Source organism: Gymnogyps californianus, chromosome 1, assembly GCF_018139145.2.
Source record: "Gymnogyps californianus isolate 813 chromosome 1, ASM1813914v2, whole genome shotgun sequence".
Lineage (NCBI taxonomy): Eukaryota > Metazoa > Chordata > Aves > Accipitriformes > Cathartidae > Gymnogyps > Gymnogyps californianus.
The window spans coordinates 169,767,068-169,911,246 of NC_059471.1; positions in this window are offsets into that span (position 1 = coordinate 169,767,068).

Below are 144,179 nucleotides of genomic sequence, written 5' to 3' on the forward strand. Positions count from 1 at the left end.
CTTCAAGCAAGCTCTGTCCTGAGCTATTAGAACATGATCACAAAGATAAAAATAGTAATATTTAATTTTGGGTATCACAACAAAATGAAAAATAAGAGGGATGATTATGTGAGCAAGACCATAAGTCATTTAATACTATAAAGCCTCAAGCCTCCATTTCTTTTTTCTGTCACCCTTACTCTGTCTCAAACATTTATTCTCAGGAGTAAAGGTAACTAACTGTCTTTTGGTACATGCATTCATATATTATACCAAGAAGAGAGTTTGACTATAATGGTCAATGTGTATCTGGTGATACTGGATAATTATTTACTATACTTTTTTCAGTATACAAATCACTATTTAGTTTTTGAAAGCCTTGTTTTCAAAAGTAAATATGAAATTAATTATTATTCATGCAGGTTTGTTGTTGCAATTTGGACTGAGTCTGATAACTATCAGTTACACTTCATTATAAGTGTTCCATGTCCAAAAATTTAATTTCTCTTTAAGGACATATCCTACGCACTTCCCCTGTAAATATATCTAATTTAATGAGCTTTTACTACCTGATCAACACTAAGCTACAAAATATTTGTTTCCAAAGGGAATGAAGAGTAGCAGGTTCACATCATTTAATGGTATGCATTAAAACACTAATCTCTTGTAAACATAGAGTAAGTACATCACAGAAGATACCTGTTATCTTCAGCATTTTACTGCAAAATTGAAAGTCGTTATTAATTCATTATGTATTAATTATGATAGCCATTAATCACAATGATCTTGTTCAGCATTCAGATCGCTAGAAAGAATATCATCACTTGGAAATTCAATGCTTTGTTCCAGAAGGACTGAGTCACTTAAGGTGACTCAAAAACCTTATTTTCATAGCAATATAATGTCCAATTATCAACTTGATTAATAGTTTATAACTTGAGCCATTTACTAGATTTTCACTTTTTTTGGTTCATGGAAAAATGCAGTTTTTGCAAAATACTTTTGTCCTTATGAATATTTCAACCCAATGGGGAAAACCAGTGTCTTTTCAAAACTGAGCACATCAAATTACAATGAGGCAAAACTTGTATGTATTTTGTCTAGGTATCCCAGCCGGAATACCCATTACATAATAGCAGACATTTTACCCAGATTTATTTCAAATACATCTAGGGCACATAGTTAAAAAGAAAAATTCTGAAGACTAGTCCCAGCCTGTTGTATGACAGGTAATGCCGTACCCACTGCACATGCACGTCCAAGCAGAGGTCTTGTCTTGCTCATTTCAACTTAGATTCTCTGCAGATACTTCCCCACAAATGAAATCATAAAGTTTGTCCTTCACTATCATAACAAGAAATGCTTTACTCTGTCCAAAAATATATTGGCAAAGAATTAGAAGTGTCTTTCAACAACACATGTGACAGGTGTGGATGATATTCAGTATAATAAGACTTGACAACTCAAATGACACCCCAAGCACTTGAGAGCATAAACGCTTATGCTATCTCTTTATTTCAATGCCAATTCTAGTACAGTTCTTACCTTTTCTTCATTGCACAGAGAAAAGTAACGGGAGGAATGGCCTTATTAGAGTTCATGCACAAAATGCAAATCCTGAATTTCCAAAGTTTCTTATTCAGTGCTAACACAAGCCTAGCTGTTCCCATTGTGTCATGGGTTGCGTGTCACACAACCATCCATGGTGAATTTGTGCTTCCATGTAGTCCTGCTCAAGTCAATGTGATTTTTCTTATCCGCACAACTAAGCATGCAAATTTGTAGTACTGTGGCCTGCTAGAACAAAATCCTGCTTGACACAACTGTTAAAAGTCAAGCTGACAAATCTTAATTTGCTGCTCTGAAATTTGGTATCAAATCACTCTTATCAGAATTAGTGATTTCAAAATTTTGTTGGAAGTGAAAAGTGAAGCTGAAAAACAGCAGAAACAAGGTGGCATTTGAACCCCAGACAAATCTGTATCAAAATCCTTGTTGGTTTCAGTGGAACCGCAGTTCCTTCACGCACTATAGCAAATCAGTAAGTAAGACTTATTGTGAACTTCAGGCATCCACAGCTTTGCAGAACACTCTGAAGTATTTCATAAAATCCCCCAAAGCATCTGAGAAAAGGTATTGAGACATGACTGAAAAGGTCAAAAGTAAAAAGAGAAATGAGAGAAGGGAAAAAAAAGACACGCTCAGCCAGAAGAGCAGATGTAGGGGTTGAAAACAGGTGAAGTGCACTGACAATTACAGGAAAAGAGAGATCTTGCTTAGTCAGACCTCTTTTTCCCTGTGAATGAGCAGTGAAGAGAAAATGACTGAGTAGCCCATTTTAGCTTTTATTTATGTTGCTGCTGAGCTATAACAGTATGTTTCAGCTTTTGTACATAAGTGAAAATAGTATGGTGTAAAATGGAAGTTTCTGTAGTCTGAATGAAAGTCACAGGTATCAAACTTCTTATGTTGCAAACTTCTAAAGGTTAAAATCACGTAAACTGTCAGAAAAACTCCTGAGGAATACAGGAAGCCTCATCCGTTGTAAATCAGATCTAGACTGGACAAAGGCACCACAAAATACTCTGAACACTGGAAGATTGCACTGCTGAGAGGTTGCACTGGATGACCTACTTGGCCTTTGCTGTCTTTAAATTATGTAATTCTCCTTAATGCTATATTAAGGTTTTGAGGCAAAGCCAAAGTCTCCTAAAAACATTTGCCAACCCTTTTAAGAGAGAAAGCTAAATAAACCCTCAAAGATCCTTCCAGAACATCTCCTTGGCTGGTAGAGGAGAGAGGGCTCCTGCAAGGAGGGCTTTCGTTTCCCCTTTTTTTCCTGAACATTTCCTCTGAAATGCATCTAGGGCAATAATTTATAAATGCATTCTCTCTGCAGGATTTTGAAATCCATGCCAGAGTGAGAGCCACAACCGCTGCTGGGAGGATGTGAGTGGAGATGAGCTGAAGGGTGCAAGCAGACACTTGCAGCAGTGGTGGCTTGGTGTGGCAGCAGCTACCCTCACAGCGGGCAGGCACTGCAAGGGTAGAGGAGCACAGCAGCCTCTATGCCAAAAGCTGTGCCTCCTGGAGACAGACATGGGTAGGAAGAGGTGGTGGGGAAGTGTCAGGGAGCATGAATGTGGGCCGTTGAGTCGGGAAGAGATTTGGGAATAGTTGGGCAGAGGGCAGGGAAGGCTTTGAGATGGGAAGAGATGAGTGACGGGAGGCAAGGGGATGGGCTAAATGGGCTCAGAGCAGCTCTGAGACAGGAGAGATGAGGGACGGGAATCCTGAGGCAAATGAGGGAAAGATGGGAGGCCTCTGCATTAGCAAGGGTCATGGGGCTCAGGCCAGCAAGCACTGAGAAATTACCACAGGACTCTTCCTCATCCAGGCACCTGAATTCTCATTTGGTGGCAGGAAAATTAGAACAAGACTGTACAGACCTTCCACTTTCCCCAGACCTGCAATTTACCTTCACTTTTGCTTTCAGAAATATAGACAGCTTGAAAATAAGGGCTAAACTTTGTGAGCATTAACTGTAATGTCAGATCTGTAGGTAATTTGGAACTGATAACTTCTTTGCCTCACACCTACCCCCCTCCTTACAGTTACTCCATGGAAGCTCTCCTTTTGGCAAGCTGGAGTTTTTACTTGGCAATTCTCATTTTCACTGGTTCTGTCTCCACTGCTCTTTTTAGCCGCTCTAAAGACCATGCCAGCAAGAGCACCTCAGACTCAAACTTGCTGTCAACGCACCAAATTCCCAGGACAATTTTGGGGTAGCTCAGACATATCCAAACTGCATAAGGTTTTCTCATCAAGACATCCCACAGGTCCTCACAGCATGTCAAGCAAGACACTCTTAGTATTCACCCACTCTAACTTGTCTGTGCCATGAAACATCATCTTACTCTAAAATGTCCCATCTTCAGTCTCTATAATGGTCTCACTGCACTAGTATGTGTCACAAGCTACCATAAATGAGGTTGGAAGACAGTGGAGATTTAAAGGTCCTAGAGAGCACCATGCAAGAAGAGAACAAGGCATATTGTTGTGAGGGGCTACACTGCCATACACTCCACAGGGCATATCTCCAGGGACATGACCTGGTGGTGTGTCAAGAGCAACAGCAGATGAATCTAAGGATTCTGGGACCCACCCCAGAAGGAAGTTGCCCAAAAAGGGCAGTTCATCTTTTCCTTACTGGGTGTGCTAGTCATGGCTGGAACCAGATGGAGGCTTATGACCTGTTTCCAGGCTGAGAAGTGGCTGTTTTTCAGCCCTGGGGATGGATGAATGGTTGAGGGAGGCCTGAGTACTGGATGAGAAGCTTGTGCTTGCACTGTTTAACAAAGAGAACGCATTTGTAGTGCCTTTGTCACAGCAGGATGATGGTCTCTTACATGTCTTTTACTCCTAATAGAGGGCTGACCTGGGCTACATGGCATGCAGGTATGTCCTTATGATACAAGACTGTCACATAAGACTAGAGATTAATTTGTGATGAGAAGAGCCTGAAAGTATATGGATTTGCTCAATGGCTCACAAGTGTTCCTTATGGAGATCCATCCAATGGGATGCTGTCGGTGCAGCTCCTCCCTTTTCTCTTCCCCAGCTGGGACCTGTGGTAGGGTTTGCTGGTCATTTGGTGTGCTCCATGTCAGCCTGAGTCACAGTGTGCCTAAGGATGTTCTGATGGACACTGAAAGGGCAGCTTCTCCCTGCCAGTTTCCTCCAGCCAGATTGTGCTCACAATGTCCTGGAGGGCATTCCTGGACTCAGACATTGTGGGCACTCAGAGGATTTGCTTTGAAAGCCAAACGAAAGCTTCAGGGGTACTATAGCTGTGCAACATAGACAAAACTAGAAGTTCCTCTGTTGCTGTTATATCCAAACATGCACTCAACACAGACTCACTGTAGCTGCTGTGTCTGTGCCACGCAGAATTCCTCTAAAACTCCTGAGACTTGCACTGCTTTCGGTTTGAGAAATACAGCATAAATAATAGATGCCTTATCTTGAAATCAAGGGAATATATTTCAAATGAGCCTTAATATATATTAATATATATCACTGATGTCTTCAAAAAGGAACAGTTAACTAACTTCCTTTCTGTGTTTAATAACTTTTGTAATGTTTTCTCCAGAGAAAGAGAAATGTTGAAAGTAGGTCTTGGAATAAGGGCAGTTATTGGATGGAAAGAAGGTTAATATTTTATATTTAAACACATATAAATAAATATTTTCTATTAAAATGTTGTTGTAATACCATTAAATTCACTACCCTTAAAACTCTTTGCATATTAGCTGGAGAAAGGATAAAATGTATACATTCCCTGCATGTTTCTGCAACCAGGTAAGCAGCTGCATCCCAAATGAGCCCTTCACAATCCCTGCATTGTAGTCTGTGGCTTCATTAAAGCAGCATGCACCACTCTTCCATAATGAGGTGTGTGTTCCGTTGTGGGTAATAGAATAATTTTCTCTGTTGAGCAGACAGCTATGTAAATCGGGAGAACTGAAATTCAAGAAGACTTGTTTTCTTTGTTCCGTCTTTACCCCAACACTACATTCCTCTCAGTCACCATGCTAAACCTGAAAAGGAAGACTTTTATTAATAAAAAATGGAATTGGAGAAAATATATTGCACCATCTCTATGCTTGTTAAATTAATAATAAGCAAGTGATGAACAAAAATTGTGATTCATTATGCATTCTATGACAAAAAGAATAATTTATAAATTCCAAGTAATGTTATTTCTTCTGTAACAGCAAAATGAATCATCAGCTTTTTATTTTCTGCCATAACTCTCTAAACCCTTTTAATAAGAGGTTTGTCTATCTCTTGAGGTGTCTAGCAATGTCTGATGGAAGTTCTTGAATTTTACAGTTATGCCACTAATGTATCAGCTAAAACAATTGCACCAGATTACTTGTTTTCAGATTCAATTATTGCTTAATTCATTTCAGTTATTGTTATATTACTCCCTGAAGTTTCATCTTAGACGTTACCGTATGTCCAACTATATTTCAGCTACTGGATTTAACAGTGTATGCCTCACAGAAACAAGTAATTTACAGCATTTTTCTAGTTGAAAATAAATAAATTAATTAATAGTCGCCAACCCCAACATTTGGGTATGTTTGAAAATTTGACACTGTGCTAAAGCTTGTTACAAAGCAAACTAGTAGTAAATAAATTTTGTATTGCAACCTATTATGCATTCTGGATGACCTGCTGCTTGTTTTACAATGCTGCAGCTTTAATGTTTTTAGTTTCTATAAATGTCATTGGAATTTTAAAGACTAGTTAATACAGTGCAGTTAATATAACTCAGTCCCTGATATGGAAGAATTTGTAACATCTTCCCATCAAACAAAGTCTGGCATACCTTGCATACATTGACCGTATATCTAGCATGGCCACTGTTTTTTATGGGATATTAAACAGGATTTGATGTATCTGTATTTTTTGTGTGTCACACAGAAAGGAGGAAGCAAAGTTGGCCGGAGACAAATGATATGACCTGTCTTATAAGAAAAAACATCCAATATTACAGAGATTTTGTCCATTGTCACGAACTTGTGTATCTTCTGTGATAGTCTACACAGTGATTATATGAGTACGACTTGAAGGAAAAAGAAGACAAGTCATACTGGATGGACAGTGGGGCTGGGATATGTACCCTGAAATTCATAAGATTTTATCTGATTTTAGCCTTTGATCTTTAAACTAAATCTCTTAGAAAATGATGGTTCCACGTACTCTAATGAGAAAGTGGGACACTACAGCCCACCTATAGCTACACAGAAACCTTTATCTTACCACTTGATACACATAAGATAGGAGTCCAGATGCTTACGAATCCTTTTGAATTCTTAAAATATTCAGTCTGTTAAATATTTTCAGCTTGTGATGGAAGTTAGACCTTGTATTGAGGGGAAGCTTGATGAATAAGGCATCCTTAAGAATCAGAGAAGATACCAATATAATGTATTAACATGTTTTCATTTCTAATGTATTCTCTACTTGCATTAGAAAGCTCATTACTGAATTATGACTGAGATTATAGTTTTGTAGCAGACCAGTGTGGGAAGATACTTCTGCTCTGGTAGAACTATTAGTATCTTTGACAGTGGGGAATGAATAAGCTCTCTAGGGCATGGCATGCTCTCTTGCTCTGTTTTTGCGCTGTGCATTGCATACTAGGAGCTCAGCTGAAGACCAAAGGTTCTTCAGTGCACCCCTGGCACAAGCAATGCAGATAATCCCATTATCTTGCACCTCACAGTCATTTTCATGTTTCTGTCTTCATGGAGAAGTATTTAACATAAGGTGGAATTTATCTTGCCTAATTTTAGCTATCTAAATGTTAGGAATCAAGTATAAGTTGATTGCTCAAGACAGCCTGTAGTCATAGAAATCTGAGTGAACTGCCATGCTCTGGCAATTTCTGTCTCTCTTTCCCTCCCTTGAAATAGGAGATCAAATGCCTGGGTTTAAAGTGACTGCTGTAAAATATATGTATTCCCCTAAAACTCTATTTTTAAACCTTCTAAAATGATAAAGGAACTGTATTCCTGTATCTTTATCTTCCATATCTATTACCTTTAGAAATAAATTAAGTTTCTTAAAATAGATTTCTTTTTCCCTTTGTATGGCTTTTGCATTTGATAATGTAACTCCAATTCTATTCTCCATTCCTGGAATAGCTGAATAGGAGATTTTAATTCAGAAACTTTCTTCTTTACGTGCCCATGTTCATAATATTTAAAATGGGCTCTTCCAAACATGAAACAGCTTTACTAGTAATTGTCCCCTGAAATCTAAAGCTAGGCCTTAGTTTCAGCTACTTATTATGAAAGTGAAATCTTTGTGAAGCTGTACTAGGATTGGCAGTTCCCACAGTTTTGTGCTTTGTCTAATTCCTAGCAGATTTCTTAGTTTTCACTTCTTGTAACTGAAAGTTGGCTTTCATTAAACAACAGCAACAATAAAAACAACTACAACAACTGATCTCTTTTCCCAACTCATGTTTCAATGAAAAGCTTGAAAAAATTGCTAAATATATGTCAAGTGTATAAAAACCAGGAGATAAATAAGAATCCAAAATGCATTAAGATATTTATTGTTGCAAGGCAGCATTATGCAATGTAGCATAATGCTTGCATTTTGAATATTATGGCTGGAAATACTATTAACTTAATTCTTTTCTGGAGTCAATGACAATTTATTGTTGGGAGCATTTTAGTGGGAACAAAAGAAGAGCAGTAAAAAAAGAGGAAAAAAACAACATTGATGCACAATGCAATTGCTCGCCCCCTGCCGACCGATGCCCCAGCAGTGATCCTCTTCTCCCAGCCAGCTCCCCCCTGTTTATATACTGGGCATGACATTCTATGGTATGGAATACCCCTTTGGCTAGTTCAGGTCAGCTGCCCCGGCTATGCTCCCTCCCAGCTTCTTGCACACCTGCTTGCTGGCAGAGCATGGGAAACTGAAAAGTCCTTGGCTTAAGATAAGCGCTACTTAGCAACAACTAAAACATCAGCGTGTTATCAACAGTATTCTCACACTAAATCCAAACCACAGCACTGTACCAGCTACTAAGAAGAGAATTAACTCTGTCCCAGCCGAAGCCAGGACACTTAGGGATATCATTGCTAGCTTTCCTCAAAACTCTCTTAATTATAGAAGGCATAATGATCTGTTTTATTCAATGTGAATCCCTTTGTTTTGATGGCACTAATGCACTACAGTAAATGTATGATGATAAAGTCTATAATAATAGTATAATAACAAAGGCTCGAAAGAGGAAATAAATGCTTTCACATTGGAGTGTGAAACACTGTCATTTTTCTTCTGATTTATGATCTGTAGAGAAAGACCTGGTCCCATGGAGCTGAGTAAAGAGTACTCAAGTATTTCTTTACCTCTTATTGTACTATTGATCATAAAAATTACATTTGGTGCTTATATTTCAATTACAAGCAAAACTGGAATTCATTGATCCAAGTTATTTGGTAAGGGCACCTAGTAAATGTACACATATACAGTGAAAAGAAAAACAGTAAATATTGCATATGAAAAGAGGACACAGACATTTCTCTTTTTAAAAGAAGTCAAGAAAAACAGCACTTAGTAAATACATATTAAGTCACGGTATCTATTCACAGACAGAATATCTGTAATAATACTTGGAATCTGAAAGATATTTGAAGGCCTTAAATTCCATTATTTTTTTACTTTCCTGGTTTCAGTGGCAATTGGGGATATGAGCTGCTTTCGTCCTCAACTTTTTTACTTACAGCAGCACATTTTTAAAGTGAGCATTACTTACTCTTATAATAATCACTCACATCTTTTAAAAAGTGTATGAATAAGACTAGGCATGTAAAACTCTTGCCAAGTTTGCAGGCTTACAGGTAAAGCACAACTCTGAAAAGAAAATTATTCCAGTTAATTATTGTGGAAGTTGAGTCTGGCCCTTGCTTAAGCAATTTTTAAGCAAAAATAAGAATTGTTTATAATACTAGGATCTACCTCTTTTCCTTTGGTGCTGTCTTTCTTGCCAGAACATATCTGCATTTGTGAAAGAACAAGGTTAAGAACAGGTCCTCTCTCTTAGAGGATATGTGTTAAATTTATGTTGATATTTCCACTTGAAGTGAAGGGAGTGCTCAGCGATGCTAATTTGGATCATCTCCAGTGAAAGGAAAAGTTTCCGTTAATTCCCATGTTTTTTTCTTGTCCAACATGAAGGATGAGTTACAGGGCTTCATTGGGGAGCATTTGGGAAGTGCTTTGAGATCCCTGGTGGATGCCGTTCTGGCAGTGCAAACTACTCTTAGGATAGATTGAAAATCTACCACTGGAACTATTCCCTGGCACAATAAGCCAATTACACCAGACTAAAATACTACATGATACTATATTGATTCTGTCAAATTTATCTAAGGAATTAAGTGATTAAGACAAGCTGTCTCCTTCTCTGCCTGGTTTCTTACCTGCCTGCTTGCCAGACCAGCTGAATGGTGTGCCAGACTGCCATATTCTTTCAGCTACTGAATTTCCACCTGCCTGTGGAGTTACACTGCTGTCTCCTCAGGAACTTAGGAAGATGGGATCTGTCTAGCTAAAGAGAAAGCTGAAAATGCAATGATTTTCTGTTTGTCGCTCTTCTTTTTAAATAGATTTTTTTAATCACGATTTCTTTTTCACACAAAAAATAAATCCAAACCTTTAACTTTTCATTGGCATTCAAGAATATAATTACTTAAAGTGAAATTTCTTGCCAGATTCTGGCGAGCTCTAGGTAATACAGTATCCTTTTTCTTTCTTGGTCTCTGATCATGGGGGAGCATATCTGGAGGCTAATAGAACAGTCAATCACTTAACACAAAATCTTAGGTAACTCATTTGAGTATCTTGTTTTATATTTTTCTGCCAAAGTTTAAACCTAGTGAAATATAGGAATTTGAAATCCATTCCAGATATCCACCTCAGTGTTGGCCTTCGATGGCACTACTTTCAAAGTATACATTTTTGTCAGGTTCACATGACAACATGAGTCTCATTTATTTTCTACTTAGAAATGTTTTTTGTATAAGAAAACACTGAAGGCTGACACAAATGGGTTGAGTTCCCACCAGCCAACATTTTTTGAATCATCCTTCCAGCGGCAATCTCACTTTTCAAGGCAGGTCCACATTTAACTCTGTTTAGGTTCCCATACATACAATATAGATCTATGGTCTGGATATGCTCGTCTTTCCTGCATCCTCCAAAACTTGAAAGCACCAGGGAACTGTGAAAAGCAGCAATAACTCAACATGAGACCTAACAGAATGAGTTTTCCAATTTAGGTTCAGTTGTTCCCATATTTTACCTTGACTGCTGTTTAATTCACTGCAGCAGTATTCTGTGAAAAAAAGATTTTAAAATACGGTCTTGTAGAAGGAAGTGAAAAAGTGAAGAGGGTAGCAACTTTTAAAGAAACAGATATCTTTTACAGACTAAATATTTCATGTAATCACAGTAATGTATAAAAGCATATAATGAAGACTACGTAATCAAATGTATAATGAGAAAAGAGCAGAAAGTTAAATATTTCACAGAAGAATGTAATGCACAGCAATATGAATGATAGGTAACTTGCATTGAAAAGCGCAGTAAAAGACAAAATGGAGTGATTCAGGAAAAGGAGAGTGAATGAGAAGGTGGCACCACTTTTCAAATCCTACCCATAGTTATTAGCTCTTTTTATCTGCTCTTTTTTTGTGTGGATGCCTATATTAAAAGCCTAGTTTAGGTGCTCATTGCCAAAAAATATTGAAAATACCAATGATAGTGACTCTGAAAATGAGGTTACAGGTATCTACATTGGAATGCCAAAAGAAGGAAATAGCAAAAGTTTGGATTGTTTTTGAAAACATATAAGCATCAAAAGCAGTTGTCCTATTCGAGTGTCAAGATTGGGATATTTCTACAGGAATACATTTCACGGGGAACACAAAATAATCATGGCAGCACATAAAGGTGCCATGGTAGAGTGGAAGGTTTAGTTGTACAATCGTGTCAGATAAAAGAAAATGTGCTGATTTCCTGGCTACCTTTCCTAAAGGGATTAAGAAGTCAGCTTGCCCAGAATAGTATATGGCTGGTTTTCATTCTTCTTGCTTTCTTAAAAACTGGGGTAAATATCCTCTTGTGATTTTCCTGAGCTTGCAAGTTTAGATAAATTTCACCAATACGACCCACCTAACCCAAACTGGAAACCAAGATCATGTTACAAAACATGCTATAATATTACAATATTTTTTACAACCTTCTAGTTAAAGCCACTTCAGAGGCCATCTGAAAACTGGTGCAAACTTCTATGAATCTACATCTTCACAAAATTTCCTAAGTTCAAAGAGAGAGTGATTTAAGCAGTTTAACTTTTCTGAGAAATATTTTATGGGACAGGCCACCAGAGGGAAGTACTGAACAGTCTTAAGAGACACAGCATTTGAGCAAGTTTTCAGTCTTGAATGAAATGCCATATGGCTGGGGGGTTTGGATTTGCCTCTCTGAGGAAGCTGTGACAAGTGGCAAAATTTATTTTTTGCCTTAATCTTTCTATGGCTCCACTTCTTAAGGCAGACTTTTCTCCTGAAGAACAAGTTTAGATTTTCATTCCCCAAAAGGAGATTGAATGCTGCTTGTGAACACCTCTGCTGTTATTTACATTGTGCCTGGACTCTGTGTAATTTATTTCTAGATCAAAAAGAAGATAACCTGTTGGTCTAAATAGGCTAGCGTTTTAAGAAAATCAACAATATTTTGCACAAGCTTGTCACAAAACTATTTTTTCTTTTATGACCAAAAGAATGAAGAGATTGCACAGATAGGTCAGCCAGGAAGATTAAACAATGATATGAATTAAAGCAGAACACAGTATAGAGAGTTCAATATGTTCAAAGGCAGAAAAAACCACCTGTGCTCCTCCTACAATTTAAAAATGTGTTTTGTCTGTTAGTGCAACTTAATCAGAAAGTCTTTGAAGGGCATAACTTTATTGATCCTAAAAACACTATTTAGTCTCATATGACAGCAGATGGCACTCTATAACTATTGGCATGTACATGTATGACTGCACATATGTATACATACACACAATATCAAAAAACCATATTGCTTTCCAAATATGAGACCTCAGAAAAGTCTAAGGTCTAAGTCTATGGTGCTATTTTCTCTCAAAATACATTTGAAATACAAAATGTCTCTATGCAAGATTTTAGAAAGGTTTTCACAATGGAAGATCTTATACAGAAGAGAAAGAAAATCTATTTCTAATATATTTTCTTTGTCTCTTGCTGGATTTCCATGTCATAAAAGTCACCTTCCTTGAAAATAAGTGTGTTGCTCTTTATAGATGAAAAAAAGATGCACATAGAGGTGGGTTTTTTTGCAAACACCACACTGGAGTATCTGCTCAATATTTACCAGAGATCCCAAAAAGTACTTAACATGTTAAGACTGCATTAAGAAGAGGAAAGAGAGGAAATGTGACTCTATCCATTGCAGTCTTATTAGCATATGCAAGAAATATGATAATAACATTATATGAATGCTGTGTCCTCATCTTGAAGTTTTGGCAAGTTTTATTTTCTCTTATTAGAAGGAGAAAGAAAATTACTTAATAAAGCTGGAGAAAGCTGAGAGAAGAGCAATAATTATTCAAGCAAGAAGCAACAGTGGTGGTAGGAGAATAATGTCACTTGAGAATAGATTGTTACTGGATGCCAAATTACACCATTATTTTTGACCATAGTGGGTGGTTTTACTTGAATAATGACTGTAGTGTTAAAACCAAATATGCATACAATACATATGTTTGAGCAAGCAAAACACTTGAGAGTTTGGAGCACGGTCTGTAATTTGAGGATCGGGCCTAGCTTTCATTGTAATATAAATAGTCCTGCATTTCTACTAGCCAAGAGAACTGGGCAGTTCTTCTAGCAGCTGTGTTAATGCCAAAAAATAAAGTATCATCAATGGTGACTAGGAGAAATTTTTTTCTGGTTATTCCTGTTTTCAGGAGCCTCCCACTAACCAAAGAGGCTGGAGCAGTCTGTCTTGAAGTACTGAAGACAAAATTCACCAAGATTATATTCAACAATGGGACTCAGACCAGTTTGGACTCACATCTAGAGGTGTAAGGACGCGTGCTTTTATTTAGGTACAGGTTTTATTTGATCCATAGTTAGGGAAAAACACTTGAGACTGTGCTGCCTCTTATTAAAGACTCGTGTGACCCCATGGAGGGGCTAGATCAGACCATTATATATACAGCAGCTCCTTTTGGGGTGATATTGCAGAACCAGCAGTGACTAAAGGCTCTGTGCACGAGATGTATCCTGACATAATCTGTTAGGTTGGGAACCATCTGCAGTCAGATCTCAGTCTTACTCCACACTACTAACTAATCCTAGGAATAAGATATACATGGTAGTTGAGAACACACTAAACTTTACTCTGCTTCCTGACCTGATGCTCTGATGGAGGCATACACATATTTAGTTAATTTAGGACCAGACCTAATGAAGGATTTAAGCATCTAAAATCTGAGCTGGGAGCCTAAGTTCTTCTTCAATCCCAAATGAAGACTCTGGATATGCCAGTTTAGTTGCTCTCTAATCCCAGTGGTGCCCAATTGATAGATGTGTAGCTCTTCCTTACTGTTGACTTAGATGAGAAGCTTGATGCATAAGGCATGGATGGGCCTGGCACACCTCCATCTGTGTATCTAGAAGGATATGGCTTGGCAAGCATTCTCCCAGCACCCCTAAGCACATCTCAATAGGGACAACAACAAGACAAGTATTATTATTGCTACTGTCTTCTAAAATGTAGCTCCTGCTCTCATTTTATCACTGTGCAACTGCTGGAATATTCCTAACAAAATAGGAGACTTCTTTTTTGGAGTACAAAAGCACACTAGGAAAAGATTTTAATCATCGTGCTACATGTAACCTCCTACAAAAGGGTCTGGGTTTAGCTGGAAAGACATTTAGGGAGAAATAGAGAAATTCTGGACCCTATCCTGATGAAACTAAGCTACAGAGTAAAAAATCAGGATTGACTGGATTGGAAAATGAACAAAAAATGATGCAGAATATATGAACTTGTTTCATAGCTTAATGGTTAAGACACTGGCAATAGGATATCTGGATCCTAATCCTTTTCCAAACAGCCTTTACACATTTTTTATGCAGTGATTGTTCCTTAAATCCTTATAAAGCCTCTGATCAGGACAAGAAACCTAGATAGTTGCCTCCAAGCTAGAATACGGACAAAGCAGTCTTGCTTTGTGTTGTGTCTTGCTCTATAGAACAATAAATCCTGCATTCTTTTGCACAGTAACACTGCTTCAACAGGAAGAGTTGGAAATGTTCCCTCTTTCTCTCATAGTGCATTAAAGTGTCTATAATGGTAAGGAAGCAGTAGAAAACACAGGTGTGCATCCTGTTGGTTAGACGAGAGCATGAAATAAGCTTTTCCCTGCTTCTAGGTTGAGTGCTCAAATTGTATCCCCAGGAGAAACTGCTTATCTAGCTGTCTTTTAAGAAAGTCAACTTCATAATTTTTTTCAGGAGTCTGTTCCAGTTGCGTGTTGGGTGCTCTGTATGATGGTTTGTGAAATAGCCACTGAGCTCCTCAGCCCTGCGAAGACAGAGCTACCCAGGGAGGCAGGAGGAGGAATGTGCCTGGGCAGTCAGGGACGGGCTCCTACTGTCTGGCAGCCTTTGAGCTGGGCAGGACTTGATTTCAATTTTGGACATAGGCACCAAACTTCATGTTGTACTTGAGTGCACTCTTTTAGGTCTTTCACTAATACATGAGGCCTTGAATGCAGAATGCTGGGAGACTGAGGGCCTGATCCAAACCTGTGGTGGTCAAAAGTCATTGACAGCAATGACTTTTTGATTCAGCTCAAGCCACTACACCTCTTGTCTAGAATATTTTCCGTAGTACGTGAAACATTTGGAAAGTGGTTAAAAGGAAACCACAATGGAGAAAACCATGCTTGTTTTCCTCTCCTGCAATTATTCCCAAGTCCTATTTTCAATCTGCATTCTGCTTATTTTCAGCAATTCCCCCTACTGTGCGATTCATCTGGCTTGGCAGCTGCTCTGTGTGCAGTACATTTCAAGAAGGAAGGGGACAGAAGCACAGGCATGTTTCCAAGAAAACAGATAAACTGCTTTGGTGTCACTGACTTAGAAAGTGGGTTAGTCATACTCTAAAAGACTGGTATCCCTGATTATTTTTACTCGTCCAGACCAGCACATGTCTGTGCTAGCCCACCTCTCAGAGTGTAATTCAGCAGGTCTTCTCCTCCCCTGAGAATACAGCAATAAACTTAGAATATGTTTTGGAGTTTACTATTTAAATGATTCTGCTGTTTTAGGGCAGCATGTAAAGCTGATTTAGGGATTACTGTTATGTTGTTTCTCTTTTTTTAGATACACTAAGTATTTATCTATACATTTAAACCTTTATCCAGACAGAGAATAGGTAGGCAGATTAGATGATAGGGAACTAACAATTTTCACTGTTCCAAGCAGAAAAAGCAGCATTATTCATCTGACAGACTAAGAGGAAACTAGCAAGCTTGTGGCATGAAAAGGTTAACTGGAAATTAAAATTTTCTATGATTCACATCTGATGAAAAAGAATTAACAGCATATAATCAAAACAAAAGATGGCATGTTTATAAGATCATGCTATGAAATGTGTATAGCTCTGTGTTGCAGAGAAAAGGAAGAACATGAATTATAATATTTGGTGAGCCTGAAAATAAGAGGTAATATTTCCTTTTCGCTAATTATTATTCAGACATGTGCTTCACACTTACCTGATGAAAGCAAGTAATTTTTTTGTCCAAAGAAACACAAGAAAATAAACAAAAAAACAGAGTAACAAAATTTGATAATGTTTACAGTAGTAGAATCACATGCTTACTAAACTAAGGTGTGTAAAATGATTCTATTTAACTTCTCTTTTTCTCTCTCTTCCTCCCACTTCTGACTGAGATTGATTGGTACAAGCTTAAACTGAGAAACTAAATACTCAGGGAGTTATAGTACTAGGTCTTGAAGACATCTCATTTGTGTTATTTTTATATTGTTGTAACTGCATCAACTTCAGTGAAGATACTTCCTATTTACACTGGTGCAACTCAGTTGATATTTTGGTCCAGGAATTTTCCCATGTGGAAGGTGCATATTCCATTTTCAAATGCTTAAATAATCCTGGCTGAATAAATGTTGCTGTAATGATGGAAAAACAAGTCCTGTTTGAGAATGTAAAAAGAAACTCCAGTAAATTTGAGGAAGAAGATGAGCAGACACAAGAAAAGGAAACAGCTAAAAAACTCTAAAGCAAAGGAAGAAAATTAATGTAAGAGTCTACTTTTTTCTTTCCCTAAGAGGTAGTTCACCCAGAATGAGCACACATTAAGTTCTACTGGAAGCTATAGCAGATAGGTCACTGACTGTGGGATATGAGCTATTACATTGTAAATTATTAATAGATACCATAACCAGTTTGAGCCATGCAGTTATAGAACTGTTTGAAATCAGTGGATGTGCTGAATAAATGCAAAAGAATCAATAGCTGTGTTCACACTGTCCTGCAAGAGTGCCTTCAACTCTCCTTTCAAAGCCAAATTCCTGAAGAGCCTGTGCTGTCTAACCATGGGAGTGAATGTCACAGAGTATGTCACCTGGTAAACCCAGGAAGTGCCACGGGATTTTCTGCTTATGTGAGTGGTTTACAGGATACAAACTCAGGCCTTTGGTGAGAACATCCTTGCATCTGCCACTACAACCTGAAGCACAACACCCTTGCATCTTACTACCACACCCCCAAGCCATGCTGCACAGTATTGCTCTGTGGGCTGGCTAACATGCACGGGCTTTTACAGGCCCCCCTCCACCAGCCCGGCTAAACCAGCAGCCTCAGGAGTGTGCAGCCTGCCTGGGCACATCTCAGTAGCAGCAGCACACTCCCTTTTCTATGCAGGTAGGAAGGAGCATACCCTACACAAAAATTTTGGAAAGACTACTCCTAACCACAATCTTTTTTTTTATTTCTGTCACAAGAACAGAATATTGCCACTCAGGCACCTTCTACCATATCAAGACTCTTCACTTGCCTTGACAGGATTGTTCACCTGGCAGAGGCATCTACCTGCAATGAGCAACCCATTTGTCTACCTAGAAATTGGGTAGAAAGCTGCCACCCTTCAAGTGTATTCATCCAGCAATATGCTTGGGGATCTAAGAGTGTGTCCCTGGCCTCTTCAAAGGAGCAGTATTTATATCAGGTAAGAAGAAGAGCATTTGTGAATTTATTTTGGGACAGCCTGATTATAAGGGAAAGGAGGAAAGCGGGATGAGTCCCTTAACTGGGACGTAGAGCACATTTCTGAACCTCTGGTTACCTAAGGAGAGGCAACTGAAATAATAGTGCATTCCTGGGATTGCTCCTGTCCCTGGATTTCATATTAGCAGTTTTCCTCCTTCTTTTGGCCCTGAGATAAGACACTTCCTTGGGATGGCCTCGAGCATTGCACATGTACCTTGGGCATGAAAGGCAGGCTGGATGGTCAAAGTACATCTGCTCATCAGCTGCTCATGTATGAGGCTGACATGTGCCACTTAGAGGACACAAATAACTTCAGAACTTCAGGAAAGAATGACAGCTAAGTACCGATTTCCCCTATAATGTCTTCAAAAATCAAAGCCTTAAACCCCCATGACATATTCTTATCCTGACAAGTCTCTGACAGAAGATCAAGAAATAGAAACCACAAGAAGTCTACAGAGGTCCCTGTAGAAGGATGCCTGGGACGCAATCAGGAGGAACAGACACAGCTGGAATGTAGGTATGTGTAGGTGACAGAACAGCATGAGAAGAAACACTAAGGCATTCTTATCAGCAGGCTTTTAAGAATCATCATGCCCCAAAACAGCTTGCTGACTTTGATGCATGCGACTATAATACTTTATCTATATGAAGGGAAGGATTTCACAGACTGGCTTACAGGCTAGTGCCTTGGGTTCTTTGAAGAACGGAAGTGAAAAGATTCGCCAAATGACCACATCTTCTGGGATCAACCTGAGAGTGTATTTGTGATGCATTTCACATTGTCTGTTAGCACTCCTGGTCAATCAGCTCGACTCAATAGTGATGTGGCAACAGGTGGAGGCTCCAATTTATCAATGGTTTGGCAAAGAAGGTCCAAGAAAAGATTAAGGGCAACATATGTGAGACAATGAAGAAGGTAAGAGGGAATAAAAAAGTCCCATTTAATTTATACTTATTTTAAAGCATTTATTTATGCACTAATAAGCGTGTAAGAAAACACGGTACCTGATGAATGAAAACTACTCAACTCATGATCTCTGCCCTTTAATGTGGTACATGAATGAAGGTTGTTAACTCATGCAAAGTCTTATTAAAGCTCTGTTAAAGAGATGTTAGAGAGAGACAGCTATTCAGATTAGTGGTTTATAAATGTAGCTATACTTATACTAATCTTAAACTAGAGTGATATATTTACTACTGCAATTTCTTATGGAAGTGGCAATGGAAAAATGGTGTTATCTGTGAGTACATTCATGGTTTTATCAGCTACTGTTTTCTTAGAAATACTTCCTCTGTATATGATGAGCTTACTCTGAACACTGGTAAGACTTTATGGCAGCCAAGAGACAGTACCTACTGCAAAAGTCATTAGCAAAAGGTCATAACTCTGCATTCACTTTAAATGCCTGCTTTTGAAATATTCTGGAATTCTCCTTACCTTCTTGAAGAACCTGGCACTGTGTAGTTTCAACAATCAGACATTATGCCTACCACTGTATTTACTTATTTACATTTCAAATCATAGCAAATTTGCATCCAAAACAGCAGAGTTTCTCTGTAACTATTCATGTCTCCAACAACAGGAGCTACTCCAAGGGAAACACGAAAGATGTCTTAAGTCTCCAGGATATTTTCTCAGTCGTGGCCATAATCCTAATCTTGAGGACAAAAAGTGTAAAGCATGAAGAGGAAAACAAAGAGAAAACAATACAGCTCCTCTTGCATAATGGAGATACTAAGCCTAGATAAATGTTGTGGTTAAGAGTGATTTTGATTTGTTTCTAAGTCAACACTACTTTTTATGTTCCTTAAGGAACAGCAAGTTCCATCTGTAGCTGAAGTAGAAAAGAACTTTCTGAAGATAATGGTTATTTTTAACAGTAGTTAATAGCTTGTGGCTTTGTTCAAATTTTCTACAAATTCTGACTGAGAGGCTTTGTTAAGCTAGGAAAAAAAAGTTATAGCACAGTACCAGGAAATTTGTTTGAAGACTATTTTCAAATGGCTATTTGAACCTGTCACATATTTATACTTAAAGAGCACATAACCCAATTTACTTTTCTTTTAACAGGTAACCTTTGTTTCTTTATGATAAAGACACTGTGAAAGAGCTTTTGCTTTTCCCTTCTAAAGGCTTTCATTCTCTGCTGTTGTTAAACCATAAAAATATCAGTAATGTCATGTCAGTTTCGTGGAAAGATTCATTAACAACTTTTTTACCTACATTCACATCTCTCTGCTGATTAAAGCTGAAAGAGGGAGAACAAGGGATGTCATTAGAGATGTTCATACACCCTTTTTTCCAAGTATTTATGGGTACGTAGGTGCTAAAAGGAAATAATCAGACAAGATTGTTTTCATCAATGCAAAGAAAAATCACATATGCCTGTCTTAGATAAACTGACTTTTTTTGGAAACTCTGGAAAAAGACATATGCAAAACCAAAATCTGAATTTTTCATTATAGAAAAGCCAAACACTTCTGATTGCCCCCTGCCTTCCCTAAACCTGTTTTGTTAATATGTAACAAGAGAATGAGTCCCTTTTTTCTGTATCATTTTTCAGACCTCTTCTATGTATTATAAAGAAAGCAAAAAAGCTTAGACCGCTTATTTTCATTCCCTTTGTAGACTGCCTTTACAAATGTATAGTAGATTAAATTTTTTACACTGAAGTTCTACAGTATTTTATGACAGTGGTCCACTTTCTTAATAATTTCAAATAAAATGGGAAATATGGATTTCCCTTTTTCACTTATCATTTCAGACACATGGTGTGAATGATGGTTTTATGGTGTATGTGAAATGGTAACCTGATTTTCACTACCATAGCCTACATTGTGTCTCTTAGTTATGAGGCAGCAACAGGCAATGTGAGGTTCACTGTCCCATGTGGATTTGGAGGGGAGACAGATCTTCCTTGGGAGACAAGTACAGTCATAAAGGGAACCATCTTGAATCAGTCCACCTGGTTTACCTCACCTCTTCTGCAAGATTGGTGTAGGTGAAAGAATTTTGGAATCAGTTCATAATATGTATAAAAACAAATCAGCAGGACCAGATTACATTCACCTAAGGGGTCCAAAGAAGCCCAGATATAAAATTGCTGAATTATACATTTCACAGTTTCTTTTACCATCATCTACTGTTATGCCATCTACTGTCAGAGGGAAGGGAACAAAGATAACACAAATTAAAAAAAAAACAAAAAACAACTTCAGAGAGGAATAAGGAGGATCACAAACCAATGAATATGGCTTTCAGTCCAGGCCTATTAGTAGCAATTATATTAGTAATCAAATAAATAAACATAATATAAGTGAGAATATTTAACATCTGAAGAGAAAATCTATGCCTCCCAAATTCAAGAGGTATGAGTTCTTTCAAGGAGTCAGTAGTCACGCGGAGAAGGTTTCCCATCTAACCTATCTTGGATTTCCAAAACTTATTACAATGGTTTTTAAAGAAACTAAGCTGTCATGGGGAAAAGCAGGAAGTTGTCTTGTGGATCAGTACTTGGTTGAAAAATAAGTAACAAATTGCAGCAGTAAATCCTCATTCTCAAAAAAGGGAGAGGATTGTCAAGGGAGTCCCATATGGAACTGTCTTAGGGACCAAGCATATTCTTAAACAGTCTGAAAAAGAGGCTGACCCATCACACAAAAAAATATGCAAATGATACAAAAATAGCCTCAGTGGCCAAAATTAAAATTGACCAATAATGTTCTGAAAAAACATTTTGTAATACTGATTGGCAGAGTGGTAAAATAGAAAATAAAATTCATTGTCGGTAATTTGCGTAGTGCACATGGTAAAAACAACCCCAACTATACACACAAATTATGAACTCTGAATGAACTTCTACCACTGAAGGAAGAGATCTGTAAGTCACAGGTTTTTGAAATCTCCATCTCAGTGCTTAGTCAAAAGGAAAATTGAATGCTAGGGATTAGTAGGAAGAGAATAGAAAATGGAACAAGAAACTGCTGTATTGCTGTACAAATTCCTGATGCAAACTGCTTTTAATTATCATGCCTTGTTCTGGTCATTCCATTTCAAAAAAGATACAGTAGAATAAGAAAAGAAATGATGCAAAAGGCAACAAGAGGGATCAAACAAAATGCAGAGGCTTATTTCTACACAAGCAGAGCCTAAACTCACTAAAACTTAGCCTAGAAAACAGAAAGTGAAAGAAACACATGACAGAAGCATGGCAAACAAGGTAAATGTTGAATAATTTTTCATTTTTTCTCACAGTACCAGAACTGGAGGGAACTAAATGAAATTATGAGACATCAAGTTAAAAGCAAAGAGTGGAAGTACTTTTTTTCAGATTCTGTGTAAAGGAGCTGGGGAACTCACTGCCTCTGGATGTTTTGTCATCAGTACAAACGGGATTGAACAAGATGAAACAAATGTGTATAAGAAAGGTCCACTGATGGCTAATAAACACAGTGGTGAATAGGCAGCCTTTGCAAGACTCATGGCGCAGCTTGCACCATGAGGAAAATATCACTCTGAATTTTCCTTTCCTTATCCTCTTTCCTAAACTAGCCATGATAACGGATGTTAGAGAAAGGATGTAAGGTTGTAGAAACCCTTTGTTTGGTACCAGTTTGCTCATTTTTACAGAGAAGGAACAGTGTGTTAATTTTTCTATCCTGGCTCCTCTGGGGCCATCAGTGCCCTCAGGTCGTACATAAGAACAGAGAGACTCGTCCTGCTTTATAATAAGCATGGTGAAAGAAAGCTGCTTGAATTTCCCCTTCTAACCCGCTTGAATTTCCCCTTGTAACCCATGCTATATTCAAGGTCAGTCCAAACCTGTAAGTTCTCCCCAATAGGATTTAATGGGAATAAAATCACCATATTAGAAGTCAAGGGCATGTGGCAATATGCTTGGTGCCACAGGTCTTACCTTTATGACTACTGAACTAGAGAGTAGATATATAAATATTCACAGCAACACCTTGCAGAAAGTTCTCAGCCTTTCAGAGGGTTATGCCAATAGCTAATTTAAGATCAAGTCTGGGTTTACTGGCAATTTATTTGACTTCAGAAATGCCTTTAGAGACCTGTGTGAGTAACACTATATATAGTTCTTTCTAATCCTATTTTTAAGTAACTATCTTGAATTCAAGCATTTGTTGAAAGACTGTTCTCTGCTATTGTAAAGAAGATGTCATTGTCAAGGGATAGGGGTCAGCTCTAGCCATTAATCCACATTTCAAAACTCTCATTATCGAGAAGTAGTAGTTCTGAAGACAGAATTATGACAGAATTGGGTCTAACAAAACTTTGCCAGGAATTTTGCAGATTTGTCTTAGAACACATCATAAATATAAAAAGTGCGAGGCAGTATCTTTGAAGATTTGGAGAATTTTACCTGACCTCACCTGATAGGTATTTTATTAGTCAAAAAATCACATCAGAACAACAGGGAGTTAAAAAAATCACTGTATGACAAGACCAAGATACAAGGAAAGAGAATGCAGTGATTCAGGAATGATAACTATAGATATTTAATGGTACCAGTAAAAAATGCCATCTCTTCATAATGCATCTGAATACTCACTTAAATGTTATCGGCAATGCTAGGCACTAATGCACCTGCTAAGATAGTATCTGCACTAATGAATGATATGAAGTAGCTGGGAAGGCAGACGGTATGTCAATAGCTGCAGCCTTTACCAGTCAGTTAGAATTGATTCCCTCAGCTCCTCTGAGCTCTGCAAACACTGCAGCACAAAATTTCACCTGTGGCTGCAAAAGTAGTACTGCATTGGAAAACCAGGCAGAAATGGTCTGCAAGTTCTCATTTGAAAAAAGAACTTTTACTTTAGTTATTGTAGACACACCCAACTTTCCAGTTGAACTTTCCAGACTTAAATGGGGTTATCACTCAGGGTTGCCTTTTAGAAATGCTGAACTTCCACATCTGTCAACAGAAGCTGGACACCTGTGAGAAGCAGATTTACACTTACCTGCCTTAGAGTTGTTGTTTTTGTGCCTCCAAAGAAATTTGGTTCCAGCTAAATCAGGGACAAGCGTCACTTTTGGCTCAGTGGGACCAGCATTCTTCAGAGAGAGAAAAACTCCTTCCATCCACAGGTAGTTTATTTTTCAAGTGGGACTATTTAAACCTTTAGTTCACATGCTCATTCCCACCCATTTAAAGGAAAGAGGCACAGTTTTAAAATTTGATCATACTGAGGTAAGTAAACTGAAGTTAAATAACTACAGAGTAGTTTACTGCTCATCTCCCTGGTGCATTAAAGGACTAATCCATGTTTGAGGAAAGAGAATATATTTCCACATATGACTTTTCATGTATGTGCCTGTAGCACTCTTCTAGTCTATGCCAGTAGATACTCCCCTGGACATCATGGGTAGGATTTTTCATACCTAACTCTAGCTATCTTAAAGTAGTTGTTTATCCTAACCATTTAAGTAAGAATAATCTTCCAGAATACAAATTATAATAGTAACATTTAAGGTTTACATACCAGTCCTCTAAAAGCTGCTTTAAATGTCATTTCATACAACTGACCATTATCTCTGAGTCAGCACTGTAGACCTTTAAAAGTGCTAAAAATAAATTACATAGCATACATTTTTTTATAACCAAAATTACCTGTGGCGCTAATTTCAGTGAATCACAGGATAGTGGTTTTCTTCTGGAAAAATATAAAATCCAAAGCTTTTTGAAGTTGGAAACAGGTATTAGAACTTAAACGGCCAAAAATCTATTCCAAAGGCTCCTTTGAAAGTGTTAGGAAACATCCTAAAAGTGTATCATAGAGGGTTTACAGTAAATCCCCTAGAAAGTGGGTGCCATTGATTATTGCTACAGTAGCAATTTGTCATTTTTTGGTTAAATATATGAATTTTGCAATTTTATCTGTACCTTTTTAGTTACAATGTTAAATAAAATTATGTTTTGCCATATCAATACTATCTCCATTTAAAAATTGGTTTCACCTTGCATACAAATAGTAGAATTAAGAATACAATTTATTGGTAAAAGAGAGATGATATGAACAAATAAAAGCACACAAACATTATAATTCTGTAGCAAATCAAAATATCTTATTTACTTTTCATTCTCTTTATTTGTTAATATTCATTACTTAAGTCATTCAGGGGTGGGACCAATAATCACTGAAAAATCCAGGAATTTAAGATTTCTAGTAAAGCAGGACTAAAAGTCTCAAAGACATCAGGTACTGAAAATTCTGTGATATAAACTGTTTGTGATGCAATGCAGTAGAAAACTTTAAAAAGGTAAGGAAATGAAACAGTAAGTTTGGCTGCATTTTTATTGTACTGAGGAAGTACAAATTCTATGTCTTGGAGTCAACATGCTGTCAGTAGCTGTAGATCAGGTATGTTTTCATTCAAATGCAATTTTTAAGTAAAAAGAATGTTTTACTAACCACTATGCAGAAGGACAAACCTACCTCCAGTGAGGTTCTTTCCATTGTATGTATTATTATCTTCCATGACAAAAGTGAACAATCAGTTTTGGGGAGATAACAATTTTGTGCATGAATTAGCTAAAACAGAATATGGATAAAACCCAGATCCATTAAACTCAAATACGATCAGACATCTGTCTTCAAAACACGCATCTTCAGCTCCCCTTCCTCTCACCCAGCCTACAGGGTGGCTGTAGGGTGTAGGCACTTCAGTTTTCAACGTCAGTGTTCCCCAGATGATAAAACCCCTCATTGTGAGCATCAACAGAAACACCATGGCCATTACACAGCTGACTAGGTAGGTACCTAAATGTGGACCATCCTTCTCCATCAGTCCCTAACCCAGTGGTTGTTTCCAAGCACATCTACAGTTGTATGCTCTGCACAAGGATAGGGGTATCACAAGCTTTCTTTACACCATCTGCCTGAAAAGAGAAAAAAACCTGCTCGATAGCTTATGGGTTTAGCTGTAGTAGAAAGATTTAGGAACCAGTCCTAGACTATGGATAGAGCCTGTTTCTTTCTTCCTAGTGTAGGGACTACTTAATGTAAAATGCATGGGCAACTCTGAAATCAAGAACTGGAGACATCTGACTTCAACCCAGCTTCAAGAAAATGAGTGGAGAATGCCACCCACCATCCAGTCTTGTCAAAAAGCTGGTGTCTTGGGTACATTTCCATGGCTTGGGGTTTGAATCTTCTTGCAGAGAAATACAGGCACTCTGAGCTGGAGGAAGATAGAGTTAAGAGCAGGGATAAGGCACAGTTCTCTCCACTGGCCTCCATGCTAGACAACTGTCCTGAGCACATCTAATTCACTGGTCTAGAAGCAGCCACTGTGCAGCATGTGTCACTAATCCACTTGAAGCTTCCCTGAAGCAGAGGGCTCAGGGTGGAGAAGAAATGCAGAGAGGCTCTGACCAGACGGCTGCATGTCCAGAAATCTCAGCCGTACCCTCAACAGGGGAGCATGTCTGAGACCTCTGGTCATGCAGCTGCCAGGTGGGAAGCATCGAGGCTGCCAGTACCACAAGAGGTCTTGAAATGCCAGGCGTGTTCTTCAAAATCCGTATGATCAGGGTTTCTGTTAGAGAGAGGATTCTGTTAGAAATTTAGGTCTACAGTAGCCCCATTTTTTTAATCTGTATTAATGACTTACATATTTAAAGTCCACCTCGGTCCTGCTAAAACACTTCAGTCAGTATTTGACTTTGGCCTCTTGCTGCTCTGTGTGGATGTGTTGGCTCAGCAGTGTTAACAGAGGTAGAAAGCAATAAAAGTTTGTTTTTGTTTTAAACAGTGTAAGCCAATCTGCCCCAGAATACACACAGAGAGTTGTTACACTATTTAACAAGGTGCCATTTTTACATGGTCACTTTTTTAATAATAACTACATTATGCTGTTAGATGTGCCAACTAACATAAGTTTTCTTTCCTCTAACTAAAGATCACACTGTGAGGACTTTCTCTGCCAGAAAATGGGATTATTTATATCTAGTAAGAACTTCTATGAACTAGTTAGTGTTGCCAAGCGCTTACTCTTTTGCTGCAGATGGTTATGTTAGGGCAGAGTTACTCTTTTTAAAGTTACTTCCATACTTGAAAATGTATATTGACAAGAGAATACAAATTAGAAATAAAACGCAAATGTAGTTCCAGTGCTGTGGTCATCCAGTTCGTGAGGAAAATATAAGGGCTTATTCAGACTTGCATGAATGATTCTGCAACAGAGTTAGAGAGCTCATTTCATTAAAGACAAAACCAAAAACATGAAGACTACTAATTAAGGGATCAGCATTTTAAAACTGTAAGATCGAAGACTCATGCTAAATGACTGACAGCCTATTAAGTACCCCTCTGTTGCTGGTACTGACTGATTCCTTGCTCAGATATATGGAGAAAATTGCATTCCTGTTTGAACCAGCAGAGAGAAACAAAATATTATCGTTGACAAATGTGCTCCTATTGCAAGTGAGAGGCAGCACAGGCATCCAATATACATGCCTATACCAGATTTGTCCAAACTGGGAAATCTGTTTAATTGGGAGGGGAGAAGAAAGAATGGGTTGAAGAACAACTTGGAGTGTGACAGTAGGAGGATACACCTATTACTGGCATTACAGCACTCAAAAAGTGCTCCTCCAAGGACAGAGGAAACTTGCATGGCTAAGGAATGCCAATGTCTGTAGCCAACAGCACATAAGGCAAGCATTATATCCAGCTGTTTTTAATTCCCCAGCTCAAATGACCAAAACCTCATTCATAACAGGGGCAGCCTTTAGCATGAATCAGGGATAAGGTGTAATCTCAGACCTCTACTTTTGCATGCAGCAAGAAGCTTTTCACCACTGCTGTTAGGTTAAAGCTCTATTTAGCATCATGGGGGAAAGCATGATTGTAAGAACAATGTGCCATTTTTGTCATAACATGGATGATGGTAAAATGGAGGCACACATTGAGTGTAAAATTAACAGTGTAAATAGTTAGGCATGTTTGTGTGGTTCTCCCTTTAAGATGTTGACCAGTTCAGTGTTGTTGCTGCTTCGCTAACAGTAGAAAGAGTCTATGAGAAGTGTAGCTGAATGCATGAAGCTTGTCTTCTGGCATTGAAAATGTCTTTAATAAAGGGACTTTTAAACTTCTGTTATAAATGATGAGAATTGATAGTCATTTCTGAAGGAGAATAACTGAGGCTTAAACTGGACATTAGGAAAAACCTGTCCTGGGAGGACAGTGTAACACTGGCAATCACAGAGGTTGTGGGATCTCCATCCCTGGAGGTTTCTTGAAAATCTTTGGGGATTTCCAAGATTCAGGTAGACAAAGTCAAGGCTGATCTGATCTAGTTTTGACAATAGCCCCGCTGTGATTAGGCTGTTGTGACTTACTTTATCTGAAGACTTTAATAATAGAATAGCTAATAAATGTAATACTTGTTTTAAGCATTTTTTCAGAGACCATGGAGCACGGAGTACCTCCTTGGAACAAGTCTCAACAAATAAGTGCTTGATGAGGGCTGATTTCTCTGCAAGTGAGTAGCAGCAACAGTTTCCTAATGTTCTTGGCTGTCCATGGTAAGAGTGCTCAGCACACAGAGTACAGCCTGTAGAGGCTATCAAATTGAGTTTTGAAAAACAAAAAATATCTTGTCTCCCTATCTGTGTTGTTTTGATTCTGTTAATAATCATATCCTCTCTTTGACTGCTTTTTGTAGCTTCTCCATCTTAACCGATCTTTTGCATGCAGTACAGTATCGTTTGCTCTTTGAATCCCTTGATCAGCTCCACTTATCCTTTGACATCACATTCAAGCTGCTTATACTTGCCCTTATCTACACTATACTGTCCATACTGATCTCTTATCTCCTCCCTTTCTCTTAAATGCTCTTCACTATCCCAAAGGCATTTCTTTCCCTCCTGCTGCTCCTGTTCATTATTTGTTTTATGCTTCTGCCTTCTTTCCCACTGCATATTCATTTTGTCCCTGTATTTTTTTTCTCTCAGTATGTAGGTAAATTCTTCAGGGAAGGAATTACTTTGAAAAAATGTTGGGTTTTTTTCTATTTGTGACTCAGGATTAGCACAGTAGAGCCTATAAGGACAGCAATAATCATTAGATTGCTCCTTCTTTGTATGCTGTTCTCACTGAAGCATATTCCATTGTCCACCAGTACCTAGAACTTTTCCCTACACCCGTGTTCCAAATACCTTCTCCCTTAAAATATTTTTATGTAAATCTGACCATGACTTTTATGTTTGCCCTAACAACAATTGTTTAGTCCACTATGTTTAGACTTGAATGTTATATTAAAAAAAAAAATCTGTACTACTTGGATATTTTACTTTAATCTAACATGTTGGATATAAATGTAACGGTTTGTTTCAGATTTTAAGCATTTTGGCAAATGCATTGTATTGCCACATCTTTTAGACAAACGTAGCTCACACTGGTGATATTCTATGAATTTAAAAAATTATTTCAGCTTTGTTAGCACCTGTCCTTCAATCTCATCTATTCTTGGATTTGGAGGGAGATAAGCATAGAGTACACTCAGACTGCTGGGGAACCATGCTTGAAAAATATAAGCCTTTAAGAACAAAATCCACCTCAGTTTAAGCAGCATTCCTAAACCTGCCAACTGTATACTGATTGCTTGAATCACACCCAAATTGTTCAACCAGTCCTCTTTTAGCTAGAAGCTATTAGTTCTCTAAAGGCCACCATCGCACTGAAAATAATAAACTCTCCGATCAGCTGTCAGCTGTCAGCCGTCAGCTTATTGCACGCTAGAAGACATCTAGAGACTCTACCTCTTGTTTTAGACAGTCTCATGCCTCCAGGATGCTGGGTAACTCCAGTAGGGTTTTCTTCCTTTAAACTCACTTCCTCTGGAAGAGACATTTTTCGGGGACTTCCCAGGTATACAGTCAATATGTCTTGAACCATAGAAAGCATTTCTTTTATATGTCCCATCAGTTTCATCTGGATAGAGTTTCTTTGCTGCTAGAATCAGCTATGTGTTGTAGACAATTTTCTGACTATTCATTCAGTTTTACTAATAGGGAGCTGCTTGAAGCTAGGCATATACTTTAATGCTTCTTCAAGCAGAAAGTTTTCTCTTGAACAAAGCAAAAGCTGATCTGAAGTCATGGTGCAGTGTCAGAAGAACATAACCATCTTTTCCCATTTTCCTTTCACTATGCAAATCAAGGAACCCAAATAATTTCTGCATCTTTCCTAAACACTAAGTGGAAAAATGCATTCAGAGACAGATGGACTTCTCTATCCACATGGACTTTTTGTCTCATCTCAGCTGCAAGCTGTTCAAGCCACTTTCCAGTAAGACCATTAGACCTCTCATCTGGCACTGCTTTCACTTATCTTCTACATCCTCTAGTCCTGTTCCAGTGTCTCTGGTCTATTATTTAATTTGGCAGACAAACACACTCAACTGGTCCAAATACATTTTCTGGCCTCCCAAGCTTTATTGGCTGCCAGAATGTGAGTATATCCCTCAGCAGAGGAAATAAAGACTTGCTGTATTAATGTATCTCATTCATTAATCCGCTGAGGAAAGTTTTCTTGTTTCTTTCTTAAGTAGTGAATTGTGACTCATTGACATGCTCCATGTCCTAAAATAACACTCATTTCTTCTTTTAAAAAGCTGACCTAAGAGATTATGGCATACTGCTTTATAGCACCTTTAGGAAGTGGCAGCTCCCAGGAAAAAGGAGGCATTTCTAAAATACAGAAGCAAGGACTTTGTTAACGACTCCTAGATGGGCATATTACAGTATTTTTGTCATCTTGGTTGTGATAAGAGATTTGACTACAGAGTACTTTGCAGCCATACAATGGCCAAAATATGTCCTCCTGCATTTCCTACTAGGCATCTATGCAAAGTTGGTCTAATGTGACAACATCTCAGTAAAGGAAAGAATTTAGTTGAAAACATTTCACTGAAAAGCATCCTCAAACAATACCTTTTCAGTCAGCCCAAATGATGAGCAATACTAAACTTTGTATCAGACCTTCTTTTTTGTTACATGAATATAAGGAGGTGCATAATGTAAATACTAATTTTCTTTGGAAGTTTTCAAGGATTGTAAATGCTATACTCACAGCCATTTTCTCACCCCCTGTAGAGCTACAGAATAACAACAGATATGCATACATTAATTCATGCATGACATTTTGCACTTGTGGAGATACTTCCTATGGAAATTTTTCATATATATATTTTGGCTTGAATTTTTAACATTTGGAATTATTTTTAAAAAAATCATTTGGGCAGACTACTTCATCCACAGTGCTTATTAAATTGCTTCTGTTCCAGTACAGCTGACTTTTGTGTAAAACTAATGCATTAAAAACACGGCAGTTTAAAAGTTGCAGACTGTTATTCAAGCAGAGCTAGAGGTCTCTATCGACTTTGATCAGTATGGTGCCTGAATATGGAAACTTATATTTATGAGACAAACATCTTTTGACTCTGAACTGTGGGTTGCCGCTATCCAGCATACTGCTGCATGTATATTTTAATACTAGACAGGAGAAGAAAGCATTGTGACATCTGATAAAACCAAAATACTAGTGAATCTCATTTAGGAAGAGAGGCTCAGTTCTTCTGCCAAGGCAATATCAAAATCTGTTGCGACATTTCTAAGGGTAATAGTAAGAGGCACTCACAATGTGAGAGAAAAGAGTGTCTCACATGGCTTTATGGAACAAAGAAATTATAATCAACAAGGTAGTAAAAATAACACTTCAATTTGCAAAAGGTGGCTAATGCTAACTTCTTAACTACCTACAGTCCTTGTTCCAAACCATAATTAGAGAATCTCATCAGAAGCTCTGTAAATTAACACTGAAACTAATTTGGTCACATGGCCTAGTAATGCCTGGAGACTGGTTTAGACCAGTAAGGTAGCCTGGCAGCCAACAACCTGTCCTCACTAACCTGATGCATTGCAAGCTCCATTCTTCCCACTTTCACATATGAAGATGAAATCAGTTTTCGCTGGTTTAATTGCCATTTAATTGTGAAGATTTTCCCTACAAACTCATTTGCCACTAGATGCCACTAAAGGTCAAACAGGCTACATAGGAGGCTGAGAGCCACCCACAGACAGTGTTGTAGTAACAGTCGCTTTCCTTGAAGTCCAGAAGATGCACGTCTCTAAAGGGGAGGGGAGACAAGCAGAAGTCACACTTCTGTTGTACTTGACTATGAAGTGTTTGGAGCTGACCACATCATCAGATGCTTAATAAGAAATGTCACAATGTCTGGAGTTGATTTAGTGAATTATCAAATTCCTCTAAGCTATACAAAAATGAATTAAGGGAAACATACCAGGGAAATCCTGTGGGATCACAGCTTCTGAAGAAAATCGTTCCACTGGGATGGAAGAAAGCACAAGAAAGGTGTAATTGAGACAGCAGCTAACTCCTCTGCAGCCTGTTTTAGGCCACAAAGGAATAAAAATATATGTAAAAGATGGGTATGTAAAAATTCCCAGCATAATAAGGTCAAGGACAGTTATAAGGAGATGCTTTAAAGTCCTGATATGGGTCCATAACTCTGCTGGGAAAAACTTCTGCTGGCTTTGAGGTGAGGGAGAGTTGACAGGAGGGAAGAATGGAGCTACTTTGTATGCTGGGTTTTCTTTGTCCCCCAAAGCTCCTGCTTCCTCACTCTTTATTTTAATGGGAATCATTTATACTGTCTTAAAATTGGATTGTACCTAGCACTCCTAACCCTCATGCAGAGGGTGATATCAAACTGCATTGTCCAAGGAGAGCTTAGAGGGCCCTTATGTTTGGGAGGTACAATCCCATCAGTGAAATTTCCTTTAATTAAGCCATGACGTTCTTCAGAAACACATGGTTTGTTGTTTCTGGTATGTCTGATGCACCAAGAAGAGCTTTGGCTGGGTATGGGCATCGTGCTGCTCCCCAATGATGGTTAGAGCCACCCTCAGTGAAAGGAATCTATGGCCAGTGTTTTTTTCTGTGTGCCCAGACCTTCAGTTTTCTTTGACCCATGCATGGGGTACTCTTGTGGGAAATTGTTTTTTGCTGGAATTTGAGATTTAGGACATTGCTTTTGCAGTCTAATCTAACTCAAAGGCTAAGACAATTAATGTTGATGCTATCAGTAATCTTTTATATGTTCAAACTTGTAAATATTTTGGGGATATTTATATGCAAAGGCAGTAGGCAGAGACTGGAAGTCTGACAAATGTTTATCAAATGTTTGAGTGTGCCGCCATTTTGAACAAACCTAAGAAATTCTGTGTCCCATGAATTCTTCTCAACTAAGCTGGCTTAAATAGAGCCAATCCTTTTTTAGGATATATTATTTATGAAGTATAAAACTCTGTGTATCCTAATGATTCTTTGTATGGACAGTGAAGCACTGCAAAGCAGAATTCAATATTATTAGCTACTGCTTTACTGATTGGCTTACATTTCAGTGGAAAAGACCATCACAAAAAATACTGTGATTGGTGTCAGTTGTCATGCCCTGTGGGTGTTGGCTTGGCAAATAATTTAAATATGGAGTAAATGAGCAAACTCATTTTAGCTATGTGGAAAAAGGGTTTCATAGGAATATACTTTGTGTTATTTGTGTCAGAGACAAATATGCAGGTTATTTCCTCAATTTGCTTGGTAAATGTGCAGTAGTTTTAGGACATGCTTGAATAAACCTCTCTGTATAAGTCAAAGGAGCAACTGATCAAATACGAATGTGTCTGTAGTTTACAGTAGTGTCAGTTAAGATTTTCTTTTACAGGCTAGCATAATCTCCAGCACTATGGCAATCCACTGCACTCATGTAAACTTCCTGTCTGCAACTTGATTCATGCAGACTGTTCTGCCTCCCTGCACTTTAGGTGATGAAATTATGCCCTGGAATTGCTGGTCAGGCAGAGCCCAGAAAAACTTTGTTTTGTGGTCTACAAGACCCGTGGTTGTGAATTAAAAGGGAGACATGGGAATAAAATTCTCATGGAGGCACCCGAATCATCACTCGCCCAACAGCACATGTAGAAAGAAGGAGAGGAAACGGGTACCAAAGATATCCAAATAATGGTACTAATCACAGAGACCGAAGAGGAGGAAAGAAAGATTTAGCACATCCAGAATTGGAAAGTGAGCTGTGGCAGGGAACATCTGCAAGGAACAAATGTTTCAGTGAGAAGCTGCCCTGCTTACTGTTATGAAAAGGTAAGAGACACTATTAATCCAGAAGTGAACTGTATTTGCTGAAAAATCATTTCACCCAGCAGTGTTGGCCAGTGGGGAACTGAGGAGGGAAATACCTTGGGAAAATAAAGCTAAAAAGTAGAAAGTAATCAAGATTTAGGTCCTCTGATTAAGGATTATTTTTTATTTTGTGTTGTTTCCTTTCTTGTTTTTAAGGTCTTGTTTTTAAAGATGGGAAAGTCTGAAAAATACACCAACCTCTCAAAAAACATTTTAGTTTGGGCAAAAATAGAGAAAAGATCTTTTCCTTCTGTTCAAGTTGGACTAAAGATACAAATTGTCTTCACAGATCAGTCTTTTATTACAGTGCTTTGGCACAGGACATTGTATGTAATAAGGATTATTTAGAGCTTTTACGGCATTTGACCTTGTTGCATGTAGCAGAGATATCAACAATGCACCTGTTGTTTATGTCTGTTCAACAAATTACTTGGCTTTGGCAAAGAGAAGAGTAAACACAGCTAAACAAATTTCATATTCAGCACTTAAAAGGTGTCTTTTTCATCCTTTGGGGGGGAAAAAGGTATATACTGCTGTTGCTTCTCGTCATGGCTCTCCTGTTAGGAGACATCAGCATGGCAATCTACAGCTGAGTAAGGGCTCCTGGCATGTCTAACCAGTTTTACTAAACCTACTTGCAAAGCTTGTCACTGCAGACCTACACACTATCTGTATCTGTGACACTTCCAGTGTGTACCGCAGTCATGTGTGCTCACTATTAGGATTTCTTCAGCTGAGGGGCTTGTGGTGTTTTGTGCTTTTTCAACCACTGCTCCAACTGCTGAAATATCACAGAGCCTTGTCAGGCAGATGCTCTGTTCCCGTTTGTATCTATCTATCTGCATTATTGTTGCAGCAGGGCGCAGACAGGGATTTGGGGCCACATTTCAAGCCACGTGCTTGCTCCCTTAAGTCAGAGTTGGATACCAGGGATGAGAGTGTGTATGTTAGCACCCTGAATAGCAGAGCGGAAAAATCTCTTCCATGTTGCAGTCTCTGCAGATTCCCCCTCTTGGTGCACGACAATTATCTCAATCTGATGGGCTGACATCACCACTCAGTCAACTAAAAAAGTGGCTCAAAGAGTGTCGACTTAAGGAAGCATGAGACCTGTAAGGAACTTGCCACAGCCCTCCAGCACCAGATCAGGCAAATAAGGGTTCTCAAACAACCTCTGAATTATACAGCTGTTTCTCACAGTGATCTTTTCAAACACAAAGAAATAAATTTCCTCCATGTAAAATAGTATCAATGAGATATCAATATCTATTACTAGATTAAGGGACTATGTGTGTTCTTTTCTTCCCAGTGTAATGAGGTCATACCTCATTGCAGAGAGTTCGGCAGATACCTATACAATTGCATCTATGACAATTACAAGCAAAATAGAGCCTAAGGTGGTACTGCCTTCAAAGTACCTCAACAATTCTCTCAGGTTAGCAGAGGTAAAAGATCTCATTGAAAAAATGAAAGAATAGGCTATTATACATCTCTGGAAAGGAACAACAATTCACCCTCACACTTTCATTTTAGATTCTGTGATTATAGCGGTCATGAGTTGATATTGTTTAATGGTTGTCCTTTACTTTAACTCTCATAAAGAGTCCAGGGGTGTGCAATGAGAATGAACTGCAATCTAAAGAATAAGACCTATACAGAAGGACCAGAGGAATTATGTTCATTTTGTCTATAAAAGAGATGACTGAGTTGTGGGAGGAAAGATGGGCTAACAGTCTTCATGTATTTTAAAGGTAACTGCCAAAGAAGAAGAACATAAACTACACTCCTCGTTCTCTGAGAACAGGTAATAAGCATAAAATGTAGCAAGGAAGATTTATATTGGACATTATAAAAAAGCAATACCAACTGTCTGATGGTTATTTACTAGAATAGTTTGCCCTGGGATTGTGCAATTACTATCACTGCTTGGTTTTAGGAACCAGTAGGATGGTCATCTTTCAGGAATGGTTCAGAAGCAGCTGAACTTGTCTTTGGGGAGAGGAATAAACTACACAACTTGCAATGTCATGTCTAGCCTTACTTTCTCTAATTCCACAGTTGGCCTGGTCAGAAGCTGCAGAAGCTGGTGTAGTGTATGCTGTCAGAAGCTGGCACGGTATGTCTGCCAGCATAGAGTATCCAATGTAGGATAGCTGGATATAATATATCCGGCAAGTACTGCTGGCTCAGTATATCTGTCAGCTCCCATATATACTATGGCAAGAATTTAATATTTAATTCATTTGCAAAAACGTTGCACAAGAGGCAGAGAGAGAGGAGAAATAAACTCTAAGAGGACAGGCAAAGGTCTTCATGAAAACGTGGGGTCCTACTAACATTATTTCAGATTGGGGAAACGTTGATAGAGTCGATTCTCTGAAGTGCCCTGACAGGAGAAAGGATTAGGTTTTCCAGCTGAGGAGTTTGTTCCTGTCTATCTGGGTGTAGAAAATTTCAACTGCTCGCTGGCTTGTCAGTAAATCCAATAGTGGAAAGGGTTAATATGGGGCAGCCACTGGCAGTTTGTCCTGTCCAGCAGCCTCCTCAGTGACCACCTTCAGTATGAGAAACTCTCATACCTCCCATGTCAGGAACGGGGCGGAACTTGACTGAACTTTAGCTAGAGGCTGAATTAGGATGCGGGGCTTTGCTGTCAGCAGAACTGGTTCATCCCTCCACATCTTGCACAGCTTGGACAGCCTGCTGTGACTGCAATATCCCAACAGACACAATTCTGCCAATTCAAAGCAGCTTTTTCTTTTAGTTCTGCTACTGGTGTGTGTAACCCAGCCTCAGTGGGCAACTGCCTTGATGACACTAACAGTATCACTCTCATACCTTGATACAGACAGTACCATAAATTGGGTATGCACTCATGCATATTTAACTGATTAACTGTGTTTCTACTTAGTTATCTGTTTATTTGTAAACAACTAACACAAACACAATAAAAATGAAACATTAATTTAATATTTAAATTTTTATCCCCGCCTGATCACCATCTTGCATTTCATGCCAACGAAGTGGAAACAGAAGTCTCTGTGTCAGCAAAAGCTGGAGGTGTAACAGCACCGGTGCTCCCTACAGGGGAGAAGATTCAGCCACTGCTGTTAGAGACATTTGGGAAAGCATCTGACAGAGATCTCTCCTGGCTTCTGCCTTCTCTATGTTGTTATATAAAAAGCTCACCTGAGTCATAACCTTTAAATCAGAGTGCCTTTTAAACACCACAAAAAAACATTACAAAGGCCACTGTAACATATATACAATCAGTCTATACTGATTGTATGTACTTTCGTATGTATTCAGTGTATCTGGTCAAAACTGGAAAATCCAGCTTTCTCATGCTATGTATATATTTATATATGTGTGTGTGTGCGTATTTATATATACACATATGTATACGTATAAACAAAAAGAGAGCATGCATGACATAAGGCAAAATTTTCTAGTCATGATTAAGATAAAACTGTACATATAACTATATATACAGTTATGAGTATATAAACTATATATACACACACAAAAATGTAATAAAATATGGAAGCTGACACCTATCTGAACACTATTTTTCTTCCAGATTAATGTTACTTCCAAAAATTGTTCAATGGATCCAGCCTCAGAAAGAGCTTCATATAATTTCGTGAGACTTTTTGGACCACTCACTGCAGTATGCTTCCTGGCTTTTCAAAACGCTAAAGTCTATACAGGGGTCTGGTCCGCTTTTCTGTCCCCTCTGGAGTCTTCTCCAGTGCTATTAAAGTCAGCTCTACCTTCAATCTAAATATTGGATCATATTGCTCATTTAGCCATCATACTAGACAGTTAGAGGGCAGGGCAGCTGGATCATATTTTTTTCAAGGACCAATTTCATTGAAAAACGCTCTTCTGGGACAAACAATAATCACTGTACATTTAGGTCAGTATCTTATAATTTTAGCCAAAAGCAAAACTTGCAAAATCCTTTTTGAATAGAGTTCATGTTGGGTTGAAAGAAATAGTTCACAAATATTGAAACGAACTGTTCCTGCCATTTCCAGCGTATTTCATTTCCAGCCACTTGTGATAAAATGAAAGACACAAAGCACAAACTTAATAAAGTATGGGCAGAAAGGAGGACTATTGCTTTTGAGCAATAGCTCACTGCTTAGAATAGAGGGGGTGGGAGACAAGTATTCAATTTGCTTTTTGCTTCAAATCCCACCTTTCAGTGCCTGATAAGACTACATCATGGGCTGTTCCAGAGGAAAGTGTTCTCCAGCTCCTCTGTTGATGCTATTCCAATGTGTACAAAATGCTAAAGTATTCATGGAGAAACATACTGGCACCTCTCAAGAGAGTCACTGTATGAGCAACAGGGATGATGTCTCTTGCTAGGTGACTGGCTATTTAAGCAGAAGGACACGAACAGGGGAATGAGAAGGAGAGCAAGAGGCAACACACAGGGCACTAGACCCTGACGAAAAGCATACACATACAGACCTGTGGGACTGCCTCTCTCCTGCCATGTACGCTACAATGGCTGTCCATTAACACTACCTGCCCACCAAAGGCACTTGGAGTAGGGTGAGAGGCAACCGTGATGGTATTCCCAGAGCTGACCAGCAGCATTTTCTGTGCGTCCAGCACACACGCTCTGTGAGTGGATGCTACCATACTTTGTAGTCCCCAGCTGCCACATGTGCCCTTGCTACCCGTGGTTGCCTGCAAGGCTTCTGAGAACCTTCTAAGGCAGTTTCTGGCATTGTCTTCTGCAAAGGAGCATGGTGTCTGCAGGCAAGCTAAGCTCAGAGTGAATGCTGACTGCTTGCAAGGACAGTGTGAGCAGCCAAGGTGATTTTTATCTGCCCAAATGCAGACATCTGTCATATAAATGTACACATCTGAGTTGTTCATTCTAGGTTTCCATTATAACCAAAGGACATAAACAGGCATATCCAGAGCACAGTTCACCTTATTTATCTCATGCTTGAGTACTTGTCTAAAATAATCAGATTAATTCAGCCTATCTAATGTCATTTCTCCCTGTTGACCATAAAGGGAATCTAGGTGACTAGTGCAATACACAAATCTTTTTTGTTAAAAGCTGGAGAGATGACTCATATCTCACTCCAAATCCAGACTGGTCTGTGGTGTTCTAGCAGCCCTGGTAATAATCTGACCAAGTACCATTTAGATATCCACTTATTAAGGCTCACTGTCTCCTAACCACCGGCTCTGAACACTGGACACAGAAAGGCTGGGGAAAAATCTCAAATTTTCAAGTTAGCATGGCTACTTTTTGCACTGTGATTCAAACTCTAGAGGGCTTGTTTGCATCTGCTGCACTTGGCCAGCCACATGGTCCCAAATAATATTAGTTTAACTGAGATAGATCAGGGAACACGGTGGATGATTCTTCTAACTTAGTTCTGTCCTGACACTCGGGTTAACACGAAAGCTGATATGATCTGCTCATAGAGCACTACTTTGGGATGTAGATGTTATGTTCGAACACTCGTCCTCTGCTATGGGCTTAATATTGTAAAATGGAGTCATAAATGTAGTGTAGGTTAAAGCCCAGACAGGAACGAGTGAACAGAGGGAATGTTTACTGGTCAACATCCTTGACCAGCCTGAGCTCTACTACTCGCTCTGTAGCTATACATTTACTGCGAAGTGGATGGAGCACACTTCAGGGGGAAACCTACACTTTAACTATTTATCTGAGGAAACAAGTGAGTATGGGTTCAAAGCAGAGGCATAACAGTGTTGTGAGTGGCTAATTCAGAGGGCTTGATCCAGTAAACGAGAAAGAGCTGACTGGGGAAGGGACCACTTTGAAACTGGGTTCAGAACAGCAAGTTGGTAATGACTTGGTCAGACTGGTAAAACTGTCAACCTTAAAAGAAAAAGCCCTCAGACATGTACCAAAGGCACGTACAAAAAAAAAATGTAGAAACTATCATAATATTTTGTATTTAAATGATCTTGTTGCAGAATCCCAGTGAATTCTATTTTAACTACAGACAATCTGGCTTTTCTTCTTTTTTCCCAAATTGACTCTTTATAGGATTTGAGGTTCTTTTTTCTTGTTTCCATGGTATTTATTATCTAGCCATTTGCTTTCTATTCTGGGTTGAGCACAGAATGAAAACTTGAGTGCTGGGGCTAGATTACTACTTGCTGTAAATTAGGACAGTAGTATCAACTTCAGTGAAGTCACTGTTTATTTATATCATCTGACCTTTAAAATTTTATGATGTATAACATTATGAAGAAACCTTGGAAGGGAAATCCATTGGTTTGTTAGGTATCTTTGTGTTTATTTGTATTGACTTTCAAAATAAATGGATAGTATAGGGCAAAAAAATGTACTGCCGGAATTCAGTCACTTAATGCATTACAAAGGAGAACGAAAAATAAGGATGGGCTGGACAGCTCCAGGCTCACTGAATAAATGGTAAATGCAAGAACATGATAATGTTTTCGCTTTCACAGAATTTACAGATATTTTCAACATTTTTATCCCTTTTCAATGGAAGGTGTAGGTCCTACAGGTTAGGTGCTACAGCACTCAGCACAGGCAGTATGTGTCTCACATTTGCACCAGATGCCCACACCTGTGAAAACCTACATTCAGTGATCTGCACTATTGCAGACTAAATCAATGGTTCTTTTTTTTTTAACCTCTCCCCCTCAAAAAATATAGTCTAAGAGATTTCTTCTTTGAGACATTCTCAAATGGACAACTTGCCCACCAGTGTACTTATTTACCGCTATGTGAACTGCTTCCCATTTGTGATGTTATAACATCCCTATGGCAACTGCAGCACTTGCTTACATGGGAAAGTCATTTTAGGAAAGTATTGAATTTATTTTTAGCTTCTTTTAGTGAAATCTAGCAGCTGGAAATGAAGTGAGCCAGCACCATGTTACTAGCCAGGGCTTTGTAGAAGAAAGAACTACTGGTTTCAGTCATACTATTTTCATTATTACTTAATTATTTCTTTACTGTGTGGAATATTTGAGTCCTCTCTCTGCCCTTCTTCCTCCATTAAAATCAATGTAGATTTTATAAAAGGGCTGATTAAAATTGAAATTGGAATTTAAGATGTCATGACACCACCGTCATAATTATTTTTATTCTTATGTTTATTATCGAGCTTAATTCCAAGATGCTTGATCATAACAACAATTGAAAATTGTAATTTAAATTGTGTTAACAATGATTAATTGTGAAAAAGATGTAAGAATAAGGAAAATTGTTTGTCTTGTGAAAACAAGTATAAATTTCTTCAGCTTGGGTCTGTCTCACAGATTTGTATGTTTAGGATCAGCAATAATGAAGAAACAAAATCGGTTCAGAGGTCACTTTTCCTGTACTGCTTGTAGGCCAAAAAATTTTGAAGCTATATTCTCTCTTCCATGTATATTGTGATAAAGAGAGAAGTAATGAAGGAGGTTAACCATAAACTTTACATCCATCAAAAGCAGAAGGCGTTATACTCAGAAGTTCATGCTTTATTAATGGTAGAAGAGGAATTCCCATTTAGTCTTGCCGTAATCTGAGATAGTACCATTACTAAAATGATCAGCTTGCAAATCACAATTTCCAGTTATTTCTCTCTCTTCCACCTGTATTAAGCCACCTATCACACATATTTGTGTTTTACCTCTCTTTCCCAAGCGTTGTGAGTGTATTTCCTGCATCCGATTTCACAGGGAAGCTTGAGAATGCTACATAAATTAAACTGCTTTCCTGGAAAAGAAATTAATGTGCCTGTTTGTGTATCTTCATAGGCAAAAAGGCAGATACTCAACAAAAACTGTCAGACACTGTGGCGGGTAGTACTGTAACGCTTCAAAGTTAAGAGCACACTCTTAGTCACTGAATTCATAATGTCAAGGTAAGAGCTGAAGATGCCGTGCAGCCATCAGACAGAGGAAAGTTATGCTCCTGCATCAGGTGTCGCAAACAATGTGAGCACTGAGACGCTTTAGCCAGCCCACAAGAAGGAATGAAGAGGAGAACGTGTCTGAAATCCTTTTTCATAGATGAACATAAAAAACCTCCTGTGGCAGCAAGTTCCAAAAGTTCCATACCTGCTGTGTAAAGAAGTATTTTCTTCTGGCTATTTTAAGCTCACCTCCTACTAGTGTCATTGAGTGCCCTCTGGTTCCAGTATTGTGGAATTTGGTAAACAACAGTTCTGCATTCACCTTAGCCTCTTCCTTCACGAATTTTAAACCTCAGTCTGTCATCCCTCAGCCTTCTCTGCTCTGAAGCAGAGCCCCAGCCCTTTAGTCTCTTCTCAGAAGATGGTAGCTCCATCTCCCAATTGTCATGCCTTGTCACTGGCCTTTGGTTTCCAGTTCCCCTCCCGGATCCCTGAGTCTTGATTTTTTTGATCCCTCAATGGACTAACTTCAAGAGGAAAGCTAAAAATTCATGAACCAGCCCCCAGAACCTGGTGGTTAGAGTACTGTTTTGGAAATTGCAGGCTAGGAAGGCTTATTAAGGCCCTCCAGCTTCCTCATGGAGGTTCTCCTTTGAAAGCCACATGGCAGCAATGGCAACCCTTTTTTCATCTTTTTCAAGACAGATCCCAGGATGCCTGCTCTGTGCATCTCAAGTCACCTTCATCAGGAGCTGAATGAGTGGGCTTGGCAATGATAAGAGTGTCACTAAGCCATGTCCAACAACACATGGAAGTTTTTGTGTCATTTTGGATGTTTAGCTTGTCTCAAACACTCAAGTTAAATATGGTTTTTTTGAGCCTTTCTCCTGAATTTAAGGATCAACATGCTCCTTCAGCGACATGAATGTTTTGTTGAATGCTTACCAGCATGCTCAGAGCCTTGCTTATTGTGCATAAAATAACCATAATGATTTGATATACTTGAATCCTAAGAATAAATATACTTTTTGTTTTTCTTCTCTAAGCCCCCTCTATGTATAGATTTAGTGTGTTTCATAATGCTCTCAGCTTTTTTTTGGCAGCTGTGCTCCAGAACATTTTTGGCATTACTTCTTGGCAGTAATACAAACTTTTATTAGACTATATATTATTTCTTTTCAATTGTTCTGGTTTACTATATAAATGTGTGTGTCCCTCCCAGTTGTCTTTCAGTGAATTATAGTCAAAATGCTTAACTTCTTGCATTAACAGGCAACGAATTTCCATGCACATGCTTTTCTTGCCTTCAAAGATCTACACATTTATCTGCTCTAAGTGCTTTTCCTCATAAAGTGTAAGACAACCCTGAGAGCAGCCATTTCTTTCCTGACTAAATCAGCTGAATAAACTTGCTCTCTCTGCTTTTGCCAACATACCTGATCCTTTTCTGGGAGTATATATTATTGGTGAAAAAAAAGGTCTGATTTCCTCTTATCTATTGATAGACAATTTATTTAGATAATGAAAAAGATGCTCTGTAGTGTCAGTTCTGCTGATAGTATTGGGAAGTAGGTCAGTAAATATTAGGAAATAAACAAAACCATTAATTCACATACATAAATACATTGTCACTTTTAATGTGTTTCGTGTTAATGTAGTTGTCTTTCTGGACACTATATATTATATCTATGCAGTAACAGATTGCAGAAATTCAAAACTAGTTGTGCTTCTAATTAAAACAGTGAGAGTAAAATTTTTTTGACAAATGCATATTGGAAGTTACTTATCTTCCTGTTAAATTCTATCATCTGCTTATACATTTTATTAGTTTGTATATAGTTTGCTTAATTGTTTGCTGTAGTATTCTCATAGAATCATAGGATCATAGAATCACAGAACGGTTTGGGTTGGAAGGGACATTAAAGATCATCTAGTTCCCACCCTCCTGCCTTGGGCAGGGATACCTTCCGCTAGACCAGGTTACTCAAAGCCCCATCCAACCTGGCCTTGAACACTTCCAGAGATGGGGCACCTACAGCCTCTCTGGGCAACCTGTTCCAGTGCCTCACCACCCTCACAGTAAAGAACTTCTTCCTTACATCTAATCCATGAACTTTTTCCATGAATTACAGTTTAGCTGACAGTATAATTTTCCCAGCTCCCCCTTAAAAAGAAAAAGATGGATCTGTTTGCCCTTTCCCCCTCTTCTGGACCCTCAGTCATGCTCCACAAGATCTAAAAAATACCCATCTTCAATCCTGGGACTGCTCAATCCAGTTCCTAAAATATAGCTGGCAATTATACTTAATATTATTTCCTTAAGAAACAGTCAACTCTCCTTTACTTGTTTTTGCCTTGGACTTTCTCTGAGGGGGTTATTAATTTCCAGTTCCCCAGAGCTTGTTGAAATCTGTCTTTTTAAGTCTTCTGGGTTTATTACACTTTTTCCTTATTTTTCTTCCTACCTCAGTGATTCAGGATCACCATCGCCCAAGTTGCATTCAGCCTTTGTTAATTACTCTGTAGTAAGGAGAAGAAAACACTCTTCTGTTGCATCCTTTACTTTCTCTATCAAATCCTCAGCTCATTCCATGAATCTAATGAGTAGTTTCAAAATTACTCTCCCAACATACGCCCATTCAACGTCCCTGTAAAACCACTCAGTCCCCTGATTCAGGGAATTTTGTTCCTTCTTTACAAAAAGTTATATCGACCTCGGCTCGTTTGACTCGATGGTTCACCATAATCCTTAGTGTGATATACTTTTTGTCTTTTGCTGTTATGCACCAGCTGTCTTTGGATCCAACAACATTCTGGACTTCGGAGCAGATATGTGTCTTTGAGCTAGATGGCAACACTTCTTCCCTTTTCAGTTTCTGACCTTTTATATAAATATAAATATTGATTGAACTGTTTTTTAATTTTGTGTGGTTTAGTATTTTATATTATTATTAATTAATAAATATAGAGTATCAATTAAGATGTCTTTTATATTTATTATTGTATTTTATTAAATTTGTTAACATTAATATCATATGAATTGTGTATTATGAACTATGTATGTGTATTATATCATGAACTGTGTATTATGCCAAATAAGTCATTGTAAATAAGTGTAAATAGTAAGGCTTCCAGATCTAATTATTTATACCTCATATTTCTTGTCTGTAGACATCTAACATAATCAGCAAAGTGAGTTTTCTGTTGTTTGGGGTTTTTTTTAATCATGTCTAGAACAGCTAGATTCCCTTCATTATTTTTTTTTTTTTTGCTCAAGTATGAACCACTGTAAATTTATACCAACTATTAGTCTTATTTGTCCAGCCTCTTCTATTAATAGTGGAAATTTTTCATTCCTTGTTAGCAACTGTGTATTCAAAGCTGAATTAAACCCATCCTCATTATGGGACAGATATAATTTTCAACTATCCTGATCATCAGCCCAATAACAGCAGTGAGAAGCCAAAGGTAATACAACAAAAAGATGTTTTCAATAATGGTAAAATAAAAAAAAAAATCAATTATATTATCAGAAACATAATTTTACTGGTAAGAAATTAGTCATTAATTTCTTTAAAATTCTTAATTTAGAAATGGAAAATATTATTTTATACAGAACTCTGGAATAAGTGTGGGAGATCATAAGGGGAAAAGTCAGGGGATGAAATTACAATGGAATATATATTAGGAGGAATAATTTTAACCATTTAAAAATAATCGTGTAATCTAATCTAGCTGTGTAAACTCCTCTGATATAGTTAATATAGAAAAGTAATCACCTCTACAGATCATGTCCTCCCATCCTGAGATACATAAGCATCGTGAATCAGTCTCTGAAACTGCCTATCTTTCTTTCTTAACTTCAGAATTTAAAAAGTAGGATGAACAGCTCAGGCTGCAAGCTACCTTTTAGACAGCTAAAATTAGGTGGGATTAGTCTGGCCTAGTTAACAGCAGCTTGGAGCAAAGGAAAACAGAAGAGAAGACTCAGGTTTTCTGCAACAGGAGAAATGATAAGTAGGGAAAGAAATTGGAGGCTATACGAAGAAAGTGTGATAAACAAAGCAGTATGATAAAAATACTATTTTCCATAAGGGAAAACAAGTGCAGATTCAGTGCCAGACAAGGATATTCAAGGGGAAATTCAAGAGCCAGGAAGTGGAGAGACCAAGACAGTTTGTACATGCTTGAAATGAAGTAAGGACATCATAGCAAGAAAGGTTGAGTCATCAACATGGGTTGAAGTATGACAGTGGTAGGTTGGAGGCAATAACAGGGTTTTCTATGCAAAAGTGGGAAGCAGGGACAGGAAGACTGTGTGGGAGGGGACAGGAGTCCGTCTACGAGAGGACAAGGACTTGCTTTGGTTTTAGAGAAGGGATAGAAAAGATGGGAGAAGGAATAGGGAAGAGTGATAGGACAACAGTAGTGAGGAAATACAGAAGGAAGACTTAAAAGCTTGAAAAAATGAAACCTAAAGGAGGACTGAGGGTAGAAAAGATCAAGTTGAAAGAGAGGAGGTGGCATGAAGTAGTTAGTTAGAGGATTTGGACAGATGCACAATGCCATGTGCATACAGAAGGACTGAAAAATACTGTGAGAACAGTCTGTGGCATAGACAGGAGCCATTTTGACCTCGGGGAACTGAGAAACGTTGTCTTAGGGAAGAAAAGATGCCCAGGTTTCAGTACCAAGAGGAGATTAGTAGTTGAAGCCATCAGATAAGAACTGCCCCCCTTTTCAGAAAAATACAATTGCTTATTTTTCAGCTGAAAACCAAGGTATTTTAGCAAAGATATTTTGTTGTGAAACACTTTCTCAGTTCTCACAAAATGACTACAAATTGTATTATATTTGCATTATAAAATGCAATCCATAGTGATTTACTATTGAAAAACAGTAACAAACAGGTTGACTTCTTATCTACTCCCATAATTTTACTTTTTATTCTTAGAGTACAATATTAATTAATTAACTTAACACTAATTCCCTCCCCCCCTCCTCTTCTAAAAAATGGTAAGAGAACCATGACGTAACAGTCATGGTTTTGCCCTGATTTCTTGTATTAAATGTTTTAAGATGTGCTACTGCAATTAGGACAAAATTATGGCAACCTAAAAGACATGAACATCAGTGATAAAGATGATATTGTTATATGTAGAAAACAGAAAATACAGCAAATGGAACACAATTTATTTCATTTTTCTTTTCCAATAAGGTGTAGGAGTTTTGCAGCATAAGTGCTGAAGCAGAATCTAAGCCCTTTTTCTTTCTATCACTGAGGCTACAGGATTATTCTATTGATATTAACTCTGAAGATGATCTTTATGGAGAAGATTTTTCAAAGGTACAAATTGGATTTCAGATGCCCAAGGTTTATTGATCCCTAGTAGAAACTGAGTACAAAACCAGTCTCTTTACTTTTAAAAATCTTCCCAGTTTCTGCATCTGCGTGCGTGTATGTGTATATACAAATACATATATATATAGTGCATATATATGTATGTGTGTGTATATGTGTGTGTGTATACATATATATAAAAATGTGCTACCTTCAAATACCTATGGCAAAATCAATATCTCAGTCAATCAGGAAAATTATAGTTATAATTGAAGTGGAGTAGAAGATCACATTTTCCTTTTGACCTTGAGTTGAAGTAATATGGATCTAAAAGCAAGAACAAGGACATTTTGAGCCATAAACTTCAAAAGAAGTAATTAATAGTAATAAAAGTAATGGGTAAATGACTGCCATCTATCATGAGCAGAAGATCTAGTTTGCTCCCCAGATCATATCCATTTGGAAAGCAACTTGGGACAGAATCAGTTTAGGTTATGAGAAATTTAGCCAGACAGCTACTTGCATAACTTATTTGGCATGTGTTGTTTTTGTAATTTTGTATATATTGAGATTGGATTTTCAGTACTTCTAGGCAATACGCCATTTAATTCTCTATATAATAACCCTTAATACCTGGAAAGGAAACGGAGAGAGATATTAAAATTTTTCTAGCTAGCATAATGCTGTTTCTGGGTAAAGTTTTCAAAAATCTGTCAGGGCGATTGCTCCTGTTCAGAGAGACAGGACATGAGGATATTTCCTCTCAACTTCAGCATGTAAGAGTTCTTAATTAACATTTCTGTCTTGTCTAAAATAACATATCTTTTTCTGCCTAGCTTGTGGCTTCTATTTTAGCTATTTGGAGGTACAGTGATGTGATTTCACAACTAGTGCACTTTAAGAAGCAATCCATTTAAATAACAGTATCAACCTTTTGCACGAACGCATGACATTGGGTCTAATTCTAAGTATTAAATAAAGAGCAAATAAAAAACACTGGATGCTGGAATTGGGAAGCAGAGATTCAGATTGTGTAACATAAGTAACTTTAGGTCCCTTGGCCATTGATCTCTTCAAAATGTACTGAGAGCTCATTCCTGAAAAGAAAAATGTTTCTATTGTCTGGTGTCCTACTTTTTACGCAGCCTAATTGAACAAAAGAGTCTAAAATGGAAACCAGCTATTCCTAGAGAGCAGAGGGGAAGCATACTAGATTGCCATCAGGCAACTGATGATTTTAATGACTTCAAAAAAGAACTTTTAATGTCATGAGTAGTGATATGGTTTCAATTAAATGTTCCACACCCAACCTCCCCTCCCGTGGACTGTCAGATTTACAGATGAGTGACGACTTCAAGTTCCTGAAAAACTAGCTATTTCCTAGCTTTTATTGCTACAACTTACATAAGAAAAACAGATTCAAACTGGGTGAACTCAGTGAGTTATTTACAGTAAAAGAATGATATTTTTATGACATTTATATGTGTTTTGACTGACAGATTTTTGTGTTGCTCTCTTTGGACTCTGTTACACATTGTATTCCAGAGAGCCTTGAGAAATTTGTTTCCATCATAGGCCAGAGAGATTAATCTAAACTGCTTGTGTTGTGTTAAATAAACCTTTGATGAAATTACTCAGACATTAATAAATTCTCCTTCAAGTGATCTTCTGTGGTGGTATGAGAGCAAAACTACTGAGGTAATGAATATGTACTTTTCACAAGAATGCCAAAAGGTGTCACTCAATGAATTTTTGTCTTTGTTTGGAATATTTCTGTCCAAATAGCATGAACAATTTTGGGTAAAGACACCTAGATATACAGGCTTTCTGCTGATGAAGACTGCCAATACTTTTGTTCAGAAAAACAAAAGCTTGGTATGATCAAGGTAGCATTGTGTAATGTCTGCTTTAAAAATAATCTCTTAGCATTGACAGATTTGTGAACTAACAAGTAATATCAAGGTTTCTGTTCTTAAGAGAACAATTTGGACATTTGAGGATCTAAAAGCCATGAATTTGCTTCATCCTTATCAATCTTATTTCAACCAATTACATGAGCAAAGAATTAGAGAATGCAAAAAGGGATTGTTAGGACTGGAAATTTTTCTGACCTTGGAGGGCTCAGATCTCAGGCACAGTCACAAGCTTTTTTTGTTTGTTCACAAAAAGGTAGCAACATACAAATGCCTGATGCCCATGTTTACAAGGCATTTTACCTCCTAAAAAAGAATATTCTAAAACATTTTTTTAACCCAAGGGTGCCAGTATAGATGATGAAAATTCCTGAGAAATGTAATATTGACAAGTAAAAAACCAGTCATACGATACCTACTTTTCTTTAAGCTAAAGCAGAGGTTCAGCAAGAAAGAAGCGTGGTGTGTGAGAGTTATACATAAAAGAAAGAAAACGCTGCATTGTGAAAACTAGAAGAGAGAGAAGTGGGGAAAGACAAGAGAAAGAGATTGCCTGTGTCAGGACTCTGAGCACCACAACAGGCTCTGCAGTCTCCTCCCGCACCAAGGAGGCTGGCTGCCCGTGCCCTGAGATGATGTCTCCAAGCAGCCCTGCACCATCTCCTGGGAAAGAGCGGCATGAGGGTGACAGCCGGGCCATGGCTGTCCCTAGCCACTGCCACCATTCCTGCCCTGCTCGCCTTGCTGGTGACAGTGCGGTGCTGGCTGCCCAGCCAGCCCCCCAGCCCTGGAGCAGCCTTCTTCTGCCCGACTGTTCCCTGACAGCTTAGGGATATGCTAAGAGAGAGAAAACAAACAATATCCATTTTAATAATTTCTAGTCTTAAAGAATAGCTTAAAATACAGATATTGTAGTCTGTCTGTCTAGGTATCTATCTATAAATAAAGCCTAATATCTGCCATATCACTCAGAATTGCCTGCAGGGTAAGCACTGTATGCCATAATAAGACAGTTTTTCAACACTTCTGGCAGCAGTTTTTCTTTGAAATATCAGTATTTATTAGAATACATTTCCACGTACACTGACACATCAGCATAATTCTAGTTTTTTTCACAAAGGTTTTATTTCTTTCTCCTCAGTCTTAGTTCTTTCAAATTCACATTCAGGTCTGCTGCTAACATTCCTATTAGCTGCATTATTACATGCTTAATGTACTGTAATGGCAGATATGCAAAAATTTATCAGCCAGTCAGCCATGAAGTACATATAATACATTTAAATTCCCTTTAAAAATAAATTCTGTTCACTAACAGAAAAACGTAAAGTACTTTCTACCAATTTATAGACTAAATTGTTAAAATGAGTTATAACAACTGTATTTGTTGTAATAAGGATCTCTGTGGGAAGCTAATTCAGAGACAGAATTAAGAATTATAATTTAATTTGTGGAGAAACAAAAAGATATATTATGGAATGAACAAAGTGGGATGAACAAGGCTGTTGACAATTGCCATTTTAAAACAAACCTATAAACTGCAGAGCTGTGGAATTTGCAAAAGCATCCTTCTACTTTACAAAAAAATCAAACTCAAGGGCTACCTTACAACCTCATGCTCCAAAAGTAAGAATGTTAAGTAACTTTTTCAGTTGGTGTTTGAAACAGAAAGCTAGTTGAACTCTTAAAATGTGTATCTATGTGTGCATGATATATACAAAATAAGATGCTTAGCTAGAGATGTGATTCCAAGAAAGGAACTTGTTTTCATCCCTCTTGCTGATTTCCCTGCATTACTTTTCAGTTTAAGTTTCAGTTCTGCTATTTAGTAAGTGGCATTTCGCTGTATCTAGAGAAACAAAGTTAAACTCTTTCAATCATTAAACTATGACTTTGGTTGTTCGGGTCTTGTAAGAAGAATACCATTGAAAGCAAAAATCCTTTTAGAATCTACCATATTACTATTGTTGTAAACTATTTATTAAGCACAAAAGACTGTGCTTGGCTCTGTACAGAATAAGGAGACATAAGCACTACTGTGAATAAATTTGTAGACTAATCGCAATTTCTGTCAAATACATGGGATCTTAACCTAATTTTTGTCCCCCTTATAATTCCATTTGTACTTACTCAAATTTTATCACGCTTGCAACAGTTAGCTTAGGTTAGGTTATTTTTCAGGTCAGTAGTTCCTGAATTTATCTTCCAAAACTTCAGAAATATCTGTGCTTATTGACATTTTTTCATGCTTGTTATAGTATGACTTGTTCTTCTCTCAAAACTGCTGTTTCTTCAAAATCACTTTTTCACCTTTTTTCCCTTGTTCTTTCATTGCATTCATCAGAAAAAGACATATTTAAAACTTCTTCACTCTTTTCATCTTTTTCCTCAACGGAAAAAAAAAATTAACATAGAGTCATTGTCAGGCAACACCTAGCACGGTTCTTCTTTTGCACCTTTTGCACCACAGCGAGCACAGCAGCTGTCTGGCAAGGGGTGTGCAAATCACATCACAGGTAGCCTTCTCTCCAGGAGCAGTTTTGACCTCTTTAGTTACTTTCTTCCTCCTGAAGAAGATGTGCAATTAATTGGGTAGAAAGAGGGTGGGGTTTTTTGGTCTTTTGTATTTTTGCCCAGAAGCTGATTTTTTTTCCTTCAGACTTCCATATTACTTTCTGCAGAATATATGTTGTTCTATATTGCCTGCTCTCCTCAGCTTTCAGCCTCTGTCCTGCCCCATGAATTACTTCATTTTGAGCATTCACGTTTATTCTGACTCTTTCTCTGAATGTTTCACTTACTTTAGTTATTTGCAGATTATTCTTGAGGTTTACATTTGTTTCTCTGACCAATCTCTCCCAAAGAGCAAACTCCAAAGGACCACTTTGGGTTAGTGGAGAGAGTTTGTAGCAATTCCTGTAAGAAACTTGTAGAAAAAAGCTTGGATGAAGTACGCGGAGGAAGTCTCAATCTTTTTGCTCAGAGCTCCGCCAGCAGTAGTTAGAATATCCTTGTAAATAAGTAATAAAGAGACTAGGTTTTTTAGAAGCACATAGCCCTTTCATGTCACTACTCAGCATATATGAAACATGCTGGCAAGGAGGAAAGCTAGTGAGAATGACAACAAAACGAGTGTGGTAAGCAGCAAAACAAACCAGCACTTAGAGTCTAAGTAGGTGACTCATATGATAGGAAATGAGATAATTAGCAGAAATAGAGCCCCAAACTGAGGACAGTGGAAAAACTGTTTCAATTCTGTCACCTCAAACTGAAAAAGCATCTGTGGTGATAGCTTGTTTATCAGAAAACAAAGAGCAATACAAGGGATAGTGTTGAGAAACTTGCTATTATATGTAATTTTGCAAGCATTAAAAATTTCCTAGTTTTTGGCAGGGCTATAACATGAAACTTGTATCCGACTTGTTCAAAATCTCCAATTGCCAATGCACACAAGTGCTAGCTGGCTCAAATCATGGGTGCCAAGGTCATTTAAATTATCTTCCTATATTTTCTCATAACCAGGTGGCTAGTTGATCTTCGCTTAGTAGATAAAAAGTTAGGGATCTTGGAGTAAGTGCCATCTGTAGTCTTGTATCATCAGAAAAGAATGGAGCTCTTCTGCATATTCTGTACTAATGACTTGCAAGACACAGTCAAGGCCACTTTTAGCTCCTAAATTTGTAAAGCTTAAAGCAAGAAGAGATCTCTAAATAATTGTCAGACTTGCTGCATATCTTAGGCCATTACATTTGATGCATGTGTAGAATCCAGTGGAATCTCATGAAGGTTTAAGAGCCTTCAAAGCTCATCTCATTTAATTTCAGCATTTCTAACACAATCTAGGTTAATAAAAAAGAAAACTTTCTTCAAGCACGAAGAATTCATTAAAAAAACCTGACTTTGATCAAGAGGTGTTTGAGTCTGAAACTGCATGAAATCAGTGACAGTTTAAAGGCAGAGACCATATGGGGTCCTCAACTAGGGTAATTGAAATGAGTTTGCCTTGACTTTACTGTACTCTTATCAGGGTGTAAACATATACAGACTTTGAGTAAAGAAAGACATTTTTCCATAAGCACTGGGGCTAATCAAGTGTTTCTCTTCTCAGAGTTCATCATTATCATCGTTAATTGAATCTGACATCAAGAAGTGGCCAAATTTGACTGAATCCTTCCATGCATCAGGGGACTTCTAAGGGCTCTTTCCTGGTTTAATTCTTTGGTACCTAATCAGATGTAAGTTCATATGGTAATTTTCCTTTCATTAGGACACATACTCCTCTACCCAGCCAGATTTTAATGATGTACTTAATAATTCCTTTATGAAATTTCCACCTCTGTATCAAATTATTCTGAAATCAGTTAACAGGTTCAAAAGTTATTAGAAGTTTAGGGACAGATGTGGCAGACAAACCTATTATGATGAGACAGAACAAATATGAAAGTCTTCTTAAAGAAACACAAATTTAAAAGATAACAAAGGACATTTATTCATTTATTAAAATTCCTGGGTAATGTTCTATTTTGATTTATGATTCATAAATCAGTAAATTTTCCTTATCAATATCAAATAATTATCCTTTTTGTTGCTGTAATCCAAAAATAATTTTATAACACTAGTCATAACTAGAAGTAGTTGTGATTCTGAGGAAGGACTATTACTAGGATAAGTACGTAGCGATATGTCATATTCTGTACAGAAAAATATTTAATTAGAATGCATTTTGAGGTTAGATTGGATGCATTCTCTGATGTCTTCTAAAAACTTAATGAAATTTAGTGCCAAGAACTAATACTTTTAAATTTTCTTTTTTACTTTATTTGGCTAAATGTTACGACTGATTCCTAGACTGATGTGGGAAAAATGTTAATTTTTAATCAATCCTAAAAGGAAAAGAAAATGTAGGAAAACTTAAACAAGGTAACTTTTTTGACCATTTATTATGTTTATTTCCAGCTACAGAGATACGTACTATCTTACTGATGTCAAAACAAGAACAAACCTCTGCTAATTTTAACATATATAATAAAGAAACATTCTTTTGTCAATCACTCTTGTGTTTATTAGGGTTTATTTACCTTGAAAAAGAGCCAGACTGCATGACCCATATTATCATCAGATATATAAAAATAAAATATAAAAATAAAAGCATGGCTTTTATTTACTGTTGCACACTTCCTAAAGCGTTCAGGAACCATGCAAATATTTATCATCTATCAACATGAAAGGGGGAAGAACAATTGTCCCGAGCATGTCCTATACAGCCAATCTGTCTCAAGGTCTTCAGAATTGAGTTCTGAAGACTTATGCAAGTTTAATGTATACCTGAACCTCAGCTCTTAGGTGGTTTGCTCATGTTCACACAGAGAAATTGCTGGCAGATCTGGGAAGTAAATTCAGATTTTCTAAGTGCAAATGAATTCCTTTATGGCAATAATCTTGGTGAAGGAGCAGCAGGAGTTAAGATTCCTGTCTCTTCTATTTTCCTCCATTTTTGTTTGGTTTTGTTTGTCAAGATAACAGCTCTCTGACAATCCACAGTTTCCTGCCAAATATATTTTTCTGCCCAGTTCTCCATTAGGGTGATTTTCAGGTAAAATGCTGAGAAAAACAGATAAATAGAAGCACCAGGACAATTAAATGTACTCGCATCAATTATTAAAGCTTTAAAAAACAGACAATCTCTGAAGCCTTTTTAGTCTTCTGAAGACAAAAATGGTGGGAGCTTTTGTTTGTTTGTCTTACAGCATTTTGCATAATTTAGAGATCTTTTTTAGGTTTACAGTAGACTGGTTTTCCATCATCAAACCGAACTCAAGGCTCCTTTTTGTGCCAATGTTATACTGAATACAGTGAGACATCAAAGAGATGATCTTTATAACACAACCATCTAGGGCAGCATTGTGCTGACTTAATTTTAGCCTGTTAGGAATTAGGCACATAATCTAACCTAGTCATCTGGGCTCCTTCAGGAGGCAACAGAAAAAGAATGACATTTCTAGAGGGCAATTTATCCCACTTGTCTTAGGTATTTATCTTAGGATGAACCGAATCACCTTTGGAGACACTGGCACATTAGTTTTGCTTTGATTAAATAATGAAGCCCATTGTTAAAAAGCGTTATTTGGAGGGGTTTTCCCAAGACACAGTATTCTGTAAGATCATTATTTCATTGTGTATTACTGCAGCAGCCAAAGAAGAACTGGGAAAGAGAGAAGAAAACACAGTGAAATACCTTCCCACCATTTACCCAGGCTTAAACACGTGAAGCTGGGCATATTTTTGATGAGCTCTCTGTTTTAGTCAATCACACAGGGAAAATTTCTACACACTGCAGAGTTCACAGTCAAGTTTCATATTTCAGATTTTTAAGCAACAGCCCAAAGGCACTGATCAAGACCAGATTCATTACACTGAGGTCTGTCCACTTCACCCAAGACTTTGCAAGTGATCAGGTGTGGTTAAGGTTAGCCAGTACCTGCTGTGTAGTCAGTGATGCACACAGGAGTGACACGGCAGTTGCCTTTCCAGCTACCCTGAGTTACCTAATCCAGATTATCCCCTCTCCACACTGGGTCACTTGAGGATAGCCCTCACTGCTGCCCTCACTACAGGACACACGGCTCAAACCCGAGCTTCTGGATTCATAGCAAGAAGCAGTACCCACTCTGCCTTTGCCACTGCTTCTCACTGAGAGCTGCCTATATTTCTCTAGTATCATCTCCTCATCAAACTATTATAGACCAGTTAATGAGATGAGTCAAGTGTCTGCAACAGACACCATGGAAAAACTGAGGGCAAAAGACGAGTATTACAGTAATAAGAGCAGATGATACAAATTATAAAGATGGTTGTCTCATTTCTTCACAGAATACAATGGGAAACTGTAGAAACTCCCCAAAGTTTCTTCAGTACTGTTATACAATTTCTCTTTTTGGGGGCCACACTAGAGAACTATCTACTTGGTAATTTGACTGTTTTTATGTATTCCATATACTATTCAATAAATATAAGTGTGGGATTTCTTATTGAATAATTCCGTAATGATCTTTGGAAACATTACCCCTTGGGTAATGGCAGTAGCTTATGACAACTATTCATATTGAAGACAACTGTTTAATTAAAAAGAAAATTCTAGGGATCTTTTCTTTAAGGAGGATGCCTGGCAACCACAAGTTTCTGAATATTAACATAAGACACTCTTTAATATAATACATCAACAATAATGAAGGTACATGCTGTAATTGAAGAAATGAGCCACTGGCAGAGTGAGAATTATCCTGTGTGAATAGCAAGAGGCAGTGAAATGAGAAACATATTTCTTACTGCTCTTATTAAATTGAACAGTCAAACACTGGCACTTTGAATGTTTGTACAATTCCTTTTAAAGATCAACTAGCAATATCTAACTTCCATTCTTTAAATTTTCCATAATTTTCTTGGTGCCACAGTTTTATTTTATAGTATAGAAATAGGTGTTACACCTTCCATGGTTTTCTTACATGTGTGTTCCCAGCTCCTGCAATTTATCTGTGGCCTTTCTCTCTTTAATGCATTTTCTTAAATCTCAGCTCTTGGAGATGAGGAGCAAGAACATAATTCCAGTTTTTAATTACAAACCAAAAAAAAGTACTCTTGGTTGAAAAGAATAGTTTGAAAGTGTGCTATGAGCACACATACAGCCTCAAAACCCAAGAGGAAAATAAAAAAAATAATGATGTTGGCATTTTTTAATTATTATATTGGATGTGTTGAGGAAGGACTTAACCCATGATTTTTGAGTGTCTGGAGTTGGGAAAATCATAGCATTACCTGTCCCTATCAGAAGGGAGCTCCCTATCAGAGAATAACTGTGGTTGCTCTATTCAACTAGACTGCAATTCTTTGAGATGACATTTTACTGTAATAACATGTTTCTCTGAAAATCAATTTTATCTTTTTATAAAAAGCAATATAAGATGCAAAAGAGAGAATTAGCATGTCCTTGTGTATTTGGTGCGTGTATTTGTGCCTACCAGTTAACGCAGGGAAGTGTAACAAGAATAACCAAAGCAGCTATTTTGAGTATCAGTATTAAAATCAACATAGATGAACTTACACAATAACAGACAGGAAAAGGCAGGATAACTATTATGATACACATGTAAATACATCAGGAAAGTCCCAAGAGGTTGTACTGATCTGCCTAGGAATATATTATTTGGGGTTTTTTTAATAATTATCTCACATCATCTTCAGATGATGGAAAGACACATCAAGGACTCTGTAGCATATTTTTAAGTGCTTTATTTTAATGCTTATTTCCCTTTTGTTTTTGCATAATGCTTTTGAAGAGAACATTTCCTTCTGTTGTAGATAGGATTGCTCTATTGTCACCTTGCCAGCTAATGTAAAAGCTTTTCTAACAGATTCTCAAAATTAGAAACGGGAGAGGAGTTGCTTGCAGACAGGTATAGTATAGCGGGAGAAAAAGCCTTCTGGACCTTACGAAAAGATTATTTTACACAATACTAATACACAATACTTAAATGAGTGGGAATTCTGCCATCTTCTCCACTGGCTGCAGAAGAAGACAATGTAACAATAAAAAGAAACATTAAGAAGTTTGTTAAAGGGAAAGTGAATGAAAAGTCCCTCTCATGGGCTCTGCTGCCATGATTTGCTATGGACAAGATCATGAACTAATCCTTTTTTTCACCTGTGTTGGATTCATTTAGGAACAATTTCTTTTAAGTCAATGGTCTTGCACTGATTCAAACCTATGCAATACAAGAACAGCTCTTTTCAAGTCATTGCATCAGGAGCCTGGACCTACTCACATTGTTTTGGTGAATTAGAGAGGCAAGAAGGAGCTCACCTGCACAGCTGGCAGGCAGCTCTCTCCACCAAGAGGCAGTGCTACTTTGCTGCCTCTATGAGGTTTGCTTGTCTGAGTCACTGCTATGCCCCACTGCACCACTTATGATGTCCACCGTTATGCCCTGTTACACCATTTCTGTCCTGCAGTAGAGTATTGTTTGAGCTCCCTGCAACAGGGCACTCTCCTATGTCGCTCTGCTGGGTGCTCTTCCATGGGATCCACATAGCCTTAGATAAAGGGGAAAGTTTAGGCAAATGGCAGCAGATACTCTCACATACATTTTCCTGTCTCAGTTTCCTCATCACTTTTTCTGAGTATATCCTACAAGGTGTTTGGGATCTTTCTCCCACAATTTGTTGTTCATTCTCCTTGGTCCTCTAGGTTTGACTTGGGTACTTCTAGGACTAAATACCCACTTCTAAAACACCATTGCCTGATCGTTCCTTCTGTTGTAGCGATCCTCTGGCTCAGTCTTTCTAAAGCAATTTGATCTAATTTGATCTTTTTTTTTTTCCTTTCCAGCTCAAGCCTTTCCACAATCCATGTCTTTTTTTCTTTTTCTTTTTCTCTTCTTTCAGAAAATTTGAGGAAAAGGGGAAAAAAAAAGAAAACTGCTTCTCTTCATTTTAGTCAAGCCAATGTCCCAAGGTGGTTTCACCTGAATAGGGCAGTACTGAAGGACAGTTAAACTGTGTGCTATTTGTGATCGGACCGCTGTGTGACCCTACCCTGATAGGTGCCCCATACTAAAGCCAGACTCTAACAGAAACCAGCATGTGTTAATTGCCTCTGAATATTCACAGGACATAGAGTCCCAAGGAGTCAGGTCCTTCCATGAGCTCAGACTCTGGCTCTTTCTGGTAGGCAGATCATACAGTTCAGGGCATCCCCAGCTGCAGGAGTGAGCACTGGAGACATGGGTCTCAGGTGACAGAGAAATGAGACTTTGTGCAAGACCAAACCTCAATACCGAAGAGCAGTGCAGAGCGGTTGAAAGCAGGCTCAGGGCTGCAAAGCAAGGGCTTAGACTGCGCTGCCTCATCTGTAGCAGTGTGGGGAAAAGACAGGGGAGGTGGCTGAGAACACAAGGCAACACAAGAGCACTCTGCAGACCCTAACGCATACAGAGAGTCTCTGTGTTGGGCACATTGCTGTGAGGGGTTGGAGGTTTTTAGTAAAAGCACTATTATGAACCAGTAGCTGGTTTAACACTCTTCTATAATCCATGGGCATATAAGCAGTTCACATTTGGTTTAAGGAAAGAATAGCCCTTCAATGTGGTTTTCAGTTCAGATTCATAATCCTGATGTTTTTGAGTTTATTAAATGATAGCCTAATATAAAATATGTATACAGGCAGGGAAATTTCCACTAGTGTTTATGGTGGAACTGAAAATGAAGCAAAAATTAAAATTAAGGCAGTGAAAACTAGGAAGAGATCATAGATTGATGGCCACTGGGTGAAGTCTGCTGAGTTTTGCCGCCCATTGATGGGTATATACAGGGGAGGGACTGTTTCTAGAGCATCAGTTGGACTGTTAGAGCAATGCAGAATAAACCAAATATTACTTACTTATGAAGCACCCAGTATGCAGTAACAAAAGGGATTACTTGTGAATTAAGGAAATACTAATTCCTGAGCCAGGGTTACAAAAAACAAGCCATGAACAAAAATTGATAAATGAACACTGTCATTGTTTTTGCAGCAAAATGAAAGAAGTCAAACACATATTAAAATTCTTCCAGTAGTGTTACTCTCTAGCAAGGTTGTGGCGGGGAGGGTCTTAGGGTATATCAACAGAAAATACTTCTGCCTATATTTCAGCATTTATTGAAGACACTAAAATTTACATTTTAATATGTATTTTCAAAAAAATTCCCATGTTAAGAGGAACACCAAGACACGATTTTTTTCCTGGTAAATTAAAAAAAGAAAGATTCATGTGGGAAGAATAAAGATGCTATTGGCTTTCATTTTTAACAAGAAGTTATTATATGTTTCACTTGAGAACAGAAAACAAGGTAACCACTTTAAAATAGATGATATTTTGGAAAGTATTTTGTGCCAGTGTATGTTAAGACAATAGGGCCCCAATGCAAGCAATGTTGCAGTTTGACAGAACAGGGCATATTCCATTAGCACTAAACATTTTTAAAGAAAATATTCTTTCTCTCTTTCTTTCTTTCTTTCTTTCTTTCTTTCTTTCTTTCTTTCTTTCTTTCTTTCTTTTAAGAAGTAAGTGCAAGCTGTCATGTTCAAAAACCTTACTGCATGATCATCTCCTATATATTCTCTCTACCAGGACTGCTGTCACTAAGGATTGCCAAAGAATCCAGGTGGAGTTAGTCAGTTTCTTCTAGGGAGGAAGAAATATGAAAGATGCCATCTACCCAAACTTGTCTCTGCTCTGACTTTAATCCAGATTGGAGGTGAAAAGCCAGAAAAGCTTTTACTGTTTTATGATAGAGGCAGACTTTACGTAAATGTCACACATTATTTCCCCAAGTTTCCAAGCTGAGATTTTTTTAGTCATGTGCAAAAACTCATTCAATGTAAGGTTCATATGCTACTCTCTCTTTTGTGGAGGAATAAAATGAGGAAAAAGGATTGTCTATCAACAGAAGTCTTTAATTTAAAAAAATCTTGGCATCAGTTGCTGAATAGACAGTACTGAGCTTTTAATTATCTTAGCTATCCCCAAAAGCATGAACATGTGAAGTGAATGACCATACCTAACTTATTTATACCCTAATATCCAAGAAGCACTAGTGGAGACAGTATCAAATTAATAATGACATATTTATTTTTTCACATGCCTTTCATAATGAGTCTTTTCTACACAGGTGGCAATTTTGCTATAGACTATGCATTAAAATAATCACATCAAACAGAGACTGAAATGTTTAAATAAAGAAAATCATGCTGCTGTTTTCTTTTTTCAGAAATATAACATTCTCAAGGCCAAAAAAATCTAATTACCAATTTAAAATCAAGGGTTTAGACTCTGAGCCAAGGTAATTATATCTAGTCTCACTGTCTTTGCTCTCAGCTGAATGCATTTGTTACAATAATCTCCTTTGCTTCACAAGAAGCTGTTGAAGACCTAATCAATATTTTCAGCAGAGGAGGTGAGCCTCTGAGTTTTTTAAAAATTTACTTATATATACTTCTTGAAAATGCCTGCCCAGTGCTGAAGACATTATTCAAACTTCAGTCAAATATTTAAACTTCACACCCAGTTTAGACAAAAAATTCAGGAAAGGAACTTTATGTGGCTGTGTTCTGAAGTTCTGGGATTTTACAAGGGTGATGTTTGTTGTAGCATCCATTTTCCACACAACACAAAGTGTCTACCTAAAGATAGCAAACCTAGATGGGTAGGATTCACCTCACTAATTTTAGTCATCTAAAATGTGAGTCCAGTCTAAGTTAGTCATGCACTTGCCTCTGTGTATTATACAGAGGTTTGGGCACCTGCTGAGAGAGACTCTTCGGGCCTTGCAGAGGAATGTAAGACAGGAGGCGTCGGCTGTCCTCCAGAAATGACCAGTGGCCATGGAGGCAAATTATCAGTCTTAATCTAGAAATAAATGAAGTAAGGGTAAGAAGAATCCCAGCCCACATGATTAGCTTAGGGTGGGCTTTTAACTTTCAGATTAATAAAGGGCAAGATCGCCCTCACAGCCTAGGGCTAATTACATAATGTAGGAGCTGCACAGCATACAACTGAATTTGTTTCCTTTTAAAAGGGCATATATCCATACACATGCAAATATATGTGTGAGGGTACAAGTCTGCTTCTAAATAGCAAGATAGAGGTAATATATTAAAATATTATTTAACCATACATTCAAATTTGTTGCTAGAAGTAAAATAAAAGGAACTTTATTTGGACCTTAACAGCAAAAATAGTCTGTAATTCCCCCCTTTTTTACCCCTTTGACCATTCTTTACTGTGGGACTTTGCTAGAATAAAGGAGCTATAACTGATGTTATAGCTCAGCAGTTTAGCAGGTACAAGAATGACATGATGAGACTTCAAGCAAGTTGGTGTAACAGCTGCTCCTTATGCCATAGTTCGAACTACACCCTTGGGTGAAACCTGTTGTCTTGGTGCTACCTTCCCACATGTCCTGGTTTTGGCTGGGACAGAGTTAACTCTCTTCTTAGTAGCTGGTACAGTGCTGGGTTTTGGATTTAGTGTGAGAATACTGTTGATAACACGCTGATGTTTGAGTTGTTGCTAAGTAGCGCTTATCCTAAGTTAAGGATTTTTCAGTTTCCCATGCTCTGCCAGCAAGCAGGTGTGCAAGAAGCTGGGAGGGAGCATGGCCGGGACAGCTGACCCGAACTAGCCAAAGGGGTATTCCATACCATGGAACGTCATGCTAAGTACATAAACAGGGGGGAGTTGGCCGGGAGGGGTGGATTGCTGCTCATGCATCAGTCAGCAGGTGGTGAGCAATTGCATTGTGCATCACTTGTCTTTCCTTGGGTTTTATTTCTTTTTTTTTGTTATATTCCTTTTCATTACTATTATTATTATTATTATTATATTTTTATTATTATTGTTAGTATTATATTATATTTTATTTTACTTTAGTTATTAAACTGTCCTTATCTCAACCCACGAGTCTTACTTTTTTTTTTCCTGATCCTCCTCCCCACCCCACTGGGAGGGGGAGGGGTGAGCGGCTGTGTGGTGCTTAGGGGTCAAACCACGACACCACCTCACCACCACCCTTTCAGATCTCTCAAATGTCAAAACAGCTAGAGCTGAGAAGCTGTAGTTTTCTGTCTATCATTGCTTCTCATGCTCTGCCTTGTCTGTAATTATCTTAAACGTTTGCTGAAGGAGGGCTAATGTTGTGAGCTTGCCAGAGAAGTACATTTAAGAGAAAGTAACTCTTCTGTTCAAAAAATTAGGCGAATCATTTGAACAGAAGAAAAACAGTAATAATCATCATCAGAAATTTTCACATCAAAGTTAATGGGAAGTTTACAGACAAAATCCCCATGTGGCTTTGAAGATTGGCATTCTGGGATAGCAATTCTGCTGAATTCAATAGAATTGCTTCTATTTAGAACACTTTTAGTTTTAATGAGTGTACTATTGCTTTACGTATTTACAGGGTCTTTTTTTCCCCCCCTTACATTTTTGAAGCATTATTATTTAGGAACAAACAATAAACCCATGCCCATACTAATGAATAGTGATTCTCTGGGTTGTTCACTGACCCTGGTGGAACTATATATCCAAATGACAGTATGTCCCTGTGTAGTCATAGTTCATTAAACACAAGGAATGCGTTGGAAAAGCTTCAGGCTGGCTTTTCAGCAAGCGCTCACAGCGTTAACTCTTCTAACAAGTATGACTCTTCAAACCAGCTAATTTAGTAATGGCACTTGTTTTGTGTAAAGTGCAAATGCCTCCAAAAGCTAAGTACAGAGGTTATCATTATTTACAATGACTGATACATTAAACAAAATGTTTGGCTTTGAAATATCTTTGCTTTTCAGTCACTATTACTTACATCATTAGATTTTTCAATCCAGTTTTCTATAGTCTCATTTTTAGGGGTGCTGAGCCATAAAATGGTTCCTCCAGAGGCCAGTGGAAGCTCTAAGCACATGACACCAGTAAAGATCTGGCCACGTGAGTAACTAAATAAGGTTTTATACATTTAAGTTCTTGTTTGTATTTGAGCATTATGGCCTAAGATTCCAACAACAGAAGGTGATTTCTCATTAAAAATTCTTCTGGTCATTAGTGAACACAGATAATTCATTACAATAGTAGTTAAGAATTTCTGTTTTGCTTGGCACTTTCCATCAACAGAATCTGATGCACACACAGATGTGCATCCCACAGCTAGCTGATAGTTTTTCAAAAGAATTTTCTTAGTTTTCTGGAGAAAAAAAATAACATGAAGTCCCCAAAGTGCAATAATTTTCTCTGATATTTATATCTGATGCAAAATTATTGCCAAAACATGTCTCCTATATACAAATGTATGATCACGGTCCATCACTGAAATGCCAGTCTCTCCAGTCATTACAGCTGCTTAATGATACATAATGTTTCTATAGAAATAATTGGTAAACACAGGAATCACATGGCTGAAATTACAGTGAAAGTAAGTGGATGGGATGTAGCTATTTAAATGTGGATTTGTTAATAACACCACAGTGCTTTGTTTTTCATATTTTCCTCTTCATAACATGACAGTTTGTATTTTACATGCAGTGGTGTTCTTGAATAAGAAGAATGCTTTTGTAGATGAGTTTACCAAATACGCTATGAAAAAAAACCACAGCAAATTAATGCTGAAATAATTTTCATTAGGAAGCACCATTTTGACAAAATTAGGTAGATCAGGATGATCTAGTTCAGAGACATTTAAAAAAAAATAGTACTGGGCTGGGCTGGTTTTTATCTTAATTGAACTAAAACAAAGACTAATTTCCCATAATTTCGCACCTTTATTGTCCTCCTAATTTGTCCTGTTGTCCTGGAATATCCTATCTTCCTAAAGGACAACTTTCTTCTTTCACTGCTTCTACTGTCCAGACTCCAGAGGGGAAGATGGGAGTGAAATGTGGATCATTATTCTACCTAGGGAACAGTGCAAGGAATGAGAGCCCTTTTGTTCTCTTGAGGAGACTAATAATTTATCTGGTTATTCAGCCCTCTTTCCTTCATTGTAGCCTTATTTCACATGAAGTCGTATTGCAGTGCAATATAATAGCAAAATATTTTGTTATATCTAATTTATTTTATTTTCTTCTATATTGCTTTTAATATTGGAATTTCTTCTATATAAAAATATCTTGAGTTCATACTATATTGAATCAATCTTTATGTGAATTCATATGCAATTCACCTCATCAAACTTTATTCATCTAAAAGTTAGACGTGACATCAAATCTGGGATGGACATCTAGGATCCATCTGCATTTAATCGAGAGGCAGGCATCTCAAGAGGGCCATTCATCCCACCAGCCCAAGACACTTGTATTAAGATGGTATGGAGGTGTTTCAGCTGCAAATGGATCCTGCTTGATTAGCTTAGATTAAATGTTTGCATATTTTATGGGTGAAACCTGGTGAGATGAATACCATCCCCTGTCAAAGTCTTGAGTTTTTCCTTCATGAGAATTGATGTGGCGTATCACATATTAGAAACTCAAAAAATGCACAATATCTAATGTGAAAAAAAAAAAAGAAAGAAAAACGTCTCTTAAACAACAATATTTTTAGTGTGGCACCCCTTTGTTCTGGTTCAAATAAAAGTTTTAGTACATGATATTATTTTTTGTCCTTCCCTGGTGGGAAATATTTGTTTCAAAAGACAGTTTTTAGAATGCCAAACAGCATATGCGACAACAGGGACACTTCACCTACAGCTGAAAAGCAACCTGTCATTTTATCATTCAGTTACTACATCCAAGCCATTTCCGCTGGGATTATTTAAAACAATATTCAGGGACAAATACGTCATTAAACTAAGTAGCCAATAAGGTGAAAAAAAGAAGTGTGTGGGAATATAAACAAGTTACTTATCTCTAAAGGATGCATGTTTAACATTTTGAAGTGAGGCTCAAATGTTAATAGTTTTCTTTATCAGGTAGGGTTCATACACAGCAACCTGTTAGTAGTGGGGACCTGTATACTGCATGCTACGCTAGTCAAGAAGCAAAAGGAACAATTTATAAGGCGTGATTTGCAACGGAAAGTGAGCATGTCCGGAGATAGATTTCATACAGATAATTGCTGTCTTCAAAACATGGACATCAGCCCTTCTCAGTTCTTACAGTGGTTTCTGCAGTTTGTCAGCCACCCTTCCTATCATCTCTCACAACTACAGCCTGACTCAGTAAATCAGTGCTACCAAAAAGAGTGGAGGAAGTAAGGCAGTTTCTGCTATGTCGTTATTTGGAGATATTAGAAAGATTCATTACCTTACAGTAAAGCCTAACACACTGTTGGTCACAGTCTAACTTTTAGCTATCTGCCCTTGGAATAGTTCTGCTGCCTTGTATGACATTCAATATTTGACATGCCTTCAGTGATACAGTCCACAGGTTTTCATACATACCAACCACAGGCTGTAGAAAAGGATGTTTCAAAGCAAAAGTGTATACAGAAGTGTTATTATAAAATGCCTAAGCTGTCCTGATATATACCATAGAAAATGTAGGCCAGAAAAAAAAAAAACAAACCACATTTTTATGTAATCCCCTTCATGCATTGCTTTATGAAGTGATCTCAGTGAGGTAAGAGATTAAACACGCCTCTACAGCTCTGTGTGCAAAGCAACTTGCACAGAGTAGTCACAGTGGTAACTGATAGAAAATGAGGAGCAATTCATGAATGAGTTCTACCCTTGCTGTGCAATGACTGGATAAGCCATCAAAACAAACAGTACACACTTTGCTTTTGTTCCTATGTGGTCTTGGAAATTACCACTGCATACATCAACAAAAAAATGTAATGATGTGCTCTGGGAAAAAAAAAGCCATGCAAAGTAATTTCCAAGCAGAAGGCAAGAGAAGATCATATTTTCCAGAATTAGAAACAGCATATATTGCCTGATTTAATCTGAATTCAGGGAGCCACAGTATTGATTTTTTTCTGCAAATGGTGCTTATCCAGAAAAAAGGAAACAAGCAGTAGATGTGAGCTATTACAGGAACTTCTGAAAAAAAATCTGAATTCAAATCTTGTCTAGGTAATAGTAGAGAATGATACTGTTGGTTTCATCTTATTCTTTCTAAGGAAACAGTTTAACAAAGTTATTTCAGCATGCTCAGCAAAGGGGTTATGCGTAGAGTTCTTCAGGCTGGGGGTACTGCAGCAGGGGTGTGTGGAGAAGCAAACGCTGCAATTGTTTGCATTTTACCAGGTTCAGTCTTCTGAGGGAAATGCAAAAAAATATCTCTTTTATGACCAGTGTATCCTGGGTATATTTTAAACAAATATCTCACCTGAATAATAGCAGAGAAGAAGGACAATAAGCTGAAACATGACTCATGGTGACGAGGCAGGTTTTAGAGAGTGCCATTTTAATGTGTCTGTCTAGAGCTGGTGGTGGGTGAGACTGTGGGTAGAGAAAGAAAGAGATTTGTATCTCTCTGCCCCCAAACACTTAAAACTAATGACCAGCAGTGTGTTGCATGAGTTTATGCAGAGATACCTGAAGCATCTGCCACTTCTATAAGGCTCTGTATAGGTGCAGTAGTCCTTTCATGTGTAGCAGATTGCAGCTAAACCAGTCGTAAGCAGCAGCAGAAAATGTGCAAATGAACACATAACGCCCACTTAAAGCTTATGTTAATTCAGCTGCCGCTTTGAAGAAGAATTAGCAATGGGTAGTATGTGCTCTGTCCTGTTAAACAGCTAGTGCCATGCTGCAGTTGTTTGAAAGCCTGCAAAAAGAAGAAACACCTGATGTGTAGATTGTGCAGTAGGCTATAATGTCAGTAATACAAGGAACAGATTATGAAACATAAATATCAATTAATTAACTTCTGGAGAAAAAATATATTTTATGTATAAAGAAAGGAGCAATTGGGATTTTCTACGTGAAAAAAAGCATCATTTCACAAACTTCATTGGCACTGTGATCTGAACAGATGTGTGTTTCAGCTCTGTTTCCTTGCCCTTCTCTGAATTTCACTTATTCCAGACAGGTAATCAACTGCTGTTAAAATAAATTTGCCCTTGAGTGAGCCAAATGGATGGCTAGGGACTGGAAAGAGTCTGTCCCTTTCCCAGCTCACAGTTTAGGTCAAGGATTATAAGCACAGCAGTGTACAGCCCATATTGAACACATGTCCTGACGACGTTGATATTCAAAGACTGTTGTCTTCCTTATTCAAGAAGCTGAAATCCACAGGAAGAAAAGAGAAATGCCATGATAACTGGGTTAGTGACTTTGGTTGCTGGATCATTGCCTATTTCCACACTGTTCCACAGTACAGACAACTCACAGGTACAATCCACACATTTTTCTGAATTCAAGAAAATACACACAGCAAAAAAAGTAATCTCAGGCAGAAGGTAAGCCAAGACTCTTGCTTTCTAGGCAAAGATGCTACATTGAACTAAAGCAGCTGTGTTACCTTAGGTGACCTTCTGGTAACACTCATCATCAACTCTCCTGTTTCAAGCAGCAGCAAAATCTTGGTTCACTTTACTCAGGGCTGTAGTACGTCTCTGTAGAATGAGATAACCCCTTTTTTTCAGACATAAACATCAGAATTAAACCAGAATGGATTTAAGATAAGATCCAGCTTTGCAACTCAAGTTGCCGGCTGTCTTATGGATATTTCTGTCCCTGCCTTATGTTGGCATATGACTGCCTACAGTTATATACTACAGTATCGATAATACAATATTCTGATATAGTCTTAGGAATCTAGCAACAGGAGCATGCTTTCCACAGATCAGCCGTAAGGGAGAGCTATAGTCTATCACCTATACATGAGGACACAAAGTTCTTCTGTTCTCCATTTTTCAGATGAAGTCCTGAACTAAGAATGCATGGGAATTAATCAAAACGAAGAATGGAGAGATTTACTGATTCTTTAATTTAAACTTTAAAAAGAAAAACTGATTAAAAGAATTACAGATGTTGCAACTTCCATGGTATTTGCAGAGGTAATTGTGGTGGGTTGACCCTGGCTGGATGCCAGGTGCCCACCAAAGCCGCTCTATCACTCCCCCTCCTCAACTGGACAGGGGAGACAAAATATAACAAAAGGCTCATGGGTCAAGATATGGACAGGGAGATCACTCACCACTTACCATCATGGGCAAAACAGACTCAATTTGGGAAAAAAATTAATTTAATTTGTTACCAGTCAAATCAGAGTAGGATAATGAGAAATAAAACCAAATCTTAAAAACCTCTTCCCCCACCCCTCCCTTCTTCCCAGGCTTAAATTTATTCCTGATTTTCTCTACCTCCTCTGCCCCGAGTGGCGCAGGAGGACGGGGAATGGGGGTTGCAGTCAGTTCATCACACCTTGTCTCTGCCGCTCCTTCCTCCTCAGGGGGAGGACTCCTCACACTCTTCCCCTGCTCCAGCGTGGGCTCCCTCCCACGGGAGACAGTCCTTCACGAACTTCTCCAATGTGAGTCCTTCCCACAGGCTGCAGTTCTTCACGTACTGCTCCAGCGTGGGTCCCATCCATGGGGTGCGGTCCTTCAGGAACAGACTGCTCCAGCGTGGGTCCCCCATGGGGTCACAAGTCCTGCCAGCAAACCTGCTCCAGCGTGGGCTCCTCTCTCCATGGGGTCACAGGTCCTGCCAGGAGCCTGCTCCAGCATGGGCTTCCCACGGGGTCATGGCGTCCTTCGGGCACATCCACCTGCTCCGGCGTGGGCTCCTCCACGGGCTGCAGGTGGATATCTGCTCCACCGTGGACCTCCATGGGCTGCAGGGGGACAGCCTGCCTCACCATGGTCTTCACCACAGGCTGCAGGGGAATCTCTCTGCTCCGGCGCCTGGAGCCCCTCCTCCCCCTCCTTCTTCACTGACCTTGGTGTCTGCAGCGTTGTTTCTCTCACATATTCTCACTCCTCTCTCCAGCTGCAATTGCTGCTGCGCAGTAACCTTTTCCCCTTCTTAAATATGTTATCACAGCGGCGCTACCACCATTGCTGATGGGCTCGGCCTTGGCCAGCAGCAGGCCTGTCTTGGAGCTGGCTGGCGTTGGCTCTATTGGACGTCGGGGAAGCTTCTAGGAGCTTCTCACAGAAGCCACCCCTGTAGCCCCACCTGCTACCAAAACCTTGCCATGCAAACCCAATACAGTAATCAACATTTTTAATTTGGAGGTAAAACCGAAAATGTTATTACAAGAATCATGCTGTCTTTCCCAGCCAATCCATCTGCACACCTATATCAAATTGGCAAAACATACTGGTTTGGATATTTGGGCAAGAAAGAAACCAAGACATAAAAAATGTATTTATAAACTTTATCAAAGGTTTTAAAGGCAGTATCCTGAACAATTTTCACTGTGACACAGCATTTTTGTGTGAAACCACTTTACAAAGAAAAATAAGGATTGTTACTTATTTGTCTTAAAACAGCACCTAAAGAGCTGACCTCAGGCCTAGGGAGAGTAGATGCTGAACAGGCACACAGAGCTACATCAACAAAGAGGTTGCAGTATCTGCTTCCTACCTATGTTGCTGACATTCAAAATTTGAATTTTCAAAGACCCCACACACTGTTACCAAACAGTATAGATGTCTGAATTTTGTAATGTATCCACTTTCACAAGATAGGCTTCCTGAGTATTTAATAGCAGCATTGCTACCAGTTACCCTAAAAGTTAATATAATCAAAACTGTATGTCTAGGTTCCTACTGTGAGGAGAAATAGAAAGCTTCAAAGGACCACTGATCCTATCATAAGGTGTGAGCCTAAGGTATGTAGGATGAATGACCCTCTGATAGTGTCTTCATTGACCGAAGAGGAGAATTAACCAAGATCAGCCCCAATTTGACCTCAAATATCTGCTTGTCAGCATGTGCAGGACCACTCAAACCATGTCTGTAAGAACTAAACATCCACTGAACTAAACATCCAACTAAACATCCACTCAGGATTTGGGAATTCTCAGAACATGGCTACTGGACCAGTCATCGTACAAAGAGAAAAATTGCTGGAAGAGGTTCGGGTGCCGTCTTCACTGTTGCCCATTAGACCACTCAAGAGGGTCTTGAAAGCCTTGAATTCACATTCCTCATCTGCTTCAGAGGTCTTGAACTCACACTTTCTGCAAGCATGGTCTAATATCTGGATGTGGCACATTTTGGACTGGAGGGTCTGCTCTGCCTCTCTGACTGAAACTGCTCTACTTCATATGCACTCATTTAAATATTAATTGAGGTAAACACTGAGAATAAAACTGTCTTTTAGCTTAAGCACTTGTCTGAATATGGAGAGATATTAAACCTCTTCATCTAATTCGTATTATTTTATTCAAAGTGAAATAGTTTCATCAAAAGTGGCCAAGAAGACTCTCCTCCTTCCCACTCCCAGACTGTGCTGCAGTGCAGTGATTAGGGTAGTCTTTGGGGATATAAACAATTGCTGCTCAAGTCTCCTCAGGCAGAAGAAGATAGTTACGTATTTTGTGGAAAAGGGTTAGACTTAATAATTAACTTAAGGAAAGTTCCATCCAATACCTTACCCACTTCCTTTCTCTTTGCAGAAAATCTGACAATTAATATACCTAAAATCAGCAGTCCTTTTCAAAACTATTGTCTTGAGTCACATCCTCAGATAGCAATTGGAAGCGAAGGCCCTCTTGGTTTACAATTAGAGTTTAAAATAAAAATACATTACTTACAAATCAAGCCCCCCCCAGGCTTCAAGGAAGAAACACAAAAGAAACCTTAGCCCATGTTTGGAACTGAACTTACACTGAACCTTCCATGAGCAAAAGTACTTTGGCACCTCCGATTTCCACCAGGGACTAGAGCTGAAAATGACTGTGCTCTAACAGAAAGGCTTTTCTTCTGGTATTTCCAGCTGAGATGCCAAGTGGAAGTGCTGGAATCTGATAAGAAAGCTTGCTCTCATAGATGTTTATCCAAGCTCGACCCGGATTGTAAAATTTTGGATATCTGGCTATCTTTACAAACTGACACTCAAGTGAGTTAGCAGAACAGTCTTCGTTATTTATAGTCAAGCATACATTTGTTGTTTTAATAGAAAACTTCTGTCTTTTTATAGAAAACAAAGCAATTAACATATCAGTAGTACAGGTTAATACAATGGTGAAAGACAATGCCTGACTAGCAGATGCTAAAAATACAGTCACTGGATACAAGGCCTTCCAATCAAAAGAAATAAATTTGAAATATCTGTCTTGCCTCCTCACTCTCTTAAATTACAGTGAGAAAAAAATTTTACATTGAAGGCCTGGTGTAAAATCCCAGAAATCACTGTGAAATCACTGAGAAGTCTACTATTGAATTCGCTAGTCTTTGGAACAGGCCTCTACTGTAAAACTTGGCTTCATTTATACTGCCATCCACTCCGTTAAGCTCTTAAAAGGTACTTAACTGAAATTGTTATGGGAAGTGAGATCTTGGACAGTTTCTCAATGGAAGAGCACTTATTCAGTCCTCATCCTGCCCTAGCAGCACCAGATGATGATAGTCTGTAAAAACTGACAAGCTGTGCTGCCTGTTTTCTGAATGCATTGCTAAAACATTTATGATGGATACGTGTTCCGTTCAGGAAAACTAATACAGAGATTATAATGTACCCTTAACAGTGAACTAAAAAGAAAAGAACTCTCTGACCTCGTAAAACAGCTGTGTATCATTGCATAACAGTGAAGGACTGAACCCAATAAATCATTACAGCTAACTGCTTGTGTTTGCATCAACTTGTGAAATAGCTTCATTCCGCTGTGCTGGGGAATGAAGTAATATTATCTTCTGTAATAGCACAAATGATTAAAGTGAGACCTTCAGATGACTGTGCCTGATAAACCACAATCATGCCTTAGTTTCTGCACCAGCCGTTTTATGTGCATTTTCCAGTAAACTCTTGCTTTTAATATCTACAACAGTTATGCAATTTACACAATTATTTGATCAATTTATATGATGCACCTGTCCCAAATGTTCTGGATGAGTGTACACATTATACAAAAACTCACTTTATTGATAGAACCAAACTGACACAGTTTCAAATAAATACCTCCCAACCGGCAAAAACTAGAAAATTTTCCTCTAAATAAAATCCTAAGTTATTACATCTTATATCAGTAGTATTCACTGATGATCAGCACACTAGACCAAGAACTAAAGATCACACCAAGGTAGAAGTTCATCCATCCAGAACTCCAAATATAAGAACTATGAGCATGTATTCCTCTTGTGATCTTACCTCTTGCCTTCTAAGAGACTGTGTCTTTTGGATACGGTGAATTAAAAAGACAGTAATTAACGTGCATCCAGAATGGAAGTGGAAGTCAGGACAGCTATTAAGCAGCAGTGCAGTAAAAGGCATGAAGTAGAAAGAAAACCATATTTTACTCTTGCTGAGGTTTCAGATGATTTTAAAACCTGGGCTCTACAACTGCTTAATCTGGATAAGCAAAACAGTGGAAAGTCTGCATTGGGACATATGTTTGTAAATAAGAAAACAAAACAGAATAAAATCACCTGGCTACTATTGCTGCCAAGGTATCAAGATGCACCTAAAGGTCCTAGAAGATACTCTCAGTTCACAAGCTTGGCTAAAAGGAAGAAAATTGCTCCTTCAGTCTCAGACAGTACCTCTCTCAGACAGTCTGCCAGCTTCTCTCAGATGTGCTTCAGGTAATTACCTCTCACCCAAGCAATGACCTCAACCCAGCATGAAGAAAGCTGAGGAACTGTGTCTTCTGGACAATATGAAACTAAGTGGAGCTAAGTGACATCGCTGTATTGATGGTCGCAGTCAAAGAGGTCAGAGTGTTCCCTTTAGTGACTACATATATGATTTGAAATAAGATGTATGAGATAAAAGTCTACCATGCAACAAACTGTTTGTCTTCTTTGGTAAAAGAATCATTCTGAGTGTGGTGGGTTGACCCTGGCTGGATGCCAGGTGCCCACCAAAGCCGCTCTATCACTCCCCCTCCTCAACTGGACAGGGGAGACAAAACGAAAGGCTCGTGGGTCGAGATAAGGACAGGGAGATCACTCACCAATTACTGTCACGGGCAAAACAGACTCGACTTGGGGAAAAATTAGTTTAATTTATTACTAGTCAAATCGAGCAGGATAATGAGAAATAAAACCAAATCTTAAAACACCTTCCCCCCACCCCTCCCTTCTTCCCAGGCTTAAATTTACTCCTGATTTTCTCTACCTCTTCCGCTCTGGAGCGGTGCAGGGGGACGGGGAATGGGGGTTGTGGTCAGCTCATCACACCTTGTCTCTGCCACTCCTTCCTCCTCAGACTCTTCCCCTGCTCCAGCGTGGGGTCCCTCCCACGGGAGACAGTCCTTCACGAACTTCTCCAATGTGAGTCCTTCCCACAGGCTGCAGTTCTTCACAAACTGCTCCAGCATAGGTCCCATCCACGGGGTGCAGTCCTTCAGGAACAGACTGCTCCAGCGTGGGTCCCCCATGGGGTCACAAGTCCTGCCAGCAAACCTGCTTCAGCGTGGGCTCCTCTCTCCACGGGGCCATGGGTCCCAGGTCCTGCCAGGAGCCTGCTCCAGCATGGGCTTCCCACGGGGTCACGGCGTCCTTCGGGCACCCACCTGCTCCGGCGTGGGCTCCTCCACGGGCTGCAGGTGGATATCTGCTCCACCGTGGACCTCCATGGGCTGCAGGGGGACAGCCTGCCTCACCATGGTCTTCACCACAGGCTGCAGGGGAATCTCTGCTCCGGCGCCTGGAGCCCCTCCTCCCCCTCCTTCTTCACTGACCTTGGTGTCTGCAGAGTTGTTCCTCTCACATCTTCTCACTCCTCTCTCTCTGGCTGCAACTGCAACTCCCCTGTAACTTCTTTTGCCTTTCTTAAATATGTTATCACAGAGGCGCTACCACTGTTGCTGATGGGCTCTGCCTTGGCCAGCAGCGGGTCCGTCTTGGAAGCCACTGGCATTAACTTTATCGGACATAGGGGAAGCTTCTAGGAGCTTCTCACAGAAGCCACCCCTGTAGCCCCACCTGCTACCAAAACCTTGCCACGCAAACCCAATACACTGAGATTTGTCCTCTCAGAGTGAAAAGAGTGGCACTCTCAGGCACGTCTGTGCCTGCTTTTGCCAGGAACTGTAAATGTCACGTAAATGATGCTCCATGTGAAGAGTCACTTGTGACAGTTCTGAAAGAATCTGCTTGGACGCAAAATGTATTTGCCAGTATCTTACGCAGCCAGAAGGTATTGATTCAAAGATCAAGAAAGGCAAATACAGTGTTGCTGACATTTTTTAAAGGGTCACATGTAAAATGTGTCTCGCTCAGAATCAGAGAGAGTTTTTAAAATCATTTTCTGATTTCCATCTCTCTTTCTTTGTGTGTAAGCCTATCAGAAGATTGCAGATAGCGTAGCAGTGGTTTCCACCACCTCGTTTACATACACTGCCTACCTGAACTCTCAAAAAGTCTGCTTTAAACCAAATCTGTTGTAGTTGGTTCATACTGCAGAGCTCACGGGTTTCCCAAAAGTGCCATTCCGAACAGATAGAGACAGAGACCCTTGGCGATGAGAGGATATGCAGTACCTGCTTTTCTTTCACTTTTGCCATGGTGTAAACCCACAGTAGCTTTGATGGACTTACAGCAGATATAACCTGTGTATGAAAGAGATTTCTAGACTTCAGTAACTAGGTTTGAAGTACGCGCACCTATTAAGTTGTTCCAGAGGGCAACTGTTTTTGAACCAGAGAATGCATTTGGAACATCTCTACTATGAAGTGATAAGCTGTGTAAGTTCAAAGTACAGTGGAAAGCTTTAACATTATCCATGCTTATTAGTATACAGCACTTGTATAAGTGCTATGGGAAATACTGTTGTGATTGTGGACACAAACCAACTCTGACTGCACGACTGTATATGCCTGTTGTTATTGTTTTAGGGGTTATTACTGAATCTCTATACACTGCATTCTTTCAAGCTGCTCCGAAGTCCAGTTCACTTTTTATATCTTATTATTCAGTGAACAAAGACATAGCAGGTTTGTCTAAAAAGTCACTATAATTGTAATAATCTATAACTGTGAGTTAAACTGGACTCCCTGTTAACCTGAAGATTTTCCAGAATATGCATTAGCTATCACATTCTGTCTAGACAGCAAACCAAAAGTACCAAAACTAAGACAGGTAACTCTACTGACCACTCTGGCAAAAGTGTAAACTGACAGAAACTCCTCTCTATAATTTCTTCTGTTCCAATTCCTTCAAAAGAAGAGGCCAAAACTAGGATTACTGTACATGCTATATTCCCTACCTTCAGTTTTATGCTGTGAATATTATGAAGCACTGCAATAGAGTGGACAGAGCCCAGGAGCAACAACTGCTTTTTAATTCTCTTTAAAGAATATTTCACACCTAGAAGAGGGAAGTTGGTTGCAATCCATACTTCTATGTCCACATAGTAAATATGATTAAGGTCTGTGCTTAAGGTCAATATGACCCCAGTTTACATTAAAAAAAGCAGTAGTATATACTAACACTTGTTTCAGAAAAGTACTAGATTCTTGACTGGCACAGTTTAAAGGGAGCTCCACTCACATTCAGAGAATTATACTGTTTTATATTTGCTCAGAGTCTGGACTTAGATATGATGCAATTAATAGTCTGAGGAATAAGGAAAAAGGCAAAATAGCAAACCAATAGGAATATGGGCCTACTATACATTTATTGTGTGTTTCACCGGAGAATGAAATTCATCTATACAGAAGGATATTCTTAACAGTGCACCCAGCCTGGATTTAAGTAGATGTGGAAGAAAAAGAAAAGACAATGGCTGTGCTAGTTCAGTTTACTGAAATAAAGGATAATAATATATCACTGTTGTTGTATTCATGCTTGTGAGTATTCTCTAGCTAACCAGGTTACATATTTAACTTTGTATTACCAACCACCTTCATGAGATTTTCAATTCTGTGCATTGACTTTGCACTGCATAGCTTACATAGAGTATTTTCTGTATTTCTCTGATTGTATTCTTTCTTATTTATGATTCTTGCATGCAAACAGGCTTTTTGAGAGTTCATCAGTTCCAGCTGGCTATTTTCCACTTGATGTCAATAATTCTTTATTCAGCCATTTATCAGAATTCTTTTCACTGCATCCAATGGGTGATGTCACCAAGAAAGAGTTATAATTGCAGGTGGGAAATGAAAAGGAGATCAAAAAGCTTTCAAGTAACAAAAATTCTCTATTTATGCAAGTGTTCTAAGAAACAAAGAAGGCAATAAGAAACAAGCAGACAACAAAGTAGGATTCAAATGGGAGCAAAATTATGGCTAAACATACTAATCTTCAAAGTTTAACATGGGTTGTCAGCAGTTCTTTCAGAAAATCATGTTCCTGAAATTGCAACTGTAGAACCATTAGTCAGCTATATATGAATGAATATTTCCCTTTTCCAAATCAGATTTATGGAATATTTTGCCTTCTGACAGATTATAATGTATTTGCATCTAATAGTTCTAATTTAGAATGTTTGAGTTATAAATAGATAGGAAATGTGGCATAAATTAACATTTATACAAAAGAGTAGTATGTTTTCCTTATAAGCTGTAAACCACTTCCATGTCAAAGGAATACTTAACTGCTCTACAGTTGAGGTTTTCTGAGGTAAGAATGCACTGGTGTTTTAGAGCAGTCACAGTGCTCTTGAATTGTGAGATGTGCTATCCGAATTCCTCTCTGTGTTAACTGTTACTGACCTTCAGCCATGCAGAGCAGCTAGTAGGGTGACTTAATTTGGCACCTGTTCTGGGGATTTCTGAATAGCTGAAGCCAAAAGTAATCTATATTTAGGTGGCCCAGCCTGTTCTCAGCCCATACTGTATTTTACGGTGGATTTCCTTAGGAGATTGTAAGGGCGATGTCGTACAGGAATTCCTAAGAAGTGTTGCCTTTCACTCCTTCAAATGCCAAATGTGAGGCTGTTTTTACCCACATCTTTTCTGTCGTAAGAGTGGCATCCATAGGAGAGATTCCTTCAGTACAGTAATTGCCATGTATTTTCCAAAAATGCCTCATGGGAATACACATTTCTTGGGAACTGGAAAGGAAGGGAAACTATTAATCAAGTGAAACTAGGCTCGAAGTGTAAATGCGATGCTATCGAGTATGCACATTTTATGGAATTTTCTTCCCATTTCTTGACGATAATCACAGGAAGAGCGTGGGTGGATTGGCTCACATACGAAAAGACATCTCTCAGCTAAAGAAAAAACAACAACATTTTAAAGCACAGGATTTCGACACAACCCTAGACATAGGACAAAAACAAAGAAATAAACTGGAGTCTACTCTCACATTAATCTATGCTGAAATTATTGTTCCACTTCCAGTAACAAAGGTAAAATACCTTTTCAATTTCTGATTCTGGAATTCTGCTACCCTATGTATGTTATTTTACCTTTTGAGATTCTTTAGAAATAATGACTATAAATACTTGTAAAGGCTTTTATTTGTCCAGAATTAAAAAATAACCACAAAGAGCCGAACAAGTTGTTGAATTCTAATACACATTATAAAATAAAAAAAGAAAAAAAGTGACATCCCAGAGCTTCAGACAGAATTCCTCCATGAACAGTCTTTTACCAAGGTGCATCACATTCTTTCATGAGGACACAGTCTACTATTTTTAATTACTATAACATATAACAGTACATAGAGGATGAAAATACCTTTATTTCTTTTCAGTTTCACAGCTATGTGTAGGCTATAACAATGTGTATAAAAGAAAAGATGGGCATGATCTTCAGAGGATTGAAAGGGGACAGTTTTGAAGTTTATTCCCCCTCCTCCTGTAGCATTTTTACACTAGCGCGAAATATTCTTGAGCCAGCTGGTTGTTTTGTTCACACTGGCTTTCATTGCCTAATCTACTGAATTCATTATAGCTCCCCGCCTGAGGGCTCAATTTTCAGCTGCACTGAGCATGACCCATATCAGCTGTGGGAAAAGGGAGGCAAAGGCTCTGCGGGCACCTCACACCTCCCCGCGTCCTCAGGAAGCCGTGGGGGGACCCAGCCGCCGCGCCAGCCCAAGCAGCCGTGGCTGTGTGACGTTGCCTTGCGTGGGTCTTGGGGATTACTCTGCTAGCAGGAGTTTGCTTGTCCCAACATGAATCCTGCAGCAGGGCATTGCAGGGTAGGAGAAGCTGCCGTCAAACAATGCTGGCTCTATGTCAGGACGAGACTCTCCCATACCTGGGGTTCCTCAATGTATTCTTCCTGGGAAGTGCTGCAGGGCTGATCTTGCAATGTAAAGAGAACTTTCTGGAACCAGAGTCTGGAATCGGGCATGTTATTTCTGAGGTAACCAGACTTTAATGTCATTGCAACAAGTAGTATGATTTTGTTTCTCGGTTACATGCTAGAGATACGGTATTACAGAGAAGCTCTGTGGCAAATGGATTCTATTTGCTCATGTGCTACAAAAGGACAAACAGTTCTCTGTTTTTAAAGCTTTTTGGATGAGATTAGTGGTTGAGGAGACAGAGCTGTGTCCATTTTGTCCTCACTAGCAAGTGGGTGGTTGCCTCCCACACTCACGTCACTGCCACATTTGGCAGCAATAACACTTTGGCGGCAATAATTTATCTAAGAGGTCCCAGCACTGTAAAGTAGTCTCACTACTCCCTAAAAATGTTCTGAGTTGAGTAGTTTAGCTCTTTACTTCCAGTTCACTGAGCTATGGTCACTACTTACATGCACACACAAACACACGTGTGCGCCCATCTCCTAAGCACTGCAAGGAACCTAAAACTTAAAAATCAACAAGACAGAATGGTCCTGGCCAAGGAAGAAGAACAAGCAAGATGAAAACATCATAAAGACCCCATGCTGGCACAGCACACTCTGACTCATACTTTCCAGTTATAAATGTCATCCATTAGGTTAAAAAAATAATAATAAAAATCAGTCTCCATTCTGGTTTTTTTTTTTTTTATTGCTTGCTTTAATAGCTCTGCTCTTCATCAGCTCCAGTGTTCGGCAGCTGATCCCTCTTTCCTTGGCTAAGGACATATGATAGTTTTGCTGAATAGCTGCAAACATGCTCTCTGCAGGGTACTAATAGCTGGCACATTAGGCTGCTTGGTGAACGGTGGCAGCCAAACAGAAATGCTTTCAACAGACTGATTTCAGTAGAGAAGTGGAGGGCTGGGATTTTTTTTTTTTTTTTTTTTTTTTCCTTTCCCCACTGTGCTTGGTGCCAGATTTCTTAAAATAGTTCTCTCAGAGTTTTCTTGTTACCCATTTTGGAGCCCAGATGTAGGAAGCAAGCCAGCACAGCCGGTGGAGCTTAAGTGTCTCACAGATAGGGAAGGCTTACATGGCCTTCATTTTATTCTTAACTGTTATTGATGTTATTGTTATTGGAGTGTCAAGAAAAAAATGCCCAGTCTTGCAGAGGTTAAAGGTCTACCAGCTGAAGACCTTTCTCTCCCTCCTGTCTTCATTACCAGGCCACTGTACGTTGTTATCTTCACTACTTCCCTCATCTTTTCCCTCATCAGGAATGTAGATTTAATTAGCTGTTCCATTCTGAGCTCACACTGATACCTGTGCTGAGCTAGTACAAGTGATGTGCAATGATGCTGTGATGTGAACTCATTCTCACAGCGGGCTGGATATAAAATCAGCAGTCTCCTTATACTTAGGAGTATATGCTAGATTTCTAGCATATTTCTGAGGAGAAAAGAATATATGGAGTGGTACCAGCCTTCCTGACAGCAAGTTAAAATATACACAACCAATTGAAAGAGATGATATGCCAATCATCAGTAGAGTTTCCTTATAGTCATCTAGTAAGTACTGGGCTAGCCAGTCTTGGAGACACAGTAACTTTCTTCCCCTAGGGATGCAAATCATATCGCTGGAAGCCTGTTTGCTTCTGTGAAATTTTTTTCTTCTTAGAGATTTTCTATCACCTGAGTACCCCATGGGATCTTTCCTCATGCAACATGTGATAACTCCTACTAGCCTTGAGTTACTTGTAATTGCACGGCTCCTACAGGGTGGTTTTTGAAAGCAGCCCAGTCTGGGGTATTACCATTATAGACCGCAGAACTCCATGTTCCTAGTACATCTGTGAAAGCATTTGGGGGAACAGCAATACGGGTGGAAGTAACACTGATTCATTCTATCTTCATATGAAAACAGAGAGAACAGTTGGCCTCTCCAAACTGGAATGATACAGATACAGAGATCTGAATATGCAAAAATAGCACAGCAATTTCTAGGAGAAGACTAAGCACGTCTCAGAAATATATTGAAAAACAGCACTTTGAGGTCCACAGGAAAACATTTAGTGCAGAGTGGAAAGGTGCGGAGTGCAACACTTGGTTGCACTAAACGCTAGGTTACACTAAAAGTCAGTAGGAGTCAGGTATTTAATGTCTGACTTAACGCCTGATTTAACGTCTAAAGGCTTATGCCTTTAGACCTCTGTTGTCTTCAACAGCTTGCTCTAGCAGGAAGTGTGTCCCCTACCATAAGCAAATCTCTGATTACAGCACTTACGAATGAATGACAGAGGCTTTTGGAGGAGATGAACAATGAAATTCTGCACCGATTTAGGACTTTGACAAAGCATCTCTGGTGGATGTTGAGCTATTAATTTACAGCCCTCCACTGCCCACCATTTCCTTCTGCCTCCTCATGACAGAATCAGAATAATTCATTTCGTGCCCACATCTCCCTGATGGGAACATCAGGTCTAGCATCTTAGCTGTGGCAAGTAATAAAAGTGGTCTTGCATGAAGATGCAGGTCTGTGAGTGGGAGCTGTTGACATATACATGTTCCTTTCTATCAGCACAGTTACAGGAACAGTAACCTCCAGTAAGCAAACAGCTGAGAAGGTATTTCCTTAAACAGCTTCTGCTGTTTGCGCAGGGAATATGAATACAAGTCTCTATACTCTGCACTAATGCACGCACATGATCGTCTTCAAGATTATGCCTACCTCCATTCCCTCCCCGTGTGTCAGCAGCTCACTGCTTATGTTGGTTCTGAAGTTCACAGTAATTATATATAAGCAACACATGACTAGAGAGCTTCAGATGAGGTCAGGCTTTTTTGCACGCAGGTTTTTGTTACAACATGCCTCTTTTTCTAGGGAAGAGGGACAGCCTAATGCCTGAGATGGGAGTTTTACAGGCACCTGCTGAGGTCTGTACCCAACTTCCACTAGCTGTTTGCAGGACCTGTATGTTCCTCTCTCCTTGGAGGGCTTCTCGGAGGCTTTAACCTAAGCAGAGAGATTTTTGTTGTATTCCTAAGGTGAGATTTATGTTATCAGCCATTTGGAAGCGTCTCACCTAAGCTACTATTCAGGTTCTCTATATTAATTGAAGAGGGATAAGCACCTTCACATGCCAGTTCTCTACATCATAAGACAGTTGTATAAGATAACAGATGAAATTCCGTGCAGCATTAATAGAGAGGGCCCTGACAACCATCTGAAATTGTATGCTAAAGCTTGTGTGACTAAATCTGAATGAGGTAAACTCTATTTTTCTGTAATTCTTCTGTGATGACTGAGCCCACCACAGAGACATCACGTTGAAACCTCTATGTACCTTCTTTCCTGATGATTTTCTACAAAGATCCTCATTATCCGTAAAGTTACCCATCCGGATCAATTATCCATAAAGCTACCCATAACAAAAAAGATCTTGAAATAGATAACAGATGCACTTAAAAGTTACATCTTGTGATGAATGAACACAAAATCCCAGCTTCATTATAGCCAGCCCACACAGTCACATTTTTTATTGCTCATATGTAATGATCAACAATCATTTGGGACAAAAAAAATAAACTCTAGCCAGAATTTTAACACAATCTCATAAAATAAAATAAAATAAAAATAAAACAAAATAAAATAAAATAAAATAAAATAATTTTAAATAATTTTAAAAAATTGAAATTATTTACAATGTTTGAAGCATCTGGGAGCAGCACCCTGGCTTGACCCTAACTACTTGTTAATCTCTATCGTTCTGATGTTCTCAGTAAGACCTCTGGTATTTTCATCATCCACTCTTTATTATCCCCTCTTATACCTGCTCTGAACGCCACACATCATCCTCAACAATCTAAGTTTCCCTTTCACAGTATCTTTAACTTGTCTGTTCTTCAATCATGAAATTCAGCTTCCAGTTCATTCCTAATTTTCTGTACAAACTGTATGATAGCCCTCGGGCTCATGTGATATTATTTCTGTTCTGTCTGTTTAGATGTGCTCATTTTTTATGGCAAATATTTCTCTTCCTGTTAGCAAGTTACCTTTAAATATTCATTAGCATTCTATAAATCCTTATGTGTCCTTTGTATGGTGGTGTGTCCTTTTCTCAAAATGGCACTTCCTGCACAAAGACATTTACCTGAGCCTTGAAACTTCTCTACTACCTGCATTTCACTTGCCCCAGTGTTTGCAAGTAAACAAATTTAGGACACATCTACGCAGATAGGTACAGAGAGTTACATATCCATTCTGCCTGAACTCCAATCTGGCTGAATAACATGTAGTTCAAACTATTTTGTCCTGCTAAGATTAAAATGTTTATTGCATCTTAGACTCAGGGAGTGGAGTGAAGGTGCAACTATCTGGACTCATTCATCTGATCACATTATTTGCATGGCCAAAATCAGAAGTGAACTGAGGTTTATGCAGAAGCATTCACAAATATTTTGTATAGGATATTTGCCTACCTAGAGTACTTCTCAAGATTTATAGGAAATTTTTTTCCAGTCCTCTCAATCATTTTGCAAGTGCTGAAGTCATCTGAAGTGAATTCTTCCTCTGTGAGGAAGTTCAAGGCTTGTGAGGCTTGAACTGAGCACTCTGCCAGTCTAATTGCAGCATTTTGTTTTCTTGCAGAGGTAACCTACAACCAATGCAAATGATTTCCAGCCAGGTGATGAGGAAGAAAATTTTACGCAGTTTTGCTCAGTCTTACAAAGAACTGTAATAAAAGACTGATAGTAAGTACTTCTTAGTACTTTTTTGATCAGATAAACTGGCAAAACTTCTTCAACAGCACTGTTGGTTCCCCATAATGTTGTAAGTTATCTAAGTGTAAAAATAATGCATTATAATAAAGATTTTCTCTTCCTTTTTTTTTATTCTCTTTTTCCAGTTCAGTATTTCTTGCAGCTTCTGTGTCTTGATATTAAATGTTGCTGAGACCAGTCAAGTCAAGCTTACCAGATGTCAAATTTTGATGGTAATTATAAAAGACTTTGGTATTTTAGCTTTCTTTTCTAGAGATAGCATTGCACAGCAAAGACAGGTTCTTAAGTTAACCAGGTAAAAGAGGCCTATTTCAGTTTCACTGGTTAAAAGCAACACTTTAAATGCCACATGGAAATGAAGAAGCGACAGTGCTGATCACGGAGCATCGAGGTAAAGCTCTCTGCTGCTCAATAAGAGGCCAGCTATACGCTGCACTAGCACGTTTCCCAGAACGTCTTGGCAGACAGTTCCCATGCAGCATATTATGTTAGATTAATTTAAAGGTAGAAAAGGCATGGATAACTATAACAAGATCTGCATCCAACAATGTAATAAGAGACACAGGATTCCAGAGAACAGTAAAGAGAAAAATGGTCAGAAGATGAAGCACTTGGCTGCAATGGCTACTTACTTAATTAGCAATATCCCTGATCTAATAAAGTCATCATACTATGAATCATCTTGCCCCATTTCATTCAACAGAGGTGTCAATTATACAATCATTGGATATTTGTGCATTTTTTCCCCTATCTACTAACATTGTTTCTTTTTTTTTTTTTCTTTTGGCCTGGGCAACCACACTTACAAAGACAAGTTTTCAGTCAATTCCTTGTCTCACATGGATTAGAATACAGGGTCTTCTTGGATCCCAGTCAGTTGCATTGTTTTCATCTAATAAAAAACATCAGTGGAAAAAAGCAAATAACTTGAAGCACTTTAACGATTGTGTATTAGTGCTGGCATGTTTCAAAAATAACTGCTGAACATTGCTAAGAGGACTGCAGAACTATATAATTATTTATGACAGGCTTTCAGCTTTTTTTCCTTCTCCTAAATGGTTGGTGTTAGTTGAAGGCCAAAGGAATACTGTGAAAATGAAGGAAAGAAAGCAGTGGGATGCTTTTTATAAGGCAACTGCCCTCCATCTTCAGTCATCCATGAGCAACCATACTAAGCATCTCCTGGGAGGACCACTATTCAAAGGTGTCTGGACTTCAGATTTCATAATCTGAAATCCATGGCTGTAAATAGAAGAATGAAGAACCATGAATAGAAATGAGTAGGAAACCGTTTGTTCCCATTCCAGGAATATGTTCAAGTCAAGAAACAGTTTTCCATTCCATATTGGGATGAAATTGAGACCTTTCAACTTTTTCAAGAAAAAAAAGGGCAAGTGAAAGCTTTAGTTCCCTCCCTCGTCCTGCTGCTCCCCTTCATGTCCTCCAAAAGAGCCAAGCAATTAGGGTGCCAGCCTCCAAGAAAAAGAAACTGGATCTGAGGCCCAGCTCCGCTGGCCTGATGCATTCACCTGCCTATTCTCAATACTTGACAATCTCGTCATGTGTTGCAGAAGAGTGTCCAACCTGCAGGCTAATTCTGAGATCAGATACAATTCATTCTTCATACTTAAAATAGCCCACCCTAGAGCTCAGATGCATTTCCAACCATCACTTTTCTGATGCTGACGTATTCCCACTAAATCTCTGTTAGAGCACGTTGACTCAGCTTTGGTACTCGCCTCCAGCCTCTCTCTGCCACAGGGTTGAGCAGAACTTACCGTTTGTTTGAGCACCCACTGCCACTAGCAGTACCCCGATTCACTCCCAACACACACACACAACACACAAATAAAAAATGGAAGTGAGAGTGTAGAGAAAAGGGAGGCCTACATATCCCACAGAAACACGTATTATATCTCTGTTGTAGGATTTCTTCCAGAAAACTGAAAGATGGCCAGCTTCTGAAGTATGACTAGGAAACATGTTCTTACATCAACAATGTCATTACTAACCCACACCCCTGAGTAGCAACTCAGAGAGTAGTGTTTGTTTGGCTTTTTTCTCTCTAAATATCAACATTGCTTTTTGCTTACATGTTACTATCCTTGTTGAATTTCACTGGAATACCTGCATGTCTAAAATTCAGCATCTGCATAAGTATTTGCAACACTCTGGCCATTGTTTGTCATGTCTTATTTACGCTGGAATATCAGCAAAAATGTAGAAATTAAAGTTTGTAATAGTATGCTAGTCCTTGTATTCCATGACTGAAGGAAAATATTCCCATGTCTAACATAAACAGCAGAATTAATTTCCCCCTCCCCCAGTGAGGGATTTCCTAACTAAGCAGTCCAATTTCTTCTCAGACGAAGGGCTGTTTGTAAGTGGTGGGGTTGAAATCCGGTCAGTGCTATCACGCACGACAATGAATGATACCAATAATAAAAAGATACTTTAGAAGCGTTTGAAAGATGATCACCCTACATAATCATTAACAATCTGTCACTTGCTGGGTCTTTTTGGGCACAAAGTCATTAACACCAACACTAACAGCTGCTGCCACCCTGAATGTCGGGGAAGGAAAAGGTTGGAATAAAGTTTTTAGTTTCCCAGACTGAACTTAGGGATGTAAACACCTCTGACCTTGGCATGCAGGTTTATCTGGATCTTCTCTTTGCAACTGGACCCCCCCATAAGAATTTAAACAAAATAACAAAAGCTCACAATGGCACAGTATCAGCTGCATCTGAACATATTTGGGTGTTGCTGGGAGAAGTTAAACTATTGCAATGCTCAGTAAAATAAGCTGTGAACTTGGTTGTAGGTGGATCATCACTTTATTCCTGTTGCATTTCAGATCAAGCTTCTGAAACATTTTAACCCAGGCAGTAGAGACAACTGCATGAATCTGAATTCATAAACTATTTTGCTCTGATGGGAAAAGCATGTATGTAACTGAAGTAAACTGGAGCATTTACAATGCCTGCGAAATGGGACAAAAATAAACTGTTGCCTTTCTTCCACACCTTGCAGATGGAAAAGAAACAGGGCAAATCCACTGAGTGAAGTTCAGGACTTGAGAAAGATTTCAGGTGTCCAGATCCAAATCCTCACCAAATAGGATTTGTAGATACGCCTTGGTGCCTAATTCCTACTGACTTTTCACGGAGTGCCTTTACAAATCTGTTCTGTGAGCTAGGATTTCATATATTGCTGCAATGCAGAGCCTGTTCTGAGGAAAGCATTTTGTAGCTCATGTTGCCCAATGCTAGGTTTGTTCTAAGGTGTGTTTGGAGGAGGCTGGGACTGGGAGGAATGTATTGCAAATGTGAAGGTCCTGCTTTCAGCTGCAATGAGTTTTGCCTCTGGGAGAGTAAGGTGAGTGGCCATTTTCTATTTAGTGCAGTTAGTGGTTTATACCTCATGTGGCAGTTGCCAGGGAGCCAGGAAAGAGTCCTGAGCATGAACACGAAGTTCTTGGTGGCCTCTGGCATGAAGATGGTAGGAGCTGGCCTTTTTTGACTGCTGGATCCCCCTGTGGCTGCAATAGCCATGTAAGGCACAGAGACCAAGGCTAGGTCTGCCACTAAGAAAAAATGCTTGAAACCCTTTCTCCTCATATAAATTAAAATGCAAGTATGTGTAGTTATAACAGCAATCTGGAATGGAGGTGTTGCCAAAAGTCTTAGAAGTCCCTTGAGACTTGCAGCAGATGTCCACAGTGACAAGAACAGTTGTTATTGAGGTCACCAGCTTTGCCGGGCCATTGCCGTATCTGGTCAGACCAGAAGGTGAAGCGGGAACGTGCAAAGGAACATTATCCTACCGTGCCTTCAACGAGATCTGAACCACAGAGGACTGTGCCCAGCAAAGACATCACTGGTGAGAGTTTCTAGGAATGGAGAGCTTCCAGCCTTACTCCTGGAGTTTCTCACACTGGGACAACAAGTAGAAGAGATGTCAGAGTACATGTCCGTTCAAGTAGTCTCCTGAGTCACATAATCCCAAGATGCCTCAAGTTTTACATCAAGTTCCCAGACCTTTAAAATCCCTATTGTTATGCTCATAGCACAGTGACACTTGTAAGGTAGTAAGTACAGGCTGAAATGGAAAACTGTCAGTCCTCAGTCACGTTGAAGACATCCGTGTTAATTCCTCAGCTAGTTTCTGTTCCAGAAAAGGTGTAGAGGAACAGCCACTGCTCTATGCTGTCACTGAGCTTATCAGCCCATTTCCATATTGTCCTTTACTTCCTAGAGTAGGGACATAGGGTGATAATTCAACTCAGGTCAAATCAGAGTGACCCTGACTTCTCCAGGTGCCTCTTTGTGGTGACTCTGTGTGAGTAAGTACCTGTTCTGTCACCTCTTAAGTCCCTGCACAGTAACAGAGCAAGGCAAGACGTGGTTATTGTTGACAGGCATTCTGCACAGCAGCGGCTAGAAAGGCAGTGAGGGTTGTGCTCACTTCTCTCTGCCCCTAGCTGGCCAGCTGGACATGCAGATAACACTCTGAATTTCCTAAAAAGGCATCTCAACCAGCACTGCTTGCATGTGGGGGCACTTAGGGAAGAACCTCTCCTAGATCTTTCCCTGGGACAATAGGTCTCTGCACTATTCCCCCTCTGTGCTTTTGCCTAACTTCCATAATAGTCTAGTGTGATTAATCAGTATTGCTCCTGCAGCCAAAGAGAAAGGAAGGGGGGCATTATACAGTGTTTCAAAACAATACCAAATATTGCATTGAGACTGTAGACTGTAGATTCCATTGTTGAGCAGTATTTTTGTTTTAAGAACAACATCTTAACTTTCTTTTTTTTTTTAAAAAAATGAGATTGATTAAAGTAGGATCTGGAGTTTATTTGTTTTTTTCTCCAAGGTACAGCAGCTGCGTAAAAGAACATTTCACCATAAAGAACAGGCTGATTCACTGCATTTCTCCTGAGTACAGACTGTTGTCTTCTCCCACACAGTCTTCATAAATTACGAAGGAAACTTGAAAAGCACCACAATATATGTTTTTGATGTTCCTGGTTTACAGTAGTTGAGTTAGACCTCAAATATCCAGTCTTTATCTAAAAAATAATGGTTAATAAAATTTGAAAGATGAATAAAAAGCTACACTCTTAGATGCCTCAAAGTAACTGTGGAGCCACAGCACGATTTAAACAGGAGGTGCAATGAGTTCAGTATCAGAGACTCACCTTCCCTTTGTAAGGCCTGAGGACACTGAGTACCTTCAGGTCTTGGGACATGTTCCTCAGCTCTAACATAAAGGCACAGGAAGGTGGGACTGTGTTACAGCCCATGTTCAAATGGACTAAGCTCTGACCTGCTTTAACTCACCACACCAACTTCACTCAAACAAGAGTTCAAATGTCTATGAAACTGAAAACAAAGTCACCCACAAAAACATCCAGCCTCCTGTGTGTCATTACCAATCTATGAGAACAAGAAACAGCAGCAGAAGGCTAGGCATCCATACCAGTAGTAGGGCTTGTTTTTCACTTCCCAACCTTTGCTTTTTCTACACGATGTATATTTAGTGCAGGAAACCAGCTAGTAAAACTTGCCTGAAACGAGATTTGGCTCCATGTTTCAGATTACAAGTGAAATGTCAGAAGTAATTCATTCAGGAGGTGGCAGGATCCCTCCAGGGTGGTTCAGCCCTCAGTTAGAATAATAAATAAATAATCCCAGAAGCTTTTTGTTTTTTTTAACTACAGGCAACATGAGAAGGTTACCAGAAAGTTGCCACCACAGACACAAAGTGCATCCTTTCCTGGTTTCTCTAGTAAATTGCAATATATCACACTGTGATTCTGTCAACAATCATTTTGAATCATTCCTTGAGACTCTTAGACATTCAAGCCTCTCTCTCCCCTACAGAAAAATAAAAATAGCTGAAGCGAAACATAAGTTCATAGCAAAATGCAACTCTATTAGTCACATATGGGAAGGTGGTCTGCACTTGAGTGATCTGAAGGCTCTTAGCGTTCAACTCCTGTGAGTTTTCTTACTAGGGAACAGTTGAAATGTCATTAACTTTTCCAATTGTAATGGCACACATGTCAGAGCAGGGACTGAAATACTATGGGCCAGCAAATGTTGAGCCAACTTCACAAACGTAATCTTTGAAATCAAGGCAGTTGAGATAAAATTCCTGAACTGTTTAAAAAGGAACATGGTTCAAGGCCCCATCCCATGGAACTGCAAAGATCCCAATGACCACATCCTCAGCAGCAATAGGGTCTTTAAATATTTCTAACAGTCATGGCAGCATGAGCTGAGAGAGGAATTCATAGCAGGGAAAAATTATCTCCTGTTCAGCTCTGCGTCTGTCATGAGCTGGGGACACATGGGCAGTACAGTTTCTTTCTAGACAGTAAAAGAAACAGAGATTTGGGATTACCGGGTTCAGTCCCAACAGACAGAGAGGAACATGGACCAATATTTGCTAACTTTCCTTTCCTTCCTTCCTTCCAAATTGTCAGTTCTTCCAGTCCAGCTCCGTGCTCTTTTCTTTAGTTCTCCTCCTCTTCATACTTGACCCAGGGAAACTTTCCTCCTGTAACCTATGTAGGAGGATTGGCAGCAAGAGGAGCCTTGGAAAGACAGTCTCTTTGCAGTTTTAGTGCCAGGGAAGCAACTGCAGGGAAAGTTGTTTCAAGGAAGAGTGTGTGCTTGTTGCTGTATGAGAGCTCTTCAGTGAGTTTGGGAGCTGGTGGAGAACAGTCAATACAGACAATAACTAGAGGACACAGATGCCAAATCCTAACAAGTCTTTGCTGAAATCAGCTGTTGACCACATGCTCCCCAATGAAGCAATACCTCACTACGCAGGTGCATTCCAGGTGATGTTAAATATGCTTTATCTCTTTCTCTTTCATAGAATCATAGAATAGCCTGGGCTGGAAGGGACCTTGAAAGATCATGTGGTCCAATCTTTCATGGGAAAGCGAGCCTAGATGAGGTTATGTAGCACCTTGTTCAATTGCATCTTGAAAACCTCCAACGAGGGCTCTACCACATCCCTGGGGAGGTTGTTCCAGTGATCAGCTGTTCTCACTGTAAAAAATTTCTTTCTTATATCAAGATGAAACTTGTCCCCGTGTAACTTGTACCCATTGCCCCTTGTCTTCGCCATGTGGCTCCTTGTGAAGACAGAGCCTCCATCCTCTGTGTAGCTGCCCTTTAAGTACTAGAACACTGTGATGAGGTCCCTCCTGAGCCTTCTCTTCTCCAGGAAGAAAAGACCTAACTCCTTCAGTCTTTCCTCATAAGGCAGGTTCTCCAGCCCTTTGACCAACTTTGTGGCCCTTCTTTGGACCCTATCCAGTCTGTCCACATCTTTTTGGAATTGTGGGGACCACAGCTGCACACAGTACTCCAGGTGTGGCCTGACAAGTGCTAAGTAGAGTGGGATGATCACATCTCTGTCCCTGCTAGTAATGCCCCTGCAGATGTAGTCCAGGATCTGATTTGCCTTCGTTGGTGCAGCGGTGCACAGCTGACTCCTGTTCAGCTTGCTGTCCACCAGGACCCCAGGTCCGTTTCAGCAAGGCTGCTCTCCCACCACACAGATCCTAGCCTGTAGTGGGCTCTTTGGTTATTTCGTCCCAGGTGCAGGACTTTGCACTTCTCTTTGTTAAACTTCATACAGTTCTTGCTAGCCCACTCTTTCAGTCTGTCCAGGTCACTCTGTAAGATGGATCTCCCTTCTGATGTGTCCACCTTACCATCCAGTTTTAGTGTCATCAGCAAACTTGGTAAGGGTGCTTTCAATCCCATCATCCAGACCATTTATGAACATGTTGAACAGCATGGAGCCCAGTATTGATCTCTAGGGGACCCCACTTGTGACAGGCTGCTGGCCTGAGTAAAAACCATTGATCACCAGCTTATGAGTGCAGCCTGCGAGCCAATTTCCTACCCATCTCACAGACCACCCATCCAAATTGTATCTTGCCAGTTTGTCCAGGAGAAGGCTGGAGGAAACAGTGTCAAACGCTTTGCTGAAGTTCAGTCTTTATTGTACCTCTGCCTTAGTCAGCACTCAAAACTTACGGCATCCCAGAAACAATGCAGCTCTTCAACATTTTTCATTTTCATCTTTCTGTCCTGCATGGAAAAAAACAGAGGCAACTGTAAAGACTGGTGCTTTCTCACCTAACTTCAGCTTAAAAGTTGAGCATCAAATAAACTTAGGCGTCTTTTATTTAATTATTAGTATAATTTTAACTTTAAGTGAATAGTGAATACATCAGAAACTTAAAGTGGAAAAATGAACTTTGACCTCAAGGCAAGTATTTTTAACTATATTTTGCACAGATGTTTGGAAAATCTTTTGAAAATAAGCTTCCTTGTTCCGTGATATATTCTGAGTGCAGATGTCTCTCTTGCTTTTCACTCTGATTTTCACCCTGAAGTTGACATTTTTGCCTTAGGTGTACAATCAGTCCCCAACCTTTCTAATCATAGAATAAATGAGGTTGGAAGGGACATCTGGTGGGTATCTAGTCCAACCCCTGCTTGAAGCAGTCCAGTTAAACCAGGCTGGTCAGAGACTTGCTGAGTTTTGAATATTCCCATGGGTGGAGGTTCTCTGGGCTACTTCTTCAAATATTTTACCATGCTTACAGTGAAAAAGTTTTTCCTTGTATGTAATTCATGGTCAAATATACTGCAGCAGCTGAACAGAAAATCCTGATTTTCACGTATATTGTAGTTTCTTCCTTTGCTACACAAACAGTTTGCCTGGCAAAACTGATAAAGGAAAAGATCTTGTAGCTCACTAGCATTTACTCCATTGAAGCAGTCATTTCAATACATGTGTGTGCTTTTCCCAATCCAATATAATGAGATTCTGCAACTGCCTTCAGCAGTATTTCTGTCTTGTGAAATCAAACTAGTTACTTTTTGTTATGATGGACAGAAATGACTCTTTTAACATTCAGGCATCCAGACATTCACACAGATATTAGCATCACAATCTAGTCTATAGGAATTAGTCCGGGATAACCTGTTCAAATCATACAACTGTAGCAGCAACAGAGTAAGCTGAGTACATACATAGCTTTGCAGAGCAAAAAGAATATTTCATTTCTTATTTCCATGGGTTATGCTAAAGAACAGTATCATCATGCAGTCAGTGCACACAGAGCTGAGGTATTTAGGTTTCTTCCTCTCTAGCCATCTTAGTACCTCAAACCTCAAGCTTTGTTTCAATCTCCTCAGTCTTTTTCTTTCATTAGATGTGGAATTTAACCACAGATCACCATTGTAAACCATCCTTCAAAAGGGCAGTGAGGTCTTATCCATTTTCTCCTGATATCAGGAAGCCCTTGTTACACTCAAGACATAATCTCATCATCCAGGAAAACTATCATTTTCCAGAGGTTCAGGAGAGGCAGTTTTGCTTTGCTTCAATTTGTGCCATGCTCCATCATGTCATGTCACAGCTGAGACATGTTGGGTCTTGCCTTGGCTCCACTTCTTCCTTTTCCCCTTCCCTCAGAGCAGTCTATGATATCTCTTAACCCTTTCTTAAGCCTCTTGTAAAACCTTTATCAGATTAAATAGGCCTCTCTGGAACATGGAGTCAAAACTGTTTCCATGCCTTTTTTCTATCCTGTGTGTACATGTAGAGTACTTTCTACCACATGTAGATTTGACATCTACTGCTTTGACAAGAGGAAACATAAGTCTCGCTTTTGAAAAGACTATGTCTGGTATATTGTTTTATGTCTTAAACTGCTCTGCTAGAGAAAGAGGAACTTTTACAATGGGTAGATCTGTAAAACTTCCTAGTAAAATACTTTGTATTTTAGACTGCATTTGTTTTTCAGATAGAATACTTTTCTGAATCAACTTCAGCAGCTAAAGAAGGCCAGTATTTAAAGTAAGCTTGAATGCAGGCCTGTACTTGTGCACTTCATTTAGTGTTGGCATTTAAAATTGAAGAAGATTGTAAGAGTTAGTTTATTATCAATTTTGTTTATTTGTAGACTCTTCTATGGATCACATCACTGTATGGAATCTGACCACCTCTCAGAAGTCATGAATACACTTGAGGTGATGAAATGGTTACGGAGTTTATCAACTATTAAAACTGTTTTGTAGCTGAGTTCAGACCTAAAGATGCATTTTTGTCACTACCTACTGTAACCTTTCTGATAAGAGATGAGAGTGCTTTTCACAGCATGACCACAGAAGAATCACTACAAATTATGTATGTCAGAAATGGACTCTGGTTTTCAGTAGCGCTGAATGTCTGCAACTTCTGTTAGCTTCAGTTGATGGTGAGGATGATATGCACCTGAACATTGGGCTTTAAGACTAGAATTCCTCCGATCCCATGTAGATACCTGTAAGTTGGATAATCAGTGAACATCCATCCCATATAGAGCATGTGAGTCTCGCCCCAGTGTAACTCCATGTCTATGTGACTGTAAAGACGATCTGGGGTGACCAGCTCGGTTACTGGCATCTCCACTGGAGTCGTCTGAAGTTAGATGAAATTAATTTCATTGTCTGTCCCAATTTAGCACTGAAAAATGAAAATCTACAGCCCATTTCCAGAGTCGCAGGTTGCAGGAGACTGGTAGAAGAGTTAGAATACAACTCTCCTGATTTTTTGTCCGATCACAGGGAACACATTGTACACCCTTCCACCTCATTTATAATATGAAGTCTTTGAATTCATCTCTTGTCCATGATTGCTGACTTCTGTAACCCTTTCATAAGCATATGATGTCTACCGTAACTGAAGGCATAGATCTGTATTGTCTCTGTGGCAAATAGAAGGTCTTTTCAAGGTCAAACTGACGAGACCCACAGCCGTTAGTTGTAAGGGACCAAAAATAAAGATGAGCTGAATATAGCAAATAGGATTTATTTGGGTATCAACTATCACCTCAAAATAGTAGAAGGCATGGTTGCTGAGAGAAAGAGATACAAATATAGTTTAGAAACCTTATATAGTTTTATAAATAACCAGGTAAGTTTATATATAGACAGCTATTAAATAGATTTGTCACTATAAGGAGCTCTCTCTGTTTCTCTCCATATAGAGAGGAACATTTGTGAGATGGCACACTAGTATGGGGTAGTCATAAAATTTTAATGGCCTATATCTGAAGCACATTTATTGCTCATTAGAGTCCTGGGCATTAGTGATTTAAGTGGCCTTCCCAACTGGGGCTCACTAGCTCTCCAAGTTTTCACTGGTTAAGGAGCACTTCCTATACAGTATTTGTCGTCTGTGGTGACAATGATGTGCATTGTCTCTATTTGGCAGGGCTGCAAAGTCTGATGGGCATCCCCAGTTTGTAAACACATATGGAATTTTGTGATTTCTAAAAATAAAATTAATTTTGTCTTTCTAGGTCAATGTTTTTTAAATGTAGAATTCAGCTACAGAAGCTACACCAGGGACAACTAGCTGGATATAACGACAAGCTTGGAATTGTATGGTTGGCATCAATGGCTGTATTTATATAAGTGAGTAGTGTAGACCAAAAGGAACAAATGGGTGATAAAAATTAAAAGATTATTTGGCAAAATGTTTAAGCAAAATATCTTCATGTCTATTATGTGGCATCCTACTTTTTTGGAATTTTAATAAAGCTTACATAATTTTACACAATGTAACCATATAACACAATAATCTTCAAGGTTAGGCCTCAAAGAAGTTTACCTTAAAATAATAATTAAAAAAAATCCCAATACTTAAAACATTTTATTTTACTAGAAATGTATTTAAACTGCCTAACAACATTGCCAGTGCTTTTGGTTTTTTGCTATGGAGCTCCCTTATGGTAACCATAACTACTGTAGTTGAATGCTTCAAACCATATTTACAAACATAGAAACCAATCATTCACTTTCAGTCTTTCCACATTTTGTTTATTATTTGAAAAAGTTTTTGCTTTGTGATTTTTATTTACTCACTATGTTTGAGTAATGGTTGCTATTTGCACTGAAATAAGTATACATACACACCACAGTATTTGTAAGTGAATAAAAATATTTTGGTCATCTAAGCTAAATTCGTAAAAGTGTGTAACACCACTAAAGTGAATTAAAAAGTACACTCCCTACAAATTCCTTATTCAGGACCCTTTAGAAAGCAACAGAAACCATAGACTATGAGATGGAAGACCAACTAAACAATGTAAGTGTAGACTATAAAATGTGACCAATTTTATGTTTTGGGGAAAAATAAATCAACCACGAGGCAGAATAAAACATTCACTGAAAAGCAAAGAATAAAGAAAATCAAAAAAATCTTCTCAGAAACAAAGAGTGTTAAACCATCAGATAATCACATGTGAACATTAACACCTTTCTTTTTACTGAATGTTCACAATGTACTTTCTATTAGGAAGAATATCATCAGACAAACACTGTTTAAGAAATTTGTCATTTGGCTGAAGGCTGAGACCAAGAAGGGATGTATTTCTCATAGAAATTTTTAGTAACTGTTTCAAATAATAAACAAAATGTGGAAAGAATGAAAGTGAATGATTGGTTTCCATGTTTGTAAATACATCTGCTTACAAGCTAAACAACCAAAATTATAGCTCACTTGACTTGGTGAAAACTGAAGGTCTATTTTGAGGAATGAATCTCTGGCTGGTATTGATGCTTCTGACAAAGGATGTCTTCCTTTTTCAGTCTGACTCAGAGCAGACCTCACCACCTTTTGAACACACTAGTACAGCTAGTATCTCACATGCTGGTGAAAATAAATAGTAGGAAATTTCCCAGGAGTTGCTTTAAGAAAAGCGGACTGTTCTGTCTCTCCCCACAGACAGAAGATATATTATGCAATTTTTCCCTGTCTGGAGATGGGAAACTGCGAGCAACCAAAAGTTAGGAGATGTGAGCTAAACTTTATGCTGTATTACTGTTTATTTGCATGTTACAGAAACACAAAAATCAGTAGTAGGAAGTGTATATGATAACCTGTGTCAGGACCTCTGTATATATTATAAAGCAAGAAAAGAAGGAGAGATGAAAGCAATCTTAAACAGTTAATGTCACAGTAGAACCAAGCAGCAACAGAATAGGAATTTAAGAAAAACCTCACTCCGGCACATCAACAGAGCTAAGAAAAGACATGGGCAGAAAATGTTCATGATTTTTTTTCCCTTTTTTAGTCAAAATATAGTGAATTGCTTTCAAATACAATAATCACTTCAGATAATCCAGTCCAGATTATCCTAGAGGAAAAATAGACTCATAGACAGGAGCAGACATCTTAGAAGTTCACCAGCCTAGAGACATCCTTTAGGCTGACCCCAAGCACTAGCCTTTCTCTTTTCTAGAATAGGGTCAAATAATAGCCCTGAATCTTTTGCATGGGGTGACACTTCTACTTAATGAGAGTAATCCTGAGCTGTCTTCTTGGCAGTTATTACTTTGAAAGACTCCAATTTGGTTTTTGTGCAAGTGTGGTGAAGATGCTGTCGTTGATGGTGATGAAACCAAAGTTGCCATCTGGGATTGACTGAGTGGGATCTTGTAGAAAAAGTCACTTTTACTGCCTCTGGTAGAGAACAGAGGGGAAAAAAAGATAAACCAAAATTTAATAATGTTAATCTGGGTTACTTCGGTTTTTTCACTTTGTAAACTGATATGTACTGGTTTTGCAATTCATATCTGTATCTATCTTGTTCACTCTCTTGCTCCAGGAAATGTTTAGAAATTACCATTCAATTTCTTCACCACTGCTATAGAAATCACAGCTGGGTGTGGCCTTCAGGGCAAATGGAAAGAGGGGACAGGGAAGTTTGGCTTCTAAATCTTACAGATTTCTTCCTGTTGTCTGCATTTGTAACACCCCATCTTTCTGAATAAGGGGTACACAAAAACATAAGCCTATATGGGAACACTAAGATTGTCAGACCTGGCTCCCCATAATCACTGGCAACTGCAGCATAGATACCAGATCCGAGGAGCCACTACCCACCCTCCTTGCCAAAGTTAAAGCCTGTAGCAGAAGACCAAATGCCCAACATACCCTGCCCCTCTAACAGAGTTCAAGAAAGTGAGACCACCACCAGTCACCTAAGGCCCTGAAAATAACCTAGATTTTGTTAAATAGAGCTCCAGATGATCCTAGAAAGCAGATTTCAGATGAGAGCAAAACAAATACATGTCTGCCTTCCTGGTCTGGTCTGGCTGTAGGGATGGGGCAGGGGGAGTATTTTGTAACTTTAAATTAGTGGGTTTATCTTTCTGCTTTTGAGCAAGGCATACTAACCAGACATGAGGGAATGTAACACCACTCAGAACAGGTGAATTACACTCTTTCTCCAAATGAAATTTCCCAACCATAAATGGAGTGAGGTGGGAGTGGAGTATAAGTGGTTTCCCGAACTCCACAGGCAACACCAGAAGTCCTGGAGTCCTAGGTAATGCATTCATTGTAAATGCAGTACTGGTAAACTGTGATTTAAGTTGTTTTCTAGACCCCTTAGAGAAATCAGCCAGTATCTAAAGGCTGATATTACAAATTTAATTTCCTATTCCCAGGAATTATTTAATCATACGATGCTTTCCATTAAACTTAGCAAAAGGAAGAAAGGGGGAAAAAAGGAAAAAACTACACACTCTCAGTCACTGTCCTGGCTCTATGACAGTTGCAGCTGTGAATCTTTCCCTTCGCATTAATTTGCGAAATAGAAAAATCAGGAAAGAATATCCTGACATTTTTAAATCTTAAAATATACTTTCATTTCACTTCCAAAGAGTTATGAAGCATTTCCATGTGCAGCATATGCTTTTTAAAAGCGAGGCCACAGTCTGAAAGTCAAAGGAATATTATAACTAGGAAGCCTTACAGCTAATTTGTTTAGCAAACCTCCATATCCAAAATGCTACTCAAGTCTCATATTTGCTTCTAGAAAAAGAACAGATTATAAATATAACACATTAGAACTTGATATCCTCCACAGTATATGTTAAAAGGAAGTTCAAGAGATAAGCTAATTAAGTGGATAGTGTTGTCTCCTAGTAATTAATATATTATTCTTTCTACAGTTTACTTATATAGCATAGGATCATATTAAATATTTCATAAAATAGAGTATATTCTTAGAGAAGGACATAACTCCTTTCATTGTACATCATTGAAAAAATATTCAAAGTTCTGTTGTGGATAGCCACTGAAAAAGCTTGAGCTCATGATTGATTTAAGAGCGTTGCTTTCATTATGATGACTTATTTATTGTCGGGTCACCTATTTTCCAAAAAGCCTGGAGAAACATTCTATGTCTGATGTTTGGGAAACTATGTGTCTGGGTAAATTGCCCCAAAAAAACTCCAAGGTCTCTAATACAGTCCAATGTTTCTTTTTCTATGCAATGATTATTGTTTCTCTCTTTCCCTGGTGAAGAGAAAGAAAGCTTTTTAATTAGGCTTCTGAAAACTGAAGTGATTCTTCTAGGTCACTCTATGGAGGATATGATCTCAGTTACGTAAGGTTTGTGTTTTGTCTTGTAGGACAGCAATCTCAGATTTGGAAGCATAGATGGCATGTATGAGGGGATCCTGACACTTCTCTCACTCAGTAGTAAGACAACAGGAATAAAAGGGGATTCCTTTTGATAAATGGTGTGATTCGTGAAGATATTATTTTCCATGTTTAACTGTTCTCCAGCAGGATAAGGCACAAACTTTTGGGCCTTTTCACGCCTTTATTTTGCTGTTACATTGCATGGAACAGGAACTATCCTGAGCTGGCATTATACTACCTGATTCAGGTACAGGTGACAGAGGAAATGTTAGGTTCAGTGAGAGATTAAAAGCCGAAAAAGCAAAGTAAATACCGAGAGGTTAGTTCATGCTGAGCTGCATACTGCTGCCATCCCAACGACTGCTGTTTAGCTTAAAATTAACTTTGCTATATTTGTAATATATACACTTTACAGCATAAGCGAGTATAGGTGACTGCTGTTTAGAATTACATTCTGGGTCACAGAAAAGTAAACTCATTCTTTTAACAGGGAATACAATATCACCATATGTTCAGAGCTAAGATAATGCAGGCCACTACAAAGTTTTTATCTCTCGTCAAGGCGAGAATGGGAAATTGTAATGGATTTTTGTTCAGAGCTGATTTTATAACCTATCCCATTAAATGGCATTACATTCACATGACCTGACTTCACATAACAGCGTTATCATAGCACAACTGACTGAACACAGAACCTGCATTTTGCAGTAGCAGACAATGTTTAGACCAACTCATTATTAACTACTCTGTGCAGATTTTAAGTTTTCTTGTTTCAGTGAAATGAAATGTATTCTTCTTTCCTTTTAAATCACATTAAAAGGACCTGATTGCTTAGTTTGTATATGCTATGCACCAAAGTAACCCTGATCATCCTGAAACTGTCACCTAGAACATTGTTATAATCCTTCTATTTTCAGCTGGGTTTTTTAGTAAATAAGGTCTTTGAATTCATCTGTCGGTATCACCTAATAACTGTCTAATTAGTTAGCTCGTTACAACAAAAGTAGAGGTCTCAAAGGTACCATGTTCCTGTATATTTTGTAAAGACTGGTGGCTAGAAAGGAGAAAGGGACCCAGATTGGTACCAGTGAGGCTTAGGGATCGACTTGCCCTGCTGAAGCGCCCGTCAGCTTTCCATCACTAGATAAGTCAGCCAGTTCATGGGTAGGTCTAAACCTGCCACGGTGAGTGGTGCTCTGGCCTAACGTGACAGGTAAAGGATATGGCAAGAAATTGTTATGGTTAGGATATTATTTCTCCGCTAGTTTTATTTCAAGGATTGCTTAGCCATTTCAAAAAATATCTTCCACTTGTGCAGGACTGCCAAAGAATATTTTTTTACTTCTTTTCATTTATCACTAAACTAAAACTAGTGTCAGCTCTGAATTTTAATTAACTGCTTTTGTTTCCTGAATTTTGTGTGACCATTTGCTTGCACATATAAGAGCCTTCGGGTATTTTTTCAGTTTTTTTGTTGGCAGCTGTCTGGATTTCTGTGAACTACTAGTGGCCCAAGGATCACCAGTTGCAAAACACTGGTTCAGGAGCCCTGGGACATGGAAGGAGGTGAGGTATCAGAAAAGAGGCTTGCAGATGTGGAGAAAGACCTAAGGAAAGTGTGGTACACAGAATATAGAGGATAGGAATACAAAAGTGGGTGAGTAAGAGACGAAGATCAGAGAACACAGATCCATGGGAAGCCATACTTCTTCCATTCTGCCGGACTAACTGAATCTTCTAGCACGGTTTCTCGTATTAAGGTTCGGTTTAAGGAGGAATAGATTTTACTACTTTTGTCAAACAAGCCTCTAATTTTTTGGTTTTGGTTTTTTTTTCCAGAAATTTCTCATTAGATTTTGAAGTGGCCAGAGCTCCACGGACTCCGCTCCAACTAATGGCAGTTGCAGAATGTCTCTTGATGCCCATGGGAGCTGCATTAGACCAGCCTTGTATCCTTTCCACATGCTTACTGTTTTTCAGGTTTCCCTGGCCAAAAATACTGCATTACTCTGCGCATCTTTATTCTGTTAATATAGTAAGTACGTGTGACTATTTAAAACTAAGGTAAGCATCAAAGGGATTTTCCCTACCTTACTTTTTCTAGGCAATGCCAAGGCTAAGATTTCATTCTGAATGTCTAAACAGCTACGTGCATGATCCATACAGTAGGTTGGACAGTACATGACATTAAGTCCTTATCACTGACGCATAACATTATTAATATGTGCTGAACATGATGTCTGACAGAGAACACTGGCCACAGCCAGAAAGCATGAGAGTCCTTGCAGAGAGAAAACATTTTAGCAAATGCCCTTACTGAACATGAAAGTATACTGAAGTGAAATAGAGTCTGTGCTGTGGAGTCAGTGGGAAAGGGACATTTTGGTGCAAAACAAGACTAGATCTACTGTTTTCCTCATATTATATGCCTAAACACACATCAGTTGGAAGTTTTGCTTATTCTGAATGTTAACATTAGTTACCAATAGCCACTTGGATCAAGTAAAATGCTTTTGCTTCTCATAGTTGGTCTTGGATTAACATCCACTGCCAATAACAACCTCACCTAAAGCCTTGGAAAGAGCAGGTCAGACAAAGGATTGAATTCATGTGCATCAGAAGTACTTGTGCCATTGCTTAAAAAGCCCTACTAGACAACAAATAAAAAATTTAAAAAAAAAAAAAAGGACATTGTAAGAGCTGGTCAGGTCATTTGATACTGCATGCTACAGTTTCTTACTTTTCTGGCCATGCATAAATAATCTTATGAATTCGGAGTTTAGACAGCACAAGTTGTCTAACGAAAGTACAGTTACTCATGAGTAATTTGGATTTCAATGTGTATGTGAAGAAAATGGCTCAACACAAGGCTTTTTGTATTAAAGCCATCTGTGACTCACAGTATCATCACGCATGATATGGGGTCATTGTGTGAAAGCAGTAGTGCATGAAGGGCCATGGAAATGGCGTATGAAAACCACTTCAGGATGCCATTCACAGTTCCTGGAAATGGTAATGATATGGGATTTGAGGAACAGTGATGTGCTTACAAATCCTGCCAGTGTTGAAATCAGCTGTCTTTTCCATACTTAATATAGTTGTACGTGAGGTTTTGGTGCATTGTAATGACGTTATTAGCACGAGTTTTTTGCTTGGGTATGAGAAAGATGTGAGTCATGCAGCTTCTCCAAAACAGGGCAGATGAAATGTTGATAGAACACTAATGTGTATTCTGTATGTGTCATAAGTATTCCAGAAAAAATGTTGCTTTGAGGTACGGTAGAGTGCCCTTAAGAATTATGTTGTACAGTTTTTTCTTGTCTGTGTCTGCCCATCAGTTTTTTGTACATGAATTCTGGAGTCCATTAAAATCACATATAAAACCCATTGATTTCAGCAGCTCCAAATTTTATCCTGTAAGTTCCCAAGCATTGCAAAGAGGAGATATAAACACATTTGAAACCTGAAATAGATTTTCTGCACAAAAAGAATAATTTACATATAAATAAATATTGTCTTCTTCTCCCATAGCCTTTTACACATGAATTTGAAGAACTCTGCAAGTCTGCATAAATATATTCATGAAAGTTTGACTGCAGATTATATAAAGATTCCTCCATTTTGACATAAATCAAATTAATCCTCTTTGAATCTTCACTGAAATGATGATGTTAGGCTAAATAAATCTCTTTGAATTCTCATTAACTGTTAGTACAGCTGATTCTTTGACTGGTTCATTAGCATGCTTGGTGGCATATGCTCAAAAAGGGGAAAAAAAAAGAACCCTACAATTTAATGCAAAATAGAACAAAGCTGTAGATTTCAGCCTTTGTCTTGTATACACTGTAAGGTACATGGAGCAATGATCTAACTTAAGCATTGCATGAGGTTCTTCTGAATTGCCATTCAAATTGTTTCCTAATTTTGACAAAGTATAAATTAATTACTCAGCTACACGTAGATTTTCACCTGTCAAACTGAGTTAAAACTATGGAGAAAAAAAAGTGTTAAAATATCCACAGTATAACATTAACAAATAGATATCAGCAACAAAATTTGCTACTTTGCAATAGCAAAACATGCTAATTCAGCTTTAATGATTCTTAGAAAGAAAAGAAAAAGTCATGTTGTTATCCCATGAACATCTCAGCGAGATAATTTCACATTACAATTTTCAAGAATGGGAAATTCTCATCCAGTTCCCTGTCAGTCACACAGATATGCTAAAGCTATTATCTACTAAAGAAAACACATAATCTGGATAAAACACTACTATATTTAATAATCAGTTATCCACTGAGAAGCTATATAACTTGGATGAAGTGCCACTGTTTTTAGCAGAACTCAGAAGAAAGAAATGTACAAGATCTCAAAGGAAATGGAGCAATCAGCAGCCATTTTCCATGCTATGCGTCAGCAACAGCAGAGCCACACAAAGCTTTTTGCATTCTGTTTCCATGATTTAATATTGCTCCATGGAATGAGTTCAGTTCCTTGGCTTGTGGCGAAGGTGGGTGGGATTTCCAAGAGGTCTACATTGACATAAAGGCCCTGCACAGCCGAACTGAGTATCCGTGATCGAATGTGATGGGGTGCACCACATCAGGCATAGCCACAGGCATCAAACTGCCCGACTAGTCTTTTAGGAGAACAGGATACTGTATTATTTAATCTATCATTAATACGTTCCACGTTAAACATAATGCCTGCTGTCATGTTGCTTGACTTTCACAAGCTAATCCAAGTTGCTGCTTCTTATTACATAACTGTACTGCAATGCAATCCTAGAGGCTGCTTCAGGACGTCTCTTACAGCTTCCCATTATTTATGTAATGTCCCAGAAAACCACTCCAAAGACATGTCTAGAGGTAGGGAAGGCCTAAGATTTATCAGCTCCTCCCAGACCAAACAGAGGAAAACTGCTCATAGTAGGTATCTTTTCACTGTAAAGGTGTATCCCTAAAATCCACAAGGCAAATAAAATTGTGTTATTCCTATTAATAGTATCTTGGAAAACAACCACTGCTTTATGTTATTTTCCTTTTGTGATAACCAGAAGATTCTTTGTCCTCCCAGTTCACAGAGCGACTCCCGGAGCGATCTCTGACAGGGATGGAGTCCAGCTCCCTTTCCTTCTGGGTGCCCACGTTCTTGCTCAGCTCCCTCTGTCCACTCAGATCAGTGCTCATACTTCAAATACTTTTCGTGCTAGCTACATTGCTAGCTGAGACGAAAAGCCTAGAATAATGGGATAAAAGCTTTGTTTCACGGACTTTTCCAATCCCAACACATTCTGAAAGTTATCCGTAGAGGACTTGACTTTCTTTTTCCCTTTCCTTTTCATCCTTACCTCAGGGAGAAGTGAGGAACAGCAGCCACACCGAAGGGAACTGAGAGCAGTGTACCGAGCCCTGTGGAAACAGAAAGGAAGCAGTAGATCATTTGAGAGAGAGCAGTATGTCTTGGCGTTGTTCCTTGACACCACCCCCGCTATCCCAGCCTCCTCTGCCCCTCCCACACTCACACATCTAAAAAGCAGATGGAAAATATTCTGCCAGAAGACATTGAAATACAGTGTTAGAAAGTTACTCTCTTAAGGCTGGAGAAAGTGATGGAGAACTCTGGCAGGCGAATTAAATTATTCATAGTCAGTGGCATTTTGGAAGGAAAAGCGGGAAGGGAATAGGAGACTGAAAGTTATAAGGATTGTACAAGAACCATCTGGGACATTGGAAACAGATGCACTTCAGCTTGCTACACTTCAGAGAGAGACCTGTGTGGCTAATACTGGGTTAAGGAGGCATTATCAGTCTTCCCAGTTTGTTTTCAGAGCTGAGCATACTCTAATGCTGCCATGACATTACGGTTATAACAGAGCCAACGCCGCCAAATCTGGCTCCCCCAAATGGATTTTACTCTCTCTAATGGCACTGAACAATGATGCTTAGATCCTGAAGCCACTGTGATTTATTTGTCTGCTGTGTCACTTTGTACACATACTAGTCTCATTTGGATTTTAAAGGTGTGACATGGCGAAGAGATGCTGATCAGTATCATTCTCTGTGCTTCAGTGATGAAACTTTTCTTAAAAACTTGTTTTTTCCCAATTTTATTTTTCCTTATAAGTCTCTGAAAGACTATGGGGCCTGTTCTTACAAGAACTAAGCTACTATACATTCAAAATGAAAGGTGCCTTTTCCTGGTATGACTCACTAAGAGAACTGCATTGCGTATTACAGAGGAATAACATTTAGAAATTAATCCAGTTCCATCCCCTAACTCTTTCATGGGGAGAGAAGGGAGGAGAGGAAAAAAGAACCACGTGTGAGAGAGAACAGATACCGCAATCAGTGTTTTTATGAACATCTTGAGATACCATGGTGATGAGCACAGGAGGTCAACCTGGAAAGGATATTTTCCTTTCTGTTATTTCTTCTGAGTTTTGGGCATATGATGTTGGCAAATATCTAATGCATTTTCCATTAATATATCTATCCCACCATGTATGTCTTTGTACTAAAGGTAATAGAAACCAGATGGAATCTGCCCACTTGAATATATGGATGTGCCTAGTACATACATGTATACATACAGATAGATACTAAAAAAGAGAAATTTGGTGAAAGCATGTCTTCTTTCCCTCTCATCACCAGCATTCTGAGTTTAACTCCAATAACAATGATCTTACTAACTTCCAGAATTAGATCAAGATAACATTGTGTTTAGATTTGAATACATACAAAATCAACTCTATACCAAACTCTTCAGAAGCGTTTGCAAGCACTTCTCCTCTCTGTTCCCCAAAACAGTACAGTACAGTGTGCTATGGGTTCTTCACTTTCTTGTCCAACCCGTGGAAATGAAGAAGCTGACATATGTTGCAGAAATATTCCAGGCATTGTAATTTTCCCATCCTCATAATCTCATATTGCAGGAAACCAGCATTTTTGTTGGAATTTGCAAATAAAACAGCACCTGCCACAGCAATCTAATGACCTGAAGGAATTGTGACACAATTAATCCTTTTGAGTTTTATTGTAGAAATCAGTGAAGTGCTTCAGTATCCTGTGGCATATTAGTCTAATGTTGTTTTCAGCATGCAAATTATTTAGGCCAGAGATCATGCTTTTGGTTATAAATCACTTAGTAAATTTGGGATACAAATGGAAAAATTATAACAAAACCAACAATAATCAACATGAAGCACCAGAAAGGAATCAGTAGGGAAAAGATAAATGGTTATCAGTAGGAATGTTAGACATGTCTGCCTGTGTGTAGATAAACACCAAGCAGATTGCTTGTTTAAACTTTCTTTTTTTTTTTTTTAATTTTTGCCTGAGGGGCACTGAATGTCTCTCAAGACTGATTGTAATGAATGTATTTGGCATAACTGTGTTTGCTACTTGAGGTAGCTCTTCCACAGGAAAGTCATTCAAATTATCGTTCCAAAATGGTGTTCCATTAAAACAAATATTGAATAGTACTTTTGTTGTGAGTTTGCACAAATATTTACCAAAAGAACTCTGAGCAGAATCTCTAAAAAAGAAAACCTAGCTATTTCACAATAATATAGTTTTTTAAAATATAAATTTCCTTTTCTTAATCCTAAAAAATAGGCTTTTGAGGTGAAATAAACCCCAAACAATATTTAACACTCAAAAATAACGAAGGATCACAAGGATTTCAAGTAAGAATAAATTTGTGATATGAATGCAGTTAGAAACTAATATGGACCTAAGTTTCCTAGTAATCTTTTTGCATGAGTACTTAGGAAATCAAAATTAGACTTTTCTTAATTTATTACTAGAATATGAAACACTTGCCTGTCCATTCTACTAAAACAGTTTTAGCACTCACACATATAAACAGACATATGTGGCATGTAAACCCTGTTTACAGATTGAATTAAAGTTAATATTGTTTGACTGGCAGAATATATTTATAAACCCTATTAATTCTTAATCTGTGTGCACATCTAGTGTCCTTACTGGCAATCCACGCTCAGGACCTGCAAAGCAGTCTGCCTGTTGTATGTTTATGCCAGGGCACGGCTGCCATTCACTGTGCAGAGAACATTGCAGACTCAATCTTTCAACATGCTAATTTTATTCTCTTGCCCTCAAAATGTAATTTTCAGCTAAATAACATAAATTGCTTACTATGTTTGCAGTAGCATTATCTTGCATAGGGGTAAACAGAAACTCGGAGGTAGATTGCCTAGCTGGATTTCTTCCACGGAAGTTAAAAATGTCATTAAAAAGGGCAAAGCTGGGCTTCTGCTTTCCACTTGCCAAATCTAACTCTTTGCCAAATCTTCTCCATGTGGAATAAGAAGAGGAAATTCTGCTAGGGTGTGACAGGGGGGACGGGCCTCCGAGGAAAGTACCCTGGGAGCGGGTGGTCAAGACAAACCAAGACAAAAAAATCTGGCGAGGGCTGAAGGAAAAGGCTTGCTTCGGGAAAAAAGACAGGACAAGCAGATGGTCCAAATGCTTAGGATGCCCGCAGCAAGTACTTATAGTAGAGGCTGAGCAAGTGTCTCTTTGTGAGCATCTCTTCTCATCTCACTCCGAGTGGTCTCATATCCACAAGGCATGGGAGCAACCTCACAGGGCAGAGAGACTTTGTGTCCTGCATGTAGTGTAGATCCATCAGAGCAGCACTATGGGCAAGCCCAGCATCTCTGCTGCGTTATATTGCCAAGAGAACAATTCTGGAGCTGCCCTGGCCACCTTCATTTTGATGATAGCTGGTGTGCTAGAGTGGAGCTCAAAAGAAGGGCATAAGAGTGAGCAGGTCAGGCTCATCTGGATGCCACTGTGCCTTGTACGAGTGGAGGGTGGGAGAGAAGATTTTCCAAGTTTTAATCAGGAGGATTGATTCCTCTCTAATCCAAATGTGCCCTCTGCTGAAAGAGCTGGCAGGTGAGGAAGAGAGAGACCACAGCAGGGTCTGATACTGGATGCAGAATCGTGTTGCTACTGCTTCTTTTGGTAAAGGTTTTGTTTTGGCATTTGGATGATATTGTGGCTTAGTGCCTGCAGCAGGATTTGAGCTTTTCCAGATTGGGCACACAGGGTGAAGCTGGTAGGGATTTTTGTCATTAAAGCGAGTGCGGCTCAGCAGCTTCCTGATGAGGGACTGTAAATCTTCTGTTGCTAGGGTCAGAGGAAAGTAACCATATGGAGACAATGCTGAAGGAAAAGGCAAGGACCCCGAGTCCCAGAACACCATTGTAAGAATGGATCTCAAACTACTACTGTCATGTGTATTTGAGATTCATAAAGGCACAAAACTCAAAATATGATCTCTTAGCTTTTCCAGGTTAATGTATAAAAATATATATAGTTTGAAGTAGTTTATTTGCTAAAAAAATATAGATAAATCTTTAAATATTTACTCCTAAGTACAATGGAAACAAATATGAGTTCTCATCTTGGGTTTGGCTCCTGCCTAAGCCTAGCAGTGCTTAACGCCCTCTATGGATAAAACTCAGAATCACAAAATAATTCAGGCTGGAGGGGACCTCTGGACATCTCTAGTCCAACACCTTACTCAGAGCAGGGTCAGTTCAGAGATCACACCAGGTTGCTCAGGGATTCGTTCAGCTGCGTCTGAAACCTCCAGTGTGAGTGCAGAGCCTCTTTGGACCCCTGTCCCACTGCTTGACTGTCGTCCTATATCCAGCTTGAATCTCTTCTGTTTCAATTTATGCCTCTTATCCTCCTGCCTTGCAACACTGTGAAGAGCCTAGCTCCATCTTCTTGATGACCTCCTCATAGGCACGGGGGGGATACTCTTCTCCAGGCTAATCAAGCCCCAATCCCTCAGCCTCTCCTCTGTTTTGTTTTGGTTGGGGTTTTTTTGGAGTAAGCTAATATTTCTGAGACTTCTGTGCCCTGGCAAATGGGGTTGGAATTGACCAGTGTGCTCAGAAGTCATTAAAGGGAACTGATGAACAAACCTTCAGATGAACAGAGTGGGACAGACCCTTTTAGAAACCTAGCTTGCAGGTTAAAAGAGGGAATAAAAAGGATCTTCTCTGGCTAACATTGCAAGGCTATTCAAAACGGATGAATCAGATCAGATCTGAAGCTTCTAAAAATTTGGGGCAGTGCTTAAGCAACACTGTAAAGAGAGGAATAAAGCAAAACAGCACGTCAAAATGCAGCTATGGGAATATAATCTGTTCGACCCTGAAGCAGTCATTTTGATGAAAGTCCAACTAAAAGATTTTTCATGGAAGCTAACTTTAGCTTAGTGAGGCTAATCACCTCTCAGTCGCTGGAGAGAAACAGGATCCCATAATGATCCTGCGTGCTCCACTGCCTCTGCCCTGGCTATAGAGGCAGTCTGGTGACACGAGCCTGAGTGGGCTAAGTCAGCCTTTGTGAATGCCCTACAAAAGCCCGTCTACACAGTTTCATGATGTTAGGTAAGCTGCATCCATGGCAGATTTTCCTGGCAGCCCAGTGGGCTGAAAACCGTCGACAGCAGAAGATTTAGCTCTAGCAGAGCTACTTCCTTTCACAAGTGTTGAGTTCGGATGCCTGTGACTGCCCCATTCCTTTTTCCTGTCTCAAACATATGTGAGGTGGATTACGGGTAGGAGAAGCTGTATTGCAGGTATCTCCTCCCACATGCAGCTATTTGGAGGAGACTGTGGAGAGAGCACAGGCACCATTTTGAGATGGGGAAGAAAGAGAGCAAAAAGCAGATTGCCCAAACCTGTTATATCACAAGACAGGCAAATGAGGCAATGTCCAGGTATCATCTGAGAAATCCCTGGCTCCTTGTCAGATATGCTCTTTTTTCATGGTACTACAACTTCATATACAAGCTCTGACAGTGCAGGCAAAGGAACTTGATGTCAAATAAAAACTAAATGGACTTGCAGTAGCACCAGCAGCAGGTCTTTCATCAGTGTCAGAGTACAAACCCTACCTTAATGAGTTCAGACATGCCTTGGCTGTGCTACAGCAATATTGACTGAGCCTCTCTTTTAATTAAATAAATGCAATATACAGAGAGAATTAGCTTCATGTAAACTCTTGAACAAACACCGAAAAAACCTCCTACCCTAGCCACCATAATCACTCTGATAAACTAGCTCCTTTCCTATAAAATAGACAGTGTGCAAACAGTACACAGTCATTCTTTATTTATTGGCAAAAGATTTCATGTGCCACCTTTACCTCAATGCCGATAATACAGTACAGTCAATCTTATTCACAGGCTTTGATATTTAGTTACCTTTTCCTAGCTGTGTTTGGAAGACCTGGGTGTAGTCACAGGTAGGTAAGTGGGTACATATAGATAAGTAGATAGATATAAACAGCAAAAGAGATGAGGCAAAGGATTTCTACTTTTTACAGTGGAAAGGAATATTAACCATCATGAATGCAAATACACACGTATACATCTGAGCATGAATTAAGCATAGTAGATTTGACTCAGATGTCATCCTATTCTCTAAATGTTTCCTTTCCAATGGGTCACTTACAACTGTTTAGATGCCTATAACACTCTTTTGCAATTTGCTTATTTTCTTATCAAGTGCAGCTTGGGGCATATTTGGATTTTTGCACAGCAGCGTTGGTATAGCATCCGTCAGCTGAATCAGCCCATACCCGTGGAGGTCTTTGCTGGTTCACTTATACACACTGCTCTTCCTGAGTTGCTTAGTTGTGTGACGTCAACTCCCTGGAGGCTAACAATGTCATTATCATTACCAGACAAAGACAGTTAGGTAATTTCGTCTGATGGGAGTGCAGATATTGACCTGAACTAATGTATTCTTATTTCCCAGAGAGATTTTGATTGCAGCGATGTGACATAGTAGGGTTTGCTAATATTAATCTAAAGGCTGTGTTCTTTTTTAGCAGAGAAAAGCTTTTACATTCACATTCAATTTCATCACTTGACATGTCTCTAGTCTACTTACTAGACTTGATATTCTTTGGCTGTTTAAAGACAAGTACAAGGTCTTAGTCTGTGTGTGCCTGTGAAATATTTTTGGCAACCTCTAATTTGCACATCTTCTGACCCTGCAGAGAAAATTACCAAGCCTATTCAAAAGGCTTTCTTTCTTCAGGACAGCCTAAGAAGACATACCTTTAGGGAAAGGACACTTGTAGCAGTGATCACATCTGATGCGTCTTGTGACAACATGCTATACGTATCTTACTCTGTTTTTTCATTGCTGACTGCTGGCAATGCAGTTGGAATAAAAAGTCCTTGCCTTAAAGAGATTACAATTTGCACACTTTATTGCAATTTTCTTGAAAAGCAGATATATGCTGTGAGTATAATAAGCATTACATAAACAGATTGTGGAAACATGCAAGTTTAATAGTCCTTCTGGAACATTCTGTGATTATTATAACAAATACATATATGCCAGAAGTACAACTCCTCCTTATGAAGGTATGAGAAAACTGCTGTCAATAGAAAACCGGTTAATAAATACTATAGCATAACTGTTTAATGATGCAGTCTGGGATTTTGTGCAATATCCTAGAATCTAAACTTTGGTACGTAAATACAAATTACTACATGCGTGTTGCAATAAATCTGATTTATGCTGAAGCTGGAGTCATACAACACTCCCTCCAGATGTTAAGAAAGCAAAACTAGCCAGCCCTGAAAAGGCAATCAGGCTTCACTGAGACGTGTAGCTTAGACAGTGCTATCATCCTCTACTAGCTATGGTGGAAACATAACCACAGAGACTGCTCAGCTGAGAAATCCAGACAAGCAGCCATTGCCATCAGTGGAAAACACTAGTTTCCAAACACCGATAAACTTGTTATGATTCCATGACAGCCTTCCATAGCAAAACATTTTAGTTGTAATGTCATGTTCTCCATTTGCAGTGTGAAGCCTTAAAAAAGCCAAAGGTTTAAGAAAAAGCTCAAACCATTTTATTTCTGTTTCAGCCACTACCAATTTGTATAAGTGTATAGAGAATGTAGTCTGACAGTAAGCATTACAGGCAGAAGATAATTAAATATAAACTATCTGTAAATAGCATATTGCCTCAAGTCATCGAGCTCTATTTCTTTTATTGAAATGCTGTGTAATGAAAGGTACATGCAAAGTACATTTTCAAAAGAAGGGATACTGGGTTTACTTTTCTTTGTCCAGAAAACTGCAGGAGAAGTAAAGCTGTAAATCAATGGGTGACCTAATATATTTACAAGGAATTTGGTATATCCCCTAGAGGCTAGACCACAAATGTCTTTTCACCCCAAGCATAGCAATAAAAATCACAAAGCCATGGTCACTTGTGGCTTTGTATGAATCGCTCTTTCTGCCCAAAAGCAAGTCCTATCTTAGCAAAAAGGCAACTGGACAACTACTACCTTGCTGAATAATGCCAGTTCCCCACTGCTGCGCTACCGCTACTTCAGAGCCCCAATCTCATTTTGCACACAAGAGTTCTTAATAAGAAGGTGTAATTTCTTCTTCATTGTTCTCAAGGGATCTGAGGATTTTTCTTTTCAAGCTGCCTTCTTCAACTTAACAAAAAGGATGTTTTATGTAGCAAAGGGGACTCCCTCGGTTTTTTAGCAGATAAGCTAATGCCTGTTGCAGTTGCTTACAGATAGGTTATAATAGGTTCACATCTCCAAATCAATGTATCTTCAGATCAAGTGAACTGTTATTTCAATAATCAAACCTAAGATCAGAACATTTCTCCAGTTTTAGTAGATTTTTTTTTAAGTTTTTACAGTCATGATGTTTTCATGTTATCTGCATAGTATACAATTCCACTTTCCTGAACAACTATGTCTTTGAACACTGCTGTAAAGTTTAATACAGCATTTCATGCTACTATATTCCACAATCTTTTGCCTTCTTCCTAGCTGTAACAACACTGTACTTATTGTAACCAACAATGATGACTGTATGAGTAATCATGCCAACAGCAATGAATCTTCAGTACATTTATCAGCCTCATGCAGGCTTAACTTAACATTTGAAACCAGGCAAGGTTTTACCAATTTTTTTTCTTTGTAGTTAATACAGAAACCATAATTAATGATTATGTAGCTGAGCCTCTGTAACATCTTACAATTGATCCTGTATTACACTGGCAAAATAAGAGGATAATGTCGCCAGCATTTACAGAGTTGGCAGTAAAATACTTGGCACTTCATCCCACTTGGATTTCATTTGACAGAATTTGCTAAAATGGCCTTGTTTAGGGCATAAGCTGGTAGAGTGGTTTGGTTTAATTAAAACAAATTCATACTCTTTTCCTTAGCTTTTAATATGGTTAAAGATAATTATATTGCTCCTTTTCTGTTGCTCCCAGATTTCAGAAAACCCCACAAGCTAATATTTTTACATACCTAAAGAACAATGCAGCAAAGTAATATATGCTGTAGCTAGGCTTCCCGTCCTGGTAACCAATAGGACAAAATTGTCATTGAGCAAAAAGAAACTCTTTCACTGCTGTGAAATTGATACACTATTTTATTCAGTTTTTATTGGGGTAGAATAAGAAAAGGAAATGTCAGTATGTCATCATTTCTTTGGGGGTAGTTTTCCAATAATTTTCAACCTAAGATTAACAAATATATGCATACATAAATGTGTATACTCACTCAATAAACCCTGCTAGTCTTTGACCAAAAATACTATTCACGCAGAATTGGAGTCTCCCAAAATATAGTGTGTGAATCAGATTAAACCTCCATAAACCATGCAATAAAAAGTGAAGCTAGTGTTAACTTGCATTTTTTAAGTCTATGTATACTAATGCTTCCCTGAAGATGGAAATCATCACCTAAATCTGTAGTCTGAGAGTTGTAAAACCTCTAACAGTGCTCTGCTGGAGTGGCAGACCCTTTCTTGGGGAGTTGGTTCAGGCTACCTCCATCTGTTACCTCTCAGCCTCGTTTGGGTCTGTGGACCCCACCTGAAAACTGCAATTTGAGGTGCATATGTTTAGATAAAGGTAGCTGTATGACAGAAGGATTCACAGAAGCAATTTTGCAGGACTATGACTATGATAAGAGGAAATGGGGTTATAGTTACAGGACCTTTTGCAGGCTGAAGCTTACTACCCTCATGCTGGCTGGCTGGGTACTTGCTGTTTTCCAAAAGCCACACCTCCATGGCTGCTGCTGGAGCTGAGGAGACCAGCGCCTTTGCGGGGTCTTAGTGCAGGCACAGAACACTACGGATGCTACTATGCACCACGTGGGCTTTCCTTTAGGGCTGGCTGAAAATATGAGCCGGGTGAGTGACCAGGTTTGTTGCGGCATATGCTGTGCTCTGCAGGCTGCATTGCAAGTGGAGAGTGAGGCTCCCTGGCTGCGGAAGCCCGTCGGTAGGAAGGCAGGGGATGAGCAACTTGTGGCAAGTGAAATGGTGACCTGTGAACCGGTTGGGAAAAGTGGTCCTTGACTTGTTGTTCTTGTGGAGTAGCTGAGTGACCGGCACGCAGGGAGAATAGAGGCTTTGCTGTTCAAGACAACTCACATAAATACAGGTTGTGCCTCAGCAAGCTAAATGCTGTGACCCTATTTTGCTGTGGACTTGCGCTTTGCTTCCTAGCACAGAAAGTGCTTGTACATATTTTACGGGTGCCATGGCTCACAGTGCAGAGAGAAAAGCCATGGCTGTGCTAACATGCAGACTGTAGCATTCCCAAGTGCCTCAAGGCTTCAATGTGCACTTTCTGGAAGGGTATAAGCAATCCCTCTGCAACAGTAAGTCAGTGCCAATGCAGCCTTGGGGCACTTGATTTCCTCTTATTTATAAGCAAAGCATTTTTGATGCATACCAGTTATCCATGTTCACTGCTTCTGGTTCCCTACCAGTGTCTGCCACAGACATAAAACGCCCTGGCTGTGTATTAGCGCAGCTTTCCTCACTGACCACGCCTGCGCAGCTCCCAGCTGCTTTTCCTAAGCTTGCTTCCCCAAATGTCCCCTTTGCTGAGGAACAGGTACCAATGCGGCACCTACAAATGAAAGAGCAGGGACAGAGGAAGGAAGACCAAAACAGCGACTAGGTGAAGTTAGTGGAAACCTTTCTTGAGGGTGAAAGGAATAAGGGGAGCAAGCACGGGGAATCAGGAAAAAAACAGTGGTCTGTGATGCAGGATTAGGACATCTCCATGTTAGCTTCCTGCTCAGCTACAGAGTTTCTGAGTGATCTTGAAAACATTGTTCAGCCTCTTGGGGCATCATAATTATTCTCTATTTTACGAGAGTTTTGAAAAGATGATTGTATTAAAGACTGTGAGCTGCTCAAATAAATAGCACACTGATAGGACCTGCCTAAGAGATTACTGTGGGTATTTAAGAAGAAGGATGAACCTCTAACAGAAATGCCCCTAGATCCTCCTCTGCACAGATCTGATCCTCTTCCCTCTACCCTGTACTGCCCCTTGTACTGTTGAAAACACCCTTTTTTGCTGTTATCCAAGTCCTGGGTTTTTTTCAGCTGCTTAGATTTCCCTGCCAGCCCTCCAAGACCAGTACATCTGCCTTCTGACCTGGTGTCCCGAGATATACACACACCCCTCCATTGCTTGGATCCTTCTCTCCCAGTTACAGTCACACGTATTGCCCCTCACCTTGTCGTTGCTGATGCTCTGCTCTAACGATCTTCCAAACTTGGAAAAGTACCATGCCCAGCAATCAACCTGTAGAGTTGCTTCTAAATCAGGAAACATCTTTTTTCAACAGCAAAAACTACAGAAGCTCTTAGCAGAGGTGGACAGGAGCAAGAAGACTCTGGATCCTTCAGATATCTAGCACAGGTTGAGTTTCAGAGTGTCTGAGGCAATATAGCATTAGTCTCAAGGGTGCACCCCCTGCATCTGCCAAATTACTGTAATGAAGGTTTACATTACTCTTCCTTCACGCAGCAGACCTTGCACTGTTCAGGCTCTTTGCAAGGATGTGTTTTCTTCAATGACTTTTTTGACATTGGTTCCCCCACAGGGCTTTTGGTGGATGAACTAACCCAAATCTTCAAAGAACCATACGGAGGCTGTGCCCTGACCTCAGCCCAGGCACTTCGGACCCAGCGCTGCAGTCTGTGCATTGCTGCAGCTGAAGGACAGGCAGGAGACACTTTCCAACAAGTCTCTCCAGCACTAGAGAAAAAAAAAAAAGAGGGAGAGCAGCTGAGGAAGCGGTGGTCTTTAACCACCATGGAAAGATTTGTCAGTTGTAATCCAAAATCCTAAAAATCAGTGATCCTGAAACTTTTTCAAACTGAGCAACAAGAACTCTCTTCCAAAATTCTTGGCCTCCCCCTTGCTTTTCATTATTAATTTACATTACAGAATTTGTTTGCTGTTCCCATCTTCCAAAAACACACATTTCAATTTACATTCATATTTTTCTTCTTGGATTATTTCCTTATCTCCCTAGATGTTCTACTTTGTTTGTTTCTATGCAGTGTGACTGCATGGAGATTTCTTTAATTAATTTTTATTTGCTTTCTTTTTCTATTTTTTGGATTCCCCGTTTTGCTGCTTCACTGCATTTTTCATCTTTGAGACTTCTAATTTCCTTCTACTCCCATTTATTTTTGTTTTCTGTATTTCTCCATTCACTTTCACTGTTATTACTTTTTTTATTATTGTTATTCTTTGTCTCTTTATGTATGTGTTTGCTTTCCGCTTTCTTGCCTTTCCTGTCTTTTTTTTCATGCTGGCAACAGGAATTGTTTATTCATAGCATGCTTCCATTAAAATATTGTACAAAGTTACCTGCAGTATTTTGTCTGATCAAAGTGTCAAAACGCTAAAAAGAACAACTCTGGATTATATCAGGTGCTTAAATAAGATCCACCCCTTTTATACCTGAAGGTTGATTTTTTAAAGACAACTTTTTTTTCCTAACTTATAGTATCAACTGTGTGGGGAAGAGGGACATGGAAAGGCTTGTTTGGTTTCATTTTATGTGTTTCAGGACAGTAGTCGATCCTTGGTTCATTTTTAATTTTTGGTTTGTTGCAAGAAGCTGATACAGGAGAGAGGTGGAGTTTGCCAGGACTGTGAGAACCGGATAAACGAAGGGGATTTAGCACGTTTGGGGAACCAGGAACACTGAATCTGGAATTTCAGCTCTGTCTTAAAATACTGCTACAGAGTTGCAGAGGAATCCAAAGACAAAAGGTCAGGTAACCTCACTGTTTGGAATAAACTTTTCCATTTGATGCTGAAATGACATATTATTTGTGCTTCAGTTTAGCATGCAGGTCGGATTGCTATTCCTCTAGGATATAAACTTATTCTTGTGTATGCGGAAAGTCAATATTCACTCTGAGTAAATCAACCACAATATTTACAACAGTATAGCCCTTTGACCAGCTCTAATTTAGACACATGAGGTTTTCAGTTACTGAATCTGATTCTTATATTATTGTGTTGGCTTTAGTACATCGTGATGCTGTCAACTGAAGTTATAAATGAGTTATAAAAGAGTTTCTGCTTCCTGGGAAACTCATATTTTCAATATTGGATCATAACCTACCAGAAAGAAAGCAGACAATTTCAAATTGTCTTGAAAGCATCATTTATTCTTTTTCCTCGACTTATGATTAATCACAATATTTTGTGTCACAGTTGATTTTTTTCTACAGTTTTTATGCTGTAATCTGGTCTGAGTATAATGTTGAGCCTATTATGAAGACGAGACTGGATTAAGTTCCTTCCAACCTGAATTTTTCTGTGATTCTTTGATTCTATGCCTTTTTAAAATTCACAATCCATTTCATAATGAAAAATGAAAATATTACAGACCTGGAAAGAGAATAGTTTGAATGTATGTAATTTTTTTTATATAAAAGCCCTCCTCCTGTCCCCTCCCCCAGGTTTCAGTGAAATCTACAAATTTATCTAACCATTTTTGCTTCCATTAAAGTTGTATTTTCCAATAGAAAGATATCCCTAGAAGCAAACACATATGTTATTAACCATAGCACTTCAGTTTTATCCCGTCATATGTAATCTGAGAAGCTGGAACCATTACTTCTTCTTACAGTTCAGGAATTGTAATTCTTCCTAAAATTTATGCTGTCTTTTCATATTCATAGCTCTTAGCAGTTTTGCCTGTCCCTAGCACATCTGCTAGGTAAGGGTATGTGTGTGCAGCAGCTAATACTCATGAATAAATAGTCATTTCAGGACTTATTCTGCATCTACTGACTTCACTAGAAGCAAAATCAGATGCTTCCGTTAGCATTTCATATAAAATGTCAGCTGCATATTATGTATGCATAGTTTGATCTAAATGCAGCTCCCATGAGATTTACCTCACTAGAACAGGGGCTAGCTAAGAGGTAGCAATACAATAAACTGTAGTGTGAAAAAGAGTAGCAAAACCAATGAACCTGATTTATAGAAATTTATTTTTTTACACATTGTTAAAAAGCCAGAACCAATATAATCAGTGATGGGGAAACTTCAAAAATTAGAAGCCTATTCTAATCCAAAGATCAGCTGAGTGTGTCATCTAAATGATTTTGTAAATATCTCATTCTGGTTTTCTCGTGAAATTGCCACATTTCTGCAAAACAGAGATTTAGTATTTCTAAAGACTATTTTCTTAACATTGAGATTAATTTAGTTCCTGTTTGGGTGAAAGTTCAGCTTAGTGTTTATCTTATTCAAAATGCCTCACTCATATCCTGGTAAACAAATCAAAATGATTGTGCATGAAACAAATCTATGCTGCAAGGAAAAAGTAATAAAGAAGAGAGATGCTGCTCAGCATTTGCAGAATCGCTAGGCTTATAATTTATCTGAGTGACATAGAGGGTGAGCTGAAGATTAGCAAATTCATGACAGATTCAAAAGAAAGCTGAACGTATTTCAGAGTGTGGTTGATGTGTACATTGTTGATGAGGAGACCTCAGGTCAAAATGATCTATGACGAATACTTGTTCCACTGACAAATCTTTAATGGAAAACCAGGAAAAAAATTATATCATCTCTGAAGAGATTCGACTAAAATGTCTTATGCAATAAAAAAAAAAAGAAAAACTAATATTGAAGATTAAGTGATAAACCCACATTGCCTTTCAATTTCTAGTGTATATAAGCTTTGCAATCGGTTTAATGGAAGGATATTCTGGAGGGCATGGAATTATGCCAGAATAGAGTCTGTGACATTATGTGAAATTTCCCTGCAATATTTTTCCTTGATTTTATTTTTTGTAAGAACTAAACCAAACTGAAATTGCCCTACACCTAAATCACCAATGTTCTCCTGCAGTGTCATGCTGATGTTCAGTTTTACAAACGTGTCAGACTGGACTGCCACAACAGTAAGCGAAGCCTTGGGGCTCCGCAGAGGACAAACTGGACCATCCAGAGTGCTGCTAGTGAAGGTGGAAGTAAAGAAAAAGCTTCTAATTGTTTATTTAGGGTTCAGAGGGCAGAAGAACTCCAAAGTTAAATTTGCAAGGCTTCAAAGAATCAGATAAATGCCTCTCCAGTAAGGCTTCAGTAACTACAGGAATTGAAACTTCCAATCCCAAATTAGAAGGCAGCATCCTCCCCCCTCCTCCTGTCACCTAAACTTGGAGGCATCTGAACTTCATTGGATACTTCCTAATTAAGAGTTCTTTTAGGTACCTGTGTCTTCTCCACATGCCCATTGTGCGTACGCCGATGGCTAGCACACACCCCACACCTGCTGAAGATCCCACTGCAGCAGAGGTATTCAACACACTTCCAAAGTAATGAAGGGAACCATTTCTCTACAATTGAGGAAGCAGAAGTAGATGTTTTTCGGCGGCAGAACTGTTGGGAAACATAGCCCTAAATTCTGCTGACTCTGCAACTTCAGCAGAGTCCAACCCACATATCCAAGAGACTAGCATAACCCTGATGGGATGAGCAGCCTGGGGACATGCTGTCTTTCCTGCACTGCATAGCAAAAAACTTGAGTGACATTGTTTACAGAAAATAATATCCAGGAGGGACTATTGGGGGGAGGGTGGGGGGGCTGGTTTTTGGGAATCCTGGGCAGTAATTCTCAATTTCTCACACTCTTATTAGCCAATGGACTAAAAACTCTAGAAAAGTCTTCACAGCAGGAGCTGGGACCAGAAATGTGCTTTTCAAGTTGAATATCTTATTTTCAGCACTCAAAACCATTTCCGCATATACTCTTTCTCTCTGGTTTGTGTTATCCAGTATTTATTTATACAGAATGGCTTAGCCTCACTGTAGCTTAAAGTCTGGCCTTGCCCAAGCATCATGCAGGCTGATGCTCAGGGCATTGTCTAGGGAGAAGGAAGCTGAAGCCAAAGAAGGCTCTGAGCATCTGGGCTTTTTAACCAAGCCAATACAAGGAGGCTGCTACCAGGTACAGTTCTGACAGCGAGCTCTGCTTCTTTTAAAAGAAAGGCTGGATAAATCTCTTCTCAGGAAAAAAAAACCAAACTTGTCTGTGGATTCAGAACTGATCAAAACATCCTGAAGTTTTGAATCTGAGGCCTGAACCACAAGGATGATCAGTATTTCAGACATTTCTCTTAAAACTTTGATGAGTTAATTCTAGGCATTCACAGGTTGCTTGCTGCAAAGCAAACAGAAGTGCCTGAGTCTCCCATGAAGTCTGTAGAGACCTTAGACTCCTCCATCAAGGTTCAGGAGCCTTTTAAGTGGATGGTAGGGCTGACGCCTGACACTTAGGTGAAATCCTAACTCATTTTTAGACATTTGTGTTATCTAGTGGATCTCTCTCTTTTAGGATTTCTGCCAAAGCAATTGAAATTAGGTGCCTACACTCCTTAGGTGTTTTGCAAATCCCGCTAGGCACATCTGTCAGCACAAAAGATGCCTTTGCAACTTTGATCATGGGTCTGCATCAGAGGATGAAAACTTTATTAATGTCCAGATGCAATGAAATAGCTTAAAGATCAAAATTGCTCATACTAAGTCCCAGTCATATTCACTAAGGAAGATTCACCTGTGTTTGCTATTTTTATTGTGTTGAAAACACAAAGTGTCTCTTCATCCAGAAAAATGCATGAGAATCTCCACAGAAATAAACATAGCATCTGGTATCGCTGACTTTCTGCCATGCTTTTATACAACCCTGCAGCTAGGATTGGCCTGGAAAAAGAAGGATGCCTGGGACTTCCTTTCCAGAAATCTCTGCTTGGCTGCTGCAGCTGCCCACCACCAGTTACCTTAATTTAGAGAAGCCTTCAAGGTTTCAGGACTGCCTTAATCTCCCATCGAACAAAACAGCTTCCTGAGAGAAGAACTAAGGCACCACAAGAGGGGCAAATGACATAAAATCATTCCAACAGCTTGCAGTATGTGGGCAATAGGGTATTCTCTCAGGGTATCTATGGTCTGAATTGATGGCTGCTTTGTGCCATAAGGTGGCATAAAGAGGAAGAGAGATGTGTCCCCTAAGAGCTGTAAACACTTATGTATGAGCATGAAGTGTTCTGTCTGTGAACGTTTGTGTCAATAAAGGAGATCTCTGAAAAATCTACAGAGAGTGAACTTCAAGGAGATGTAAGCAGGACCAGATAAACATTTAAATGAAGGTAACCAAGAATATCTGATGCCCCTGTTGTCATCTCTTTACATCGAAAATTTCTGCAACTGAAAGGAGAGATTTATCCCAACTCAGTGAAAATACAGAGCTACATGTCTCTGACCTTGTTTTATCCATGCTAGTTCTGAAATCCTGTGTGTTTCACCCAGCTAGGCTATAACAGAGTTTTAAGTTTGGCTGCTTGGGGGGGTTGTTTGGGGTTTTGGCGGGGGGGCAGGGGGAAGGTTGTGGCTTGGGGTTTTTTGCTTTAATGACAAGTTTTACCTCTGAGCCTTCTGTGCTATCCTCTGCTGTTCAGTAATTTCTCTCCTTTGTCATCTTGCAGGTTTGCCAGTGCAGGATTGATGTCATAAAATTTAAGGGCACTAGTTCACTTGCTCAGCTGGAGCATGGATTTTAGAGGAAGAGTAAAGCTAGTACAGATATCTAAGAGCTGAATAATAAAATGTCCCTTCATCTGTGTACTTAATTAGCTGCTTTCCTCATGATTACAAAGATTAGTACCCAGGAAGAGAGGAGCTTTTAGGTCTCAGCAGGTTAACTCCACACCAGAGGATTAGACAGGACCCAAACTGTGATGCTTAGTGTTCTCATTTCCAGGACAGTGCTGGCATCCAGTACTCGTCTATTCTGCTCTGCAGTGAGGTGAAACATTTGTGGGACTGAAAGCTCTGAGTTAATCCAAAAAGAGAGTCATTTTGGATAGATTTTGGCAGGTTGCTGAGTTAAAAAAAGGCAAATATGAATATGTAATAAATGAATTCTTTCCTCCTCCTGTGTTATCAGTGGTGACTATATTGCTTTGTCATACAACTGCTGCAAAGGCTAATCCTCCACACTTGCAAAATCTTCTTATTCTAACTGCCACGGCCCTGCTGAAGCCAGGGCTTATGTCCCTAAAAATAGGAGCAGGATTACTTAGGTTGCAGTCCACTGAAGTAGTTTAAAGGTTTCAGATGTGGAGCGAGGAGAGAAAAGAAATTGTTATTCTAAACTATCAGAGCTCAAAATTACCATTTTAATCAACTTTAATTAAAGACTTCATACATTCCCAGTACAAAGGCTTCCAGTATGAATGAATACCTACCCCCTTATGAAAATGAATCACCAATAAGGCACTTAACTCCTTACCTCACACTTTTCGTATCTGTCTCAGAACCTCCTGGCTTTAGTTTATTGATTTCAACCTTACAGCAACTGAGTAGGGGCTTTAAGGAGGACTTAGGCACTTGCAGCCATAATTGCAATCCTGACAATCCCTACTCACATATGGCCTAACCCAGGGCCTTTTGGGGAAAATCAGGCCAGGGTGAGCTTAAGTGCAGCCAAAGCTGAAGGCTCACCTTCGTTCTGAGCAGGCAGTCAGGAATCCGGGTCTCAGCTGAATTCAAGGGGCAAATAATAAAGAACAAACCAGAGGCAGAAGTGAGACCAAAGGTTCAGTAGAAGGTATCTGGACATGAAAACAGAACAAAGAAGCCCAGACAGTGGTTCCTAGCATTTGGAAATGTTTAAGAAGTTAAAAGATGTTACTGGGCATAACTCTACTTTGAGAAGTGAAGGAGGAAGAGAATAAAATTTGTGCTGGTCTAAAACACCCTCAGGCTTGTCAGGTCTCTGCAGCTCATGCCTAAGCCCTGTTTAGGTTCAGAAACTGGGCCTTCCTCTACTTAGTGTGCTTCCTCTACTTAATATTCACTATTTAACATGAGGTCTATTCTGGGAGGCTCAGTTGGAGTGTTCCTAAAACAATCTAATAGGAAACAACTGCTTCCAAGAAATAGTGGGAGCCACTCTTTCTTGCACAAGATGCAGGAGAACAAATGTCCCTTTGTTTAATAGCCTCACACTAGGAGGTTTTCACCCAGGCAGAAGGACCTGTGGTTCAATTCAGTCTTCAGATCCAGGCAAGCTGTATCTGCGAATAATGCCTCAACTGTGGGAGCACAGTCTGCTGCAGAGAGAAAATTATAATCTTTGGTTCTGACCCTTCTCTCCATTTTCTCTCTCCCATTTCTCTCCATCCAAGCTGTGCCACTGTATAGAAGGGGTTTGCTGAGTCAGAAAAAGAAGGGAAAACAACAGGAGAGAGAAAATGTTCTAGTCTAATGTTAAGACAGTTGCTTAGGATGAAGAAATCTAGAGTTTTGGTGTCTCTGATGCTGGGACAGTTTTTCTTTAATGTAAAGCACATAAATTGTTCTTTGGAAAAGAATATTGTAGCCCAGGACATCACCCTTCTAAACTGAGACCTGAACCTGGGTGCTCAAATCATGCTCTACATGACCCTCTTCGTCTCCTCTTTTTCGCACAGTAAACCTTGAATTTGGTGTCACTCACCAGTATGTTTCAGCTAAGGATGTGAAGGACGTCTCTTCCCCTTCACACCTCAGTGTTCAGGAAACTTACCTCTGAGATGGGAAAAATGATTTTGAATCAAAGAAGGTGCAATGAAAACTTCTCTTTCCTCAGTGAGTGCCCTGACTGTGAAGTTCATACAGGAAAGACAGGTTCTGCCAAATCTTCTTGGCTTTGGATGTGGATGAGGACAAGGGTAGCACCCAACTTCTAGCCCCTTGAGGCAGAGTCGGGAAGCTCACACGTGCTCCACAGTTTAGTGCAGTTAGGACCTGAAAACAGGAGAGAGACACTTTCTCATCCCCAGATGTCCCAGCTGCCCTGAGAGGACGTGCTGGCATGGCCAGTGCCCTCCAATCAGCTGGTGAGCCTACTCACTCGTCTACTTTCTTTCTCTTTTTTTCTTTTCTGTCCCCTCTCAGATATTTGTTATTACATAATTGCACATCAGTGGGAGTGTCATAAAATGCCATTCTCCGTCTCTAGTCTTCCGGTAAAGGCACTCTTCCTGCAGCAAATATTGTTGATTTGCAGTTCCCTCATGTTGGGGAGGCCTAGATGAGGGGCTGCACCTTTCCACTATGCCACAATGTTATTACACAGCAATAACAGCTCCCCTGCCACCTTCACTGCTCAGAGCAGACAGCACTCCCTTCTCCGGAAGACAAGTCTCAGCTTCCCTCCCTCCAAGGAGGTTACAGGCCCTGGGCATCAAAGGGACAGAGCACTCCTTGCTTCTCTGCCCTGTGTGGGAACCAGTGACGTCTCAGATTCACTTGACAGCTTGTTGTTTCTCTGCTGTGTAGCCCGGGGTTTCCCTCAGTTGCAATGAAAGGTTTCATGCCAAGGCTCACAACCCCCTGCACACACGGCACATGGAGATGAGGTACCAAACGCTGTGCCTTCATCCTCTTTCAGGAGATGGGTCCCTAAAGGCTAGGCACTCTAATTACTAAATTGCAGGTGTGGGGGTGTTGTTTCATTTTGTTTTGCTTTTATTCTCTCACATTGCCTCTCCTTAACCTTCAGCATAGATAACAGTACCTGAAAAACATTCCAATGCATAATAATTTGACTTTTTTTTTATGTTTGGCAGTCAGTTCAAGGTTCTTGAGGGCCTCAAGAGGGAGGCTCAGAGGCAGGAATGAGTAGGACTTCTGAGTCTCCTTTTCTGTTTGCCTTGGTCAAACACCAATGTAGACTTTATCCAAGAAAAGCCTTTGGTGGCAAGCAGTAGTGGATGGGGATAGCTCTGCTGAGTGAAGAGTTGCAAGTAGGTTTGTTCAGGGGATTTTTTCCCCACTGGCCAAGAAGAGTGAAGGCACTGTGCTCTAACCATAACATGGAGTTTTATTGTTCTTCACAAAGGTACCCTGTCAACCAAAGTTGTTGCTAAACCCGAGCTCCCTTTGATGAGTCCCTCCAGCTGGACAGACCCTGTCCCTTCTACAGCCAGTGTTTCCACCTTCCTCTCCACTGCACTCAGTCTTTCTGCCATGTTTGCGTAATTTGATTCCCACCATAACTGACAGAGCAGTTGGGAAGGTCTCAGTCACAGTGGAGACTGGCTGGAAAATGTAACCCATGGACTGGCAGACAGGCAGGAATTCTCAACTGGGACCCCAGTAGGCATCAAGATATAAATAGTCCCATGCTCCAGTCCAGGTCAGATGTGCTTCAGGAACCCTATACTTGAACAGTGAACAAGCACATAACTTTGATTTCCACAACTTTCTGTGCCTGGCAACTGCCAGCAGCACTGCCTATAGAGCAAACTCAAATATCATTTACCAGAGATGAAGCTAACATGTCTGTGGAAGTGCTATAAGGCACTAGTGTAAATAAAAAGTGTTAAGTATAATAGAAAATAAGCTCTCTCCCATAATTTTAACCAATTCCAGCAACTTTTTTCCTTCAGGTAGAGATTTCTAAAAATTATATTCATTGTGCTGATTTCCTTAGATAAATAATACTAAAGAACTGAAGCCAATTTCTAATAAATTAGTGGCATAACAATAAAGTAATGATCAGACAGATTTCTTAAAAATAAACCTTCATATACGGAATGTATATACATTCATTTATCTGCAAGCAAAACTTTTTACAAGGTAGACAATGGATAGTAGAACATATTTTTATTACAATTTGAGGAAACATGCCTTCAGCATAACTAATAACTCCATCAGATGAATGAAAATAGGTTTTTTAAAATTTCTTTTTCATTTCATGTATATTGTGGATTTTATTGTTTGATTTTTGCAATACTGAATGGAAGTGAAAAAAAATTAACTTGTATTTATTTAATTCACAAAATATAAGAGTCATGCTTCATCTTTTTCCTATTCCAGATACTTCATATGGCTCTCTTCCTGTCTTCACCAAACAGATTATGTCGGTTTGACTACATGCAAAAATCCTTGGCTAATATTTGTGACGTTGCGTGACTACAGGAAGTACCTTAGGTCTTGTTGCTTTTCCCTTTTCTCCATGTGGTCTTTCATTTATTTTTATAACTTAATATTGTTCCCAGTTGTGTCATTCAAGCTAAGTCTTCTGGGATCTGTTGATATCATGGTGATGTATGACCTTGTAGAATTACAAATTATGGATTCACATGGGATGGTCAAGTGCCCACAGTTTAATTTTATGAAGTTTTTCACTTCAAAAATTACTTTCTAAAATATGATAGCAGATCTTCATTTTCTTCCTGACAAACCTCCCAAGCTGGGAATGCAGTTCTTTCAGTATTCTACACTGTCTAGAGACTGTACTTAAGACATTTGATACAGAAATCTCCCCTCTGTATCTATTAAGCCGTCACCAGAAATTTTCTCTCTCTAGTAGCCTTCTACTTCAATTACTCACTTTTTTCTCATCAACAAACTGCATTGTTGATACTACTTTGACAAATGTAGTAAATAACCATACATTGCATAAACAGTAACTCAGTTTCAGATGCATACAACAGGGTATGCAAACAAACATGCAAATGTACAACCACTCATGATGATTCCTAAATGGTTCATAAGCAGAGGTCATGGGCCTGCCATTGGATCCCTTCAAGTGATGCCTTGCAACTTGTAGATCTGATGATTGTAGAATTACTGTCTGCTTACAATTAAAATGATTATACGCCTACAGAAGGACCTTTGGCAGTGATGGACTCAGTTCTGATATGTACCATAGGTTTCCTGCATGATTTTTAAGCAATGTATGTACTCTTTCTCTGCATTAGTTTCTACAAATTTAAAAAACAAAACAAAACAAACCACAAAAAACCCCCTCACAAACTAGAAATGTCTTTCCTGTCTCTTCTGATTGGAATTTGATCTCTGTGGGACATGCATTGCTTCTGAGCCTTGCAGGTATGCATTTACCTTCAAAAGGCCAAAACTCCTTTAGAGTCTCCAGGTGCTGCTGTAGCACAGACAGTAATTTCTAATGCATATAAAGGATTTTGAACTTCTAAAATGTTATAGAATTCTCAGTGTTCACAGGCTGACAGAGAAGGGGTGAAAAACAAATGTTCTAACAAACTTTCCAGCCTTTTCTGACTATTGTTATTTTTCACTTCTAAGACCTTAACACTATGGTAGATACCGTGTGGCTTTTTCTGTCTTCAAACTATTGACAAGAATGGCAAAAATTATGTTTCTGCACACTTAAAATTTCTTTCATCCCACCCCAAATGAGCAGCTAAAATTTGTTCTTTCACCATTTTTTAATCTCTGTGAGGCATCTCAGGCTACATGCTGGGATAAAGCTTGGGTTCTCAGATGATAGAATGTCTTACGTTCTCCAACTATTCATCATATTCCTCATAAGGTTTTATTCAACATCCACCTATAAATACCCTTACCCTTTTTTTTTTTTCCACACCCCCTGCCATTCTGCTGAGAAGTGACCATCTGGTCAATAGGGTCAATCTACAGCCTGATTCAGAATCTCCATGTGCCAGAAATCATATTATATGCTCTTTGTCAGGAAACATGATCTAATCATGGGATTGGAATTGGTGCTAGGGGCTATCTAATTCATCACTCTGTCCAAAAGTAGGATTAATTTGTTTTATGATGCTCAAAATAGATATTTGTCTAGCAAGTTCTAAGAGATCTCCAATGATGGAGCTGCCACAGTCTTGCCAAAAAACCTATCCTGTTGTTTTCATGGATACTAATGAAAAATGTAAAGCAAAGCTCTAACCTGATGATTTCTAAGAGAACGATCAGGTTATCAGATGGTTGTATATAAATTCCAGTCCTCTCTGAAAGTATGAAAATGTGCTTGTGTTTCACAGTAGGTGTGCAGATCTATAGTGCAATAAAACTGAAGATACAGAGGCCATGCTTGTGCATTTGAGAGAAATCTAGGAGAAATATTCACAATATAAAGTTTTCTTAAAAAATTATTTAGTTCTGTTTCACTAGTTAAAATATTAAAACACTCATCAAAATGGTGAGACATAGATCATCCTTTGGACCTATAATAACTGTGCAAAGAAAAAAAGGTAGAAATTTATCCTTTTGTATTTTTTCACAATACCAAAATATCTATTTATCTATTTGAGCTAAAGACCATGTGCAGCAATATAATGACGCTTTTACATGAAATAAATGCATGAAAATACATGGCTGGATGTAGTACAGCTTTCATGCTGTTCATGGAGGACAGATCAGGTTATGAAAATGAAACAGCAGTGAAAAACAATGTTTATCACTATATGAATTCTGAATAAACCTCATGAAACCAACAGTATAATAAAAGCATTATTCATCTTACATGTACAGAACACGCCAACTCTGTTATTTTGTTTTGCCTGAAGCAACTTTAAACCTGAAAGAAGAAGAAATCAAGTAAAGCAAGAAATCATACGGAGAGGTAGTGGTCACATGTTATCCTTACTGTTCTGGCAGTGGTTTAACAATGCTGAAGCATCTGCTGGTCAGCTCCATGAACATCTCTTTTTTCAGAACAGAAAGACAGGTGGGGAAAATTCTCATAATCACTCACATTAAAAGAGACCCCGGAATATAAACTCTTCTCTGAGGGTTAATCATTTCTTCCTCTACATCTCCTACTCTCAGTATACCCATGTATTATGATATGTGTTGATATGAGCATCTCAACATGTCCTCACAGTCACAATACTGTGCAATAGAAGCTTAACATGCTTTGGAGAGCAATGTAATTTGGCATTTCAAGTTTTATGGTTTGCATACTGATCTCAAGCCTAACAAGCATATGTCAGTAAGGCTGCAAAAATAAATGTGAATGACTTATGAATATAAACGATTTAAGAATAAATGTTTATGCAGAAAAGCTTTTTCTAGTCATATAAAAATTTAACATGTACAGTAAGCTACTTCTTTTATTTCTTATTCTTTTACTTTGTTCAGAAGTTTTTTAATTGTTTTTCTTCTCTCATTATCTGCATTTCATTTGAAATATAATAAGATATCTTCAAATCTAAAGTCATAAAACTTAAGATAGTATTTGCCCACCTAGGCACTTTTTTATAGTAAGAGCTATCTGCCTTCTCACATCTTTAGTTGAGATTTACTTTTCTCAGTACTCTGAAAAAGCATACATATGTTCTGAAAATAGTGATTCTGTGTAAAGCTCATCTAGAAGACTGGTTTTGAATTTGAAAAACATTTTTAGAATACTTTTGTGGGCAGGAGTTCAGTAGAAAGCAATAAAAATACCACATTGATTTTAGAAATACGCTTAGAAAGCTGAAGAGTAAGACTGATAAAGAAAGAGTGGAGTAGATCCACTTTTAGAAAGAAAAGTACAGTGTTCTTTTATGATAAAAATGTAAATTAGTTAAGACTTTTGAGAGCAGTAAGTGCTAATAATAGGGCAGTTAGAGATAACAGCTGCTTGTAATAACCACTATTTCGTATGTGGTATCCCAAGTACAAGGAACAATAAACTCACTGAAGAAAAAACTTGTCATTTATTTCTGGTGCATTTAATAGTTTAGTTCCTTTCCTTTTGCTTTAAGTTATGGTTCAATGGCAGTAATTTAGCTTTCATCAGCTCTTTAAACTTTCCCTGAGTAAAAATCTTGTTGCTATTGCAAATTTTAAAACTCAGTTTATAAATCCTGAACATTTTCAAATTATTCTGGTGGTCTGATAAAAATTTGAATGTTTTGGACATTACAGAAAGAAAAAGAGTTGAAATTTGGCACTTTTGGCAAATTTTTAATAAATTGTGTCTTCTTTTTTTTTTCTCTAGAAGATGTTAAAAGTATCAGGTTACTGTTCTTAAACCACATTGTTTCTCCTCTTGTGCTTATACAGTGGTAGAGCTTGGCTACTTCAATCTATATACATTTTTAGAAAACATTGCCCAGGCCAAAACTTGTGCCTATTTCTCTCATTTCTCCTGAAAACTTCTAGAATTCATTTTCCTTATCATTGACTGAACTCATGAACCTCAACAAAGGCTGGGGAAAATCAGAACTTTTTAAATTAACTTAGAGAAGATCCTGTCCATGGCTTCCTTGTTACTGCAGACCATCTCCAGATCACATTTAACTCTTGGTAATCTTATCTAGTGCCTGACAGTGTCTTATGGGGTGACTAAACTATTATAGATATCCTTATCTTTTTAAACTGTTCTCTTCCTTATACCTAGCCCCTCACCTTGAGCCAGGAATAGACTTGAGGGCTCATCGCTGCTCAAATGGCTGGTTAAGTATGCGGTTGTGTAACATACTGCGGCAGTGAGAGTCAAATCCTTCACCAGGGGTTCAACTGTGAAGGGATGGGCCGCAGCTAGTTTGGTAGGGTTCAGTAGACCTTGCTGTTAAAAACACCTCCAGTGCATAACCATGCCATTCATGCTCAGTTTGGTGTGTGGGTGGTTCTTCCTCCTGCTATTCCTCTCATCCTTTGCTTTCAAGTTCAAATCAAGAGGTCTTGCTCTGTCCCCAGGCTCAAATCTCAAACCTAATCTGAACATTCAGGGACAACACACTGCTACAGCTGTGAATGGGCTGAAGATCATACCTGTAAGCAAAGGCTTCTACCATTGCATTTAAGGCTCTAAGCCTCCAGGGTCCAAAAATCAAGAAATTAAAGAAGACTAGTTGAAACATTTTCCTTGGAAAAAACTGCACATTCAGTGTTCTGCAGAAATACGCAGTTCTGTCAAAGCTTTTGACCAAAACAAGGCAGCCTAGGAGAAGATCTGCCCCACTCATCCACCTCTCTGCCTCTCCCTGCCTGCTTCCCCAAGTGCCCCAGCTGGATGCCAGGGACTTCTAGGCTCTGGATGCCCTGCCATTTTTTTCCCCAAATTGCCCATCTGACTTCTTCCCGCAACAGTGGCACTTCCAAGGCTTCTGCTCTCCACTCCCCCCTGAGAATGGCTCTGAAAGGTGGCTGAGCCCGTGGTTCCTCTAGTTAGCTGCTCCTCACGCAGCCAGTCCCCCACTACCCCAGCACAGGCTGGGTCAACACGAAGAACCGAGTGGCCAAATGGGTTATCCATGCTGGACAGCAAGCCTGAAAGTCTGCATTTAGGGGTGCCTGAATTCTATTTCTGGAGACCTGGTTCCCTTGAAAATATTATCTTAAACAGAATACATTCCCTAATTCAAAATGAGCAGAGAAGTTAAGTTATATTCTTTTTCCTGACCAGTTGTAGTTTAGTCTCTGTTGCTAATCTAGAGGGAGGACTGGTTTGGTGATTCATACAAGGAGAATAACTCTTTAAAGTACATTTTGTACTGAAAAGAATTAGGATAACCTTTAATTTATAGTATGAATCACCAAAAGACATATTTCACAGTTAATGCATCATACTTCCACTGTGTGATCCACCGGACTGGAGGTGTGTCTTGTGCCTGCCTCCATCAGTAGCTCTGTGTCTACGATGGCACACTGTGATTGCTGTGCTCACACTGGGATTGACCCCCTCCTCTCATCTGAGAGCCACCGAGCCGCTGCCGCATGGTGGAGGAAGCTGTCCACCTTGCTCCAGGCCACCCAAGAGGAGAAGCTGCACTGCTGTCCTGGTTTTGGCTGGGATAGAGTTAACTCTCTTCTTAGTAGCTGGTACAGTGCTGTGTTTTGGATTTAGTGTGAGAATAATGTTGATAACACTCTGATGTTTTAGTTGTTGCTAAGTAGCGCTTATCTTAAGCCAAGGACTTTTCAGTCTCCCATGCTCTGCCAGCAAGCAGGTGTGCCAGAAGCTGGGAGGGAGCATAGCCGGGGCAGCTGACCTGAACTAGCCAAAGGGGTATTCCATACCACGGAACGTCATGCCCAGTGCATAAATAGGGAGGAGTTGGCCAGGAGGTGCGGATCGCTGCTCGAGCATCGGTCAGCGGGTGGTGAGCAATTGCATTGTGCATCACTGTTTTTTTTTCCTTTCCTCCCCCCCTCCTTTTTTTTGTTATATTCCTTTTCATTACTATTATTATTATTATTATTAAATTTCATTATTACTATTGTTAGTATTATATTTTACTTTAGTTATTAAGCTGATCTTATCTCAACCCACGAGTTCTGCCTTCTTTCCTGATTCTCCTCCCCATCCCACTGGGAGCAGGGGAACAGGAACGGGGAGTGAGGGAGCGGCTGCATGGTGCTTGGCTGCTGACTGGGGCTAAACCACGACAACTGGACATCTCCCATCTTGAGGCTGTTCCAGTCTGCGCCGTGCAGTAAAACGTCCACTCGGGCAAGGACCGAAGCAGGAGCCATCCCCCGGCCACTTGCAGCCCTCACCAGGGAGAAGGAAATCCTGGTTCAGGCCTTGTGTTGGCGGGACAAGCCAGCCTCCTCTGCCTACCCAAGTCTGAGGCTCAAATGGGCTTTATACACCTCCAAAGATAGGTGACAGCTGAAAGAAAAGAAGGATGTGAGGATCATAGATTCACAAACTGGCCCCTAAAAGTCAGAGTTAGTGGAGGTTTCACTCCCTTGTGGACCTAACCCTGAGGGATCGCTGAACAGCACACCTGTTACAACAGCTGCTCTTGGCTATATCCAGTTTCCAGAAGTCCTTGAAAGCCTCTGGAGTGTTTTGAGAAGTGAGCGATGACATGGGCTCCTTCGGGGAAGTCCCCTCCAGCTGGCAGGTTATGTCATGACCAGGCCTGAGTTTGCATGGTGTGACTTGTGCAGTCACACCAGCCCTGGACTTAAAGGACCCCTACAAGGGGCATCTCATTTTACCAGACAGTCTGGGAATGGAGGATCTTTTTGCTATATTTGGTTAGCATGCTTTTTGATCTACAAATGTGTATGAACAATTTTTATTTTTTTTTTTTTTAATTGTATCTTTCCCTGGGATCCCTCTCCAACAAGCACAAGGTATCCCTGCTGTGCCTTCCTCTTCTTTCTGTGTAGGGTTACAGTGCACCTAGTGTATCCGCACCTCTCTTTATTCTTGCCTAGCTTTATTTGCGGCAACACTGTTGAATTTTTATACAAATGACATCACTGAACAGCTCATTTTTGTTAATTTTAAATTCTTGTAAATGGAGATAAAATATGATTGATAGATAGATAGATAGGGAAAGAACTTAATTAAAAAATATTGTAGCTTCATTAGGTAATCTGTTCGTTGCTATGCATCATATCCTCCCTTATAGCACAAAGTAATGCCTGAGCAAGCATTTTGATTTATAAGGGCATGAAAGACTGCAGCTTGCCTGGTTTTGCTTGCTTGATGCATTTGCTCTTGTATTCACTAGTCCTGTAGCTTTAGCCTACTTGCCTAGCAGCTGCACCATGTTCTTCAGTGTTACATGACACTTGTGGAAAAAAACAAGCTTGAATCGTGAGTTTTCCACGCTTTGAAGCTGCAAGAATTTCATTCATTGCAGGATGCAGAGAGAAGAGGGGAGGATTTTGCAGTGTCACTGATATATTGATTCAGCTGCTATTACTTAAGTGTTGCCACAGTTTTGAGGCAGCTTTAAATACATTGTTTTATTTATTTGCTTTCAAAGAGACTAAGCAACCAATGTTCAACATTTCCAAAGTTCTGCCTTCTCCACACAGCACAGTGGCAGCATGGCCACAGTGTCTCCTGCTGTAAAGTAAGACAAACTCTACAGTTATCAAAACCACAGCAAACCAATTGGCAGTTTATGTGTTCCTGTTCCCTCTTCACAGTAGCCAGAATAGCATACTGCAGAGATAACTGCTCTCTACACGCCTTTGGGAAGTCATTCTTCAGGTATAGTAAGTTAGAAATGGCCAAAAATGTAAATGAAATTGGCCTTTTATTGCCAGCACTCCAAACTAAACGAAGTTTAACAGCACTGAGGACTACCTGCTGTCATCTGCAATTTCAGCCCTAAGACTAGCACTACTGGAACAGAGAAATAATTGACCTAAATCATCTATGAGTCCCGTGTTCTCCCCCAGCACAAGCCTTTTAGCTGGCCCTTTAGGGCTCCAGATAAAACCTTGCGGTTTTTGTTCCTGTGGACAGTGTAGAACACTCCCAGCAGAACTGCTGCATACTCACTTCAAAATTGTTTTTGTGACGTTTGTTTGCAACAGTCCAGCTGCAGTAGGAGTGAACGTACTCGAGGTGATGCAGGAGTCCAAAAGAGTTGAAAAGGAAAGAAAATATCGCATGAATAAACAAGTAGAATATGATCAACATCTAAGTTTGACACAACTTTGGGACTGGTAAGTTCAGATGGTATTTATAAGGGGTCTACATACAAGAATCTACACAGAAAAATTTTGATTGCCAAATTCTGCCTTTCATACAAATTCATAAAGTGTCTTACACTATGGTACAATCTTGGTCTGTTCCCTTTCTCAGTGAGATATCAAAGGCTTATTTCTAAACAAGTCTAGGAAAGAGAGGAAACTAAGTAGCCAGGGTCCAAACTGATAGTCCCACCATAAACTCGAATAACCTTGAGGTAGTATTCAGTTGTGTCAACTTGGCAACAGTTCCCTTGAATCCATTGCAGCAGCAAGAATTAACCATAATGGGTTTTTGCAGCCATCCTTCAGCCATGCCAGGATGGCTTAGAAATGCTGAGCTGGAGCAGCAGAGCCAGACGTGGAGTTCAGTGCAAGGGGGAAACCTAGCTTTTTGATTCTGAGTAACACAAATGGCACTTAGCACCCAGAGAACATGTATTACCTTCCTAAAAAATGCACTGAGGGACCACTTCATGTGCCCTTACAAAGGTGTCTAGTACCATGTGAAACACTCTAGGGTATCCTGCCTGGCTCTAGCAGTGCACAAATCTGCAGGTCCTGTGTTATATCTGCCATATCCCTGCAGATAGTCCAGGGCATTGCAAATAGTAATAAGTGCTGAAGCATGGACAGCAGAACTAAGCCTAAAAGGTCATCAAGCTCGTATAGAAAGGGACACCAGAACTGAGAAATTACACTATTAAGGCTGCCTGATCAACTTTAATCCAGTTCTTCATGTATATAGATGGAGATGTAGCCTTAAATTATAGTCACTATTTCTGGTCCCATTCCTCCTCCATGCTCCCAATTCATTTCTAACTGCCGAGTCCCGCACTTGCCTCTCCCCCCTCTCTTTCTTATTCCTTATGCCCAGCATCCCACTGAGCCATGGTAGGCAGCTGCAGTACCTGCATTTACTCAGGGAGCATAATTTTCTGGCAGTTCAGTGGATTTCTAGCATGTTGCTGCAGATGGCATGGGGGAGGAATGGGGCTTGTTCATTAAAGTCTCAGTAGTCTCTACTGAACAAACAGAAATTTTTCTGAAACCTTCCAGCTTGGCAAAGATCACAGACAGCTGAAAGTAGATTCTTGTATAAAAGGTTGCCTGCTACCCCATAGCTAGTCCTTGCCTCAAATATAAGAAGCCTAATGCTGCTGAGAAAAAATCTTTCTGGCATGGGCTGAAGAACCTGATTTTCCACAGACATACCCCCTTTTGCAAACGTCTGAATAGAAAACAAAACAAAACAGCCCATGGCAGTGTTGAACACAAAAAAAAGTCAACCTCAGTGACTACTCTTACGTGAGTACCAAAAATTGTACCTTTCTGGAAGTATCACACAAACTTCAATTGTACTTGTCCTACCAGACAAGTCTCAAAGAATGCAAGTGAATATTTTACAGTGAGAACCACACAACTAAATTATCTAATATACTAATATATCCCATTTGAATAAATTCCACATCATGCAATTGGAATATTGGAATTCCTTTCTGTTAAGGTCTGACACAGGTAGACAGTAGTTTATGGGGAACTAAGCATCCAAGTACTGTACTATCTGTATTATAACAATGAAGATGTATATCTCAGGGGGCTGGCCTTGAAGGAAATGATAATGTAGCTGACTGACATCTTGCATTTGATTCTCTGAGAGCAGGAGAGAGACTGAAGCAAGGTAAAGACTGATAGAAGATAAAAAGGAAGGTTCTAGATCTAGCTACAGCAAGGGCCTGTTTTGGATCTGGGCTAATACAATAGGAGCACACCAATGTGTACTCAAAAGTAAAGTTTGGTCCTTCATATGTAACACATTATGGCATTTTTTTCTTGCCAGCTAGTGAAATACTTAAAGTAATGAAGAGGGTTGTGTGTAACATTTGCTGCCAAAGGTCAGTCAGTATTGCTGTTCTCTCCCCAAACCCTCACTCCCATCTCCCTGTCCCAGCAGCAAATGCTCATGTCTTAGATCAATAATCCAGGCACAGGTTTCAGCTCAGATTTATCTTTATCTGAGCAAAAAGGTTGCATCTTTGCCACTGGATCACCTGTCAGATATGACCTTTCTTGTCCAGTTAAACACCTACAACTCTCATCCATACCCTCATCCGCTCAGGTCTCAGTTCCTACCACCAACTTCTTTCTTGCTAGTCTTTTTCCACAAGTATAGTTTTGAGTCTGTTGTTTTAACCATGTCAGCTCTCTTTTCTGCATCACTCCCTTTTGCTCAGCCATAGCAAACATCACTTACCAGTATTCACTGCTAGTGTCCCAGGCAGCTTATCCTACCTTACGTATAGTCGTTCACTCATTATCAGGCCATCATCTTTTGCCTTCAGCCAGCCCAGCTTCCAGCTTCTTATGTAACAGCAACAATGAAAACAGTGAGATCCCATATAATACCAGAGTGTGCCAGGGAAGAGGGCAAAGGAAACATAAAAGACATAAGCAAGATAAAGAAAAGCAGAAGAGAAGCTCTTATGGTTCCTCATGCTCTTACAACAGAATCCTTATTCTCTACCATAGATTTTTAATCAATATAGTTGCTTTTTAACTACCTGTTTTCTAGCACTGAAAATACAAAAGTGTCAGTCAGAGCTTTGATGAATACGTCTCGCCAAGATCCTCCTGATGGCTTTCCAGCAATTATCCTATAGACTGGAGCAATATATGGGACCTCTTGTTACAGTCTGAGCAAAAGGTGCACCTTAAAAATACAGTGATATTTGCTATCTTGCAGTAATTAGTAAATTTAACCAACAAGCATAAAAGAGAATTCTAAAGAAATCGGTGCTTTCAACACATTTAGAATTGTACTTATTTAAAGACTTCTGTCCATCTTTGAAACATACTGTCTTGCTTTGCATAGCCCTGACATTTGATTTTAAGGACTCACTCCAAGCTCCTTCTGAACTTGGCTAATCTTTCTCTTTGGAGACTTGTATGAATCATGTCCCTCGCTCCCATTTTTGCGGTCTTCCTTCTCTGGAATGTGCTTACTGAAATGCTGAGCTAGGTTCTCAACAGACATAAATGTACATTGCTTTACTAGCTTTCAAGATGCCAGGCTAATTTATGCAAGATGATATGGGGCATGGTTTTTAATTTTATCCCATTGTAGGAAAAACATATATCAACATTTCTTCTGCTTGGTACTTCATAGGCCACAATAATGAGAACTTCTGCTTTTCAACCTCATTTGATTACCACAAGATATTCTTAGCATATAAATGTTAATCATCTGTGCAAACAGGAAGATACCTGTTTACACTGAGTACATCCAGCTATCACTGAAATACTTCCTAGGCCTGGATTTTTCCCTCTGAACCAGATGCAATTCCTTTTCAGTGATTTAATGGCTTCCTTTCATTTAATTACTTTGAGGATTAACTGCAGGCAAGTGTATTCCAATAATAGGCTCATCTACAAAGAACAGGAAGCTTTCCCTGTGGTCCAGGGAATTCACCACTTCCGACTGCAGCTCAGCTATATAGCTATCAGGTTTCTCTGTGCCCCTGGGCTTTATGTGTCACCTTGTCTGTTTGAGCATAAGGAAATATCATGGGATGAACTGCTTGTTCTTGAATTCGCATGCAGAGCTCCTGGCAGGAAATAGCAAAATCCTTCTTCTCATCGGAGCAAAAGATGCAAATATTTCAGCCCCAAGTATTAAATTATTAATTATATGTAATTAATATTAATGATATCTAGAATAGTTTCCATCAATAAATTTCTAGGGGGAAAAGGTTAGAACAGGGCAGCTTTTTGTTCATAACATTATCTGGGCAAAGATCCTTTTTTGGTCCTAACATGCATATTGAAAAGCAGTTGATCCAATCTGCATTTCATTGGAACTACTTTGCTTTAAAGCTGGGACTGAGATTGTTGCTTTCTGTATGTAAAAATGACACATCATGGGAATTTGTTTTCACCTTCTTAGGTGAAGGCTGAGCAATATTTTGAGACAATTTGTGCTTCAGGATTAAGGGATTTACAAGAAATTTCTTTTGACTCCAGATTACACCAAAGTCCACCAGAAAATTTTATGCTGAACTAGTGCTCCATGGCTGTGAGTTCCGCACACCTGACTGACCTCTTGCAAGAACTGACTATAACACACACACATAGCACAGCACCACCACCTCTCGCACACCCATTGATTAAAAGAAGCTCATGGGATCCAGGTGGGGAAAAAGGACCAGGAAACACTCACAAATAGGATGACAGAAATTTGCAGATAAAAGAAGAGGCACTCTAGCCCCTTCCCTTTTCTGTAGCACGATGCTCCCTAGTTTATGTGCCAAGAGAGGTAAACTGAAAGAGTTCTGAAGCTAACACTAAAGCAAATTATACTGCCTTGGGTTAGTTTATTTTTCAGACAATGCTTGGGATATATTTTTAGTCAAGAGTGCTTTTCTTCCAAAAGTAGTTGTGCACAAAATATTCTCCTGTCTCTCAAATTCTAAGAACATTTCTGTTTGTAAATGAAAGGCTTATGACTCACTAAATAATAGACATCAGGTGAACAATAGAACATATTTTTTGTTTTCTTTTCTTTTTTTTCTTAATTGAAACTCGACCAAAGTAATTTGGTCTCCAATTTGTTCTCATTGGTAGAAAATACCCATCTTAAATTCAGTAAAACAGCTAATGAGCCTTCAGATGCTTCCATTTAATTAAATTTTGGAGGTGATTTTTGCTGTCTCCTTTAATCCCAGATTTTGCTTCTACATTTCCTTTTTCGCTGCTTGTGGTAGGTGGAGGAAGACTTCTCCCTGTCCTACCCAGCAGAAGTACTGCCTATTTATTAAGATGTGTATCAGTACAGACATGGGAAATACAGATATGTGTGGGGAGTAGGAAAGGTTGCTACTAGGTTCTTTGTGCGATCTACAGCTAGCAGATTAAATAGTTTTATGTAAGAAGCTGGGGAGGTGGTGGAGGGAAAACTTGGCCTGTTTTCCCCAACGAAAGATTTCTTCTGCAATCAGTCTGAAGGAGTGGGATGCCTATCTTCCAGTCTCATCCAGAAAGTCTCAAGCCCTGACCACATCTTCCAGCTTGGCAAAGGAAGGTTTACCCACAGAGGTGGCTATGATCAGTCAGGGCACACAGCTCCTGGGCCAGCTACCGAGGCTACATCTGTGTCGCAGATCCTTAGTGAAAAGGCACCAGGCATTTACCCAGGCAGGGGAAGCACCAGCCTGACCATTTCACAAGCACACAGGTCTGGGCTAGCTACAGCAGATATCATCTCCTGGCCAGCCTCCAGGCTAAACAAATGTAGGTAGGGAATACAGGAAGGAACAAGGAGTATTATGATGGGGAATAGAGGAAAAGAGAGAGAACTGAGGTTAATCCATATAGGAACAGAAGTGAGGTGTTGAGTGTATTTTGACAGGGTGGTATAGACAGTTTGGGGAAAACTAAGGCTATCGTAGTGCCGGGAAGTTTGCAGTCTGATAATAATACAGGGAAGTCCTTAATGCATTCTGATATATACTTGACTTGTACACCCTGTCCTGGGAGTTTCAAGACAGAAAAAAACAAAAGACCTGACTGAGTGAGGAGTTTAGACAACAACCCATTGAGGGAAAGGCTGCAGCATGAGTTTGCCCTGTGTTAGACACGAGGGGACCCAAACGAGGGAAAACTTTCTGGACACCTCAACTTTGGGAAAGCCTCAGTCAGGCAGCATGCCCTATGGGACTCTTGAGAACCTGCTTTTTCAGTCAGGGTCCTCGCCCAAGTGAAAGACAGAGCACGAGCTTCCACTGCAACCTTAGTATTAATTTGGTTAAAAACGTGACCAACTACAAGACACAAGCCCATGGTTTCATTAGTCTTGGACCCCATGGAACAAGGTTGTTATAGGGAGAGATATGCTGCAGTTACAGAACAGAGTGGGATTATAATGCCTTTAAATATCTCTAAAGTCATCAAAAAGTCACTTACGCACATTCCAGTCTAATGGAGCTAAAACTCTTACCAATTTTTAGCCAATATCTTTGCAGTTACATATGGCTATAAACACCGGTGTTCATACAATTACATTTTTTTAATTACTCCTGTTGTTTGGCCACCATATTTGGATGCTGCACAGACAATTAGAACAAATATAAAACCAATAGACCGCACACAGAAGTATGCACCGGTGCTAATAGCAATACTTATGGAAAAACACTTCTAAGAGAAGAGTCAAGAACTAGCAGTGATGGGCAGCTGCTGCTACTGAGGTAAGTTATAATGCCCGAATTCAGTTCTATCTCAACTAAGCAAAAGCAGAATTTCTGAAAGCAAATACACTAAAATGTAAGTAAGTGTCCAGCCTTACTGAAATGATGCACTAATGTCCAATACCGACTTGCTAGATAAGTAAAATTCAGATTTACAGTAATGTACATGAGAAAAAAACAGTCCTTATTTTACCTACTGTGCTGTGGCCTCCCAGCAGACTCAAAACACAAACCAATTTGATCCATCCCAGTGCTCTAAAGAGGATTAGCAATATTGATGTCATTTCTGAAAGATGTATAACTAAACTTTCATTAAAGACTTGCAGTGACAGAGTATCCATTCTTCCCAATCTATGTGTTCCCATGCTCAATTAGCTTTATTATTGGAAAATATTTTTAATTACTTTAATCTTTCTTGTGTCAGTTTAACTGCCTTACTTCTTGTTCCATTCATTGTGGATACCAAGAACAACATTGTTTCCCTTTTGCAACAACAGGAATGGCTTAAGATTATTAAACTTTCTTGCCACCAACATCCTTCTCTGTCTTTTTTATTTTAGGCCTGATAGCATCCATTCGTCCAATCTTACCTCCTCATAGCTTCTACAACCTCTGATCATAGAGTGCACCTTGTGGGCTCTATTTCTCTTTGTACACCATGAGCAGAATATTTGTCTTGTCAAAAGAATCTAACATGGTTGATTCAGACCCAATTTGTGATCCACTATGATATTAAGATCTTTTTGAAGAACTTGCTTCCTAACGTCTACCATCCTGAATTTGTATAATTGATTTTTCCTGCAGTATCTTGCCCTTGTCTCTTAACCTTGCCCTCGTCCCTTGTCTAGGATGAGTTACATCTTATGTTTCTAGTCCATTTCTCCAGATTTTTATTTTTACTGTTATCTTCCAACACATTTGGGGTCCTTCCTAGCACTGTGTCATATGCAAAACTAATGAGCTTTCTGACTATTCCACCATCTGTTTTGCTAATGAAAACCTTGAACAGAGGCAGATCTAAGGCAGACCCCCCACAGAACCCTGAGCGTAATTAGACTTTATTAACTTCTCTATGGTGTGATTATCTAATCAGTTTTGTGCCCACAGAATAAAGGCCATGTTCTTCCTAGCTTGGATATGAGAATACCAACTGAGACTGTGTCAAAAACTGTGCTTGAGTAAAGGTACACGAGTTCTTCTGTTTCTCATCTATCCACAAGACCTGTTACCTGGTCATAGAAAGAGTGAGTTCCATTTGCTCTGATTTGTTCTTGGCAAATCTATGTTGCCTTCTGCTCCTCTCCCTGTTGTTTTCTAGGTGCTGCAAATGGTTCCAGATTTATTCTGTGAATTGAAGTTAAACTGATTGATCTAATTCCCTTATCCTTTCCTTTTTTTCACTCTTCTGATGAATAGGCACTAACTTTCCCCTTCTTAGTAGAAGTCATAATCGATGCACTTCAATGTCTTCGCAGGCAAAAAAATATGCACTTAGCAGTAAAACTAGGTGTCTATCACACTAGTATTTAAATTGTGATAACCTGAAAGCATTTGATTTCCTTTGGTTAAGGAGGATTTACAACTTTATTATTTCATCTCGGTTACACCTTGAAAATGCTAATAGAAATAAAATCTTTAAAGACATCTGGAAAGCTTTGGAGGTCACTGTTCATGGCCCTTCTAGAGTAGAGATTTTGACTGTGGTCTTGGATTAGGGTAAGTGTCTTAAAGATGCCTTAATCAGGGCGATTTTACAAAAATATTTTATGGATGTTAAGGGTCCAAGATTTTGGAGATGTTCAATGAAAGCTTTAAACTCCTGATTTCCAGTTTTGTCTTCACAATTGTAATGGAAGATGAGACCCACACAGCCTAAGTTTGGCAACATAAGAGTTAGTTGCCTGGGCTACAGTAACTATGCAGGCTCTCTTTCTGAGCAATGGAGACAAACTGACACCTCCTTCCTAAAAGTGGTACAAAACAGATGAGATGTCCCTTCCACTCTCTCTCACTCATACTAACATGAGTAGCACAGATGGGTTTTGCTAACTACTTTAAGGAGATGTTGAGGAACACAAGTGATGGGTCCCACAGCAAAAGTTGATGGCTCTTCACTGGAATTGCTGCTGTTATCTCAAGTGTGTGAATCTTCAGACTACACTGATGTCCCTGCTGGATAAGCCTAAGGTTGAGTAAACACGCCTGTAAAATGAACAATTTTCTTGCTCCTCATGGTAGCTTGACATGTCTGAGTTCAGGCACACTGATAAATGAATTTCTGTTACTATATGATATGTTAGTTCTGTATATAAGTAAAGAATTTGCATTGTGAAGACTGTTTATTGGGATGGGTGAAATATTTCTGTCTTATTCCCTCAGTAGTGAAGAAGACGGTATACTCCAGAAAAAGGGAACTTTAAAAAGGTATTTACAAGTATTGATCATACAGATAGGATCATAACACTGTTCAGGTCAGAAGGGACCTCAGGAGGTCTCTAGTCCAATCTCCTGCTCAAAACAGGAGGGGTCTACAAGTAGCTAAAAATCTGATGGTTTAAAAGAGAAAGACACAAAGCAAGGGACAATTTTTAGTATTTCTGGAGATAAACCAACATCTGGAAAATGTGAGCTATGAAAAAGCTCTCTCCATGGTCAGATAATTCTGTACCCGCTCTTTTGAGAATATTCATAAAGATGGGTAAAAACAAACAAAGAAAAAAATCCACATAATTTGCACACAGAAAATTACTTTGGAATGATTTTCAGATTTGATACACAATTAGATGCATGTTTATTAGAAGAGAACATTGTTTAATTGGTCTGAATTTTTAATGCAACTAATTGTTTCAGAAATTCCTTTAGTTCAGGTATTTGCCAAAGAACAATTTTAGCATTTTGTTTTGAAATTTTATTTTTAAAATGGTGTCTATT